This window comes from Mustelus asterias, chromosome 15 (assembly GCF_964213995.1).
Source record: "Mustelus asterias chromosome 15, sMusAst1.hap1.1, whole genome shotgun sequence".
Lineage (NCBI taxonomy): Eukaryota > Metazoa > Chordata > Chondrichthyes > Carcharhiniformes > Triakidae > Mustelus > Mustelus asterias.
The window spans coordinates 30844169-30988347 of NC_135815.1; the positions used below are offsets into that span (position 1 = coordinate 30844169).

The following is a 144179-nucleotide window of genomic DNA, read 5'->3' on the forward strand; positions in this document are numbered from 1 at the left end:
CAACGTTACCCCTGAATGTGATCTTTAATCAAATGTGATGAAACATTAAATAGGTTAATGAGCGGGATTCCACTCCACCCCTCGGTGCCAGAGGTGGCCCAACATTGCCCAGCGGTGGGATCTTCCAGTCCCACTGTTGTCAACGGGGTTTCCTGTTGTCCACAGCCTCCGCCGCTGGGGAACCCGCATTGGAGGGGGAGTGGTTGCCATCAGTGGAACCAGAAGATTCCGCGCGCAGGAACGGCTGGAAAAAATCCCGCCCAATGTCTTTCCTTCTGGAAACCATCAAATCATCAAGAGAAACAACAACTTCGATTTATATAATCAACTTTAACATAATGAAACATCCCAGGCTCTTCACAGGAGCAATATAAAACAAAATGTGGTACCAGACAATAGAAGGGGATTTTTGATCAGGTGACCAGAAGTTTGATCAAAGAGATGGGTTATCAGGAATGTCTTAAAGCAGGAAGGTGAGGCGGCGAGGTGAAGATGTGTGAGCAGGACATTCCAGAGCATGGGGCCTTTAAGAGATTGACGCAACCAATGGTGGAGACATTAAAACTGGAGATACTCAAGAGGTCAGAATTAGCAGAGCAGAGGAATCTGATGACTAAATAAAGTACATGGCTGGCAGGCTTCTCTTTTGGCTTTCCCCATGTTACATGGGGTCAAATTACAACTCGGGTTAATCAGCTCCATACTAACCATTGTCCTTGGATATGATAGACGGGTTTACAACCAGATTGCCCTTCCTGCCACTAACCCTCCCCATTTATCCAGGCTGCAGATCAGCATATGCTGGCTAATCCTGCTGCATAAGGGGCTGGGGTCTTTTCATAGCCAACACATTCTGAAGTGGGGCTTGAATTCAGGGGGTGGAGGGGGGGGCAGTCGTCTCAGAGGGAGGTGAACCACCCGGTGACCTACTCCAAGATAGTTCATGTACAGCCACAGAAGAGAAGGGGCGCAAGTCCAAAAATCCCTGAAGGACCGGTAGATAAGGCAGTCAAGAAGGCAAATGGGATACTTACTTTATTAGCCAAGGCATAGAATATAAGAATAGGGAGGTTATGATGGAGCTGTATAAAACACTTGCTAGGCCACAGCTGGAGTACTGTGTGTAGTTCTGGTCGCCACACTATAGGAAGGATGTGATTGCGTTAGAAAGGGTGCAGAGGAGATTCACCAGGATGTTGCCTGGGCTGGAGTATTTTAGCTATGAAGAGAGGTTGGTTAGGCTGGGGTTGTTCTCCTTGGAGCAGAGAAGGCTGAGGGGGGGGAGCTGATTGAGGTGTACAAAATTATGCAGCACATTGATAGGGTAGTTCATAGAATCTACAGAGCAGAAGGAAGCCATTTGGCCCATCAAGCCTGCACCGACAACAATCCCACCCAGGTCCCATCCTCGTAACCCCGTATATTTACCCTCCTAATCCCCCTGACACCAAGGAGCAATTTATCATGGCCAATCAACCTAGCCAGCGCATAGTTGGAGTGTGAGAGGAAACCGGAGCACCCGGAGGAAACCCATGCAGACACAGGGAGAATGTACAAACTCCACACAGGCAGTCACCCGAGGCTGGAATTGAGCCCGGGTCCCCGACACTGTGAGGCAGCAGTGCTAACCCTTGTGCCACCGTGCCAGTGGTTAGGAGGAAAATTTTCTCCTTAATAGAGGGGTCAATAACCTTGGGGCGGGGGGGGGGGGGGCATAGATTTAAGGTAAGGGGCAGGAGATTTAGAGGGGATTTGAGGAAAAATGTTTTCACTCAGAGGGTGGTGGGAATCTGGAATTCACTGCCTGAAAGGGTGGTAGAGACGGGAACCCCCACAACATTTAAGAAGCATTTTAGACGAGCACTTGAAATACAACAGCATACACGGCTATGGACCAAGTGCTGGAAAATGGGATTGGGATAGATAGGTGCTTGATGGCCGGTGCAGACTGTGTGGGCCGAAGGGCCTCTTGTGGTGTAAAGCTCTAAAACTCGATGACTCTAAGCTGCCTCGCCAATGTCATTCACAATGTTTTAGCAAAGTAAACTGCTTAACAAACATACGCAGGATCCTGCATCTCCAGTAGCTGCTTTGTTAAGAGTTTATTTCGTAATGAAAAACAAAACCTCAGCACTATTTCTTCATTGGATTTGCAAACTATGGTTCTACTTCTCTTTAAAAAAAACCTCACTGTTTCCAAAGCTCTGAATGTGGCAATATAAATGTGTGTGTTATATATATATATATATATATACATAGATGTGGCAGGGAATCATTGCACATTCAAGCTCCAATATGAGTGCCCCAAGGAAGGGTAGGATATGGGTTCAGACATGTAATTGCTCACAGGCCGATGTTACAGTCTCAGAGTCGCTGCCAAGATGAGGTGCCAAGTATAGGGGAGGAAATCTGAGGGAGCGCCGCTCCTGGCAGTGATTCCCACACCTACTGGCACCCAGATAGAGCACAGAATTAGCAGCAGCCTGGCAGAAAGCCAGCTCCAGGCTTTTTGTCTGTCGCCTGCTACACAATGTGAGAAGATTTGAGAGTGTGCAACAGGGGAAAAGGGCAGCAGGTGAAAGAAACGTTGACGAAAGGAATGATTCCGGTGGCACAGTGCTGCCTCACAGCTCCAGGGACCCGGATTCAATTCCCGGCTTGGGTCACTGAATGTGTGGACTTTGTACATTCTCCCCGTGTCTGCATGGGTGGCTTCCGGATGCTCCTGTTCCCTCCCACAGTCCAAAGATGTGTGGGTTAGATAGATTGGCCATGCTAAATTGCCCCCAGTGTCAGGGGGATTAGCTAGGGTAAATGTGTGGGGTTACGGGGATAGGGCCTGGGTGACATTGTGGTTGGTACAGGGTCAATTGGCCAAATGGCCTCCTTCTGTACTTTAGGGATTCTTTGATTCTGAATATTACGACTGGAACAGATTCAATTTCGGGATAATAGCTGACTTTTTTCAGAACTTTTCCACCTCCTCCACCCCCCCCCCCCCCCCCCCCCCACCACCACCCGACTGCTTAGGAAGAGAAAAAAAATCGCTGCGATATAAATAGGAAATACTGGAAATGGACAGCAGGGATAATTTTCTCATTCCGCACTCCACAATGTTTTGATTTTCTGATAATTGATTTAAGTTGCAGGGACAATCACTCACAAGACACAACAAAATCTCTCAGTGGGCTTGGCTCTTTGTCAAGAGCACGGATTCAGAAAATTACTGCTAAATGTGCCTTTCTGCCTTGTGAAAAGAGAAGTGGACAAGATCAGCAGCCTCTGTACAAATGCGTCCCACCATATACGGTGGCACAGTGGTTAGCACTGCTGCCTCACAGCGCCAGGGACCTGGGTTCGATTCCCGGCTTGGGTCGCTGTCTGTGTGGAGTTTGCACGTTCTCCTCATGTCTGCGTGGGTTTCCTCCGGGTGCTCCGGTTTCCTCCCACAGTCCAAAGACGTGCGGATTTGGTGCATTGGCCACGCTAAATTGCCCCTTAGTATCAGAGGGATTAGCGGGGTAAATGCATGGGGTTATGGGGTTGGGGCCTGGGTGGGATTGTGGTCGGTGCAGGCTCGATGGGCCGAATGGCCTCTTCCTGCACTGTAGATTCGATGATTGGTCTATGATTGTTCTATGCAGAGCTCTCCCAGCTTATATTTAAGCTGCAGCCTTAAACTGATAAGAGGAGACTTGTTAACAGGCTCCACCACATCCTGACACAATCAGTTCAAAGAAACAAGAAGACTGACTAGTGCGTTACAAAAGACACTCCGACACTCCTCTGAAGCATTATGGGTAAAGTCACTGCCCAGGTCAGAGGTCGCAGTTTAATTCCTGGCCTGTGCTGAGTCCAGCCCAAACAAGCTGAAACAGTTGGGTTGTCAGCCCTCACTAGTTCAGGACATGGTCATTTTTTCTGTGCCAACCAAATAAACTAGATCAAACAAACTTAGGGACAAAGCAAGAAAGGGCAGGCCTCAAAATGCAGGGAACCGCCCAAAACAAAAGACAAAGCGTAAAGGAAACTTCAAACTTCAAACCAAAATGTGGTTGAAGGGGGTCAATAACACACCCCAGCGGGGCCCAACAGTAATGGAAGGCCTCAACAGTGCCCATGGACTGCGCACACCCCCCTCTCCAGGGACACCCAGCAGGGAATGTAGCCACAGTAGAGGGGCAGACAGTCAGGTCGGGCAACCCCCTCGGTCGCCTGCTACCTGGACCTGTTTATGGCGAGTCTGGCCAGGCCCAGGAGCAGGTTCACCAGGAGGTCCTCCGTCTTCCCCGCGCCCCTCCGCACGTAAGTCAGGAGTGTGGGACAGTTCAGGGCAGGGTACGGGGCATCACAATCTAGCAGGGTGCTGGTTTACAATTACAATACACAGTGGTCTCTGCTGGAAAGTGCGTGCATGTGGCTGCCAGGGAGAAATGGGTCAGGCTTTGCCTCTGCTCTCCGCATTCGAATAGCGCGGCCCCTGCGTTCACTGTCTGGGCTCAAACGAGGAATGGTTCCACTGACTGGGAGGCCGAGGGAAAATTAACACCCCCCGGAGAGAATTGATCTGAAAATCGAAGGCCCGAAGCATCTGATTTTCAGCCTGAAATAGGAAAGGATTTGTTTTCCTCAGTCGCGCTTCCCACGACGCCACTCTTAGCTGCAATCAGTCCTGCGAAAAATGGCCATTTGGCTGAGGTCCCAGAGGGCTGCTCGCACCCAATGCCAACTAGGCCTCAGCAGGGGTAGGTGCCTTCAAAAAAAGGAGGAAGCTTCAAAAAAACACACTTCTTATTTGCTGCAAAGGTTTTTTGTTATTCACTTATCGAAGGGAACCCGCAGTGCAGAAATACATTTCAGGAATACTCTTTGATGCTGCCATGTTTCTCCAAATATTCTCAATCAAAGGACAATGTGGTGAACTGAGTTGGATATGTAGGATAAGAGCGCCCTCTGCTGCTCTCGGTGTGAATTACATGTATTTACATTGTCAATGTTTCAGATCAATGGTGATCCTTCCTCATGAAGGGTCACCATTGACCCAAACTGTTGCCTCCATTTCTCTTCATTGATCCAAATCGTTGGCTCCATTTCTCTCCATGGAAGTTACCCGGCCTGCTGAGTATTTCCGGCATTTTTCAGGAGATTGCGTGATATGCCGTGACAGGTTGGATGGACTCTGTGGGAGAATTGGTTATTGACTGACCCTCCTTCTTGAGGTTGTATCTCAAGGAGCACAGTGGCCAGGAAAAAGTCACAAAGAGGGGGGTACGAGGCAGCCTGTTTAGGACAATGCTAGTTTCCCGTGCCAAAGCCGGCGTGGTACAGGATGTGTCAGGTCGAAGCATTGGGAAGCTGTGAGCCTGCCCAGGTGAGGTGACACCCAGTCGCCTCATGGAGAAAATACTTCAAAAGACAAAGGGGACATGACAGAAGATAATAGAGCGAGGTGTAAGATAGGCAGCTGATCCACTGTGACTCAACTTTTATATAACCTCAGCACTGTGAGGGTGGCACGGTGGCGCAGTGGTTAGCATTGCTGCCTCACAGCACCAGGGACCCAGGTTCAATTCCCGGCTCGGGTCACTGTCCGTGCGGAGTCTGCACGTTCTTCCCGTGTCCGCATGGATTCCCTACTGGTGCTCTGGTTTCCTCCCACAGTCCTAAAGACGTGTGGTTAGGTGGATTGGCCATGATAAATTCTCCCTCAGTGTACCCGAACAGGCGCCGGAGTGTGGCGACTAGGGGAATTTCACACCAACTTCATTGCAGTGTTAATGTAAGCCTACCTGTGACACTAATAAATAAACTTTAACAGTGGTTAGCATTGCTGCCTCACAGCGTCAGGGACACAGGTTTGATTCCAGCTTCGGGTCACTGTCTGTGTGGAGTCTGCATGTTCTTCCTGTGTCTGCGAGGGTTTCCTCTGGGTGCTCCGGTTTCCTCCCACAATCCAAAGATTCGCGGGTTACGTGGATTGGCCATGCTAAATTGAACCTTAGTGTTAGGGGGATTAGCAGGATGAATACCTGGGGTTATGGGGATAGGGCTTGGGTGGGGTTGTTGTCAGTGCAAGCTCGATGGGCCAAATGGCCTCCTCCTATACTGTAGGGGTTCTATGATTCTGTGAATCTTGAACAGGATTGAAAGTTTAAGTGCGATGCTATCACCGGGATTTTCCCAGTGAATGACATGACTTTCCAATCACACTTACAGTAAAGAGTCTTGTGCAAGTGCTTCCTTTACGGTTCATATTCCTGCTTGTCAGCATCCTCTATACACTGCTGACCGCTCCACATTCTTTCAGTACAATGGGCATCTTGCAATACCAGTTAGGTTAGGAAGTAAAGTTTGATTTAATTTGCTTTATTATTGTCACATATATGAGACAGCCACCTGTGTGTGCAGTTGTGCCAGGCAAACATCAGGTGGATGATTTTTAGGGTGGCACAGTGGTTAACACTGCTGCCTCATAGTGCCAGGGACCCGGGTTTGATTCCCAGCTTGGGTCACTGTCTGCGCGTTCTCCCTGTGTCTGCGTAGGTTTCCTCCGGGTGCTCCGGTTTCCTCCCACAGTCCGAAAGACATGCTGGTTAGGTGCATTGGCCATGCTAAATTCTCCCTCAGTGTAGCCAAACAGACGCCGGAGTGTGATGACTGGGGGATTTTCACAGTAACTTCATTGCCGTGTTAATGTAAGCCTACTGTGACACTAATAAATAAACTAAAAAAAAGAAAATTCTGCGTTCAGAGAGCAGTGAGTCAGTGCAAGCTGCTGCCACATGGGGCGCCATTGAGCTGATTAGTACTTAAAGGGAAGTGAGGCAATTGAATGAGGGAGAAAGGAATAAGAAGAAATGTTGATAGGCTGAGATGAAGCAACGTGAGATGTAACCTCCTCTCCTATGCGCTCACCTTGTGACTAATCAATAAACTTTAAACTTAAACTTTTTCCGGCGCTGTGTGTTCATGTGCAGACTGCGTGGGAGCCACGCGGGATTGGAAAATCACAGGGAGGGGACCAGCATGTTCGGTGCCCCTTAAAAACCTGATCTGAGTGAAGCTGGGTTTGCCCGTGTGCCGCCCCTCTCCAAACTGGAGCAAAACTCGTCCCCCTTCCCAGAAAATGACCAAGTGTGGGAAGATTGGGATCTGATTCGATCCAATGTGAGCCTCACTGCTTTTCTCACCCAAAATGACACTGAAGGCTAAATTTTCCGGTCACGCCTATCGCAGGAATCGTAGCGGGCGGGACAGAAAATTTGGCCGACCATTTAAAAGAGCCTAGGCCACAGCTGGGAATTCCCGGTCCTGGGCCGTACACAGTCGGAAAATCCCACCCTTAGTCATTTTTTGGGATAATGCCAACCCGGGTGACACTGTGTCAGAGGGTGCTATCCGACCCTGGTGTTGTGAAGGATTCTCACAACACCTAGTTAAAGTCCAACAGGTTTATTTGGTATCGTGAGCTTTCAGAGAGCTGCTCCTTCATCAGGTGAGTGGTGATACCAAATAAACCTGCTGGACTTTAACCTGGTCTTGTGAGACTTCTTACTGTGCCCACCCCAGTCCAACGCCGGCATCTCCACATTGTGAAGCATGGGTATGGCTGTGTTACCATGGTTAGCCAGCTGGATCATACCAAACCGCCTGTCCCTCCTGGGGAAGTTTGTGAGCAGCCAGTCAATGTCATTTGACAGAATGCCTCGAGGTCAGAGCTTTCAAATGAGCAGCTTGGCTGATGGGGAGATGGGCCCAGTCTGTGTGATCCTTCCTGCATGGCCAGAGTATCACTCACTTCAACTCCGCCCTTGGACACCTGCAGTGGGGAAGAGACCATTGATTTTTATTTAATTTGAGTGAGCATCAGGGTACTAACTATTCATTACTGGGCTACTAGTATTGAACCTGATCTGATCCACACACAACATCCACTCACATTTCTATAAAGCATTTCCTTTGATCTGATTTATTATTGTCACATGTATTGGGATACAGTGAAAAGTATTGTTTCTTGCATGCTATACCGACAAAGCATACCGTTCATAGAGTACATAGGGGTGAAGGAAAGGAGAGGCTGCAGAATGTAGTGTTACAATTATAGCTAGGGTGTTGAGAGAGGTCAACTTAATATGAGGTAGGACCATTCAAAGGCCTGATGATAGCAGGGAAGGAGCTGTTCTTGAGTCGGTTGGGTACGTGACCTCAGACCTTTGTATCTTTTTCCCAATGGAAGAAGGCGGAAGAGAGTATATCCGGGGTGTGTGGGGTTCCTGATTATGCTGGCTGCTTTGCCGAGGCGGTGGGAAGTGTAGACGGAGTCAATGAATGGGAGGCTGGTTTGCATGATGGGTTGGGCTGCATTCACAATCCTTTGTAGCTTCTTATGGCCTTGGGCAGAGCAGGAGCCACACCAAGCTGTGATACAACCAGAAAGAATGCTTTCTATGGTGCATCTGTAAAAGTTGGTGAGAGTCGTAGCTGACATGCCAAATTTCCTTAGTCTTCTGAGAAAGTTGGTGGGCTTTCTTAACTATAGCGTCAGCACCCACCTCCTTCTGAAACGTGCCTTTGGAATGATGGGCCGATGGGCCTTGTCTGTACTGTATAACTCTATGACTCTGCGATTAGATATCCTGTAAAGAGGTACAGTGGATTCTTTTAAGGTTCATACAGAGCAGCTCTGTAATGCAGGACTCAGTGCTCACGGGTTGCCCCAGGGATGCCCACCAAGGCTAACATCAACTCTTGATGGAGGACCACCAGTGGTGTGGAAGTCCGCCCACCCAAAACTTATTGGTCTTCCAGTGCGAAGAACTGCTGATGAATGGGGTGTTGCAGACAAGCACCTTTCACGATCCAGGACTGTGTGTGCTGCGGAACGCGCTGTAGCTCGGGGCAGCAGACATAAAGGCTCAATGGGAAAAAGAGACATTGCAAAGGCCTGATGCCAGAAACACAGAATCAGTTCCCTTGGACTGTAAGCACCAGAGAATGTCTGACATGTAACGTAAATGGAGACTGCAAATATAACTTGAAATTGTAAGTGTAGTGAGGAATCTCAGAGTGCCACATATTGTATCTAAATAAATTGAACCTAATTGTAATTTAAATATGTCAAATTTGAACTGTTATGCAAAATTTAATGGATAAAGTATAGTTCTGGAGAAAAATAGAGAATGATCTCTGGGATTGATTTCCAAACCATCAGGAGAAGAGGAGATACTAAAATGTCCATAAAGTCACCCTACAGCACTGTCAGATTCTTGTCCTTTAGCACCCTCTGCTGCTGGATTCATTGAATTGCGATTGAAAATTGTAGCTGCTTTAATTTCAGAGGGGAAATGATCAGAAATTTTTCAAACCGTCAAAACACATAAACAAAGATCTATTCTTTTAAATATTTGTTTTCCAAAATAGAATTGATTGTAACTGTTGTCCTGTGCTGAATTAGTCAGGGCTGAATGAAAGGGGGAAGGTTGGTCTTAACATGCTCGGTTTTGGAAGGGTATGTGTGGGGGTCAGGAGGATGAGGGAGTGGGACGCTTGTCAGCATTGCCACCCTGACCATGGCCCAGTCGCCCCTTCAACCACTACATTTGTGGGTGTCAGATGGGGGCAGCACTGAAGTACACAAGCCATCGGATTTAAGGGTAGGTTTTATGAATTAGTGCTCCCTGGGGCGGCACGGTGGTTAGTACTACTGCCTCACAGCAACTGGGACCCGGGTTCAAGTCCAGCCTTGGGTGACTGCCTGTATGGAGTTTGTACATTCTCCCCGTGTCTGCGTGGGTTTCCTTCGGGCGCTCCGGTTTCCTCCCGCACTCCAAAGATGTGCAGGTTAGGTGGATTGGCCATGCTAAATTGCCCCTTAGTGTCAGGGAGATTAGAGGGGCAAATATGTGGGATTATGGGAATAGGGCCTGGGTGGGATTGTTGTCGGTGCAGAGTCGATGGGCTGAATGGTCTTCTCCTGCGCTGTAGGAATTCTATGATTCTGTGATGCTAAAATTAATGTTCCCTGGAGTGCACTTCAGAAACGTGAGTATCAGACATTGGGAAGTCTCGCAGGATTTCCCATCAATTAATATTCATGGCTTTTCAATGTCGCTTTGAACCTGCTTCCTACTTGGTCACTGATCCTCATCCCATTTCTAACACTTGCTGCGTGCTAGGTTTTGGGAAGAGAGAAGTGAGAATGAAGTGAGAGGGGAGCTGTATAGGAAGGAGATGTCAGAGAATCGGGGCCCAGATGGCCATCAGCATAAATTGGGTGCTGGGAGTAAGGGATGCACAAGAATCTGGACTCAGATGTTAGAAGGGCTGAGAGACATTGTCTGGAGGAATGTGCAGAAGGAGTCTGACAGAATAGTCTGGGACACTCCTGGTTTGGGCTCCGAGCTGAAAGTTTGAACACATGTATGTACCAAGAACCGGTCTCCACTGAACTGCATCCTAACATATTAATGCTAAAGAAAATGTTTTAAAAAGGTGCATTCCAGTCAGCTCAGTTTAAACCATTGCCAAAAATTAAAATTGGCCTCAGTGTCTTTAAGAGAAAAAAGGAGACAAAAATTGTACAAGAATTCCAGAGTTCGCGCCAGGCTTAATGCAGTGATCTCCCATTCCCCAGAATTTGTAATGCAACTTACAACACCTCACAGGTTTGTAAAAACGTCCCACAGTGCTATTTTTGACACCACATTGTGACAGCTCCGAAGTGCTGGCAGATTGTTTTCACAGCACTGACAGCTTTTGATGAAAGGCACAATTGAGAGCATTGAAAATAAAGTCAGCAGGGCTGCCCTACCTGTTTACTGTCACTTTACTGTGTAAAGATCCTTTGTGTAAAGTGAGTCAAATGCCTAGATTGAAGCATTGCTTCCTGATTGACCTGGTACACACACAGGCCATCTCTGGGTGTTTGCTTGCCACACCTGAGCGCTTACATGTCTTGTATGCACAAGCAGTAATTGTAGCTGAATTTTTTTTTTCAGAAATGGTGAGAGAACCATTTAGTGCGCGTACCGGTTTGAGACCAATACGTGCAAAGCTGTTGATTGCAAAATGCTGATTTCACACAGTTGATGACATTGTCAGATATGATAGTCTGCGTTAACTCAAGTGTTACAGACAACTGGTTAGCCTGATTTAGCTCTCTGGCCAACCATGGAGATGGTTCCATCCATCATCCAAAAAATACTGAAAAGCCTGGATTGGGTGGAGTTGGAGAAGATGTTTCCATCAGTAGGACAGACTCGGGACCGAGGGCACGGCCTCAGAGTAAAGGGACGAACGATCCTTTGGAACCGAGGGGAGGAGGAATTGCTTCAGCCAGAGGGTGGTGAATCGGTGGAATTCATTGCCACAAGAAGGCCAAGTCATTGAGTGTATTTATGACAGAGATGGATAGGTCCTTGATTGGCAAGGGGATCAAAGGTTATGGGGAAAAGGCGGGAGAATGGGGTTGCAAAATACACCAGCCATGATTGAATGATGGAACAGACTCAATGAGCTGAATGGCCTAATTCTGCTCCTATATCTCATGGTCTGATGATCTTATTAGCATGCTTAGGTTATAAAGCTAAATCATAGAATAGAATCATAGAATCTCTACAGTGCAGGAGGAGGCCATTCAGCCCATGAAATCTGCACCGATCACAAACCCACCCAGGCCCTATCCCCATAATCTCATGCATCTACCCTAGCTAGTTCCCCTGACACTAAGGGGCATTTTAGCATGGCAGATCCACTTAACCCATACATCTTTTGACTGTGGGAAGAAACCGGAGAACCCGGAGGAAACCCACGCAGGCACAGGGAGATCGTGCAAATCCCACACAGACAGTGACCCAAGCCAGGGAATTTGAACCCAGGTCCCTGGCGCTGTGAGGCAGCAGTGCTAACCAGTGTGCCACCATGCCAACCTAATGTTATTGTGGGGCAGCTAGATATGTTTCACTGTGTCGGGTCCACTTCTACTCACAAGCTGTGAGTCAGGCTTGTGAGATAGAAGACAGTTTTCAGGAATAGGCTGGAGTGCCTCCACCTTCTTACAGGTATTATAGATAGCGCGGGTACATTAGGGGCCATGTGTCAGGAGGGTGGGAGTTCTCCCCGGAGCGCAGGCAGACACACAGCATGCAAGAGCTGCTCAGATTTAACAATAAACCTGTGCTGTTCCAAGCCCTTAGGTGCCAGTTATTGCAACCCGGTGCTTTTCGAGGTATGTTGTGAACTGAGTAACACAATAGACAAATAGGGTTCTGAGCATGTTGGAATTTAATGTCCTCCCTCCAGCACCAGGTTTGGGAGTGGGCATTTAATTTAGCTGGAGGACGTGGGATGGGGTTCCTGCCACCTTCCCGTCTCTGCCCAATTAAGTCCGAGGTGGACAACCTTCTCATCCGGATACTAACTGAGGCCTTAAGTGGGTAATTAGTGTCTGTTTGAGAGTCTCATTACTCCGCTGCTGGCATTAAACCAGCGGTGGAGAGGATAACTGCCGTGTGGAGTAAAGCAAACTCCATCAGGTTTGAATCATAGAATCATAGAATGTCGTCTACAGTGCAGAAAGAGGCTATTACATAAGAACATAAGAAATAGGAGCAGGAGTAGCCATCTAGCCCCTCGAGCCTGCCCCGCCATTCAATAAGATCATGGCTGATCTGACGTGGATCAGTACCACTTACCCGCCTGATCCCCATAACCCTTAATTCCCTTACCGCTCAGGAATCCATCCATCCGGGCTTTAAACATATTCAGCGAGGTAGCCTCCACCACCTCAGTGGGCAGAGAATTCCAGAGATTCACCACCCTCTGGGAGAAGAAGTTCCTCCTCAACTCTGTCTTAAACCGACCCCCCTTTATTTTGAGGCTGTGTCCTCTAGTTTTAACTTCCTTACTAAGTGGAAAGAATCTCTCCGCCTCCACCCTATCCAGCCCCCGCATAATCTTATAAGTCTCCATAAGATCCCCCCTCATCCTTCTAAACTCCAACGAGTACAAACCCAATCTCCTCAGCTTCTCCTCATAATCCAAACCCCTCATCTCCGGTATCAACCTGGTGAACCTTCTCTGCACTCCCTCCAATGCCAATATATCCTTCCTCATATAAGGGAACCAATACTGCACACAGTATTCCAGCTGCGGCCTCACCAATGCCCTGTACAGGTGCATCAAGACATCCCTGCTTTTATATTCTATCCCCCTCGCAATATAGGCCAACATCCCATTTGCCTTCTTGATCACCTGTTGTACCTGCAGACTGGGCTTTTGCGTCTCATGCACAAGGACCCCCAGGTCCCTTTGCACGGTAGCATGTTTTAATTTGTTTCCATTGAGATAGTAATCCCATTTGTTATTATTTCCTCCAAAGTGTATAACCTCGCATTTCTCAACGTTATACTCCATTTGCCATATCCTCGCCCACTCACTCATCCTGTCCAAATCTCTCTGCAGATCTTCTCCGTCCTCCACACGATTCACTTTTCCACTTATCTTTGTGTCGTCTGCAAACTTCGTTACCCTACACTCCGTCCCCTCCTCCAGATCATCTATATAAATGGTAAACAGTTGCGGCCCGAGTACCGATCCCTGCGGCACGCCACTAGTTACCTTCCTCCAACCGGAAAAACACCCATTTATTCCGACTCTTTGCTTCCTGTCGGATAGCCAGTCCCCAATCCACTTTAACACACTACCCCCAACTCCGTGTGCCCTAATCTTCTTCAGCAGCCTTTTATGGGGCACCTTATCAAACGCCTTTTGGAAATCCAAAAACACCGCATCCACCGGTTCTCCTCCATCAACCGCCTTTGACCCATCGAGCCTGCACCGATAATAATCCCACCCAGGCCCTATCCCCAAAGCCCACATATTTAGGGGATTTTCACACTAACATCATTGCAGTGTTAATGTAAGCCTACTTGTGACACTGATAGATAAATGAATAAATAAATGCTAATTCCCCTGGCACTAAGGGACAATTTATCATGGCCAATGCACCTAACCTACACATCTTTGGAATATAGAAGAATATAGAAGCCCTACAGTACAGAAAGAGGCCATTCGGCCCATCGGGTCTGCACCGACCACAATCCCACCCAGGCCCTACCCCCATATCCCCACATATTTTACCCACTAATCCCTCTAACCAACGCATCTCAGGACACTAAGGGGCAATTTAAGCATGGCCAATCAACCTAATCTGCACATCTTTGGAGTGTGGGAGGAAACCGGAGCACCCGGAGGAAACCCACACAGACACGAGGAGAATGTGCAAACTCCACACAGACAGTGACCTAAGCCGGGAATCGAACCCAGGTCCCTGGAGCTGTGAAGCAGCAGTGCTAACCACTGTGCTACCATGCCGCCCCACTGTGGGACTGTGGGAGGAAACCGCAGCACCAGAAGTAAACCCACGCAGACACAGGAAGAATGTACAAACTCCGCACAGTCACCTGAGGGTGGAATTGCACCCAGGACCCTGGCGTGAGGGCTTTCAAGGGGGGGAATGGTCCAATGATCCAATATCATCCATTTTATATTATTGGCCAAAGTCAAAGTTACAACCAGTAAAGCGGCACACTCAAAAGTCCAGAGAAACATAAAAGTGTCTTTCGAATGTAGAACAAGCAGTTTTGCATCACATTCCATTCGCAGCCAGAGTTTCTGCTCCCTTCTCACGGCAGATGCTCCTGGGGCTCAATAAAGTTTAATACTCATTAGCAAATATCAGAACGCAGACACCACGGTGATCTCAAGCACGGGCCAGGCTCCACCACAACCAGCCTTAAATAGGCCACAGGGGGTAGTTCTCAAAAGCCTCCCTGTGGCATAAAGTTTAAGAAAATCATTGCATGGAATTTGTAACACAGAGACAGGCCATTTTAGCCCAACAGGCCATTTATCCCACTGGTTGCATCTCTTCCCATCCTACCTCACCTCATACATCAGCATAAACATCTAATCCTTTCTCCTTCATTCACTTCACTAGGTTCCTTTTAATTACGTCGATGCTACTTGACTCTAAACAACTCCATGCGGTAACAAATTCCACATTCTCATCAGTCGATGGATAAAGAAGTTTCTTATTGGAATTATTAGTGATTATCTTATCGTCATAGCTCTGAGTTTTGAACTCCACCATAAGCAGAGACATCTTTTCCCTCTCAAACCCTACATAATTTTATCAGGTCAGATGTCTGCGTGGGTTTCCTCCGGGTGTTCTGGTTTCCTCCCACAGTCTGAAAGACGTGCTGGTTAGGGTGCATTGTCCATGCTAAATTCTTGCTCAGTGTACCCGAACAGGCACCGGAGTGTGGCAACTAGGGGATTTCCACAGATTTTCATTGCATACGTGTGACACTAATAAATAAACCTTAAACTTAAAAAAAAGTAAAGAGATATGGAAACTCTGTGCTAACCAATAAACTGAAAGATAGAACAATGGGCTGGAATTCTCTCAATGTGCCAAAAGCGTTAAGTCCGTTATTAACCTCCAGAGGGAGATTTACAGAAACTTAAGATGATCATTTTAACCTAACTTGTCCAATGAGATAATAAAAGCAAAATGCTGCAGATGCTGGAAATCTGAAACAGAAACGGAAAATGCCGGATAAACTCAGCAGGTCTGGCAGCGTCTGTGGAGAGAGAAAACAGAGTTAATGTTTCAAGTCTTAATAATTTGATCAGGTTGGTTTCCTACTGGACCCTTCTATGACTCTTCTTTGGAACAGGTTTTGAACAGTTGCGGAAAAGAGTACTATTGGACTCAGTTAACTCTGTTCCTCTCCACAGATGCTACTTGACCTGCTGAGGCTCTCCAGCACTTTCTGGGTTTTTTTTATAAGTTAAACTTACTCCTCAGTCTTAAGCCATGTAAAACCTCGATGAATCTGTGAAGCCTATTGGATGCAGCTTGCAAACTGAACCAATAGCTCCCTAGTTGTAAGCACCTCTAAAGCACCCAGAATTATTACACGTGCCACCATGTGAAAGCTGGCACTGGTATTGACTGGTAACTCTCTCAGTCTCAGGCCTAATGCCACTACAAGTCTTATATCCTTAGAAGGGCAGGCAAGATAACACATTGGACACTTCCCCTTGTCTGCATCATTTTAAAGCAACCCTCTTCAACTAACCTTTCATTCTGCACTCTTCTCATAGCTTTTGATTTGATTTATTATTGTCACATGTATTAGAATACAGTGAAAAGTATTGTTTCTTGCGCACTATACAGGCAAAGCATACCCTTCATAGAGAAGGAAAGGAGAGAGTGCAGAATGTAGTGTTACATTCATAACTAGGGTGTAGAGAAAGATCAACTTAGTGCGAGGTAGGTCCATTCAAAAGTCTGACAGCAGCAGGGAAGAAGCTGTTCTTGAGTCCGTTGGTACGTGGCCTCAGACTTTTGTATCTTTTTCCTGACGGAGGAAGGTGGAAGAGAGAATGTCCGGGGTGCGTGGGGTCCTTAATTATGCTGGCTGCTTTTCCAAGATAGCAGGAAGTATAGGCAGTGTCAATGGATGGGAGGCTGGTTTGCGTGATGGATTGGACTACATTCATGACCTTTTGTAGTTTCTCGTGGTCTTGAGCAGAGCAGGAGCCATACCAAGCTGTGATACAACCAGAAAGAATGCTTTCTATGGTGCATCTGTAACAGTTGGTGAGAAGCTGGTTCTGTCTCTCTGTCAAAGAACAAAGAACAAAGAACAATACAGCTCAGGAACAGGCCCTTCGGCCCTCCAAGCCTGCACCGCTCATGTACCCAACTAGACCATTCATTTGTATCCCTCTATTCCCAGTCTGTTCATGTGGCTATCTAGATAAGTCTTAAACGATCCTAGCGTGTCCGCCTCAATCACCTTGCTTGTCCTGTGCTATGGCCGCAAAGCTACACAAAGGCACAATAACCTTCCACAATGCCAAAACACCTACCTCCATTTTCGGACCCTCATGCCCTGACGTCTATAATAACACTCACCACACAAACGTTTGCAGGCATTTCCATACTCAACTCATCCAACAATCTCCTGGCTAGCCTCCCATCATCCACTGTTCATGAACTCCAATCTATCCACAGCTCTATAACACTCATATCCTGTCCTGCACAAAGGGCCAGTGGTCTATCGCTCCCCAGCCTTCGGACGTGCATGAACAAACATCAGGCAGCTAATTGGGCCTGAATTTCCTCGGAGTGGCAATCCATGCCAGGTTGCCACTCTGCTTCTACTTTCTTACACAAAATGTATTCAGATCCTGTCTCACCCAACCTTCCGGCTCAGGCCGGATGAGATCCGGGCCGTGCAGTGCATCCCCAGGGCCGAGCGCCAAGGGCAGCTCTGTCAAATGCAAGGAGGCCATGGCCCGCTGTTATGGCACTGGCTGGCATAAACCAGGTCAGTTAAAGGTCCAGTTAAGTTTGAAGGTCTTGACAGGCTGGGGAGAAGGTAAGTGTCTAAGGCCAATGGGTAGGATTCCGGGTGGAATTTTCAGGTGGGCGAGTCAGACACAGGGGTTTACGGGGTGGTGTCAAGTCACATCTGGCTTGGGCTTGGGGATGTCACTTCAGGCCCTGGGTGGGATGTCAGGTTAGGTTGGTCTGGGGTGACGGGGGGGAGGGCGGGTGGTGGTGGTGAGGGGAGGGAATGGGGTCAGGTCTGACCTCGCGAGAGGTGGGGGAGGGTCAGATCTGTTCGTGTGCCTTGGGGTGGGCAGGGGGACGAATCAACTCAGGTCAGGCATTGGGAAGGATCAGGCCTGGGGGGGAGGTGGGGAGTGAGAGTCAGGCGGAATGGGAGGGGGGAGGGAAGAGTCCCCATGGAATGGCGGGAATCCGTGGGCTGGGGAGTTCCTGCCATGGGGTGTAGTCCACTGTGGGGTGAGGAGAATCCGGTGAGGGGAGGAGGGATGGTAGTCATGGGAGGAGGGGGGGAGGTTGTGCAGACCCCTGGGTGGAGCAAGGGTGTGGGGGATTGTTGTTGGCGGGGGGGGGGGGGGGGGGGGGTGGGCATGGAGTAGTTGGGGAGTGGGAGGGGGAAGTCTCCTGCAGGTTGGGTGGTGTGGGATGGGGAGTCCCTTGGGACATTAGTGTCACTCTCTGTAATTGTTACCCAACATTTAGAAGAGGTTTCATTCATGCAACATTTTCTGTTGATGTAACCGAGTTATAAGAAAGTCTAAGGTGTGGCCTGGTTGTGTCCCTCCAGTTCTAGGCTTACTGATAGGAAGGAATAAGACATCTGAGAAATTCCATCTTGTTCCTTGTTCCTCAGTGAATTCATTGGAGGAAGCAACTGAGTGAAAGAATATGGAGATTGAGGATCAGAAGGATAATAAAAAATGATTCTGGGCCTCAGTTTCAGAGTGGGCGGGGAGGGGGGGTGGGGGGGGTAGGTGGTCAACTTCTCCATCCTTTAAATGCTCTGCACCAAGCGACACCATGGCAGGAATCCCCTAACCCACGGGTTCCCGCCATCCCCATGGGGACTCTTCTCTCCCTCCTCCCGCTCTGCTCTCACTCCCTCCCTTCCCTTCCAAGGCCTGACCCTTCCCAATGCCTGACCTGAGCTGATTGGTCCCACCTCGCACACCCCGAGGCACGCAAACACCCTCCCCCACCCCTCTCAAGGCCAGAACTGACCCCATTCCTCCCCCCCCCCCCCCCACTCCATCCCACCCCCACCACAGCAATTTCCTCAAGGAGTTCACCTCCAATGGGCCAGGATGATTCAGCCCATTAACTCTGTTTCTCTCTCCCCAGGTGCTGACTGAGCTGCTGAGTAGTCTCTTGCTTTCAGTGCCGGAGTCTCAGTATCCACAGCATTTTGCTTTTGATACACACGCTGAAGCTTCCGCTGTTCAGGAGAAAGAGTCAGACTATCGAAGCACGCATTGTGGTCCACCTCCAGCCAAATTGGACAATGACCCAACGACACCCAGGTTGAAAGATTTACCCTGGGAAATGCTGGCAGACTAGTAGGGGCATCACACTCGCATCAGCATCTGCCCTCAGCTATCCACTTATGTGCACTTTTCAGAGAAAATCATTAGATAGCTAGTGGAAGCAGGAACCCTAGCTGGTTCTTTTCCTCCTGTCTAGCCCTTTGAGGGTCTTTTTGCTTTTATTTAAAAAAAGCAAACTTTTGATGTCCTGTTCAGAAATTTCCGCATGCCCGTACGAAGAACAGAATTTCCAGTACAAGTTAGAGAAGTGAAATCTCTGTGCAGCATCCAGTGTGATGGAGGGATAATTCAAAGCAGCTCATTCTGGAACATACATCCTTCCTAATGATGTAGCAACGCCCCGCTGTGTGACTCACCAGTTTAATCGTAACAAATCAAAGCAAGCCCCCAAAGGCACAACTTGACATTTCTATATTAGTTTTCGTTTAACACACATATAACATTTTCCATTATGAGCTCATTTTTGCCACGGGTTTGGTTTTCTAATTCATTCATGGGATGTGCACTTCCCTGGCAAGACCAACATTTATTGCCCATCCCTAATTGCGCTTGAGAAGATGGGGTGGTGTTGAGCTGCCTTCCTGAACCACTACAGTCCATCTGGTGTAAGTACACCCACAGTGCTGTTGGGGAGGGAATTCAGGAATTTGACCCAGCGAAAGTAAAGGAACAGTTGATATATTTCCAAGTCAGGATTGTTGCAAGCTTTGATGTCAGCCTTTTAATTGACCACAACTTCATCCTTCAAGTAACCAGACCAAGTCACGGAGTTCTGTTAAACAGCTATTTTAATGCTCAGACCTTGGAAAGTCACAGGTCAGTGCCAGTAACTAGCCAGAGCCCAGAATTCAGGAGTACACAAGCAGTTATAGCTTCACGTTCGATTACAAGTAATTGGCATGTATCAATCAAGGTATAGGAGTTATCTCTATCCACTCACAGTTATTGACATCATTCATAAGGTAGCTCTTTCGGGTACCAACGTAATAAACGAACTCAAATTAACTTAGGGACAAAGTAAAAGGGGCGGCTCCCCAAAAGGAAGGGGAGAACAGCCCGAACCAAAATCAAAGTCGAAAGGAAACTTAAAACGTCAAACCAAAAGGTGATTATCGGGGTCGATAATACACCCCAGCCCCTGCGGCGCCCAGCGGTCGCGGAAGGCGTCAACCGCGCCCGTGGACACCGCATGCTCCCTCTCCAGAGACACCTGGCCGCGAATGTAGCCGCGGTAGAGGGGCAGACAGTCGGGATGGACGGCCCCGTCGATCGCCCGCTGCCTGGACCTATTGATGGCGCGTCTCGCCAGGACATCATTCATAAGGTACAGATATTAAAACCAATCACAATCACCTCACGCTTGTGTAATTATAACATCCAATCAGCCCGAAGACTTAATCATGTTAGTTGATCTAATCCATCATTGTTACGAGTTATCATTGATGTCCCAGTTTGTGTCTGTGTCTATGGATATCACTCCCTTTTTCCAGTTACAGATGTCTGATTTAATGAATTCCCTCAGACTAAAGGCCTTGGTGCTTATCTCTGAAGACTTTTAGAGGACCATTTTTTTTTCACAGCAGCTTATGTGATATTCAAACTTGTATCAATAACCCTTTCAAGGATGGTGAGTGACTTGGAGGGGAACTTCCAGGTGCAGGTGTTTCCAATGCACCTGCTGTCCTTGTCGTTCCAGGACAAGTATTGGGAGGTATTGTTGAAGAAACTCTAGTGTGTTGCTGCAGTATATTTTACACTTTGCGGGCAAAGTGTGTTGGATGATAGAAGGAACGTATGTTTAAAATGGTAAATGCAATGCCGATCAAACAGGCCGCTTTGTCCTGGATGGTGTCAAGCTTCTTGAATGTTGAAGCTGCACATATCCAAAAAAGTGGAGAGTATTCTATCACACTCTGGACTTGGGGCTGCACAGTGGCACAGTGATTAGCACTACTGCCAAGTTCAATTTCGACCTTGGGTCACTGTCTGTGTGGAGTTTACATGTTCTCACCACGTCTGCGTGGGTTTCTGTCGGGTGCTCTGGTTTCCTCTCACAGTCCAAAGGTGTGCGAGTTAGGTTGATTGACCATGCTAAATTAGTGTCAAGGGGATTAGCAGGGTAAGTACATAGGGTTACAGGGATAGGGCCTGGGTGGGATTGTTGTCGGTGCAGGCTCGATGGGCTGAATGGCCTCCTTCTGCACTGTAGGGATTCTATGATTCGATGACTTGTGCAATTGGATGGTGGACCAGCCTTGGGAGTCAGGAGCTGAGTCACTCATTGCAGAATACCCAGTCTCTGACCTGCCCTTACAGTCTCAATTACCTCCTCCTGCACTATGGCTTCATCAACAGCTTCGTCCTTGGTAAAGACAGTTGCAGCTCTCTGTCTCCATGTGTAAATCCATATTTGGTCTCTAATCAGCCCGCTTCTCCTTTTTACTCTTTTACTAAATGCCTACAGAAGATTTTTGGATTCCTTATAATTTTAGCTGCCAGTCTTTTCTCGTACTCTTTCTTTGCTTATTTTATTCTTTATTTTAACTTCTCGTCTGAACTTTCTATAATCAGCCTACTTCTCTCGTGCCTAATCAACCTGATATTTTTGCACCCTTTTTCTGCTTCATCTTACTCTATGGACTGAATTTTATGCTTTGCACCGGGTCCCACCCCCTGGTACTGAGCCTGCCACCTGTTGGCTGGCTCACCTCGCAGCCCTCTTTATGATTGTTCAACAGTTAATTGGCTCAAGTAGGGACTCCCACCTCCATTGAAGAGGAAGTCCTACCTGCAAGAGCTGCCAGGCAATCAGAAGACTGGAAGCTCTCTTGCCCCAGCAGCACCCCTGGCAGTGGTGGCCATTGCTGGGACTGCAGGTAGTCCCAAAGGAGAGACACTGATTGAGCCCAGACTTGAAGGTAAGTCTGGAGCCAGACTGGCAAAGTCCAGCAAAGGATATGGGGAACACAAGGTGGGGGCGGGGGTGGGGGCGGAGGCGGGGGTGGGGGCAGAAATCCGAGGGTGGAGAGTGCCCAAAAAGGAGGCAACTCCCCTGCCCCTCCCCCCTTACCCAGCCACCAGTTCATCAGATTGGACATGTGGTGCCAGCCTCCCCCCCGCCACGGGTAAAATGCTAACAATGGTAGGAGGAGGCCAGTAATTGGTAAAATCACAGTGGATGGCTTTGGATGAGTGGGCAGCAGACATGGTGGCAATGCCACAACACCCAATTTAATAGACCCTTCATCCCAGGGGATGTAAAATTCGAACCTATCTCTTTTGTCCAGGGGGCTCTGGCTTTTTTTTTGAAAAAAATATACTTTATTCAAAAATACCTGAAAGAACATGACAAATATTTCAAAATGGCCATCTCAGAAATTATATTGAGGAGCTCTGGCTTTGTTTGCCCTACCTTTCCCTCTCCCGGGCATGCATCTGAACTGGACCCAAACCTTCGCCCCTTTAAAGGCAGCTGCTTGTTCCATTATAGTTTTGTCTGCCAATCTTTGATTCCCAATGCACAAGAACATAAGAACACAAGAAATAGAAGCAGGAGTAGGCCTCCAGGCCATTCAAGCCTGTCCCACCATTCAATATGATCATGGCTGATCTATGCCGACCTCAACTCCTTTTCTATGCCATTTCCCCATCGGCCTCTATTCTTCGATCTATCAAATGTTTATCCACCTCCACTCTAAATGCTTCTAATGATCCAGCCTCCGCCACCTTTTTTTAAATTGGTACCTTTCGGTACTTCAATTCTAATCAAAAAAGTCGATTCAAATTAAGTCCAATCATGGTCTCCAAATGAGGGACAAACAAGATCCAATCTGCAAGACATTGCATCCCATCTTGGGCTCGATCAAACAAGATCCAAGCTAACAGGATGAGGCATTGCACCCCCTCCCGGGCTTGATCTAAAGCTTCATCTTAGTCAAAAGACCGAGATGGCTTTGAAAAATTGCATCAGGTAAAGCTTGGGTTTAACCTCATTGACTATCCTGATCCTTTACTCTACCCTAGGTTAGGGAAACCACGATCGCAGGCAACAGCACACCCCTGGTGCAATGAGCTAGACTCATCCCCTGCCTGATCATGGTTTCACCCCTGACCAGACCACCACCACTATCCCTTATCCCTCCCTACTTCATAACTGTGTCCAATTTTTATACTAGTGTGACACTCTCCAATTCAACAATAAAGCAATGTTACAAACTTTGGTGGTGTTGACCCACTCCCACTGGCAAATTGGTTCAAGCAATCCCAACTCATTTAAATAGATGGAGAGGAGTTGGGGGTGAGGCCGGGAGGGGGTCTTCTAAACTTCCAACTTAAGCTGGATTCCAAATCAGGTCCACTACTTAAAGAGATCTGAGTTGCCCAATAATTCTAAACACTGCTGCATTTGAACAATGTTGCATTGTTTTCCGACAACTTGATAACGGGACAGAAAAAAATGTTGAAATCTAATTAGCAATTAAAGATCAGGATTTAATATAAAACAGATGCAAAATATGTTTTAATACCATTTGCATTGAACAAGAGATTTGCTTCTGAAGCCTTCCTGCCACACTTTTAGATATGTTAAAATCTGAACTGTCTTTTGCCTGCTAGGAAGACACAGAAGCATTCTGTATTCTGAGAATATATTTCTGATATTTTTTTTTGCAAGCTTATTTTTTTGTTGCAAAAACACGCAGTATTGAAATATTAAAAATTAATAATATCCTGCAATTTATAAAATGCTATGAATTTTTTTAAAGTTGCAGCTGTTTCTTAATTTGGATATTTAAAAAATAATTTTGCCACAAAAACAGAGTAGGGTGAATTTTGTTTTGGGTGGCGGTGGTGGTCGTAATGGTGGGTGGGCGGATTTAATGAAGATTTTGGGGAATTGTCCTCCCCTCTTTTGGGTTGCCCATAAAACATGTGCTCCAGGTGAGGCTCGAACTCACAACCTCGGCATTGCTCACTCTGTACTGTCATATAAGTACCGCGCGCTAACCGATTGCGCCACTGGAGCTCTGACATCAACGCCCAAGAAATGTCCCATCTACCCTCGGCCCGGAGGGAGGCGGCCGCAGCCTCGGCTCTCCCCCCCTTTTCCAGACCGCCATCAGCCACAGCCGCCCCGCCGTTATTCCACCCCAACCCGGACCCGCTGAACCGCCCCAACACCCGTAGCCAGCCCGGCCCCCGCGCTGCTGGCTTCTGCCGAGCATCCACCGCCGCCTCCTCCTCCTCTGCCGGAGACCGGGGCCTACTCTCCCGGGCTGGGCCCCGAGCTGTCGGGGTTGGGGGAAGCGGTGATGGGGGAAGGGGGTGAGTGAGGGCCTTTGCCGGAGTTTTCAGCCATTTATTCATATTATTTATTCGTTTTAAATTATTTTATTTAAGGAATCCAGAGGCCACGAAGACGCCTCCACGGAGAGGGAGGATGTGGTGATGGAGAGACACATTTGTATTGTGTGGAGAGTGAGGGAGGCTGACTGTGTAATGGAGGGTCAGACTGATCTGGCTCTGGGGCAAAGAGACTAAGCTCCATACACTGGGCTATGAACACTGTCTCCTCAAGTTTGCTTTCTGAGCTGGAGTCTGGCTGGGTGGTGTCCCTTCCTTCGGTAGTCATGATGTGGAGATGCCGGCGTTGGACTGGGGTAAACACTTTTGCTACCAAATAAACCCGTTGGACTTTAACCTGGTGTTGTTAAACTTCTTACTGTGTCCCTTCCTTCATCAGATCCCCTTTATTTACAAACTCTTTTTTTCCAAAAATTCACAAAAATAATTTCAAGAACATTACAAACTTTTTTTCCAAAACTTTACTTTATTCATGAAATATTTGCAAGAACATTACAAACTTTTTTTCAAAAATATACTTTATTTCTAAAATATTTGCAAGAACACTACCAACATTCCAAAGTTGCCAAATTTGAAAAACTTTATCCATGCTCGGAGAGTTCACAGGAAATTGGACATGTACTTGTAGAGGGTAAACACGCAGTGTTATGGGGGAACAAAAGGCTGGGGTGTGAGCCTAAATCATTCAAAGTGCATGTAGAGGCACGAGAGACCAAATGGCCTCCTGTGCTGCAAATCTTTCTATGTTGATGTTTCTCAAGGCGTGCCATGTCCCAATACCAAATCACACAAAAAGCAATAATATCCAGGTTCTTTACATACATCAAGTAACACTCTTGATGAACAAGAAAATTGCAGCACAGGAACAGACCCTTCGGCCCTCCAAGCCTGCACCGATCATGCTGCCCAACTGAACTAAGCCCCCTACCCTTCCGTATCCCTGTATTCCCATCCCGAAGGAATGCCACTTGTCACAGACCTCCAGAAGCGCACCCTTCTTTTTGATCTCAACATGACTCAAACTATCTACACATCCTTGCTCATCATCCACCAAGTCCTTTTTGGTGAAAAGTTACTATCGTATCTGCTTCCACAACCTCCCCTGGCAGCGAGTTCCAGGCACCCACCACCCTCTGTGTAAAAAAACGTGCCTCATACATCTCCTTTAAACCTTGCCCCTCGCACCTTAAACCTATGCCCCCTAGTAATTGACTTCCACCCTGGGAAAAAGCTTCTGACTATCCACTCTGTCCATGCCCCTCATAATCTTGTTGACTTCTATCAGGTCGCCCCTCAACCTCCATTGTTCCAGTGAGAACAAACCAAGTTTCTCCAACCTCTCCTCATAGTTAGTGCCCTCCATTCCAGGCAACATTCTGGTAAATCTTTTCTGTAGCCTCTCCAAAGCCTCCACATCCTTCTGGTAGTGTGGCAACCAGAATTGAACAGTATATTCCAAGTGCGGCCTAACTAAGTGCTAAGGGCATGATAGCACTATAAAGCTGCAATATGACTTGCCAATTTTGAAACTTAACACCCCGACCGATGAAGGCAAGCAGGCTGTATGCCTTCTTGACTACCTTCTCCACCTGCATTGCCACTTTCAGTGACTTGTGTATCTGAACACCCAGATCCCTCTATCAATATTCTTAAGGGTTCTGCCATTTACTGTATATTTCCTCTCTGTATTAGACCTTCCAAAATGCATTACCTCACATTTGTCCGGATTAAACTCCATCTGCCATCTCTCCGCCCAAGTCTCCAACTGATCTATATCCTGCTGTATCGTCTGATGGTCCTCATCGCTATCTGCAAATCCACCAACCTTTGTGTCGTCTGCAAACTTACTAATCAAACAAGTTACATTTTCCTCCAAATCATTTATATATATTACAAACAGCAAAGGTCCCAGCACTGACCCTAAAGGAATGCCACTTGTCACAGACCTCCATTCAGAAGCGCACCCTTCTTTTTGATCTCAACATGACTCAAACTATCTACACATCCTTGCTCATCATCCACCAAGTTCTTTTTGGTGAATACTGACGCAAAGTATTCATTTAATACCTTGCCCATTTCCTCTGGCTCTATGCATAGATTCCCTCCCCTGTCCTTGAGTGGGCCAACCTTCTCCCTGGTTACCCTCTAGCTCTTTATATATGTATAAAAAGCCTTGGGATTTAATCCTGCTGGCCAATGATTTTTCGTGACCCTTTTTAGCCCTCCTTACTCCTTGTTTAAGTTTCTTTCTACTTGCCTTGTATTCCACACTTGCTTCATGTGTTCCCAGCCTCCTAGCTTTGATAAGTGCTTCCTTTTTTTATTTGACTAGGCTCACAATATCTCTCATTACCCAGGTTCCCAAAACTTGCTATACTTATCCTTCATCCTTACAGGAATGTGACGGTCCTGAATCCCTATCAATTTACACTTGAAAGCCTCCCACATGCCAGATGTTGATTTGCCCTCAAGCATCTGCCCCCAATCTACATTCTTCAGTTCCTGCCTAATATTGTTGTAATTAAGATTTAGCACCTTAACTTGAGAACTGCACTTTTCTTTATCCATCAGTATCTTAAAGCTTACCGAATTGTGGTCACTTTCCCGAACTGCTCCCCGACTGAAACATCAACCACCTGGCCGGGCACATTCCCCAATACCAGGTCCAGTATAGCTCCTTCCCTAATTGGACTGTCTACATACTGGTTCAAGAAGCCCTCCTGGATGCTCCTTACAAACTCTGCCCCATCCACGCCCCTAGCACTAAGTGAGTCCCAGTCAATATAGGGGAAGTTAAAATCTCCTATCACAACAACCCTGTTACTTTTATACCTTGCCAAAATCTGCCTGCATATCTGTTCCTCCATCTCCCGCTGGCAGTTGGGCGGCCAATAGTAACCCCCAACATTGTGATTACACCCTTCCTATTCCTGAGCTCTATCCATATTGCCTCGCTGTATGAGCCCTGCAAGGTGTCCTCCTGGAGTACAGCTGTGATATTCTCCTTAACCAGTAGTGCAACTCCCCCACCCCTTTTATATCCCCCTCTATCCTGCTGAAACATCTGTATCCTGGGACATTGAGCTGCCAATCCTGTCCTTCCCTTAACCAAGTCTCCATAATCGCAACAACGTCATAGTTCCAAGTACTAATCCAAGCTCTAAGTTCATCTGCCTTATCTGTTACACTTCTCGCATTGAAACAAATGCACTTCAGTGCACCAGGCCCTCTTTGATTAGCAACCACACCCTGCCTGCTCCTCCTCTAAGTCTTTTTGACCCTACTCTCTGGTTCCCCTTCAGTTAAATCACCTTTGCTTTGGTTCCCACCCCCCTGCCAAACTAGTTTAAGTCGTCCCGTGTGACACTAGCAAACCTCCCGGCCAGAATATTGATGCCCTTCCAGTTTAGATGATTCCATACATTTTACAATGGTCTTACAAATGTTGCAAAGTTATTTTACTGATCGTCTACATAGAACAAGTTGCACTCCGAGGTGCTGTAGTGCAACTGAGATACATTTAATATTCACTGTATGCATCCAGTTAGTCATTCGACACGAGGAGGTTCTGCTCCCCTCAGCTCACCATGGTTAAAACGCTTTAGACAAACACAATTCCATTCCTACGAGTGTTTCAGGTACAAAATAGATCTGACACTCCTATATGTACAGGTGAGGCTCCCTGATTGGGCAGGCAATAATAGCCATAATCAAGGAGCTCATACTCCCAAGAGGCCACCCTCATGGGCCTTGTTGAAGTCATTACAGATGGGAGCACCAGATGCCACACATGAGATGCTGGCAGTTCTTGTTGGTAGTGGGGCCTGGCACATCAAGAAATGATGTGGAGATGCCGGCGTTGGACTGGGGTAAGCACAGTAAGAAGTCTCACAACACCAGGTTAAAGTCCAACAGGTTTATTTGGTAGCAAATACCATAAGCTTTCGGAGCTTGCTGCTCCTTCGTCAGATGGAGTGGTCTCTGTTCTCCAACAGTGCACAGACACAGAAATCAAGTTACAGAATACTAATTAGAATGCAAATCTCTCCAGCCAGCCAGGTCTTAAAAGGTACAGATAATGTGGTTGGAGGGAACATTAAACACAGGTTAAAGAGATGTGTATTGTCTCCAGACAGAACAGCTGGTGAGATTATGCAAGACCAGGGGTGAGCTGTGGGGGTTACTGATAATGTGACATAAATCCAACATCCCGGTTTAGGCGTGCTGGCTCTCTGCTAGAGCACTTACCGAGTGTCACTCTCCTAACCTTTCCCTGCAGAATTTTCCTTTTCAGATAATGGTCCAATTCCTTTTTCAATTCTATAATTCAACATGCCTCCATCACACTCTCAGGAAGTGCATTCTAGATCCTGACCACTCACTGCTTAAAAAAAGTTTTCCTCGTGTTGCCATTGGTTTTTTTTGTCAATTACCTTAACCTTTTGTCCTTTGAATCCTGATCCTTCCACCAAAGGGAACAGTTTCTCACTAATTACCATATCTGATCCACCCATGATTGTGAATATCTCCATCAAATCGCTGCTCAACCTTCTCTGAGGAGAACAGTCCTGGTGTTTTCAATCTATCTATGTAACTGAAGTTCCTCATCCATGGAACCATTCTCTTGAATCTTTTCTGCGACCTCTCTGATGCCTTCACATCCTTCCTAAAATGTAAAACCCAAAATGGCGCCGGAGTGAGACGACTTTTTACAAGCTGTGCCCAGCATACCTTCTAATTCTATCTTTTACTCTCGTGCTATGCTTCTAAAACTTAATTCTAAAATGTAGGACCAAAAACTGGATGCAGTATTTCAGTTGGGGCTGAACTAATGTTTTGTATAGGTTCATCATAACTTCCTTATGTTTGTATTCTAAACTCCTATTAATAAAGGCCTGGATCCTGTACACTTTATTAACTGCACTCTCTACCTGTCCAGCCACCTTAATTTTTTTTTTCACATTTACCTCCAGGTCTCATCCAACCTGACTCTCTGCCCCTCTTCCACAGCTATGTTTGCAACCGGGTGGTCTTGGAGAAGGAGGACATGGTGTCTACTGGTACACTTGAGGCTGGGAACAGTGGGCAACATGGGGGTGCATTGTCAGCCCAGGAACACCATTTCAATTAATTTAATTAAGTTTCTTTTTTTTAATTTTATTTTTGTTACAGTACCCAATCAGGAGTTGTCACCTCTTTTTTAGTTTATTTTTATGGACTTATTGGTTTTCAGAAAGAGCACATACCGCCCAGGTTCCTCTGCTCCCCCTTTAGAATTGCGCTCTTTCTTTCATATTGACTCTCTGCGTTCTTCCTACCAAAGTGAATCATTTCACACTTTTCTGTATCAAATTCCATCTGCCCTTTGTCTGCCTATCCCCCCAACTTCTCTACGTCCTCTGGAAATTTTACACTCTCCTCCTTACATGTTCCCAATATTTCCAAATTTTGTGTCATCCACAAATTTTGAAATTGTGCACCCAAGTTTTAATGTATAAATACAAATATATATCAGGGAGAGTAGGGGGGTCCTAACATCGACCCCTAGAGAACTCCACTGTAAACTTTCTTCCAGACCGAGAAACAACTATTTGCCACTGCTCTCTGCTTCCTGTCATTCAGTCAATCTCATATCCATGTTGCTACTGTCCCTTTTATTCCATGAGCTCTAACTTTGTTCACAAGTCCTTTGTGTGGTACTTCAGCAAATATGTTTTGGAAATCTATGTGCACCACATCAACAGCATTACCATCATCAACCCTTTCTGTTGCCTCATCAAAAAGTTCAAGTAGATTAGTTAAACACGATTTACCCGTAGCAAATCCATGCCAGCTTTCCTTAAGTAATCCACATTTGCCCAAATAACTTAATTTTGTCCTGAATTATCACTTTTAAAAATCTTTACCACAACCAAGATTAAACAGACTGACCTGTAGTTGCTGGACTTATCTCCACATTTTTTTGAACAAGAGTATAACGTATCACTTCTCAAACTTTTTCCAGGTGTTGTAAAATGTTATACTTAACATTTGCAGTTCTCCGGTCTGCTGGAACCACCTCGTCGAAGGAGGCTTGGAAAATGGTGGCCAGTATCTCCGCAATTTTCACCCTCAGACTCTTTGGATTCAACTGGTCCTGTTGTCATACCAAATTTAAATATAGTTAGCCTGTCCAATACTCCTTTTCAAGTTTAAACCAATCAAAGGCTGGCACAATATTAGCACTGCTACCTCACAGCACCAGGGACCAGAGTTCAATTCCCGGCTTGGGTGTCTGTGTGAAGTTAATATGTTCTCCCCGTGTCTGTGTGGGTTTCCTCCAGGTGCTCCGGTTTCCTCCCACACTCCAAACATGTGCGGCTTAGATTGATTGGCCATGCTAAATTGCCCCTTAGTGTCGGGAATTAGCAGGGTAAATACGTGGGGTTATGGGTATAGAGCTTGGGTGAGATTGTTGTTGGTGCAGGCTCGATGGACTCCTTCTGCACTGTAGGGATTCTATGAAAAAAACTGCTCATTCACCATGACCTGACTCAAGAACACCTTCTTCCCTGCTGCCATCAGACTTTTGAATGGATGTGCCATATATTAAGTTGATCTTTCTCTACACCCTATCTGTGACTGTAACACTATGTTCTGCATCCTCTCCTTTCATTTTCCCATATAAACTCTGAACAGTATGCTTTGTATAGCATGCAATAAACAATTCTTTTCACTGTAAACCAATGCGTGTGAATAATAAATCAACTCTGAGCAGTATCTTATTCCTTGGTAAAGTTTGATGCAAAGTGTTTATTTGTAACCTCAGCTATGCCCCCTACTACAATGCATAAATCCACTTTTTGAATGCTATTCAGCCCCACTCCTTGACGACCCTTTTACTATGATATGCCTATAAAATATACTTGGGCCATTTTCTAGTCTCGCCATGTCTGGCACAGATAGGGCCAATCCCGGTAAATTGTGTGCGGGCCTAAAAAAGGGTTTTACGCCCGGCGCCAGTTTCCAATCCTCCCGGTCCCTTTATACCAGTAGAAACCGGAACACACTCAGAAAGGGCACAAGGCCGATTAGCATAAAGTACCATTTAAATATGCTTAGCCCATTCAACGCCAGATTCTACCAGCTCCCAGGATCTACCAACCCTTGGGCACAGCGTGAGCCCAGTGAGAATCACTACTGGGGCGACATGATTGCACAGTGGTTAGCACTGCTGCCTCACAGCGCCAGGGACCCGGGTTCAATTCCTGGCTTGAGTCACTGTCTGTGGTGTTTGCACATTCTCCCCGTGTCTGCATGGGTTTCCTCCGGGTGCTCCGGTTTCCTCCCACATTCCATAGATGTGCAGGTTAGGTTGATTGGCCCTGCTAAATTGACCCTAGTTTCGGGGAAATCAGCAGGGCAAATATTTGGGGTTATGGAGATAGGGTGGGATTGTCGTTGGTACAAGCTCAATGGGCAGAATGGCCTCCTTCTGTACTTTAGGGAAACTATTCTATGAATACCTCATTGACTGTAAAATGTTCAGGTCTCCACTAGCGGATGGAGACCAGGTGTCATGGACATGCCGGGGAGGGTGGGGGGGCTGCTGCTGGTGACTTGGAGGCAATTGAAGCCCCCTGGTGGTCAGGGACATGACTGGGCAATGCCCATCTGGCACTCTGGCAATGTCTATTTGGGACCCTGGTGGTCATGAAGGGTGGGGCATGTCAGAGGTCATGAGGGGAAGGTTATGATTGGGAGGGCCGCAATGCCAGTGTTCTGCATCAAGGAGAGGGTGGGGAGACATGCCACTGATTGGGGGGGGGGGGGGGCACCCAATGTCCGTGGGGGGTGGAGGGTGTCTCCCCGTGCACTTTGAGATCAGAGGTCAAAACACGTCCGATGGCTTTGCAGCTGGGCTGATTGGTGGGTTTCGGCCCAACCACTCCCAGAACCAGCACACAACTCACTCCTCTCCCAAAAAATGACTGAGTATGGGACAATTGCAGTCCAGTCTGTACCGGGCAGTTTGGCACGGATCACTCTGGTTTTCTCTCCATTATGACTCTTGCACATTTTATTGGGAAAATCCTAGCCTTGGATTTCCTTTTATATTCACTGCCAGTCTCTGACTTTCTCTTTGTTAATAAGTTTAAAAGTAGGGAACATTTGCGACAAATACACAGAGCAATTATGAGACTGCACCTGGAATACCGTGTACAGTATTGGTCTCCTTACGTAAGAAAGGATATACTTGTATTGGAAACAGTTCAGAGACAGTTCTCGAGGCTGATTCCTGGGATGAAGAGGTTGCCTTATGAGAAAAGGTTGAGCAGGTTGGGCCTACACCGAGGGCCCTATTTTACCATTTTGATTCTAAGTCCTGGGCGGACTTGAAACTGGGAGTGTTTCAGATCCGACTTTTAGACCCGTTCTGAGGCAACCCCATACGCACTCTGCCTGCAGAAATATCAGCGATTCCCAATCGCACTGTGGAAGCCTGTGGAGGGGGCGGGGGGGGGGGCGGGGGGGGTGCTTAACATGCCCAAAATCCTGCAGCTCCGATTAGCGCTTCATTAGCTGCACATGGGCACACAAAAAATGATAGAATGTCACTCCCCTGCCACATCCCTCCTGGGCCGGATAATGCCTCCCCCTGGCCCCCACAGACATTGCCCCCCCGCCCCCCCCCCCCCCATTACTGACCCCCTTATTCCACCACCTCCTGCCACCCAGACCGATCGCGTGGCCACTTTCAGGCCTTGGTAAAGGGGGAACCAGCATGGAGGCAGGCGTGGATCACGCTATTCCCCTTACGCCCGACTTTACCAAGTTTTCATGCCCGAAAACGGGCACAATGCGATGGTAAAATTAGAAGAATGAGAGGCTATCTTAATTAAACATACATGCTTCTGAGGGGGCTTGACAGGGTAGATGTTGAGAGAATGTTTGTTCTCATGGGGAAATCTGGAACTAGGACCACAGTTTAAATATAAGGGATTTCCCATTTATGATAGAGATGAGAAATTTCTCCTCTCAGAAAGTCGTTGATCTTTGAAATTCTCTTCGACAGAGAACAGTGGAGGCTAGGTCATGAAATATATTCAAGGCTGAGTTAGACAGATTTTTGATTGACAAGAGATTCAAGGGTTATAGGGACAGACAGGAATTAAGGATTAAAATTTAATTAAAATTAAGGCCATCATCAGATCAGCTATGATCTTATTGAATGACAGAACATGTTCAAGAGACTACACAGACTACCTCTGCTCTTATTCTTCTTATTCCCTTATTTACTTCTTCAATTCCCCTCTGAACTTTATATATTGTGCCTGATTGACCTGATGTCTGTCATGTGTACTCTTTCTCTGCTTCATCTACCTCCCTACCTCTTTCGTCACACAAGGCACTCAGGATTTGTTTGCCCTACCTTGCGAGGGTGCACAAGCTGGCAGAGATGCTGAGGAGTCAGTCACGGCCCAATGACTGCTGCCATTGTGGCCAAGTGGGTCACACAGAGTCCAGTTGCTGGATGAGGGGAGGTCAGTGCTGGAACTATCAGAAGAAGGGCCACATTGTCTGAAACTGCAGAGCACCGATGTCCCAGGAGAGTACAAAGCTAAAGGGGTCAGAGTCCAAACCCAGGAGCAAGTGGTCAATGTAGATGAGGACAAGGAGTACATGGGGTCTGCAAATGGAACAGAGCAGACTGAGAAGATGCAGTTTAAACTAAATATTTTGTCTGTGCAGGGTGAAGCAGATCAGTTCTGGGCGATGCCCAAAGTCAAAGGGAAACTAGTGAAGATGGAGGTGGACATGGGGGCAGCAATGTCATTGATCCCAGAGTCAACATAAAGGGAAAAGTTGAATCAACTTCCCCTGAAGCCTGTGAACATCATTCTGAGGATATACATGAAACAGTTCATTCCTCTGCAACCAAGGTACAGTTGTGGGACCAGTGTGTGCATCTACCTTTGTATTTTGTTAAGAGTGATTATTCCACATCGTTCAGACAATCCTGGCTGAAACAATTGAAATTAGGCATGGAAGCGGTGAACAGATTAATGGAATCTCATTCAAGTCTGAACGATATTTTGGAGATACAATAAGGTGATTAATTGAATCCTGGGTGAGTTGAAAGAAGTGAAAGTGAGCCTACTGCTGAAGACAGATGCATGGCCAAAGAGCTTGAAGGCACATCCAGTGCCATATGTGATTAGGCCCAAGGTGGAGCCTGAACTCAAGAGATTAGTAGATTGGAAGTATTGAAACCAGTGGCCACCCATGTGAGTGGGCCACGCCCATTGTTCCTGTCATGAAGACCGATGGCTCAGTGAGGTGATGTGGGGATTTTAAAGACACTGTGAACCCTGACTTATGTGCGGATCAGTATCTGTTGCCCCTTATCAAAGACCTATTTAGTGGCCTTGCTGGCAGTCAGAACTTTCCCAAAATGGATCTGCAATAAATCCCTGTGTCCCCTGTCTGTGGAGTGATTTCTTGAGTATACTCCTCAGTAGTAAATAATTTAACACTGCTCACTCTTTACTATGTTGTCAAGTTTTGTATCATGCCCATTTTTTTGAAATTGAGCTACCGATATCCAAGTCCAGAAAATTCTATGTAACAACAAAGCAATGGGCTGAATACTGACAGTGCTCACGCCCCCCCCCACCCCCCCCCCACCCCCCCCCCCGCACCCCCCCCCCCCGCACCCCCCCCCCCGCACCCCCCCCCCCCCCCCCCGCACCCCCCCCCCCCCCCCCCTCACGCCCACCTCAGGACACACATACTTTCTCCAGTCAAAGAAAATCCTTTTCCAATACTCTCTACCTCCTATCGCTTAACCAATTACATACCCAAGTTGCTACCATTCCTTTGAGACCTTTTGCTTCTATTTTCCGAATGAGTCAAATATTCCAGCAAGTTCATCAGTCACAAATTTCCTTTAACAAACCTGCGCTGGATGTCCCTGAGCCTCTGCTTCTCTAAGAGAGAATTAATTTTGACTTGAAAAATAGTCTCCGGTGGGGTTTGTCACCATCGATCGATGTCTGGGCTCTGTTTTATCCCTTTCCCTTTTTTGAACAGTGCCTCACTTTCTGCAACCCTCCAGTCCTCCATCATCACTCCCATATCCAAGCAGGACTGAAAGGATTGTGGTCAGAGTTTCTGTTATCCCCATACCTAGGGTGCACCCTTCTCGACCAGGTCTCTAATTAACTTTTGAATAGTGATTACTTTGTCAGCAGGTTTTTGTGTGTTGCATTGAACCCTTTGCCGAGGCCCTCAGAAGCTACCCAGGCATCAAAGGGGTTACAATCCCAGGCAGCGGAGGCACGCAGATCAAAGCCTCCCTGTACATGGATGACGTGGCTGTTTTCTGCTCGGACCCCTCGTCTGTTCGCAGGCTTCTTCAAGTCTGTGAGCAGTTCGAGCTGGCCTCGGGAGCCAAAGTCAACCAGGGTAAGAGTGAGGCCATGTTCTTTGGGAACTGGCCTGACACATCCTTTGTCCCCTTCACCATTAGGGTAGACTACCTCAAGGTGCTGGGGATATGGTTCGGAGCGGCAGGGGCATGCGCCAAAAACTGGGAGGAGCGCATCACCAAAGCCGGACAAAAATTGGGATTGTGGGAGCAACGCTCCCTCTCCATCACTGGGAAGAACCTTGTGATCCGATGCGAGGTTCTGTCCGTGTTGTTGTACGTGGCGCAGGTGTGGCCTCTCCCCAAGTCCTGCGCAGCAGCAGTGACCCGGGCCATCTTCAAGTTCATCTGGAGATCAAAGATGGATTGTGTCCGCAGGGAGGCAATGCACAAATCTCCAGAGAACGGAGGGAAAACGTTCCCACGCCGCCCTCATCCTGATGGCCACCTTTGTGTGCGGCTGCATCAAGCTGTGTGTAGATCCTCGGTACAGTAACAGCAAGTGCCACTATTTTTTGAGGTTCTACCTTTCCCAAGTGTTGCGGAGGATGGGTCTGGCCACATTGCCGCGGAACGCTCCAAGTAGTTGGACCATACCGCAGCACCTGTCCTTCGTGGAGAAATTCTTCCGGAAACACACCTTTGACCACATGGCTATCAAGCAGTGGTCAGCACGTAATGTCCTTGAGACCCTGAGAGAAAAGGAGACGGCAGATCCTGTCGGATGGTTCCCTGAGCGGACTGTCAATGTCATTTGGCAGAATGCCTCATCACCAGAACTCACAAACAAGCACCAAGACCTGGCTTGGCTGGTGGTGAGAAGGGCACTCCCCGTCAGATCCTTTATGCACGCCCGAGGTCTCAACCTCACCGCACGCTGCCCTCGAAGCGGCTGCAGGGCTGATGAGATGGTCGCACACCTCCTTGTGGAATGTGCCTTTGCAAAGAAGGTCTGGAACGAGATGCAGTGGTATTTGTCACGGTTCGTCCCGGGCAGCTCGGTGACGCAGGACTCTGTGCTCTACGGGCTGTTTCCGGGGACGCACACCGAAACAAATATCAACTGCTGCTGGAGGGTCATCAACTCGGTGAAGGACGCGCTTTGGTCCGCCCGAAACATGCTGATCTTCCAGCTGAAAGAATTGTCCTCGACCGAGTGTTGCAGACTGGCACATTCCAAGGTCCAGGACTACGTGCTCAGGGACGCGCTCAAGCTTGGGGCAGCCGCCGCAAAGGCACAATGGGGAAAGGCCACCGTGTAAAGCGTCTCAACCGAGGCAGACCGAGGGCCGGGTAACTGCAGAATACCCTCGGCCTGCGTAACTGTGTGCCAACCTGAAAAATAACAGCACACAGTAAACTCTGACGCATGTATATAGTTTTAAGAAATGAAATGTAACGAAATGTAATGTTTTTGTAAATAAGCACAGTATTGTACTGTAAAAATGATTCTTTTTTGCACTGTTTATGACTTTTGGATCTGTCATTTTGCAATGTTTCATTGGAGAGTTTTTTTTTACTTTGTCAGCAGGTTCCTTCCTGTCGTCACCTGAACAGGGGGTCATCACTTTCAGGTCCCATCAAGGAATGGACCATGTTGGAACATTTTGGAGAGAAAAGGGGGCAGGTTTTGACTCGGATCGATTGGAATTTGTTGAAATCTGTTGCAAGCAAATCCCTCTTTTAAAAAAGAGCAATTTTCCTTCCCACGAACTTGGAAACTTCCAATCAAAAATCGGGTCATCAGCTCGTCAGCATCAGTATAAAACGCCCAGTCAACTTCTATCAAGACCTTTGAGCGGACTTCTTTCCCGTCTATTTCTTTGTACCCACCGTTAAGCTCCTCATTATCAAAACGATGGGGCTGTTTTACAATGTCGACAAATGGATCGAAGAAAACAAGAAATGTTTTAACCCACCTGTCTGCAACAAACTCATGTAAGTCAGCTAGAGGAGCCTATAATGTGTACTACATCATAGAGGAGCGTGAGTGAGCTCCTTCGGTACAGCGGCAAGTCACGCAATGGCAGGAAGTTGTTTGATTGTTTGTTATCGAGCCGTGCACCTACTGCCCAATCCAATGCCCCTAATTTAACACCAATAATTTATTTGGAAGGGATTTCCCAATAATGCATTCAGTTTAATCATCGATACTCCTTCCTTTTATTGGGAATCCTTTAAAAGGCATTGCACTTCGATCTATCCTAACTGTATTAAAGACTGCCGGGGGAAGCTTAGATTTATTGTCAATAATAGTTTTACTATCGTTCTTAGTTTAATCATGCGTTCGTAGAGCAGCCGTTCGCTCACACACCCCTTCTATGTGTTTACAAACAGGAGAACTCAGTTACAGACTGAAGCGTGTTTGTATGTAGGTTTCAACACGGATTTTAAAAAAATACTTTTCCAATTCAATCAAATCCAATTCAAAGTCTCAACAAGTTGAGACATTTCTGATCCAGGCTGACAGACAGGGCGAGCGACCCTTTACCCTGTCCTGGGCCTGATCTACATGAGCCAAGCTGATTGGAGGAGCAAAGCAACACCTCCTCCAAGACTTGAGCTCATTCGCATCTTAGCCAAAAGGCCGAGATGCCGCTTTTAAAAATTGCTTCATATGAAACATATGAAGCTTCAATGTAACCTAATGACCTCAACCAAGTGCAGCATCCAATCCATACTACACTTGATCTTAGCCAAAAGGCCGAGAAGATAGTGAATGTATGGTGTATGGTTACAGAGCAGTAGATAATGGTCTGTTGCAAACAGAATAGCAATCTGCTGTGCAACACATTATAGAGGATAATTTGCATTGCTGCATGTTATAGGGAACATATGATCTGCAATTTATATAATGAATATAATATATATAATTATATACATTTATACTGTATTATATGGCTGATGATATAGCCCATGAACAAGATTCAGCATTCCTCATGCACCTTTGACCTATGGGAGCTGATCTTGCTTAAGGTAATGCATGTCCTGGAGCGCACTGATATAACCCTAAATAGGTAGGACTGGATCTCCCCGCGGGGTGAGTGCACCACCGCAGTGGGATTGGGGGATTTCTGTACTTCCACTGACTTCTGCCTCCAGAACCATTTTCTTGGGTTGAGGGTCTCCCTGGGATCATAATACAGGAAGAACTGTCTGGAAACAAAATACAGTGTGGAACCAGCATCAATTTGTTTTTTTATATTGTTTTATATTATAAACTATCCTCAATGCACCAGGCAGAATTTGACAAGAAATCACATAAAGAAATAATAGGACAAGGTGACTAAAAACTTGAACAAGGAGCAACTTGTAGGAGGAGCAAGGGATAAATGTGTCAGAGAGATTTAAGAACTTAGGGCAGTGCCTGGAAGGAGGGGTGCTGTGGAAGAGGACACTGACATTGTTGTTTAGGGCCTTGAAGTGAGATAAGACCTAGAGGAGATGCATGGTAAGAGGCAAAGGAATGGAGAGGTGCCCCCTTCCTTCAATTTATTCAAGGCTACATATACCCTTGGAACTATATTCCATTATAAAACAAACCTTTAGTCGGAAACGGCACTCACAACTGCAACATTCTGACCATTTTCATCCCCATTTCTTCTGTCCTTGTAGCAAAAAGACAATTGTCAATCTGACAGCAGTCATTGTGAATCTATGCATGATAGGGTACTCGTCTTAGTTCAGTGATTGTCTCACCACTGAGTCAGAATCTTATGATTTCCAGTCCTACTCCAGGATCTGATCAGAAAATCTAGGCTGAGACTCCAGTGAAGTACTGTGAGAGTGCTGTGTTGGTGGTAATGCTGACTTTCTAGTGAGAAGTGAATTCAAAGCCCATCTGCCCTCTCAGGCAGATTAACTGAGCACTAGTACAATTTGAAGAATGCCAGGGGGTAATTTTCATTCCTGTTTGTATGAAAATTGGCTGCTGTGCTTTCCTACAACATTATACTGACCACAGATCTGTGAAGCATTGGGACACCCTGAGGTTGTAAAGGACAAGTTCTTTCTTTCAATGTTGTGGTAAATTCTATTCAGCTCACCCATCTGTGCTGGACCTCATTGAAAATGTGGGGAATATTGAATTAGTGATGGTGAAAAGAAAAACTGTATCCAGTAAAACCCTAAAATATGTACCGTTATCTAGATAGCTAGACTCAGGCAAAAGTGGGCCGAATGGCCTCCTTCTATATCATTTGATGATCATTGAATAACACTTTAAAGAAAACCAAAAGAGAAAACGCTGGAAAATCTTAGCAGGTCTGGCAGCATCTGTAAGGAGAGAAAAGAGCTGACGTTTCGAGTCCAGATGACCCTTTGTCTGGACTCGAAATGTCAGCTCTTTTCTCTCTCTACAGATGCTGTCAGATCTGCTGAGATTTTCCAGCATTTTCTCTTTTGGTTTCAGATTCCAGCACCCGCAGTAATTTGCTTTTATACTTTAAAGGAGGCATACAGTGCTATTACTGAGACAGTCAGGATACATTGTCCTAGTTTATTAAACTGGTTGTATCAATTGATACTGATTACTTCAACATTATGATTGACCTTTATTTTGACATGTTATTAATTCTGAATTACCTCCTTAGATCTGAAAGCCTTTGACTAATACTTTGTTTTGCAATAATGCTTTTCAGGCACAGTGGCCAGTTAAAGGTTATGTTTGTTGGAGGACCGAACGAAAGGAAAGATTATCACATAGAAGAAGGAGAAGAGGTAAAACATAATTATTCAATGGTCATTGGACACTCGGGAATGCAATAATTTCAGATCATATTTAATCTCCATTTCATTCCACCTTCCCTAAATGTATTTCAGTTGTGAGCAAACGCACTCTTGTCTTCATTTGATATTCACATGTGAACAATTTCAAATAAGGAGGGGGCGTCAAAGAATCATAGAATCCCTTACAGTGCAGAAGGAGGCCATTCGGCCTATTGAGCCTGCATCGACAACCCAGGCCCTATCCCCGTAACCCCACGTATCTATCCTGCTAATCCCCTGGCACCAATCAGCAATTTAACATGGCCAATCATAGAATCCCTACAGTACAGAAGGAGGCCATTCATCCCATCGAGTCTGTGCTGACCACAATCCCACCCAGGCCCTATTCCCGCAACCTTACCCTGTTAATCCCCCTGACACTAGGGTCAATTTAGCATGGCCAATTAACCTAACCCGCACATCTTTGGACTATGGGACGAAACCGGAGCACCCAGAGGAAACCCACACAGACGTGGGGAGAAAGTGCAAACTCTACACAGACAGTGACCCGAGTCCGTAATTGAACCTGGGTCCTTGGTGCTGTGAGGCAGCAGTGCTAGCCACTGTGCCACCCTGGATTGGTGGAAATAAGAACTCTATATGCTTTCTTTCCCTTTCTAAGTTAGGATTACGGAGGCCAGTTGTTGCAGCAAAACTGCTTCTTCAGCTGGTATCAACTAAATTAACACAGGTCAATAATTAAGCTTAGGATGTTTCATTTATATACCCATGGCACTACTATAGATTTCTTGCTTTATGGGCCCATGGAGAGAGGTTCTTGAATTTTAAATTTCTGCCCCATGGTATTCAAATCTTTTGCCTTTGTAAATAGTGGAATCTGAATGTACTGTACTCTTGAAATTTTTGTTTGAAATTTCAATGTGTTTAATTGAAAAGGCTAAATAAATTCATTCTTGAGCAGTTGCAATTTACGATGGGTGGCACAGTGGCACGGTGGTTAGCACTGATACCTCACAGTGCCAGGGACCAGAGTTCAATTCCAGCCTTGGGTGACTGTCTGCAGTATGTTTTCTCAAGCATTTAGCAAATACTCTGATCTGCGTCATTTGCTCATTTAAAAACAGTTGTTTCAAATTGCTTAATATGAGGTAACTGACCTAAAGTTGTAGGCCAAACAAGTAGTTGTGTAATAGAATCCCTACAGTGCAGAAGCAGGCCATTCGGCCCATTGAGTCTGCACCCACCGCATATTCTCCCCATGTTTGTGTAGGTTTTCTCTGGGTGCTCTGGCTTCCTCCCAAAGTGCAAAGATGTGCAGGTTAGGCAGATTGGCGGTGCTAAATTGCCCATTAGTGTTCCATCTTGTGTAGGTTAGGGTGGGTTATAGGGATAAATACGTGGGATTACATGGTTAGGATCTGGGTGAGATGTTCTGCTGGAGAGTGGGTGCAGACTCAATGGGCCGAATGGCCTGCTTCTGCACTGTCGGGATTCTATTACACAACTACTTGTTTGGCCTACAACGTTAGGTCAGTTACGTCATATTAAGCAATTTGAAACAACTGTTTTTAAATGAGCAAATGACGCAGATCAGAGTATTTGCTAAATGCTTGAGAAAACATATTGGGCAACAGTAATTGAAAGTCCAGACAGTCAACAGTATGGGCTACAGGCTGGTAAATGATTCAGCAGAATTAATCTCACCCCAGTATTACTGGTAGTAACCTGTAAGACATCTTTATTCTTCATTTTTATAAGTTATTTTCTACTCATTATTGAAGCCCCTTGCTCTATGTATCATGTAGACTCTTTGGACAGTCATGTATTTACTGCTCAGCAGCTTAATATTGCAGTTCACTGCATGTTAGCTCATCACAAATATTAACTTAAACTAGATGCAAACAAAGGGACACAAGTCAGCTGTATGAAAATACTGCAGCAAATACTATATTAACTTTATAACTGGATGACCTTCTAGTTACCATTTTCTCTGGAGCAGTTATTATTATTTCCTTATGAAAATCTAATTATTGTGACCCAGTGTGGTGTTTGTGGATAGTTGAAACAATATTATTAGTTAATAAAATTAGTTTTATTGGACTAGATTTAGCTGTAGAAATAATAGTAGATTAGTAATAATGAAAAAAGTAAACTTTTCTTCTTTGTCCTTCACTCACCTGATGAAGGAACAGTGCTCCGAAAGCTCGTGCTACCAAGTAACCTGTTGGACTTTAACCTGGTGTTGTGAGACTTCTTACTGATGGAGTTGGATTGAGGTTCTGGATCAAAGTCATTGGTTTAAATTGGAACTATTTATTACACTATCGAGCCCTGGGGAACCGGCCTAATACTTTTCACCCATTCAACAGATTTCCTCTTAGAAACATCTGTTTTCTTTCACTTAGCCTGTTTCTTACCCTGTGCCCATTTTTACTTTGTATTCTCACAGTCTTGACATGAACCAGTAGCTTTTAGTGCAACAAAACTGGAATCATCTTTTCCTGTACAAGTACTCACTTTACTGACCGGGTATCTGTTTTCTTTCATTCTCTTTTTAGTTGTTTTATCAGTGGAAAGGTGACATGTGCCTGAAGATCATAGAGAAAGGAAAACATAAAGATATCCACATTCGAGAAGGAGAGGTCAGTAGAGTTTTTTCAAGACACAGGTCTTTTTAGTGATTTAACAATATCATCAGTGTTCCTAGTTTGACCTTGGCTTAAGATAAAACCTCTTGGTAAACTGTTTCTCTTTTAAAATGTTCCATTACATTTGCTAGAAAAATATCAACATTGTTATCCAGTCCAACTGGGTGTGACTCTGAGATAAAACAGGTGACAGTGAATACTTAATATTTATGCTTTTTAGAAGGTAAGTCATTCTCCGAGGAAACATGCATGCCTTCCTACCCAACCGGCAAAAGAACAATCTAACAAGCCTTCCTTCAAAAAAGTGTTTATTACTATTAATACATTCCAACAGACGAAAGTCTTCAAAGATTTCCAAGAGGTCTTATCAAATTATTAAGTGTAATAAATGATCCACATGATAAAAAGGGAAGCTTACATTTATATAGATATATAGATTCATTAGCATGTAAAAATTACCCAAGGAATTTCACGAGCTTGGGAAAAGCTTCGTCATTGAGAGGTAGGTTTTTTTTAACAACTCCATAAAGGAGGAGAAGAGATGGAGTGGTGAATTCTTCACGTTTGTGGATGCAACCTCAGATTGACTTTCTGGAGATGGGGTAAAATTTCTAGATTGAAGTGATGAATATCTAAGGAATTGTAACCAATGAAGAGGTGATGGACAGGCTAAAAGCATTGAAGAGTTGGTTTCTCCCCAAGTCACCAGCAATGTATTAATTCTGACAAACACTAATGATCACAGTTGAAAGCACAGCTATCATTTTTTAAAAATGATATAGAAGGATGCAACGGAGGGGAACTGAAAACTAACTATAGTTCTTCACAAATACACCTGAAAACTGTAATCCGCTTAGTCTCACAAGTATCATGTCCAATGTTTCTATTAAGCCAGAGGTTCCCGCGCGGACTTAGCACAAGTCGGCCCCTTTAAGTTACTGCACACGTGCAGCCACAACAAAAATTGCGGTCTCCTGTACTTAAACGAATAGACTGCAAATAACAAAAAATATTAGTAGGAGCATTATCTACAAACACTTAACAATCATTTCTGTACGTGAGGCTGTTGAAAGAGTGCAACACAATATGTCCGCTTATTCTCTTACGGAAAAAGATGGTAGAAAATGGGAAATATAAGGGAAACAGCGAGAAATACACAACTGTTCATTCAGCATCTGTGAAGGAAAAGGACAGGTTACAAATGTCCTTATTCATCAAATAGAAAATACCAAGCCCTAAGAGCTGAATAATCTGGAGGCAAAATCTCTCACCCCTTTTGTGGAGGCAGCAATTGAAGTCATTCTATTGGCAGTGGCTGTATTGTAAATCCAATTATTTGAGTTTTAAAAGATTTTAGTACTGAAGCTACGTTCTATTTCCCATTTGGAGATGTTTGCCAATCAAACTATAATTGTGTTAAACCAAATTAGGATCTTTGACTATCCAACTGGTCATCCATCAATGTTCGGAGGTTCTGGAGAAGGAACAGACGAGGCACACACAAGGGCATTTACACAGTGGGTGCTAAAGAAAAAGTCAGCATTATATCTTATTCAAGTATCAAGCCAGGATCATAGCTGGATGAGCCCGAGAACATCTGCTGCAGAGCCTGTGACCCAATGGCAGAACAATGTCCAAGGAGATGTTCATGGAGACTCTACTGGCCTCATTATAATATTGTTGGGTTACATCCCACTTAACAGTGGGTAAATTGGCAGCTAAGGCAATGGGCAGGAGGGGCAACGAGTGATTGCAGAAAGGGTGGTAAAATTGAGGCCGACAATTCTTCACGAATGCTGTAACATGACAGCGCAGGCTTCTGCAAATAGGCCCAGATAACAGATCCAGGGCATGATTGTTACATGAGTGACTTTCAAAGTGATTGCTGCCTTTATTTTTCATGATATTCACAAAAAGAAATCTGTCAAACTTCAGAAATTCCCTTGTATAAATACACCTTGCTAGTGACATCTATCTTGTTTGCTCAAGCTAGCGATTTTGTACATTTACCCATGAAAATCAGCCAAGAATTCCACAGTTTATAATCTGACAGGAATCCTCACAATGCAGAATATTGTTGAGGATCACAGGTAGACTGATGGGCCATATACTGAATGGCATCTCCTTGAGGAACATAAGAGGGTCAAACTCCTTGCATGTGAGATATAGCAGAGAATCATGTGTCACGGTGGCACAATGCTTAGCACTGCTGCCTCACAGCACCAAGGACCCTGGTTTGATTCCCGGGATCACTGCCTGTGTGGAGTTTGCACACTCTCCCCGTGTCTGTGTGGGTTTCCTCCGGGTGCTCTGGTTTCCCCCCACAGTCTGAAAGATTAGGTGCATTGGCCATGCTAAATTTTCCCTCGGCCATGCTAAATTTTCCCTCGGTGTACCCGAACAGGCGCCGGAGTGTGGCAACTAAGGGATTTTCACAGTAACTTCATTACAGTGTTGATGTAAGCCTACTTGTGACACTAATAAATACACTTAAACTTAATTAATGCCTGCTACCTTGGTCATTGTCATCACTTATTTATTTTCCAGCAATCAGTGGTGCCCTTAAATTTCCTTTGACTTTTCATAATGACTTTGACGGAAGAGTGGTATTCTTGGTATTTTTGAGGAAATTCACTCCAGTTGACGTGGAGAGGAACATTGCTGCACACAAATGTCCTTGACCATTTGTACCACTCTGTGAGATGTCCACCAATGCCCGCCCCCCCCCCCCCCCCCCCCCCCCCCCCCCCCCAGTGCTGCTCATTTAATTCCACTGTGCAAAAATCAGCAACTAGTGATGAAAGCTGGTCAGTACTGCCTTACACTGAGTTAATCGATAGCCTTGCAACTTCCGATGGCCATTGGTATTGTTGCACAGGCTGCTTGCATTAGCTTGTTTTCTTTTTTTAAAATTCATTTACGGGATGTGGGCATCAGTGGCTAGACCAACATTTATTACCCATCCCTAGTTGCCCTTCAGAAGGTGGTGGTGAGCTGCCCTCTTGAATCGCTGCAGTCCCTGAGGTGTATGTACACCCAGGTTGCTTTCGGGAATGAGTTCCAGGATTTTGATCCAGCAACACTGAAGGAACGGTGATATATTTCCAAGTCAAGGTGGTGAGTGACTTGGAGAGGAACCTCCAGATGGTGGTGTTCCGAGACATCTGCTGCTCTTGTCCTTCTAGGTATAGTGGTTGTGGGTTTAGAAGGAACCTTGGTGCGTTCCTGCTGTGCACCCCATCTTGTAGATGATACACACAGCTGCTACTGTTCACCGGTGGTGAAGGGAGTGAATGTTTCTGTCATGTCTAAAGCCACTTGAAATGGGGCAGCTGGTGATACAAATGAAGCTTTTCCCTTCTGTTATTCCTTTGAGGCTGAGAACCCTTTCAGCATGGCCAGAGAGCAACTTGGTAAACCAGGGCAGCAGTGAAGTTGCATTATCAAACCTCTTGAAACAGAACTTATAAGGCTGGGCATTCTGGTGCTTTGTGCTGGAGCACTGCATTTCACCCCTATACTTAATAAAGTGAATGAGTCAGTAAGATTATGAAGGATCCTCAAGTTTAGCTTGGGGAAGGTTTCTGACCTCATGCTCTGTCATTCCTTCAGGCCCAGAATCTCCAGGGCCTTCTCCTCATGAGGAGCCAAAAGTCATGAGCAAGGATGTTTGTAATCCAAGTGCTTAGCTCAGCACCACCTTATTGAAGTGTATGACCATGAAAAATGAAGGAACCTTGTATTGATAGGATACTTCAAACTTGTTGCATTCAAAGGGCCACAAGACTACCACATCAGCCCTGAAATTCTATAGTGATTATCTTACTGTTAATCCTATGGAAACCCTGTCAGACTGCAAACCCCAGCCATTTGCACTGTTTCTCTGGTGGCTCTGCTGGAGCTCCCTGAGGAATTTCAGGGGCATTGTTGTGGCAGTAAGGCAGAATGCCTCGGTGAAAGATGCAGTAAGAAGTCTCACAACACCAGGTTAAAGTCCAACAGGTTTATTTGGAATCATGAGCTTTTGGAGCACTGCTACTTCATCAGTGAGTGGAGAGAAAGGTTCACAAATATGGCATATATCAGCAAAGACACAATTGCAAGATAATTACAGATTGGAATGTGAAGAATGGTTGGAATGTGAGTCTTTACAGGTAATCAAGTCTTTACAGGTATAGACAGTGCAAGTGGAGAGAGAGATAATCACAGGTTAAAGAGGTGTCAATTGTCATTCCAACCATTCTTAACATTCCAATCTGTAACTATCTTGCACTTGGGTCTTTGCCTATATATGCCTTGTTCGTGAACCCACCTCTCCACTCACCTGATGAAGGAGCAACGTTCTGAAAGCTCGTGATTCCAAATAAACCTGTTGGACTTTAACCTGGTGTTGTGAGACTTCTTAATGTGCCCACCCCAGTCCAACGCCGGCATCATCTCATCTTGGTGAAAGATAGCGTTTGAAAAGGACATGAATTGTTGCCAAAGTGTGGTGCATTCTTTCTCTGCAATATTCCTCAAAACTTAAAATGAAGGGTCGTTAAAGACTTATAAAAGTAAAACGTGACAGTACTCACCTTGTATTCTTGAGATCAGCAACTTCCTTCCTCCAAAATTAAGTACACGGGTGAGACAGAACTTAAGGATGGCTAGCAGCCCTTTAAGAGCTACTGGCACCAGATAGCCCTGCCTTTGGCCTCGATGTGCTTCTCGTATGTCATACAAAGTGTGCCAGGTGTGCCACAATGTTATGCCAGTAAGCTAATGTTGCATTATAGTGGTAGATTAACACTCTGCATGGCCAGTGGAAACAGCAACAACTGAGACATTTTCTGTGTTTTTTAAGTTTTTCTTATTATTTATCTCGTACAAAATTAATTTCAAGCATAGGATTTCCCCAGTTTATAATATTGTTTAATTGCAGTTGCACCAGATAATTTTTCACAGCACCTTTTTCTTTTATTTTCATATTCAGCTGACGCTATTATGTTTCTGTGCAGAATCCTTTAGTCAGTCGAGTTCTTAAGTATATAAACTGTGTTTATATGTGAATTTCTTGCCACTTCCACCCCACCCCCAGATGTTTTTGCTACCAGCTCGAATACCTCATTCCCCTCAGCGACAAGCAGACACCGTGGGGCTGGTATTTGAGAGGATGAGGCTGAAGACAGAGTTTGATGCACTCAGGTAAACCAAGAGGCTGCAAGAATCAAAATCAATGGATCCTCCATTTAAATATACCCTTCATTAAAAATATAATGGATGTGAAGATTGTGTGAAATAACGAGCCACTTGGATTTTGGTGACAATCATAGAACAGTCCAGCACAGGAACAGGCCCTTCGGCCTACGATGTTGACACCAAATTAAATTAGTCCCTTCTGCCTGCCCATAGTCCATTGCATATTCATGTGCTTATCTAAAAGCCCCTTAAACGCCCCTCTCGCATCTGCCTCCACCACCACCCCTGGCAGCGTGTTCCAGACACCTACCATCTCTGTGTAAAAAAACTTGCCCTTCACATCTCCTTTGAACTTTCCCCTTTTCACCTTAAATGCATGCCCCCTAGCGCTTGACATTTTAACTCTGGGAAAAAGATTCTGACTGTCAATCCTATTTATGCCTCTCATAATTTTATAGACTTCGATCAGGTCTCCCCTCAGCCTCCGCCGCTCCAGGAAAAACAACCCTAGTTTGCCCGGCCTCTCCTTATAGCTCATATCCTCTCATCCAGACAGCATCCTGATAAACCTCTTCTGCACCTTCTCCAAAGCCTCCACATACTTCCTGTAATGTGGCGACCAGAATTGAACGCAATGCTCTAAGCGTAGCCTAACCAAAATTTTATATCCAACAATGCCATGAACATTTTCATTGGCAATCTATTTATTTCCAAACATGTTCAGCTGATTTTAGTGTCTCAAATTTCTGTGTTGAGTTTGAACTCAAGCTTTCTGTGTTATTACTCAAGTTCTCCTGGGTTACAAGTTTAATTGCGTAACTAATATGCTCCCATCGCTTTTTTCTGTTCCATCTCGGCAAGTTAAAACCCCCTGCACCATATAACATCAACTTTAATGGCATCAAGGGCGGTACGGTGGCACAGTGGTTAGCACTGCTGCCTCACAGCGCCAGGGACCCGGGTTCGATTCCCGGCTTGGGTCACTGTCTATGTGGAGTTTGCACGTTCTCCCCGTATCTGCATGGGTTTCCTCCGGGTGCTCCGGTTTCCTCCCACAGTCCGAAAGACGTGCATTGACCCGAACAGATGCCAGAATGTGGCGACTAGGGGACTTTCACAGTAACTTCGTTGCAGTGTTAATGTAAGCCTTACTTGTGACTAATGAATAAATAAACTTTATTGTCGGGGTTGGAACTTCTAGAACAATTCGCAGATGTTTAGGAGGAAATAAGATTCGAATCATAGAATCCCGACAGTGCAGAAGGAGGCCATTCCACCCATCGAGCCCACACCAACAACAATACCACCCAGGCCCTATCTCCGTAACCCCACGTATTTACCCTGCCAATCCCCCTGACACTACGGGCAGCTTATCATGGCCAATCAATCTAACCCGCACATCTTTGGAGTGTGGAAGGAAACTGAGTATGAGGAAGGGAAGCTGGGGACTCAGGCTAACGGGTAATCCAATGGAAGAGATCTCAATGAAAAGAGTAAAGGAATACAAGAGATTAGAGAGAGTGAATAAAGAAAGCTAGAACCGCAGGAAACCGGGAAGGGAGCTTCCTTCCAAAAGGGGAAAAAAACAGAGCTGAAGTCAGCAAGGGGGTTCACGAACGATGCCACGCTCAGTAAGAAAGAAGAGTGCCATTCTCACACCTTCTAGTGGCTAGTTAGAGAGCTGCATTGGAATACAGGAGAATATCGAGCTCAATCTCTAGCAATGGATTCTACAGGTATATTTCACAAAGCAAAACGAGAAAGTAAGTTTAAAAAAAATTCAGAGTCATATTCTGGGAAGGACAATGTGCAATGATGCGATCATAAACCAGTAAATGTGTTTATAATCTTGCGCTATCCAGCACACCAAGGAAATCGGCCCTCGTTGTTGCTTGGCAGTGGAAGAATTGGTTCTATTTGATAAAATAGAGATTCCAACAGTGCGTAGTCTTTATCAACTCCTGCTGCCCTGGGTTTGCCAGCACAATAGTGTCCATACACTTTCAAAGCAGGCTGTTCTATAGCTTTGAGCATAACTGAGTACAACACTTAGATTGCGACAATACACTTTAAGATTGTCAGCCAGACAGGGTTGGGCTGTTGCATTTTTTGTGATGCAACAGTGATATTTCTCTGAAAGGTGCACCTGCCCCAAGATTAATACTTACAGTTCTTTTGACAGGTACTATGTAGGCGATTCTACTGATGTGCTGTTTGAAAAATGGTTCTACTGTGACGACCTGGGAACCCAGCTTGGGCCCATAATAAAGGAGTAAGTGTTCTTTCATTACTTTTGCAAAATAAGCTGAAAAAGCATTCACTTGTCATTTACAGCGCGGGTTTTGATCTGCGTTTGTGAACCACAATTTAGGTTTTTAGTTGCTGGATGTAGACAATAACATGAAGTCCGCGTCAATGGTTTTGTTCATTCCCGTGTTCTTCGAAGTATTTACTCTGCAGTATTGTTCACTTTCTCCCTCCCTGGAGACATTGACTTACTGATGAAGTTCTATCCCACTAGTGTTATGTGCCCTCCAATGCCTTGTTTAAGTGACTCATTTATCAGGTCAGGCATTGAAGGGAAAGTGTTACAAGGTTCTATTAGTGACTGGAATTGTTAGGAGTTCTGCAGCATGTGACTCACCAACAACACCCACAAGGTGCAATTCAGGAGTGGGATAGAATGATCTCCCCCACTTGCCTGGAGAAATGAAGCTCCAGTGACCCTCTGGTCAAAGCAACCCATTTGATCAGTATCACATCAACCATCCTAATCATTCACCCCCGCCAACACCAGCACCCCGTGGCTACAGTGTGTTCCATCTTCAAGATGCAGTGCATAGACTTGTCATGGCTCCTTTGACAGCATTCCTCAGACCTGTACTCAGACCTCTACCACAATACAGGTAGGTGCATTCCCCTCTCAGTCACACACTTGGAAATATATCGCTGATTTCTTCCTGAGACTGTCTATCTAACAGCACTTTGGGAGTACCTTCACCACAGACAGCCACGGTTCAGTAAGATGGCACACCACCACCTTTAAAGGGTAATTAAGGATGGGCAATAAATTCGGACCTTGCCAGCATCACCCACAACCCATGACTACATATTTTTTTAATCAACCAATGCACAAAACTCTCCAATAATGTACTTACACTGCAGATTTAGCATCAGTGTGAGGCTGTTTCAACTTCACACCAACACTATGGAGAATAAATTGTGGGTAATGGCTCTACCTAACTCCTCAGCAGAGTGCTATTAGACTACATATATACACAGAATCACTACTTTGTTCCATTAGGTCTGACAGCATCAATGAGAAGAGAACAGAGCTAACATTACAAGTCTAAATTCAATCCTAGTGTAGGATGACTCTTCTTCAGACCAAGAGCCATCCAGCTAACAAGCTACAAAACAGAACCTGACAATGGAACAAAGTAAGATAAAAGCAAATTACTGCGGATGCTGGAATCTGAAACAAAAACAGCATCAGGGGAATGCATCTATAGAGCTAATGTCTGGATGATTCAGACTCTGTTCTCTATCCTCAGATTTTCCAGCATTTTCTGTTTTTGTTTCAGATTCCAGCATCCGCTGTATTTTGCTTTTATTTTACTTTGTTCCATTGTCGGGTTCTGTAGTGACATTGGATTCAAGTTGCCTTTCCGCTATAATTGTACAGTCAGTGTGCAATGCAACACCTTCACCCTGACACCACAGTAGTAGCGTTAACACACCCCAAGGGTACAAGTATTGCATATAACATCCTCAGAGCAAAGGTTCACTATCCCAATTGATGCTGCAACATCTCTGCCCTCTGAGAATCCTCTGACTTGTCAGGCAATGGCTGTTTCACAATCTCACATTTGTGACTCCTGTCAAATACTGGACAGTTCATCAGATAGTGAAACAACACTGTGATGTGCGCAGCTTTGACCCTATGATTGCATCTGGTCTTGAAGTTGAAGTTTGTTGCAGAACTGTTGTATGATTTCTTTCTTTAAAAAAAATTAATATCCTGAAAGAGTATGAGCAGCACGGTGGCACAGTGCTTAGCACTGCAGCCTCTCAGCGCCAGGGACCCGGATTCGATTCCCGGCTTGGGTCACTGTCTGCGTGGAGTTTGCACATTCTCCCCGTGTGTGCGTGGGTTTCCTCTCTGGGTGCTCCGGTTTCCTCCCACAGTCCAAAGATGTGTGGGTTAGGTTGGTTAGTGTTAGGAGGATATCAGGGGGATTAGTAGGGTAACTATGTGAGGTTATGGGGAGAGGGCTAGTGCAGGCTCGATGGGCCGAAGGGCCTCTTTCTGCGCTGTAGGTATTCTATAATTTTATGAGTATTTAACTTTACAGACTACTTGGTGGCTGTCTCCACCATTAACAACACCACTGTTCTTTATAAAAAGCTTTGAGATTCAGAGTGAAGCTGTTTTACTCTTGAAGTCGACTCGTTCCTCATTGAAATTTTCCTTATGATGTCTTTGAGCTTTATCTTCATTACAGTTGTTGATATTGCCCTATGTACAATTGCTTATTTTTCTTTAGAATTTCAAGTCATATTGTTTTAGTGTAACATATTTCATTGGAATTACGGGATAGAAACGGGCTATTTGGCCCAGCAGGTACTCTGCATCAGTATTGGGCACCACATGGTCCTGCTTCCATCCTATTTCATCTCACCTTATTCAGTAGAATGATACTGGATGTCCTTCAACACACAAACCTGCAGAGTCAGCACTGCTCAAATCAATTGAAAAATATTCTTCCCTTTTATCTTTCAGATTTTTCAGCTCTGAAGAATATAAAACTGGGAAACCAAATCCAGGTACAGAAAGAATCCAAACAATTTAAATCTGTACTGCTGATACTCCTTTCATTTGAATTTTTTGGTGGAAGTTTATACTCGGCACTTTTAATGGGTATTAGTGGAGAACGCAATAGCCTCTCCAATTTTTGCACTTAGCAATACCACTAAATGTTTACAGGTAAGAATCATAGAATCCCTACAGTGCAATAGAAGGCCATCCAGCCCATCGAGCCAACACCAACCACAATCCCACCCAGGCCCTATCCCCATAACCCCATGCATTTACCCTAGCTAGTCCCCCTGACACTAAAGGGGAAATTTAGCATGGCCAATCCACCTAACCTGCACATCGGCACGGTAGCACAGTGGTTAGCACTGCTGCTTCACAGCTCCAGGGTCCTGGGTTCGATTCCTGGCTCGGGTCGCTGTCTGTGTGGAGTTTGCACATTCTCCTCGTGTCTGCGTGGGTTTCCTCCGAATGCTCCGGTTTCCTCCCACAGTCCAAAGATGTGCGGGTTAGGTTGATTGGCCAGGTTAAAAATTGCCCCTTAGAGTCCTGAGATGCGTAGGTTAGAGGGATTAGCAGGTAAAATATGTGGGGGTAGGGCCTGGGTGGGATTGTGGTCGGTGCGGACTCGATGGGCCGAATGGCCTCCTTCTGCACTGTAGTGATTCTATGATCTTTGGACTGTGGGACGAAATCAGAGCACCCGGAGGAAACCCACGCAGACACAGAGAAAATGTGCAAACTCCACACAGGCAGTGACACAAGCCGGGAATTGAAGCCGGGTCTCTGGCGCTGTGAGGCAGCAGTGCTAACCACTGTGCCACCGTGCCGCCCATAATGTAATGAGGTGGAATGAAGCTCCCTGTACTCTGTCACGATATTATGGGTGACATTTAACTTTTGCCTGGGATATTCGGACAAACAATATTAACCGTGATTGTATGTCTTGCTTCATTCATAGACAAGCTACGAAAACAAATACCATTTTGTTTAAATACTATCAGCACTGTTATGGAGCCATTTTTACTCCAAGATTGGCTCCACCAGCACAGCCCGGATATTAAAACGAAGCGGGTCGTCGACATGTTTGGTGATCAATTTGAGACCAAGGTAAAAGAAGGAGTTTAATTCTGTTGCGAATTTGTTGAGCCTGGCTCCAATAAGCATTTGCAATATTCCATCCTCGATGAAGGGAGCATATTTGCCTTTGGAATTTAAAGCAGTACATGCTATTTACTGATATTATATCCAGTGTATGTTTGTTAATTATAAAATGCCTGTTTGTGTTGTTCTGACAGACGGTAGTATATGCAACTGGAGAGAATGAGGGAAGCGAGAGTGCAGACACCTGGATATGGCAGCTGGTGAGAGACTTCTGTATTCATCCTGTAATATTCTGCTGACATTCTTAAGCATGAACCAAATCTAGCTTTCCGTTCTTCCATATGTTTTCAATATACGCTTTAATTTTTCCTCATCACTGACAGTCAGAGGTACTGCAGCTTAAAAAAAATGTGTCCAGATGCCAATGCTTCAAACAGTTCAAAAATTGCTGGCACCACATGGCCCAGACCAAACAAAGTTGGCATTGTTTCTAGGCCATAATTTTCCACAGTTGAGGCTAAGTTTTCCATGGCCAGTGCAGGTCCAGTACAGAGCAGAGGGATGGGGAATGAGGTGAGCAGGCGCCTCAAGCATATTTCTGCCCAATTCCTTACAACAACAGTTTTCCATCAGACATAATTTTGTGTGCTCCAGTGCACCTTTCATGTCAACTCCTCAATGAGAACTTAGAATAAGGAGCGGGGCAGCAAGGTGGCACAGCGGTTAGCACTGCTGCCTCACAGCACTAGGGACCTGGATTCAATTTCCGGCTCGAGTCACTGTTTGTGTGGAGCTTGCACATTCTCCCCATGTCTGTGTGGGTTTCCTCCGGGTGCTCTGGTTTCCTCCTACAGCCTGAAAGATGTGCTGGTTCGGCGCATTGGCCATGCTATAAAACTCCCTCAGTGTACCTGAACAGGTGCCGGAGTGTGGCGACGAGGGGATTTTCACAGTAACTTCATTACAGTGTGAACATAAGCCTACTTGTGACTAATACATAAACTTTACCTCAGAATATTCACATGAATGTGGCGTGCAACTTCCCAAGTTTTGTCCATGAAATTGTGGGGGGGGGTTTTTTTGCTTTCTGAGCACAATTTGAACGAGGGGAAAGAAAGCTCCATATGCATCGGAGCAGTTTTCTCCTCAATGTTTACAGTGAATGAATTTTTCACACATTTTTTTCAATATTTTCAAAATGTTCATGAATTATTTTCAAGAATTTCTTTCAGGTGGGGATTTTTTTTTTTACACATTGCGTTGAATTTGTTTTAAAACATCCTGAATAAATTAACCCATTATATCAGCAGATCAGAAGATTAAACAGAAACTCTCCTTCCAGTTTCCTCATTGGCCTTTCCACTAATGACCTGCAATATATGGCTCATATCTGTCTGAGTACGCTGAAGTGACATTTGATTCATTACTATTCATAATCCAATGCATTTTACTTCGTGTGCTCCATCGCAACAAAAGGAATGGGTGTTGTAAAGGACTAATGGGAAGTAAGGAATGCAAGGGATAGCTCAAATGTGATCTATTCAGTGCTGAAGACAGAGTAGAGAGGCTAAGGGGAATGGCATGATCAAGAGAAACTGAAGCATGACATGGTGATGAGTGTCACTCCACCAATGTAATGGTTTGTGTGGTGGTGAGAAATGTAAACTAATGAAGAAAATTGAAGAAGAAAATGTACTTACTTGTGTCATGATAATATCCCTCTGAAGTCAGCTGTCAAACCTTCACTAGAACTGTGGGTTGTAATTCTAAATTTGACCATCTGATGGCCCTCTTGTTGTTCTCCAGACTGAGGAATTTTTATATGGCCTGTTTTTTAAGCAACTCCAATGGTAAAGATTTGCTTGAGTGAATTGGGGTGATTTCATGCAGTTCCAAATCACTTGGCTGTATTTTGTATGCAGTTGATTTATTTAGGAGAGATTGGATGAGGAGGCCAGAACCTCACATACGCGCCAGTGCTCCATGGTCTTGGCAATATGTGCCACCCGGGTATTCAACATAAGGGGAAGATCATAACTAAGCACAATCCTGACCTCCACATAAAGACACTTTTCCAAAGTATTCTCTTTTTCAGGAGGGTTCATCTGTTGTGGTGATGGATGGCAAAACTACCAATCTGACTTCAGGAGACAGCCTTCTCATCCCGTTAGAGACTAAGTAAGTGTAGCTGAAGACAACTGACTCTCTGATATCGTTAGATTCACATTACAACCCCTCAAGGAAATGGACTTCTCAACTGGGCTGCTACTGGTTCTAATATTCCTGCACCTCCCCGTTTATACAATCAAACTGTGGCATTATGGCCGCGATTCTCCCATTGCGACCTGCAACTTTTCTGTCGGGTTGGGCTGGGAGATGCGCGTTGCCGGCCTTGAAGAGGGATTTGCGCATGTGCCAGGAACGCATGTGCATCTCCCAGAACCGGCGAACAGTCACCGGTCAGACCACGCTGGAAACCAGCAGGAAGGCAGATAAGTCATTTAAATATTTTCTGCATGTATTTTAAATATGTATACGTGTTCATTACCAGGACCTTTCAGGTCCTGATTGAATCTCCCACCTCACCAAGAGTACTTTATTCCAGCGGAGTTCTGACTAGCTCCCCGCATTCGGGGAACTAGCGGGAGACCCCACCGGAATGAAGGGGAGGGCAATCAGGGCCCCCCATGGGGTTGGGCGGCGGGGGGTGGTGCCCCTTGGGCATGGGCACCCTGGCAGTGCCAGCCTGTGCCCCCTGGCACTGCCCAAGGGGCAGCTTGGCACTGCCCACTGGGCATCAGTCAGTGCCAAGGGGGTGGGGCCTACTGTGGGTGGGGTCTAGGGGCGATTGGTGGGGGTGGGGGGGCTGGAGGGGCAGCACTGCGGGGGTCCTAGGCTGGCCAGCGATTGAGCTGGCCAGCAAATGGGAGTCTGACAGATTGGGACCACTGCACATGCACAGAGTTCCAGAACTGTTAAACTCCGGCGCGAATAGGCCCCCCCCCCCCCCCCCCCCCCCCCTGGGTTTTTAATGATATTCACGACTGGGACCTCTGCAGTGCACAGAGTGCGGGGATTCGGGTGAGAAGCTGAACTGTCAGAACAGTCAGGATTTAGAACAGTTTTCCCGCCAATTCAGCACTTTTAGGAGAATTGCCCCCTATATTTCTACTGTAACACTGCTACAACAGAGGCAACTTGATTGAGACGTATAACGTCTTAAGAGGTCTTGACAGGGTGGATGTGGAGAGGATACTTCCTCTTAATGGGACTTGATGGTTTGAGTTATATGGAGGGTCTGGAAAGACTGGGACTTTTTTCCCTGGGGTGTAGGATGCTTAGGGGTGATTTTATAGAGGTCTATAAAATAATGAGGGGCAGAGATAAGGTAGTCAACATCTTTTCCCAAAGGTAGGGGAGAGATACAAAAAGGTCCAGAGGGGCAATTGTTTCACACAGAGGGTGGTGAGTGTCTGGAACAAGCTGCCAGAGGTAGTAGTAGAGGCGGGGTACAATTTTCTCTTTTAAAAAGCATTTAGACAATTACATGGGTAAGATGGGTATCGAGGGACATGGGCCAAATGCGGGCAATTGGGACTAGCTTAGTGGTAAAAACTGGGCGGCATGGACAGGTTGGGCTGAAGGGCGTGTTTCCATGCTGTAAACCTCAATGACTCTATTATGGGAGAATCTAGAATTAGAGATCACTGTTTAAAAATAAGAGGTTGCCAATTTTAAATGGAGATGAGGTGAAATTCTTTCTCTCAGAGGGTTGTGAGTCTTTGGAACTCTCTTCCTGAAGCAGCGACTTTGAATATTTTTAGTGATGTGGAGATGCTGGTGTTGGACTGGGGTGGACAGGATGAGAGGTCACACAACACCAGGTTAAAGTCGAGCAGGTTTATTTGCAATCACAAGCTTTCGGTGCGCTGTGTCTTCGTCAGGTCACTTCATCTGATGAAGGAGCAGCGCTCTGAATATTTTTAAGGCAGAGGGATAGATTCTTGGTAAGCAAGGAGGGGCAATGATAGGTTATCAGGGGTAGATAGGATGTAGATTTAAGGTTACTATCAGATCAGCCATGATCTTGTTAAATGGCAGAGCAGAGTCGAAGGGCTGAATGGCCTACTGTTGCTCCTTTTTTGCATGTTCATGTAAACCCAAACTGTGAATGTCAGCAGGTCATTCTATTCTAGCCTGGGGAACACAACTGAAGCCAATCCTATTCTTGGCTAAAGACCACATGTTCCTCCTGGAGTCGATGAATAATGATAGGGAGCAAAAAAACCCGCTTCATTATTCTTCTTTCCCACTTAGTAGCTCAAAGATGCTAAGATTAATTACAGTGCTGGAACATCATCTCAACTAAGATCTGTTAACTCACCATGGAGCAGAAATCAAACGCTGCAAGTCACTTCTGTAAGATTGTAGGGTTTTGAGGTGTAAACACTTCTAAATAAAATTTCTAAGTTCGGAATTCTTAATTTCTAACACGAGGGTCCTCAGGTGTGCTTGACTTAACAAGGTATGAACAACGAGTATTTATGAATGAAGCAGAATTTATTAAGCAACATTGTACGTATACTTAAACAAAAGCAGTGAAGACAACATTGAACTCTCTCAACCCTCAAGTTCTGAGAATTCTTTGTGCATTTCCAGCACAGGCGATGTTTTTCTCTTAGTGACGTTGAACTGTGTCCAGAAGAGTCATACCCTAGAAGCCATGGTAACACTATTCCAACAAAAATTCCAATTTTCCAACTTGTATCCCCGCTACTCATTATTCCACGACCCCTTACTTAGAAATAGTCCAAATGCACCCCCTGCATGGGCCAGGGATACAAGTCATCTCATGTCATGCCACCCCTGTAACTGGAGCCATAAAGACTAAAGGCAAACGTTCATCCCTTGTTTCCCTTGGGTCCCCTATCAACAAATAACAAATTTAATTTAGACCCAGAATATTTACAAACAAAATCACATCCTTTTCAACATATTTTAATCCAAGCCCCACAGATACTCAGGCCATTAAGAACAAATGTTAAAAATACTTCCTACCATAATGTCAAAACAGAAAGATGCTCTACCCTACAAATATAGTTAAGCAACTAAACCAGTGCATGGGTTTTATTTAAAGTCATCCAAAGTTCAAACTACTTTTAACCATCCTTTCAAAGTTGATAAATAAAATCCTTAATTATATTGTGGACAATAAAGACAGCAGACAGTTGCTCAAAGGCGGCACAGTGGTTAGCACTGCTATCTCACAGCACCGAGGACCTGGGTTTGATTCCCAGCTTGGGTCACTGTGTGGAGTTTGCACGTTCTCCCTGTGTCTGCGTGGGTTTCCTCCGGGTGCTCCGATTTCCTTCCACAGTCCAAGGGTGTGCAGGTTAGGTGGATTGGCCATGCTAAGATTGCCCCTTAGTGTCAGGGGGATTAGCTAGGGTAAATGCATAGGGTTATGGGGATAGAGCCTGGGTGGGATTGTGGTTGGTGTGGACTCAATGGGCTGAGTGGCCTCCTTCTGCACTGTAGGATTCTATGATTTTAAACTCAAACTCTCGGCAACTTTAAGTCATAAAACAATTGGGTGTGGTTTCTCACAAACAACAGCTGCAAAGTATCCCGACTGCCTGGGCTGCCCCATTGTCTCATTAGCAGAAATTCAAACTGAACCAGTTAATTTAAAATGTGGTTAAAGAATAAAATGCATAGATGTTGCAGACCAACATTATAAATTAGTAGATTTATCAAAATCTTACACTGCTCCCCATGTCCCAGAAATAAATACAACCTTACATATTATTGCTACTGAAATAAAAAATACATTTCCATTAAGCTTAAATTTGCTGTCCTTTCTTTATACAAGGTATGTTTGGAAAAGAGCTGCAGGGACGATTGCACTTTACGTCGTACAGGATCCGGCACTCAAGAAATCCTATGATAAATAACAGCCCAAAAGACACAGCCTTAACTTCATCTGTTTAATTTCACTGTGTGTGCAATCGTTGGAATAATTTGAAGTGAATCCTCAACATTTATTATCAATGCAAACTTTGAACGAGGAGCGAATCGCTTGTTAAAATAATGATAACCTTCAGATGTTCCAAATTCTGAATATATAACACAGGAACAAAAAAGAAAGTAATAAGATTCTCCATTGATTGAATAGTGAGATGAATCCGAAGAATGTTTCAGGGATACAAGAGCTCAATTCATTTGTACTAGAATGTGATATGTATTGATCCAGTGATTTCCGGGTAATTATCATTTCTGATGTAATAATATAATTGTTGATAACCAGTCAATGTGGGTTGCAACATGCACCAACAATGCAAAAGCATCCAGTGATTGTAGAATAAAGCTTTTCAAATCAACGCATCTTAATGACAATACTTGATCTTCCTTGCAAATGGGAAGACACGATTTCAGCTGATGTGGGTTTGGAGTGAAGGGGAGGTTATTTTTTAAGTGTCACAGGTAGGCTTACATTAACACTGCAATGGAGTTACTGGGAAAACCCCCCAGTTGCCACACTCTGGCACCTGTTCGGGTACACTGAGGGAGAATTTAGCATGGCCAATGCACCTAACCAGCACGTCTTTCTGACTGTGAGAGGAAACCGGAGCACCTGGAGGAAACCCATGCAGACATGGGGAGAACATGCAGACACAGGGAGAACGTGTACACTCCGCACAGACGGTGACCCAAACCAGAAGCGAATCCAGATCCTTGGCTCTGTGAGGCAGCAATGCTAACCACAGTGCCACCGCACCACCTTTTTTGCTGGGTTTATGGTTGACCATCATGTTTATGGCTCCTAGTTTTGGATTCATTTGATTTGGTTTAATTTATTATTGTCACATGTGTTGGTATGTGGTGAAAAGTATTGTTTCTTGCATGCAATACAAAGTATACCGTTCATAGAGTACCTAGGAGAGGAGGTTACATCTCACATTGCTTCATTTCAGCCTATCAACATATCTTTCTATTCCTTTCTCCCCCATTCAACTACCTCACTTTCCTTTAGATACTAATCAACTCAATGGCCCCATGTGACAGCACCTTGCACTGACTCGCTGCTCTCTGAGCACGCCAGTTTCTTTTTAGTTTATTTATTAGTGTCACAATTGGACTTACGTTAACACTGCAATGAAGTTACAGTGAAAATCCCCTAGTCGCCACACTCAGGCGCCTGTTCGGGTACACTGAGAAAGAATTTACATGGCCAGTGCACCTAAACAGCATACCTTTCAGACTGTGGGAGGAAACTGAAGCACTCGGAGGAAACCCACGCAGACACGGGGAGAACATGCAGACTCCACACAGACAGTGACCCAAGGCGGGAATCGAACCCAGGTCTCTGGCACTGTGAGGCGGCAGTGTTAACCGCTGTGCCACTGTGTCGGTAGCTGGACAGCAAATGCAGATGTTCACGTTAAAGTCTGTCATTTTTATAAATCATTTGTTTTTATAGTATTTAGATTTACATAGCAAAACATGTCAGAATTTTGGGAACAGACCACATACTTGGGACAATTCTGTGCCACGACTGTCAGGAGAATCTACTTATAGCATGCCATTTAAATAGGCAGTTTCCATTACAAAGATGCATGTAATGATTTAGAATGGAATAGGTTGTCATGGCAGTGTGACATAAACATAACAGCAGTAAGTTTTTTGTATATATAATGCTCACATATGTATAATTTTTAAAATAGAAAAAATACATGGCTTCTTTCATACCTGAAGGGTTTCTCAAAGTGCTTGTTTGAAGTATGGTCACTCTTGCTATGTAAGCAAATAGAGCAGCCAATTGGTGCACAGCAAGTCCCAAAATAGAATCATAGAATCCTATATTGCAAAGGAGGCCATTTGGCCCATCAAGTCTGCACCGACCACAATCCCACCCAGGCCCTATCCCCGTAACCCCATGCATTTACCCTAGCTAGTCCCCCTGACACTAAGGGGCAATTGAGCATGGCCAATCCATCTAACCCGCACATCTTTGGAGTGTGGGAGGAAACCGGAGCACCCGGAGGAAACCCACACAGACACAGGGAGAACATGCAAACTCCACAGAGACAGTGACCCAAGCCGGGAATCAACCCTTGGTCCTCAGTTTAATGTCTCAACCAACTTATACAAGCAGCAGGACAATCCATTTGGGGGAAGAAGTGAATAATTCAGAAGGGCTGTTATGAAGTTAAGGACTGAGTATTAATGAGCCCGAATATCTGGGAGTGAAAGAGAGAAAGATTGTTGTGCCTACTTGGAAACTGAGGAAAGAAATACAGTCCTTGTAAAAGCAATAATGATGAAATACCAATACAGGTGAGGCAGTGGAAATACTTTCCAGTGTCTGCTGTTGACTTAATGGATAAATGGAAGGAATCATTGTCTGTATCTGCTTGTCCCCCAGAAGAAAAATTGGCCGGAAGCTGACACCCAAAAGAAGTCACACCCACAGCCACAACTCTTAATGGTTGAGGGTGGGGCTTCCACCCCTCAGTGAGAGGAGGTCCCACTCTCAGGAGCTGCTGGCCAATCCGATTGGCTGGCAGCTCCAGCTGACCCAACAGAGCCAGAGCTCAGTAATCGGCACTGCCGGCACTGTGTAAAGGAACGGTAGGAAGGAAGATGGCTGGTTAGAAAGTCAAGTCCCAGGACTTTAGGACAGGGAGGTTTTGGAGTTCATGGAGCTGGGAGGGGGGCTGGAATTTGGAAAGCAGGTGGCACAGAAGGAAGGAGAGAGTGATATCTTAGGGAGGGTGCCCCCAATACACCACAGTCTTTTGGTTTCAAGATCATAGAATCCCTACAGTGCAGAAAGAGGCCATTCGGCCCATTGAGCCTGCACCGACAACAACCCCATCCAGACCCTATCCCCATAACCTCATGTATTTACCCTACTAATCTCCCTGACACTTAAGGAGTAATTTAGCATGACCAATCAACTTAACCCGCACACCTTTGGACTGTGGGAGGAAACCGGAGCACCCGGTGGAAACCCATGCAGACTCGGGGAGAATGTGCAAACTCCACACAGATAGTCACCCAAGGCCGGAATTGAACCCGGGTCCCTGGCGCTGTGAGACAGCAATGCTAACCACTGTGTCATTGTTCGTACTAATCACAATTTGAGCTTGTTCTTTACCAATATTTATGAATAATACAGCAATATATAACACATTGATTTCCTGTGGCATTTAATAATTTGATAACAGTTTGATTTTCAGACTTAGGAAAGTCCTCAGGCTTTCCTTTGGAGTGTCAGGGCTCTAATCTAAGTTCCCAGCAGCAAAATTGGGCGGAAGTCTGTTGCAACTCGACAGATGCAAGGCACCCACCCTCAATAATTAAACAAACCTTCCATACAATTTCCTCAACAGCCTGGTGGAATTCTTGGCTCAGGTCTCATTTGCCACTAATCTGCTCCTTTACCTTCAAATAATCTGTGGGATCTTTGACTCTCCATAATACTTTAACGGCTACTCAGTGTTGCATTTCCTTCTGTTATGATCTCAGTCTTTCTTCCACTGTCCACCTCAGTTAGAACGAGTCAACCAAGTGTGCTTAATCGCTACTTTTATTTGCCACCCAAGCGATTGCACTAAATCAGCACATTGCAATTTTCAAATAAGCAGACTGTCATAAATATGCAATTTCTCTGTAAATGTAAGTTCGCAGATATTAAGTAATCTGTCTTACAATTCCTCCCACGCCCTCGGTCTGTTTAGAGGTACATCGTGCGGACCAAAATTAATGTAGATTATAATAGCTTTGTGAGAGAAGTGATAAAGGAGATCTTGCCTACTATTGTTAAATAAGCAGACCATTCCACCAGGTGAGTATTTATCGAGTCATAGAGTTTACAGCATGGAAACAGGCCCTTCGGCCCAACATGTAATTGCCGCCCAGTTTTTACCACTAAGCTAGTCCCAATTGTCCGTGTTTGGCCCATATCCCTCTTTACCCATCTTATCCATGTAACTGTCTAAATGCTTTTAGAAGACAACATTGTACCCACCTCTACTACTACATCTGGCAGCTTGTTCCAGACACTCACCATCCTCTGTGTGAAAGAATTGCCTCTCTGGACCGTTTTGTATCTCTCCCCTCTCACCTTAAACCTATGCCCTCTAGTTTTAGACTCCTCTATCTTTGGGAAAAGATGTTGACTACCGAGCTGATCTATGTCCCTCATTATTTTATAGATCTCTATAAGATCACCTCTAAGCATCCTACACCCCAGGGAAAAAAGTCCCAGTCTTTCCAGCCCCTCCATATAACTCAAACCATCAAATTCCAGTTGCATCCTAGTAAATCTTTTCTGCATTCTTTCTATTTTAATAATATCCTTTCTATAATAAGGTTACCAGAACATTGATGGTATGAGGCAGGAACTTTTAACAGTTAATTGGGGGAGTCTGTGAGAAGGCAAAGGGACATCTGGTAAGTGGGAGGCTTTCAAATATGTATTAACTGGGGTTCAGGGTAAGCACATTCCTCTTAGAGTGAAGGGCAAGGCTGGTAGAAGTAGGGAATCCTGGATGACTTGGGACACCGAGGCCCTGGTCAAGAAGAAGAAGGAGGCACACGACATGCACAGGTAACTGGGACCAAGTGGATCCCCCGAAGAGCACAGAGGATGTAGGAGTAGAGCTAAGAGAGAAATCAGGAGGACAAAAAGGGGACCCGAGACCGCCCCAGCAGACAAGGGAAAGGAGAATCCAAAGAGATTTCACAAACACATAAAGGGCAAAAGAGCAACCAGGGAGAGAGCAGGACATTCTAAGGATCAACAAGGCCATCTAGGTGTGGATCCACAAGAGATGGGTGAGATTTATTTGAGGTTTACAGTGAGAACTATTATCCCCAAAGGTGATATCATTGACACTTTTTTTTACAGCAAATATTTCTGCAGCATACTTAAATGTTTGAGTTCAGGGCTCAGTTTGTAGAACGCTCCCTTTTACTCAAGTGATGGCACAGTCCTTCTAGATTCCTACCCCTCCATCTTTAAGTTAACAGTTTCACCGCTATTCTTTATTTTGTGTTCCCTCTCTGGGATATATTTGAATAAAGGAGATTCAGGAACCTCAATCCCAATTAGCAGAAACAAAACTAAGCAGCTAGTTCAAATTTTAAGATGCAATGCATAATTAATTTGCCATACGTAACCTAAAATCATAAGAAATAGAAGCAGGAGGGAGCCATTTGGTGCATCAAACCTGTGCTGCTATTCAATAAGATCATGATTGTGGCCTTAACTGCACCATTCACCCTTGTTAATCAAAGATCTGTGTAACTCAGCCTTGAATATATTCAATAATCCAGCCTTCACTGTTTTCTGTGGAAGAGAATTTCATGGATTAATGACCCTCTGAAGTTGGGAAACTGAAGGCATGTCTTTGGAAGCTGCCACAAGCTCCATTTCCAAGCAAGTAACTTCATCCTGCTCCCTGGCCACTCTCTGATACTGAACCAGATCGGTTATCTTGGTGACCTATTTGACTATAAGGTGAACATCCAACCCGTTTGTGCTCTATTACCAAGTCTTCTCTCTCCATAATATCACCCATCCCTGCCCCAACCCACCTCATTTGCTGCTGAACCCCTAATTGATGCCTTGGCTACCTCGGGGCTTGACTTTTACATTGCTCTTTCATTCTCCATTGACTTGAGTTCATCCAAAATCTGCTCCTCATATTCTAACTCGCACCAAGTCCTTTCCTCCCAAGGACTTGCTGATCTACATTGCCTCCCTTTCAGGCAATTCCTTGATTTTAAAATTTTCATCTTTGTTATCAAATTTCTCCATGATCTCACCTTCCTCCATCCCGGTAACCACCTCTAATCCTGCAAAATCTCCAAGAGTCCTCCACGCCTACAATTCTGGCCTCTTGCAGATTCCCACTTTTAATCATTTTACCGTTGGCAAGGAAGCCTGCAGTTGCAGGGTCTAAGCTCTTGAAGTTCCTCCCTAAACCTCTCTGCCATGCTACCTCAATTAAGATGCTCCTTAAAATCTACAGGGATATCTTACCAAAAAGATTCTAAGTGACGAACGAGTGCGAAAACAAAAGAGAACCACACCCACTTTTTCAGCGAGCTTTCAGAAATGATCTTATGCCACTTCGTGCAAAAAAAGAAGCAAAGTGTGAGTCATGCCAGTAGAGGGAGTAGACGGAGTCTATTCTCATGTAAAAGCCATCTGCTTACAGCTAGAGGGCGCTATCGCACATACACAGATCTCTCAGTTGTCTATGTAACACTGAGAACACTGAAGATCTGTCACTCCCCCACGCCCCTGGATATCGTCCTCCCTCCCCGGCCAGTTAGCTCCCCCCCACCCCCGGATATCACCCCTACATACCCCCTCACCAGCCAATCGCCGCACCCGTCCACCCACACCTCCCCCAAGCCCAGACGTTTGCAGAGTGTGCACCTCCCCAAGTGCAGAGTGCAACCCAATCCTCAATTGCAGTGTGCACATCTCCCCCCCCCGCCCACCTCCTCCTATGTCCTGCCACCATCATGGCCCTGCCCCCTCCCCTTAGGCCCCACATCCACCATGGTGTTGCCCCTCCCCTTAGGTGCTGCCCCTTAGCACTGCCCCTGTGGGCAGTGCCAGGGTGCCAGGCTGGCACTGCCAGGGTCACAGGCTATCACTGCCCAAGGAGCACTGACCCCCCCCCAATCCTGACCACCCGTGGGCTTCAATGGCCACCAGTCCCACCGGCGAGGCCTTCACATCAGATTCCCGTTGGTGGGGACCATAGGTGATCTTCAGTGGTGAGGACCTTCAGCAGCAAGGCCATTAAGTCAAGTGAGCCCAGATGAATGTGTCCAGGACTCACTAATAATATTTAAATAAAGATTTAAATATTTAAATCAGCCTCACGCCCTTCCCGGGTGCAAGGCTAATCACTGGACCTAGTACTGGGGAATGAGCCCGGTCAGGTCTTCAAAGTTTCGGTAGGGGAACATGTGGCAAATAGTGACCACAATTCTGTTAGCTTTAGGATAGTGATGGAAAAGGATGAGTGGTGTCCCAAGGGTAAGGTGTTGGATTGGGGGAAGGCTAACTTTAGTGGGATTAGGCAGAAATTGGCAGCTCTTGATTGGGAGAGGCTGTTTGAGGGTAAATCCACATCTGGCATGTGGAAGTCTTTTAAGGAACAGTTGTTAGGGCTACAGGACAGGCATGTGCCTGTAAAAAAGAAGGATAGGAAGGGTAGGATTCGAGAACCGTGGATAACCAGGGAAATTGAGGGACTGGTCAAAAAGAAAAGAGAGGCGTATGTTGGGTCCAGGCAGCTAAAAACGGAGGGAGCTCTGGAGGAGTACAAAGAAAGTAGGAAGGAACTCAAACGGGGAATTAGAAGGGCAAAAAGGGGTCACGAAATGTCATTGGCAGACAGGATTAAGGAGAATCCCAAGGCATTTTATTCATACGTTAGGAACAAAAGGGTTGTCAGGGAAAAAATCGGACCTCTCAGGGACAAAAGTGGGGAATTATGCTTGGAGCCCAAAGAAGTAGGGGAGATCCTAAATGAATACTTTGCGTCGGTATTCACAAAGGAGAGGGATGTGTTGACTGGGAGTGTCTCGGAGGGGAGTGTTGAACTGTTGGAGAAAATCTCCATTACAAGGGAGCAAGTGTTTGGTTTGTTAGAGAATATAAAGACTGACAAATCCCCAGGGCCTGATGGAATCTATCCAAGGCTGCTCAGGGAGACGAGAGATGAAATCGCTGGGCCTCTGACGCAAATCTTTGTCTCGTCACTGGACGCAAGTGAGGTCCCAGAGGATTGGAGGATAGCTAATGTGGTCCCGTTATTTAAGAAGGGTAGGAAGGATAACCCGGGTAATTATAGGCCGGTGAGCTTGACATCCGTGGTGGGGAAGTTGTTGGAGAAGATTCTTAGAGATAGGATGTATGCGCATTTAGAAAGGATTAAACTCATTAACGATAGTCAGCATGGTTTTGTGAGAGGGAGGTCATGCCTCACTAACCCGGTGGAGGTTTTTGAAGAAGTGACCAGCATGGTTGACGAGGGAAGGGCCGTGGATGTCGTCTATATGGACTTTAGTAAAGCGTTTGACAAAGTCCCTCATGGTAGGCTGGTGAAAAAGGTTGGATCTCATGGGATAAAGGGGGAGGTGGCTAGATGGGTGGAGAACTGGCTTGGTCACAGAAGTGATGTGGAGATGCCGGCGTTGGACTGTCAGTTGGTCACAGTTGGTCACAGTGACCAACTGTCAGTTGGTCACAGAAGACAGAGGGTGGTAGTGGAAGGGTCTTTTTCCGGCTGGAGGCCTGTGACTAGTGGTGTTCCGCAGGGCTCTGTATTGGGACCTCTGCTGTTTGTGATTTATATAAACGATCTGGAAGAAGGTGTAACTGGGGTGATCAGTAAGTTTGCGGATGACACAAAATTAGCAGGACTTGCAGATAGTGAGGAGCATTGTCAGAAGCTCCAGAAGGAAATAGATAGGCTGGAAATTTGGGCAAAGAAATGGCAGATGGAGTTCAATCCTGATAAATGCGAAGTGATGCATTTTGGTAGAAATAATGTAGGGAGGAGCTATACAATAAATGGCAGAACCATAAAGGGTGTACATACGCAGAGGGACCTGGGTGTGCAAGTCCACAGATCCTTGAAGGTGACGTCACAGGTGGAGAAGGTGGTGAAGAAGGCATATGGCATGCTTGCCTTTATAGGATGGGGCATAGAGTATAAAAGTTGGGGTCTGATGTTGCAGATGTTGGTTCGGCCGCATTTGGAATACTGCGTCCAGTTCTGGTCGCCACACTACCAGAAGGACGTGGAGGCTTTGGAGAGAGTACAGAGGAGGTTTACCAGGATGTTGCCTGGTATGGAGGGGCTTAGTTATGAGGAGAGATTGGGTAAACTGGGGTTGTTCTCCCTGGAAAGACGGAGAATGAGGGGAGACTTAATAGAGGTGTATAAAATTATGAAAGGCATAGAGGGGTCATAGGTTCAAGGTGAAGGGGGGGAGGTTCAACACAGATATCAGAAGGACATATTTTACACAGAGGGTGGTGGGGGCCTGGAATGCGCTGCCAGGCAAGGTGGTGGAGGCGGACACACTGGGAACGTTTAAGACTTATCTAGATAGCCATATGAACGGAGTGGGAATGGAGGGATACAAAAGAATGGTCTAGTTGGACCAGGGAGCGGCACGGGCTTGGAGGGCCGAAGGGCCTGTTCCTGTGCTGTATTGTTCTTTGTTCTTTGTTGTTCACGTCGGCAATTCAGGGCTGGTAAGATCGATGATGCAAGAAACCAGGTGCAAACCCAGTTTCTCATTTCTCTTGCGATCTTGCCACGTCGATTGACCGGTGGGACAAGCCGGTAAGATTATCCCCTACCCTTTGCGGTCACCTATCCTAGCAGCTCCTTATATGGCTCGTGTCAACTTTTATTTTATAATGCCCCTCCAAAATGCTTTGGAACATTTTACCATGTTAAAAGTCATATAACAATGAAAGTTGTTATTGTAAGAGGTGAAACCAGAAGAAAGAAAATTGTCCAAAGGAGTTTAGGAGAAGATTTGCAATAAACCTGAAAAGCTACCCTTTTATAATTGTCAAAGAAGCAGGGAAGCACTCTTCGAGAAAATCAAATAACAGGTTTTCACTGAAATAAATCAGAATATCCATCATACAGATTGGAAAATACTCTGCGCTGGAACTATCTCCCTAAGCACTGTGTGCCCTTTGGAAACATTTACATATGGAAAAATGGTTTTTAAAGCTTGCCATGTTTGGCCTAGCCTCATTCTGAGTATGCACTCCCTTGTGTTTTGGGACAAAGAGCATACCCAGTCAATAAATCTTTGTTCAGAACCTTTATTAAATTGAAATGTTCCAGTAGATGACTGAATTGAAACGCAGAGTGGTTCTTACTTCCAGTCAGTGAATCATTGGCTGTGTGACGAACCTAATGCTGTGGCCTTTTGAACTCCAGAAGCAACAAATTCACATCATCACGGCAATTTCAGTCACAACTTCATGGAGATCGGACACACTACCATGAGAGGAATGGCAAGTTAGAAGTAGGATCGTTCTGCAATTTCTCACACCACTCTATAAGTTTTAGCATGGCATTAATATTTGTGGATAGAATTGGATATATGCCTTAAAAGGAAATATTTTGTGGGAGACTGTGGGGAAAGAGAGGGGGTTGAGATTAATAGTTAGCTCTTCCAAAGAGATGGCACAGGCATGATTGGCCTAATGGCCTTCTTCTGTGTTCTGTGTGTCCTTCCACAGTGGGGCTTGTGGAGATGCGAACAAACTTCGTGGCCAGGGGCTCGGCTCCTCTCTCCGCAACTGGATCGCACTAAGTAAAGATAGACAACAACACCTCCTCCACGATCATCTTCAACATGGGTACTCCACGAGGCGTGTCCTCAGCCCCTTACTATACTCCTCATACACCTCTGACTGTGCGGCCAAATTCCCCTCCAATTCAATTTTCAAGTTTGCTGATGACCCCACGTGGGTTGTGGATCGGATCTCAAACAATGACAAGACATAGCACAGCAAAGAGATAGAGAATCTGGTGGGACAACAATAATCTCTCCCTCAATGTCAACAAAATGAAGGAGATGGTCATCGACTTCAGTAAGTGTAGTGGAGGACATGCCCCTGTCTACATCAATGGGGACGAAGTAGAAATGGTCGAGAGCTTCAGGTTTTTAGGTGTCCAGATCACCAACAACCTGTCGTGGTCCCTCCATTCGGATGCTATAGTAAGTCTACCAATGCCTCTACTTTCTCAGGAGACTAAGGAAATTTGGCATGTCTGCTACAATCCTCACCAACTTCTACAAATGCACCACAAAAAGCATTCTTTCCAGTTGTATCACAGCTTGGTATGGCTCCTGCTCTGTCCAAGACCGCAATAAAGGGTCGTGAAAGAAACCCAGTCCATCACTCAAACCAGCCTCCCATCCATTGACACCATCTACACTTCCCGCTGCCTCGGAAAAGTAGCCAGCATAATCATGGACTCCATGCTGCCTGGACATAGTCTCTTCCACTTTCTTCCATCGGGAAAAAGATACAAAAGTCTGAGGACACATATCAACCGATTCAAGAACAGCTTCTTCCCTGCTGCTGTCAGACTTTTGAATGGACCTAACTCGCATGAAGTTGATCTTTCTCTACACCCTCGCTATGACTGTAACACTACATTCTGCACTCTCTCCTTTCCTTCTCTATGTACAGTATGCTTTGTCTGTATAGCGTGCAAGAAACAATACTTTTCACTGTATACTAATACGGGACAATAATAAATCAAATCAAAAAGGAAGAGAAACATGCATTAAAACGTCAGAGGAATAAAGAGAGTCTGTCTGGTCAGTATTAAAGCTGCAAGAAAATTATAATCTGAGCAGGCACGTTAGATTATTTAAATGAACCACCCTTTCCTGGGAACAGGTTAATTGCCCCTCGCCTAGTCCCACCTCTATTACACCGGAACGGGCAATTCGAGGTGAGTTGGATTCGAGTACGTGGTCTTAAATACTTTCATGTCTGAACTCCACTCAAACCCACACATATCTGTGGGCTAAAATTACCCGCACTAACTCTGTTTTTCTCTCCGATCCTATTTGACACATTGTGTGTTCACAGCATTTCCTCTTTTTATTTCTGATTACTTTTGGTTTTAGGAGTTTTCCCACAATTGTCAAAAATTAGAAATCATAGATTCATAGAAACCGTACAGTACAGAAAGAGGCCATTCGGCCCATCGAGTCTGCACTGACCACAATCCCACCCAGAGATGGATGATACAGAATGATACAAACGTGTGCGTTTACATCTGCGTTAATTCCAACTCAGATTTGGGGCAGAGTTTTCCCGTCCGGCGGGGGGAGAGGGGCAGTGGACCATGCAAAGGTCCATTGACCTCGGGCGGGATTTTCCGGTCTTGGGATGAGCGTGGCCGGAAAATCCTGCCTTTGGTGTCGTGAACTGCACTCAGGGATTTATACTTTGATAAATGTCTCTGTTAACTGCCATATTTTTATTTATTGATTTCACAGTTGGAAAAGGTTCCCCATTCTGTTGGATTTATATTTTAATAACACTGTTATGTCACCAAATACATTTGGCGCAAAAGTTAGTCTGTTTCCTTTTCATAACGCTTTATTAATCTAAGCGAGTCAAGTGTTTTACTGCAGAATTTGAAAATAATGTTCAATCATAAAATATTTGAATTTGTTAGAGTATATTAACACATAAATATTAATGGTGTGAAAGAAACTGGTGAATAATAAGTACATTTTCTGCATACATATTCCTGACATATTCTCGATTATAATACGCTCGTTGGAAATGGGTTGGATCAGTGCCCTCGAGTTCAGCTCAGAAATCTTCCGACTTAAAAGGTCCTAAGTATTAAAAGTTCAAACAGAGTTAACCCAGGTCGCTAAAATTTAGAAAATGTATCTGCTAAACACTTGGCACACTTGGCACTTCCAAAGAAGGCAACTCATCATTGGTGTTCAATGAAGAAAGTAAAGTTAGTTTAGCTACCCTGGAATTTTGTTTGACATTTTCAGGATGGGAAGGGGACATGTACAACCTCTCTTCGGTTGGGTAGATGGGCTTCACACAATCACAGAGTCACAGAATCACAGACTACTACAATGCAGAAGAGGCCCTTCGGCCCATCAAGTCTGCACCAATGCATGAAAGTAAAGTTTATTTATTAGTCACGAGTAAGGCTTATATTAACATTGCAATGAAGTTACTGTGAAATTCCCCTAGTTTCCCTAGGAAAGGTCCTGACCTGCCCACCTAATCCCACATGCCAGCACTTGGCCCATAACCTTGAATGTTATAGAGTACCTCATCCAGGTACTTTTAAAGGTATGAGGCGTCCTGCCTCCACCGCCCTCCCAGGCAGTGCATTCCAGATTTTCACCACCCTCTGGTAAAAACGTTTTTCCTCAAATCCCCCCTGAACTTTCCACTCCTTACTTTCAACTTATGTCCCCTCGAAACTGACCCTTCAACTAAGGGGAACAGCTGCTCCCTATCCACCCTGTCCATGCCCCCCATAATCTTGAACACCTCAATCAGGTTGCCCCTCAGTCTTCTCTGCTCCAGAGAAAACAACACAAGCCTAGCCAACCTCTCTAAATGTTCCATCCTAGGCAACATCCTGGTGAATCTCCTCTGCACTCCTTCCAGTGCGATCACATCCTTCTTATAATGTGGTGACCAGAACTGCACACAGTACTCAGAACTCAATACAATGTAGGCTGAATAAGTGGGAATGTTCAAGGTGGTAAGATCCTATATAAATAGAAATACTGGGGGCGATTCTCCCAAAAGCGCTGAATTGGCGGGAAAACTGTTCCAGATCAGGACTGTTTTGTCAGTTCAACTTCACACTCGATTCTTCCCACTCTGTGCAATGCAGGGGTCCCAATCGTGAATCTCAGTAAAAACCCGGGGCCGGGGGTGGGGCGGGGGGGGGGGGGGGGGGTGGGGGCTATTCACACCAGAGTCTGACAGTTCTGGAACTCTGCACGTTCGCAGTGAACCCGATCTGTCAGACTCCCCATTTGCTGGCCAGCTTGATCACTGGCCAGCCTGAGACACCCACAATGCTACCCCTCCAGCACCCCCCACGGCCCATTCATGGCCCCCACAACAACTCCCAGGCCAGAACCGACCCCCCCCCCCCCGCCCCAGAGTGTCCCGATGTCCACCACACCCCCGCCCAGCAGTAGTGATCCCCCCACCCACCTCACCCCGGCAGACCACCTCTGGGGTCAGACCCCTGCCCTGGAGGCAGGCCCCCCCGCCCCCCCCCCCCCCCCGGCAGACCACCACCACCCCTCAGCCCACCTCAGCCGCTGCCTTCCTTGCAGCCCAGACCGCTCTCCATACAGAGTGGCAGTGGGACCCCCCATCCCCACCGATTGCCCCCTTGACCCCACCCACAGTAGGCCCCACCCCCTTGACTCTGCCTGGTGCCCGATGGGCAGTGCCAAGGTGCCCCCTGGTCATGGGCACTTTGCTCCTTGGGCAGTGCCAGGGGCACAGGCTGGCACTGCCAGGGTGACCATGCCCAGGGGGCACCACCTCTGCCTTCCGACCCCCTTGGGGCGCTGATTGCCCCCACTTCATTCCGGCAGGGTCTCCCGCTAATTCGGCAAATGTGGGGAGCTACTCTAAACCCCGCCGGAATGAAGTACTCTTGACAGGATGGGAGATTCAATCAGGACCGGTAAGTTCCCAATAATTACATTTAAAATACATTTAAAACATATTAAAAAAAGATTCAAATGACTTACCAGTCTTCCCGCTGTTTTCCAGTGTGGTCCGGACTCTGACTGTACTCCGGCTCTGGGAGATGAGAATGCTTTCCTGGCGCATGTGCAAATCCCTGTTCAAGGCCAACGACGCGCATCCCCCACTCCGATCCGCCAGAAATGTTGCGGCTCGGGATGGGAGAATTGCCCCCAATATTTGTTCCTGAATGGGTATTTCATTCATTCTGTGGAATACAACATCTTTTTAGAACATATAAAATGGTCAGGCCCTGAGGCCTATATGGGGCAGCACGGTGGCACAGTGGTTAGCACTGGTGCCTCACAGTACTACGGACCCGGGTTCGGTTCCCGGCTTGGGTCAGTGTCTGTGTGGAGGCTGTACATTCTCCCCGTGTCTGCGTGGTTTTCCTCCGGGTTCTCCGGTTTCCTCCCGCAGTCCGAAAGACGTGCTGCATTGACCATGCTAAATTCTCCCACCGCGAACCCGAAGAGGCTTCAGAGTGTGGTGATTAGGGGATTCTCACAGTAACACAGCAGTGTTAATGTAAGCCTACTTGTGATTAACAAATAAATAGGCTTAAAACTTAAACTATGCTATGAAACTGATGGAAGCAGGAGACCATGTGATGACTTAGTTACTGAAAGTACTGCTATGTCAGTTTTGGTGAAAGATCAAGCAACTGTTGGTGAAGCAAACTGAATGCTAGCATTACTGAAAACAGCTCAATTGTTTTCAGAATGGTCCACTTGCCTCCAGGCAACACTGCAGCAAGGCACCCAGCATAAGGCCATTGTATTGTCCAGCAGTGCCAGGGAAAGAACCATCAGGCACTGCAAATTGCCCCTCACCATTCCCATTAGAAACCATTGTTACTACTGCTCACGTGGGCAGTATATTCAATGCACCACATGCTAAACTCAAACACTGAGCTAAACTTTTGCTGTGTTGGCTTGAGTCAGGCGGCCTCTACAAATGGCGGGCAGGACCCGGATGCCAATGGCATATCCTATTTTTGGTGGCGGGAGAAGAGGATAGGCATGGATCACACTGATAGAAACCAGAACTCAGCAGGGCCATTTGAAATTAGAACTGAGGCCGAACAGGTCCCATTTGCGCTATTCCAAAGGAGGGATCTGCAATGTGGGAGCGACATATTTATGGAGGAGACACGAAAGCTTTAGAAGGGCAGATAATGTCCTTCTTTTTATTCGTTCATGGTTTCGTTGGCTGGGCCAGCATTTATTGGCCATCCCTGAGGATATTTAAGAGTCAACCACATTGCTGTGGGTCTGGAGTCACATCTGGGCCAGACCAGGTGAGGACAACAGATTTCCTTCCCCAAAGGACACTAGTGAACCAGATGGGATTTTACGACAATCGACAATGGTTTCATGGTCATTATTAGACTTTTAATTTCAGATTTTTACTGAATTTAAATTCCACCATCTGCGGTGGTAGGATTTGAACCCAGGTTCCCAGAGCATTATCTAATCCAGTGACAATACCACTGCGCCACTGCCTCCACTTGCCTCTAAGGTCTGATAAGTGTTATGGTCTGAAGTTATTTGAATCAGTAAGAAGTCTCACAACACCAGGTTAAAGTCCAACAGGTTTATTTGGCAGTACTAGCTTTCGGAGCCCCAAGCCCCTTCTTCAGATGAGTGAGGACTCGTGTTCACAAACAGGGCATATAAAGACACAAACTCAATTTACAAGATAATGGGTGGAATGCGAGTCTTTACAGATAATCAAGTCTTAAAGGTACAGACAATGTGAGTGGAAAGAGGGTTAAGCACAGGGTAAAGAGATGAGTATTGTCTCCAGCCAGGACAGTTAGCGAGATTTTGCAAGCCCAGGCAAGTCGTGGGGGTTACAGATTGTGTAACATGAACCCAAGATCCCGGTTGAGACTGTCCTCATGTGTGTGGAACTTGGCTATCAGTCTCTGCTCAGCGATTCTGCGTTGTCGTGTGTCGTGAAGGCTGCCTTGGAGAACGCTTACCTGAAGATCAGAGGCTGAATGCCCGTGACTGCTGAAGTGTACCCCGATTGGAAGGGAACACTCCTGCCTGGTGATTGTTGAGCAGTGTTCATTCATTCGTTGTCGTAGCGTCTGCATGGTCTCCCCAATGAACCATGCCTCGGCACATCCATTCCTGCAGCATATCAGGGAGACAACGTTGGCCGAGTTGCAAGAGTAGGTACCGTGTACCTGGTGGATGGTGTTCTCACGCAAGATGATGGCACCTGTGTCGATGATCCGGCATGTCTTGCAGAGGTTGCTGTGGCAGGGTTGTGTGATGTTGGGGTCACTGTTCTCCTGAAGGCTGGGTAGTTTGCTGCGGACAATGGTCTGTTTGAGGTTGTGCGGTTGTTTGAAGGCAAAAAGTGGGGGTGTGGGGATGGCCTTGGCAAGATGTTCGTCATCATCAATGACACGTTGAAGGCTCCGGAGAAGATGTTGTAGCTTCTCCGCTCCGGGGACGTACTGGACGACGAAGGGTACTCTGTCCACTGTGTCCCATGTTTGTCTTCTGAGGAGGTCGGTGCGGTTTTTCGCTGTGGCACGTCGGAACTGTCGATCGATGAGTCGAATGCCATGTCCTGTTCTTATGAGGGCATCTTTTAGCGTCTGTAGGTGTCTATTGCGATCCTCCTCATCTGAGTCGATCCTGTGTATACGGAGGGCTTGTCCGTAGGGAATGGCTTCTTTAACGTGTTTAAGGTGGAAGCTGGAGAAGTGGAGCATCGTGAGGTTATCCGTGGGCTTGCGGTAAAGTGAAGTGCTGAGGTGACCGTCCTTGATGGAGATGCGTGTGTCCAAGAATGCAACCGATTCCGGAGAGTAGTCCATGGTGAGCCTGATGGTGGGATGGAACTTGTTGGTGTCATCATAGAGCTGTTTCAATGATTGTTCACCATGAGTCCAAAGGAAGAAAATGTCATCGATTTATCTAGTGTATAGCATCGGTTAGCCAAATAAACCTGTTGGACTTTAACCTGGTGTTGTGAGACTTCTTACTGTGTTTACCCCAGTCCAACGCCGGCATCTCCACATCATGGTTATTTAAATCACCAGCCCTTCAAACATGAAAAAACACAAGCTGCGTCATTCAGTCAGAGTGAAAAACAACATGCAAAATTAGACTGCTTTGATTGACAGACCATGTGGCATAGCTCAGAATAAATGATTACTATCCATTCCTGCAGTTTCAGTGGAGATCATTGTTGACATTTTCCAGGGACTTTTATTATACCTGAGCACATTGTAGAAGTTTGGTTGATTTTTAAAAGCTCAGAAACCACTTAACTCTCAGAACAGCTGAGGTTGTATTTTCATTTACAGTTTTAAAAGGCTATTAAAAGGTTGGATGCCTTTAATCTAGTCATTGAACCGGAGTATGCTTATTTTTATAACAGAATGGTCACTTGGTGGGGTTTGAACCTTTGAATTTCTTTATTCTTTCCGAGGATGTGGATGTAGCTGGCTAGATCAGAATCTATTCCCCATCCCTAATTACTCTTGAGAAGATAGTGGTGAGATATGTTCTTGAACTGCTGCAGTCCCTCTCATATGGGTACACAGTGGTGTTAGGAAGGAGCTCAGTGTTTGTGACCAAGTGAGAGTGATGCAATGGCGATACAGTACCAAGTCAGGATGGCGGGTGGCTTGGAGGGGAACTTCCAGATGAGGGTATTACCATGCACCTTCTGCCCTTGTCTTTCTCGGTGGTAGAGGTCACAGATTTGGAAGGTGGTGTTGAAGCAGCCTTGGTATGTTGCTGCAGTGCATCCAGTGGATGGTACCCTTTGCTGCCACTGTGCATCAGTGGTGGAGGAAATGAATGTTGAAGGTGGTGGATGGGGTGCCAATCAAGCAGCAGCTTTGTCCTGGATGGTGCCCAGCTTTTTTAGATGTTGTTGGAGCTGAACCCATTCCAGCAAGTAGAGAGCATTCCATCACACTTCTGACTTGAGCCTAGTAGATCATGTCCAGGCATTGGAGAATCAGGAGGTGAGTTCATCACCACAGAATTCCCAACCTCTGACCTGCTCTTGTAGGCACAGTATTTTTATAAGAACATAAGAACTAGGAACAGGGGTAGGCCATCTGGCCCCTCGAGCTTGCGTCGCCATTCAATAAGATCATGGCTGATCTTTTCATGGACTCAGGGTACCTGCCCGCTCACCATAACCCTTAATTCCTTTACTGTTCAAAATTTATCTATCCTTGCCTTAAAAACATTCAATGAGGTAGCCTCAACTGCTTCACTGGGCAGGGAATTCCACAGATTCACAACCCTTTGTGTGAAGAAGTTCCTCCTCAACTCAGTCCTAAATCTGCTTCCCCTTATTTTGAGGCTTTGCCCCCTAGTTCTAGTTTCACCCGCCAGTGGAAACAACTTCCCTGCTTCTATCTTATCTATTCCCTTATAATCTTACATGTTTCTATAAGATCTCCCCTCATTCTTCTGAATTCCAATGAGTATAGCCCCAATCTACTCAGTCTCTCCTCATAAGCCAACCCTCTCAACTCCGGAATCAACCTAGTGAATCTCCTCTGCACCCCCTCCAGTGTCAGTATATCCTTTCTCAAGTAAGGAGACCAAAACTGTACCCAGTACTCCAGGTGTGGCCTCACCAGCACCTTATACAGCTGCGACATAACCTCGCTGTTTTTAAACTCCATCCTTCTAGCAATGAAAGACAAAATTCCATTTGCCTTCTTAATTACCTGCTGCACCTGCAAACCAACTCCTTGAGCTTCCTGCACAAGGACACCCAGGTCCCTCTGCACAGCAGCATGCGGCAATTTTTTACCATTTAAATAATAGTCCATTTTGCTGTTATTCCTACCAAAATGGATGACCTCACATTTACCAACATTGTATTCCATCTGCCAGAACCTTGTCCACTCACTTAAACTATCTATGTCCCTTTGAGAACTTTCAGTGTCCGCTGCACTCTTTGGTCTGCCACTCATCTTCGTGTCATCTGCGAACTTTGATACATTACACTTGGTCCCCAACTCCAAATCATCGATGTAAATTGTAAACAATTGCAGTCCCAACACTGATCCCTGAGGCACACCACTAGCCACTGATCGCCAACCAGAAAAACACCCATTTACCCCCACTCTTTGCTTTCTGTTAGTTAACCAATCCTCTATCCATGCTAATACATTACCCGTAACACCGTGCACCTTTATCTTATGTAGCAGTCTTTGGTGTGGCACCTTGTCAAATGCCTTCTGGAAATCCAGATACACCACATCCACATGTTCCCCATTGTCCACTGCACATGTAATGTTCTCAAATAATTCCACCAAATTAGTCAAACATGACCTTCCCTTCATGAACCCATGCTCCATCTTACCAATGGGACAATTTATATCCAGATGTCTTGCTATTTCTTCCTTGATGATAGATTCAAGGATTTTCCCTACTACAGAAGTTAAGCTAACCGGCCTATAGTTACCTGCCTTTTGTCTACCTTCTTTTTTAAACAGTGGCGTTACATTTGCTGTTTTCCAATCTACGGGAACCACCCCAGAGTCCAGCGAATTTTGGTAAATTACCACTAGTGCATTGGCTATTTTTCCTGCCATCTCTGTTAGTACCCTGGGATGCATTCCATCAGGACCAGGAGACTTGTCTACCTTTAGCCCCATTAACTTGCCCAACACTACCTCTTTCATGATAATGATAGTTTCTTGGTCCTCACTGCCATAGCCTTCCTGTCATCAATTTTTGGCATGTTATTTGTGTCTTCCACTGAAGACCGACACAAAATACCTGTTCAATGCCTCAGCCATTTTCTCATTTCCAGTTATTACATCCCCCTTCTCATCCTCTAAAGGACCAATATAATAGTTGGTCCAGTTCAGTTTCTGATCAATGGTGACCACCAGGATGTTGATATTTGAAGATTCAATGGTGCTAATGTAATTGAATGTCAATGGAGGATGGTTGGATTCTCTCCCTTGTTGGAGATAATCATTGTTGGCTCTTGTGTGGTATAATGTTACTTGCCATTTATCAGCCCAAGCTTGAATGTTTTCCAGGTCTTGCTGCCTATGGGCGCAGACTGCTTTAGTATTTGAGGAGTTGTAAATGGTGCTGAAGATTGTGCAATCATCAGCCAACATCTCCACTTCTTATGATGGACGGAAGATCATTGGTGAATCAGCTGAACATGGTTGGGTCTAGGACACTGCACTAAGGAATTCCTGCAATGATATCCTGGGACTGAGATGATTGACCTCCAATCACCACAATTATCCTCCTTTGTGTCAGACAGACTCCAATCAGTGGAACGTCATTCCTCTTATTTGCATTGAACTCAGTTTTGCTACGGCACCTTGATGCCACACTTGGTCAAAAACTGCTGTGATGTCAAAGGCAGGCATTCTCACTACTGGAATTCAGCTCTTTTTTTCCATGTTTGGACCACTATTGCAAGCATCCCCAAAGGTTTGGATCAAGGCTGTAATGAGGTCAGGAGTTGAGTGACCCAGGAGGAACCCAAACTGAGCAGTGAGTAGATATTGCTGAATAAGCATCACTGGAGGTGAGGCAATGGCCTCGTGGTATTATCGCTGGACTATTAATCCAGAAACTCAGCTAATGTTCTGGGGACCCGGGTTCGAATCCTACCATGACAGACGGTGGAATTTGAATTCAATAAAAAAAATCTGGAATTAGAATTTACTGATGACCATGAAACCATTGCCAATTGTTGGAAAAACCCATCTGGTTCACTAATGTCCTTTAGGGAAGGAAATCTGCCGTCCTTACCTGGTCTGGCCTACATGTGACTCCAGAGCAACAGCAATGTGGTTGACTCTCAACTGCCCTCCAAGGGCAACTAGGGATGGGCAATAAATGCTGCCCATCCAGTGACGCCCATGTCCCACGAATAAATAAAAAGAACTTGTCACTGGATAGTGCTGTCAACAACACTTTCAATCACATTGCTGATGATCAAGAGTAGACTGACGAGGTGATAATTGGTCGCAGGAAATTATTAAGTCTGAGAGAATGAGAACTTTTTTTCTATATCCATTGTACATGAGTGAGAAGGTGGCACAGAGGTGGAATGGGGAATATGAGTGGCTATGGAGGTGGCATACAGCTATGAGGTGGCACAGAGGTGGCTCAGGGGTGTGAGGGAGCATGGGGATTGGTAAGGGTTGAGGATTGGAGGGCCTAACAGCCTTTCATAAAACTGGGATGAAGGTGATGGTGAGCTGCCTTCTTGAACTGATGCAGTTCCTGAGATGTAAGTGCACCCACAGTGCTGTTAGGGAGAAAATTCCAGGATTTTGACCCAGTGATGGTGAAGGAACGGTGATATATTTCCAAGTCAGGATGGTGAGTGGCTTGAAGGGGAATTTCCAGGTGATGGTGTTCCCAGGTATCCATTGCTCTTGTCCTTTAAGATGGTTAGTGGTCATGGCTTTGGAAGATGCTGCCTAAGAAATAATGGTGAGTTCCTACAGTGCATCTTGTAGATGGTACACACAGCTGCCACTGTTTGTCGGTGGTAGAGGGATTGAATGTTTGTGGAAGGGGTAGCAATCTAGTCGCTGCTATGTCCTGGATGTTATCAAGCTTCTTGAATGTTGTCGGAGCTGCACTCACTCAGGCAAGTGGAGATTATTCCACTACACTCCTGATTTGTGCCTTGTAGATGGTGGACAGACTTTGGGGAATCAGAAGATGAGTTAATCACCGCAGAATTCCTAGCCTTTGACCTGCTCTGGTAGCCACAGTATTTATATGATCAATCTAGTTCAGGTTCTGGATAATGACAATGTGGGATTCAACAATGGTTATGTCACTGAATGTCAAGTACATTGACCAGCATTGCATAATCTTTGCAATGCATTCCAGTACCAGTCCAATCATGAAATATAAATAAGAAACAAGTCATGTCAGCCTCTGTTGTCATGTTTTGTGCTGTGATTTAAACTACCTGAGAGGTCTGGCTGTTGAACAAAACACCGCTTTTGAAAATTGAACAACAAAATCTCTGCACCTACTCCCTTTGATTGATTTGAAATGGAAATGGGACACCATTTTTGTCTGTCAGTTTCAGGCAGTGCTCTGACAGCTGTAGCCATTATGAATGCTTGGCTGAGTTTCAAAAGCAGATAATGGCTTCAGCTCAGGTATATTGATCCAAGAATGACTGGCATGCTTAAGAAGCTGTAATAGCATAACTTCCCTTTGATGTTTCTTGTTTGTGACCTATTTAGTAGGCACTGAAAGGTTATAATTCTTTTTTGTACTGAAGTAGTCTTCTTTTTCTTTTCAGTATTAATGATAAGTTTGAATTCAGAATTTTATAAAATTATCAAAAGTTCTTCCCCCACTGATTTTGAACTACTTCCCATTGCTTGAATTGAGGTGATTTGGAAAAATTGTGCAGAATTGATACAATATCACATCATTATTGAAAATTTTAAACCAAACAGCTTCAATTAAATCATACAGCCCCACCGGTGGTCAATTTGAGAAGACTAAGTTTCTTAGGAATGATCTTTGACTGAGGGCTTCCTGCTTGGTCCACCAGGACTTTTCCAAGTGATACATATCTCCTGGTTTCTTTCTTTGAGTGCTCCCCATCGATTCTATTGTCTGCCTTCTTTCTTGAACGTTGCTGTGTGGAACATTTCAGCAGCTTACACATAGTTTTTGAAAGAACTCATGCCCAGTCACCTGGTGAGGATTGGTGAGTTGGGTAAATGATCGGCTATAGATCAGTTAACACATTCCCAAGTTATCATCCATTGTCTTAGCCATATAAGGACTTTTTCCCATTCCTGTGATTACCTATCTGATTTCAAACAAATCTTGATGATTGCATCAATTTGCTGTGACATAACATGTCTTATTCAATTTAAATCATCCTATTCAATTCAGCAGTATCACTGGAATTAATAAGTATCAATGTAATTAGCAAGTATTGGACACATCCAGTTTTCACAGAGCAAACACTTCCCTGAACTTGTAACCAGTATTTTCACCCTTTCCTTGGAATTGGCTTTTACTGTGTGAATCAAATACTGATCCCATTTGCTTTACTTGTCTCGAAAATTATGGTCAATACTGCTATTATAGCCAAAGGTCACCCATCTGCCAGCTTAAACCCTTGATGCTTCCAGATGGCTAAATACTCAGCACACGAGTTACAGGTGAACGCAGAGTCAGAGAATTTAATATAAGGTACTGAAGGATGGGTCACCACATATGACACAGCAGCCAACTTGGCCTATTGGGCACTCAGGTGGGAGCTAATTTCAATTTCATTAGTTCTGTCCTTAGCTCGGCATCATAGAGCTAGCACCATGAGCATTTTATCCCATTTTCTGGAGGTAATCCATTTTTTGGTGCGGATTTTATACGCTGAATACCATTTACTTAGAGATAATCCTCAAATTCCTGTGAAGTAAACTGTGAACCATTGTCACTAACAATCTGTTCTGGTTCATTAAATCTTGCGAAAAATTTGGCATGTTTTTCAATTGTTTCTTCAAATGTAGTAGATCTCATGATAACAACTTCTGGCCATTTATTACTAAGAATATGTAACCCTCAAATGGACCAGCGAAATCTACATGCAATCATTACCATGGCATTTTAGATCAATCGCAAGGATGTAAAGGAGACAATGGTGGTGTATTTCTTATTTGTGTACAAGATTAACATTGTTCCACTTCTACTTCAATCTGAACATCCAGACCCAGCCAGCAAAAATAACAACATTATAATTCCTTCATCTGGACTACGCCAGGATGTACGTTGTATAGTCGTTCAAGAACTCTTCCATGCGGGCTTGGAGGAATGATCACTCGGATTTTCCACAATAGACACACACCTTGGAAGGTCAACTCAAGCTTTCTTGACGCATATGCTTAAAATTAGGAGACGCAAGATGTGTCCCAGCTGTTGTTCCTTCCAATACCATATCCAATACTTTCCCCGTCATGGAATCATTTCTGGTATGACTCTGAACTTGAGAAGCTCTCACAGGCAAAAGATTTACTCATGAAAAATAACAAAAATTAGCAAAACTAGTTGGTGGTATCCGCTCAATAGGTAAAGGTAAGCGTGATAATGCATCTGCATTAGCATGGCACTCTGATTGATGATACTTTATATCAGTGGTTCCCAAAGGGTGCGGCGCGCCACACTGGTGCGGCAAGAGAGGATGGCAAGTGTCGCGGGAAGATTCAAGGACAATCAAAGAAACATTTAAACATAGTTTAAACAAGCATTGTTTTATACTTTCTGGATGTCCCATGATCATATTATAAAGTAGTTGTGTTCTATGTTATGAATCAAGCACTGCTAGGAGTTGTTTTTTTTTGTTTTTGAATGTATTTCTTATCAATAAAAAATTTGGTGTGGCGCGAGCGAATTTTTATTCGGAAAGTGCGGCCCAGTGAAAAAAGTTTGGGAACCACTGCTTTATATCATGTGAACATGCAGATAAGATCAGTGGACATCTTTGCAGTCAGCTAACAGCAAATGACAGAATGCCTTTATGTAGCCAAAAGTAGTAGTTAAAGGTCAATGATCAGTAAATAACGTGAAATGCTGACCATATAAATAATGATGAAACTTTTGCACATCAAAAACTATACTCAATGCTTCTTTCTCTCGCTGAGCATCATTAGATTCAGCACTAGTCAGAGTATGCGAAACAAAAGCTATTGGTCGTTCTTCTCCTGAAGTTATAATGTGTGAAACTACAGACCCTACTCCATAAGGTGAAGTATCACAAGCAAGCAGTAATGATAGCTTCAGATTAAAATGAATCAATACTTCAGACTTCTGCAAAGCATCTTTGACATCCGTGTATGCTTTCTCACAGTCTGTTGTCCAGCCCATTACTTTCTCACACATAATAAATTATGGAATAGTTTCAATAATGTAGCTAAATTAGGAACAAATTTGTCATAATAATTTAGTAATCCTGGAAAGGACCTCAATTGCGTCACATTCATCAGACATGGTGCTTCTAAAATAGTGTCCATTTTCTTAGGTGCTTTATGTAGGCCTTTACTATCAAGAGTGTGACCCAAATACTGGACTGATGTCTGGAAAACATCATTATTTTCTTTTTTGATACTCGGACGTTGTGCTTGAAGATATTCCTATGTTGCTTCTAAGTTATTGAAGTGCTCTTGTTCAATGGACCCTGTAATTTAAATATCACCCAGGTAACATTGTACACCATAGAGGCCACTTAAGATCTGATCCATCGATCTTAGGAATAGTGCTGGTGCGGATGTTATTCCAAAAGACAATCTTTTATAACAAAAAAACATAGTTATGAGTAATGTTGGTAAGCAATGGTTGTGATTCAGCAGCTACATTCATCTATAGGTCCCACTCTCCACTCCTCACAGACCCTGGAACCCTTCAACTGCTCACAGGCCCCACTCTCCCCCCCTCTCAGGCCCCACTTTCACATTTGCTCTGCAGTTTGCGCTCATCCTGATCAATATAATTCAAATTTTGTGCTGTTTCTAGCTTGTCCAATCAGAGGCTGGATTCTCAATCCAGCCTCTGATTGGATGAGCTGGAAACAGCATGAAACTCAAACCCAGTATGGGAACCCCTAGCTTACGTTGTGACTCATTTTGCAATGCCCTAAAGACAACCTTTAGATCTTTAATTTCCTATTCTTCTCTCTTTACCCTCTCTGTGTCTTTCTCCCTGTCCATTCATTACATTTCCACTTACATTCTGGCAACTGACATTGATACAATTCCACACATTCCCATTTAGCCTTTTTGAATTGTGACTTCTCACGTTCTTCTGTGAGATTACTCACCAGCTTATTCACTACTGCTTCCCTGTCACTAGCCTTCTTCTGACCTTGTAGTCAGTTCATTAACCATTCATTTCCTTACAGTTATTTCATAGCTCATTAAGGACGTTATACGTTGGATACTGAGTGAGTGGCTATGGAAGGCATTAAAGTGCCATGGGGCATCTAAGGGGGCATAGGGTGACATGGTGTTTTTTTTTTCTTTTTTTTATTCATTCATGGGATATGGGCATCACTGGCTGGCTGGCCAGCATTTATTGTCCATCCCTAGTTGCCCTTGGAGGGAAGTTGAGAGTTGAGAATCAATCACATTGTTGTGTGGCTCTGGAGACACATGTAGGCCAGACCAGGTAAGGACAGCAGATTTCCTTCCCTGAAGGACATTAGTGAACCAGATGGGTTTTTCCGACAATCGACAATGTTTTCATCAGTAGATTCTTAATTCCCAGATATTTTTTGTTGAATTCAAATTCCACCACCTGCCATGGCAGGATTCGAATCAGGGTCCCCCAGAACAGTTTCTGGATTAATAGGGGTACTACCACTAGGCCATCACCTCCCTCCCCTCTTCTGAGGGGACTTGCAGATGGCATGGGATGGGTGAGAGGTGAATGCTGTGGGGCCTTTAAATGATGTTGGGCACTGGGTCACTGTGTTGGAGAATCAAGGCGTGTCTTCTGATAATACTACCTCCACACCCACACCCTTCATACACTCCATCACAGCCCACAATATTCACTACAAAAACAATTGCTGTGTAAAAGACAAAAATCCCAGACAAAGTCACACGTGGGTTGGATGTACATTTGAGAAGCCACAAGCGTGCACAGGTCATTTTTTACAAGGGACTTTTGGGAAGCTCAAACAAAGGGGCAAGGTTCAAAGGGCAAGACAGCACCAAGAGTAGAAGAATAAATGAGGTCCATCAGCACACCACTTGATCCCCTGATAGTATCACATTACTTTGAGATCTGCAGGATTTCCAGACGACAAGAATGTACTTGCTTTTCAAAATGTTTAAGAACAAAGCTAAATTGAGCCCTGATAATATGTTTGAGGTTATTTGGAACTCTGGAACGGGGAGTGGCATGGTGGCACAGTGGTTAGCACTGCTGTCTCACAGCGTCAGGGACCTGGGTTCGATTCCCGGTTTGATTCACTGTCTGTGTGGTGTTTGCACATTCTCTCCATGTCTGTGTGGGTTTCCTCCAGGTGCTCCGGTTTCCTCCCACAGTCCAAAAGATGTGCTGGTTAGATGCATTGACCATGCTAAATTCTCCCTCAGGCACCGGAGTGTGGCGACTCGGGGATTTTCACAGTAACTTCATTGCAGTGTTGATGTAAGCCTACTTGTGACACTAATAAATAAACTTTAAAAGATGCTCAAACTTAGAAGAGAGTTGGTGCATGGACATTTTAGGTGTGCCTGTTTTATGCAAAAAACAGAAATGTTTCTAAAAATTATATAAGCTACTTGAGAAAAACTAGAGGTTTTTATGAAGGTTGACACAGATAAGCATCAACGCCTTTAGTCTGAGAGAATTCATTAAATCAAATATCTGGACATGGGAAAAGGAATGATATCCACAAACAGACACAAACTCAGGCATAATGATAACCTGTAACAATGATGAATTAGGTCAGCTGGCATGATTAAGTCTTTACATTGATTGGATATTGTAATTAAGCAGGCGTGCAAAGATTGTGACTGGTTTTAGTGTCTGCATCTTATGCATGATGTAACCTTTATCAATAGCTATGAATGGATAGATATAACTCCTATACCTTGATTGGTATATGTTGATTACTTGTACTTGAATTTGAAACTATAACTGCTTGTGTATTGCTGAATTCTGTACTCTGACTGCTTTCAGAGTCCTATGGCTATAGGATAAACCATTTAGAACCACTCTGTGACTTTGTCTGGCTACTTCAAGGCAACAAAAGTTATAACTACATTAACAGGCGGAACATCAAAGAAACCCCACAACAGCTGCAATTGGATTGCACAGGGAGACAATGTTAGCAGATACTTAAAGACAATTTGGTTGGATAATTGAGGGAGTGGATAATTGAGGGTTATAGGTTTTGGGGCTCCTCTGGAAGGAATGCAAAGGTTTTTGGGGTCCTATCACGCAGCACTCAGCCACACAACAGATTAGAATTCAATATAGATTGGAGCTATCTCAATCAGATCAGAATTTGGGGTCTGAGTGCTTGGAAAACAAAATTGAGAAAAATCCAACAAGGTTGCTGCTGTATGTTACCGTAGTGATAGCTGCTGATAAAAAGCAAGTGTGTGGACTTTGCGGGGGAAAGGACCAGGTTCATCTGTGAAGTCATGTACGATGGAGTGACAACAATAAATTAACAGCTGTACAGCACCTTTAACATAACAACACGTTTCAAGGCACTTCACAGAAGCATTGGTGGCATGGTGGCACAGTGGTTAGCACTGTTGTCTCACAGCGCCAGGGACCCAGGTTTGATTCCGGCCTTGGGTCACTGTAAGTGCAGAATCTGCATGTTCTCCCTGTGTCTGCATGGGTTTCCTCCGGGTGCTCCAGTTTCCTCCCACAAAGTCTGAAAGACGTGCTGATTAAATGCATTGGCCGTGCTAAATTCTCCCTCAGTGTACCCGAACAGGTGCCGGTATGGAAGTTAAATTGTCCAAATTTTCTCTGTACAGTAATGGATAATGTTTATCAGCTTACAGATCTTCGAATGGGGTCAGTGTCTGCTATTCAGCATGAACAGGCTAACCTTCATCTGCATAAGCCCCATAACATTCTGTCTTTTGGTCTTCACCAGAGGATGAACAAGATCAGAGTTTTCCATAACAAATACCAAAGGCAAGATATGGGGACATGCTATGCAAATGAAGGATTAGCAGCAGACAGTTTTTCATTGAATAAGAAAGGGCAAAAAGCCAGGATATAATTGGTGAATATGTATGCAAATGAAGGATTAGAAAACTTGCTTGTTTCTGATTTGCTGTAATTGACTATAATCGCCAAGTTGTTTGTTTGTAACTTCAGAAACACTCACAGAGGGGCTGTGAGTCTGTTTCCCCTTGTGCACAAATAATTAAAGCCTTTGGGGCGGCACGGTAGCACAGTGGTTAGCACTGCTGCTTCACAGCTCCAGGGACCTGGGTTCGATTCCCGGCTTGGGTCACTGTCTGTGTGGAGTTTGCACATTCTCCTCGTGTCTGCGTGGGTTTCCTCCCACAGTCCAAAGATGTGCGGGTTAGGTTGATTGGCCATGCTAGAATTACCCGTTAGTGTCCTGGGATGCGTAGATTAGAGGGATTAGTGGGTAAAATATGTAGGGATATGGGGGTAGGGCCTGGGTGGGATTGTGGTCGGTGCAGACTCGATGGGCCGAATGGCCTCTTTCTGTACTGTAGGGTTTCTATGATTTCTATGATTTCTATAATATCAATTAAAAGTAAAGTAAAGTTTATTTATTAGTCACATGTTGGCTTACATTCACACTGCAATGAAGTTACTGTGAAAATCCCCGAGTTGCCACACTCCAGCGCCTGTTTGGGTACACTGAGGGAGAATTTAGCATGGCCAATGCACCTAACCAACACATCTTTCAGACTGTGGGATGAAACTGGAGCAACCGGAGGAAACTCACGCAGACACAGGGAGAACGTGCAGACTCCACACAGACAGTGATCCAAGCTGGGAATCGAACCTGAGTCCCTGGTGTTGTGAGGCAGCAGTGCCAACCACTGTGCCACCGTGTCACCCTGGGTGCGCATGATGTCTAGCGCTGTCTGTACCCAAGTCAACTAAAAGTTGCTGGTACCCAGGATCTCCGATACTGGAGTGTGGCGACTAAGGGATTTTCACAGTAACCTCATTGCAGTGTTAATATAAGCCTACTTGTGACATTAATAAATAAATTTTAAATATTATAATACAACATATGGCACTGAGCCACATAATGAGACATTGGGTCAGATGAGTAAAAGCTTGAACAATAAGGTGGTTTTAAAGACTGTCTGTAAGGAGGAAAGTGAGATAGAGGGGTGGGGAGGCTTAGCGAGGCAAATCTAGAGCTTAAGGCCCAGGCAAGTGAAGGTATGGCCACCAATGATGGAGTAATTCAAATCAGGGATACTTAAGACAGTGGCCTAATAAACAAGATCTATATCTGAAGAAAGTTCCTATGAGCATACTGTCAGATGTTGGTACATTATGGAACTGTAACAAACTCTAATACATTCGGGAATGAAGGGGGAGAAAACCGGAAAAAGGATAAAACGATAAAGCGGAATAAATGATGAAAGAAAAGCAAAATAAGCAACAAATAATGAAACTAATTGATGCATTTTAAGTAATAAAAGTTTAAAAAGGTTGAATAATTAAACAGATCCAATGCATTTACATTCACAAATGCTTTTTATGAGCTACATATTCTTTGCATCTTTTCTGACTAGACTCTGCCTCTCGCTGTCCATCAAAACGTAACCGCAACGTGTTCTTAATCACCATCTGCTCTGCGACTATCGAAGCGAGGAACCACAGCATTGCATACTCCAAAGTAATTAGCCCCATAAAGTTCCCTCGGAAAGAGGAGTAATCCCAGGGACAGGCATTAAACTGTTGGAGGATGAAACCAGTCATAAACTCCCAGATGTATGTCCAGAGTGTATAGATCAAGCACCTTATTAGAATGTTACACTTTGTCCGGAGGTGAAGGTACATTCTTTCCACAATGAGTATCGAAGTGCCGTAAATAAAAAGGGACCACACACTGGTGACTCCCGGAAATTTCCAGTTTGCATTTTCTACGAATTCCCATCCGGCTGTAAACATGACCTCACAAAAGTAACCGTGTATAGCATATAGGTACCATCTGGAAAATGTAGTCAGGGCCTCCATCCTGTACAGCAGCCTCTTAGCGCGCTTTTTCTGGCTCTGTTTTAACTTTCAAACTGTAGAAGAACATTAATAATGTTAATGGTACATAGGATGGAGGATGGTCACTCCGCAATAACTAATGAAGCAAAATTACAAAAGTCCTGAACAGTAACATTTTAATAGAAGACAAAGTGCCTTGAAAATGGAATGGACAAGCACAGCTAGAATCTTTAGGAGCTCCCACTCCAATCAATTTACAGTTAAAAGGGATTTGATTTACCCCATTAAACACCAAATGTTATCTGTCACACTAATAATAATCAGCACAAGAGATGGATTTGTGCATGGAGGAATGGAGGGAGTCATTTGGGGGCAGAGAGTTTAAAGGTTATTTATTAGTGCCACAAGTAGGCTGACATTGACACTGCAATGAAGTTACTGTGAAAATCCCCTAGTCGCCACGCTCCGGGTACACTGAGGGAGAATTTAGCATGGCCAGTGCATCTAAGCAGCACGTCTTTTGGACTGTGGGAGGAAACCAGAGCACCCGGAAGAAACTCATGCAGACACAGGGAGAACATGCAGATTCCACACAGTGACCCAAACCGGGAATCAAACCCAGGTCCCTGGCACTGCGAGGCAGCAGTGCTAACCGCTGTGCTACCGTTCAGCAGGAAGTATAAGGTAAGATAAACTGGATATCCTCCCTCACCTGAATCCATCTTGTTATTGTGATGGTACAGGTCCATGAAAGTCATGTCAACAATTTTATGAAAACTTACATTGAATAACCTCCTTAATCTCTTGCCTTTGAAATAACATCTTCACCCACCTTTCCTCCTTTAATATCCTCACTTGTCCCGTACCCATAAGGTATCTTAGTTTCTTTCCTGTTCAGATTAGAGTTTTCTGTTCAAGCTTAATACATTTGAAATAGCAAGTAAATTGTTGGAAGAACAGCCCAATGAAAATAGTTGCTATTTCTTGTTTCATAGTTTATTGCAAACCTATGGAATGCAAACACACTTTTACTATAATATATATATACATTCTGCATATTTGTCTTTATACAGTAATTGGCTTTCTTTGTAACGTATGCATTATATGATTTAGTTTCTTTTTCCCTGAGAATGCAAGCTCAGATATTTTCCAATAGTGCGTTCCTGATCAGTCACAAACTTTACAATTATAGCAGATTTGTGACAATTCCAAAGACTTCCCTGTATTTTTGTGAATAGCAAGACAGACCCTACTAATGTCACAATCACAAGTTATAGAACACAATCACAAGTTATTTTCCTTCTGCGTTTAGCGCAGAAGGAAAATATTCAGCTCTGTGCATTTGCGCTGGATCACTGAAAAAGTTTTCAAGTTAGTTGCATTTCTTTTTTGCATATTTCTTGGATTCTGCTTCTGCTAATTGTTCCCGTCAAAGCTTCCCATGTCCCTCCTAACCTCTACGTTTTAAACAAAAAGTTCTGTGGATGATCTTAAATTTACAACCCAATACCAGTGGAACAAACTTTTCCTCCCTGACTTTCTCAGACGCAGAATATTTCGTACAGCTTTTAAGTTTCCTCTTAACTTTCTTTGAATAGAGTCCCAGTTTTTCTGTTCCCTGTTAAAACTTCTGGAAATATCAGTTCCACTATGTGTATGTCGTCCCATTCAGAGAACTGAAAATTTTAAAAACGTGAGTCAAAATTCTAAACACACCTGTAATATCACCTTTGCCTAAAGTCAATGCTCATAGCAATACATTTTTTAGGATTTAATAATAATCTCATTTGTGTTTGATATAAAGAAATTGTTTTAACCAATGTAACTAATAGTGTTTTAATCAAAGAATCATAGAATCCCTACAGTGCAGAATGAGGCCATTCAGCCCATCGAGTCTGAACCGACTCTCTGTCAGAGCATCTTAACCTGTATCTTAACCAAACATTTATCCTGCTAATCCCCCAAACCTACACATCTTTGGGCACTAAGGGGCAATTTAGCATGGGCAATCCACCTAACCTGCACATCTTTGGACTAATAAATATATTACTGACTAAAAAGAAAAATAATCGACTGAAAGGCCAGTTATTTTCTTATCATTGGAATATATCATATGTTGTTACTTCGGTTTCACGATTACAGCACTGCTGCTCAATCAGAAGCCAGAAGGTGTCAGTGGACATCTCCACTTATGACTGCAAGGATTGTTAAGCTAAACCTTTTCTCATGTGATGGGCCGCATGGGGCAGACTGAATGGACCAATGGGTCTTTTCCTGTCCACCATTTCCGTATGTTTGATAAAATTTCAATCTGACACCAGTCCAGCCTTTGATCCCCTCACTGGCGTTCATGACCCCGCGAAACCCAGTAGCTCCATCCGTAACACACACCCTCCACATTTCCACCTTTCAAAACCTTTTCCACTGGTCTCTCACCTCTAGTTATCTTCTTAGCCCAAGGTTCTAGCACCTTTCTGTGAGGCAGCTCCTCGAATTTTGTTTCCCATATAATTGTCGGATCCACATGCTCTTCTCATAGCACCATGCTCCACACTTTAACTGTGATGCAGTAACCTTTTCCTTTTGTAAAGACCCATGTCTCTGTAAATTATTAACATGGAGTTTATTAACACTACCTCTCTTCAGTAAATACCAGGTCCCATCACAAGATGACACCAGACTTAGTGTACCGGGTTATCAAACAAATCTGGTCACATGGTGGTTGCTTGATGGATTTTCACTTTTCAAAAAAGTTTTATTGATTATGCAATTTTTAAAAAAGTTGTAGACATTGAGGAGTTGCAAATAGGAATTAAAGCAAAATTGTGTTGTGCCCCCCCCCCCCCCCCAAGTTTTATTCCTTCCTCTCTTGAATCTGACAGATCCTGCATTATGGTTCTATGAGTGCCAGCTCCAGTACCTGCTTCAGTTTTCTACAGGTAGGAGCCCAGCCAGTGCGTGGCATTGAGCTATTCAATTACAGAAGGCTTCACGGCCAAGTCCTATCTTTTCCTAAAACAATGTTTTCCTAAAACAATGTTGTAAAACAACAGTGGCACACTGGTTAGCACTGCTGCCTCACGGCGCCAGGGACCCGGCTTCATTTCCAGCCTTGGGCGACTGTCTGTGTGGAGTTTGCACATTCTCTCCATGTTTGCGTGGGTTTCCTCCGGGTGCTCCGGTTTCCTCCCACGGTCCAGCAGGTTAGGTGGATTGGCCATGCTGAGTTGCCCCAAAATGTCTAGATTAGATGGATTAGCCATGAATAATGTATGGGATTACAGTACAAGGCAGGGGAGAGGACCTGAGTAAAATACTCTGTCAGAGAGTCAGTGCAGACTCGATGGGCCAAATGGCCTCTTCTGCACTGTAGGGATTCTATGATTCTATGAATGCATCCAATTCAGAAGCCAGGGCACTGAAGCCATTTGTCATGCCCTGGTTACCAAGGCTACTGAAAGGAGCTAATTCAACACAGGTCAACAACAAAACCTGAAGATTAACTGCTCCAAATGGTTCAGGAACACTGAGTAATTTACGTACTAACTGAGCCATGTAGGAATCTGGAACAAAACTTGCACTCAACAAACTCTCATACGGGAAGAATTTAGTCCAGTACTAAAGAAAAACAAAACTAATACAACTTATTCCACCATCAAGTCAGAGAAATAATAAATCCCCACATTAAAATAATTTTTAAAATAAAGAACAGTTAATATTAAGAATGACAAAGGCATCTCTGTTAACATTTCTACATGTATAATTACTCTTTTAGCATAACACATTTTATTTTTAAAATTATGTTTTAGTTATTGTTGCCTTGGATCAATGGTTTCCTTGATCAATTGGGCATCAAATTACAGTCCATGGACATTGGTACAGAAGATATTAATTCCACAAGATAATGGAGGGAATAGGATAACATTCAGTAACAACCATCAAAATATCCCAACTAACATTAACAAAACTTGTATTTATATAGGATAAAAGCAAATTACTGCCAATGCCGGAATCTGAAACCAAAAGAGAAAATGCTGGAAAATCTCAGCAGGTCTGGCAGCATCTGTAAAGAGAGAAAAGAGCTGACGTTTCGAGTCCATATGACACTTTGATTAAAAAAAAAGGAACTTTGACAAAGGGTCATCTGGACTCGAAACATCAGTTCTTTTCTCTCCTTACAGATGCTGCCAGACCTGCTGAGATTTTCCAGCATTTTCTCTTTTGGTTTGTACTTATATAGCACCTTTAATGTAATAAAGTGTCCCCAAGGTCCGTATGTGTAAACATTAGAAAAGGATAGGAGGGGCCCTTACTGCAGTGCCTGCCACATCCTCTCCCCACCACCACTGGCAGGTAGTGTGTCAACTGACTGACTCATCTCAGACAGTAAGAATAGGCACTTGAGCAAGATACCAGACTGCTACTGGCAACACAAACCTGACAGCAACATGCGTCAGGATCTTCAAGAACGGATGACATCAAATTGGAAAAAATCATGTTGGCATAATAGTAATGGTTAAACTTTTGGAGGTAGCCTCATCTTTGCTGAAACCAGCCCACTCCAGAAGCTTGATCTTACACTTTGGTGTTAAAACTGTGCATCTTTAATTTAAATTGACAGATTCCTCGCCTCAATCCCGCTTTACAATTCATCAGTGCTAACAGTTTTAGACAATTTCTTTCAAAGTGAAACAATGCACACAGTTCGAGCCCACATTAAAAACTGGTATAAAATCTACTTTGTTTTTCTCATTCTCGTCCTATTCAATGTTTCAGGTCAATAAAACGGGCTGTTAATCAAATCAGCTCTTTCCATCATTACCAAAAGAAATCAGTGTTTTGCTTCCATTTTTCATTATAAATAAAGATTAAACAGCTAATCTTAGAATATAATGTAACTAATATGTTCCTAATCACTAACAGGCAATGGATGACTCATCACCTTCCTGCACTATTAAGTCTTGTTGGCTTTGTATCCTGGGCACAAAGAAAGATCTTTCCCTTCTATATATTTCACAAAAACATTTTTTTTATTCCTTCATGGGACATGGGTGTTGCTGGCTGGCCAGCATTATTGACCACCCCTACTTGCCTGAAGGCAGGTGACAGTCAACCACATGGCTGGAGTGACATATAGGCCAGGCCAGGTAAGGACGGCAGATTTCCTTCCCTAAAGGACATAAGTGAATCAGATGGGTTTTTCCCGACAATTGACAATAGTTTCATGGTCATCAGTAGGTTCTTAATTCCCAGATATTTTTTATTGGATTCAAGTTCTACCATCTGCTGTGGTGGAAATTCTAACCCAGGTCCCCAGAACATTAGCTGAGTTTCTGGATTAATAGTCTGACGATTACACCACTAGGCCATCGCCTCCCCTCACAAGACAAATTTGAGGAGTATAGTACCTCAATGAGAATGAATGTAATGCCAGAGAACAACATTATTGGGAGTGTCGCAGCGAGTGTCCCAGGGTACTACAATGCAAGCACATTGACCATGCTTCCTGGTATTAGCCAAGCAACCAGTGGAGGCAACAAGGGAGGCACATGTCATAAATAGCAAGGGAATATCTATAGGTAGAAAATTCTGACCCATTATTACCCATCTTCTAGCAGTCAGGTATAGAACAACATTGGCAGTACTGGTGAAGAGGTTTATGTTGCCCCCCGTCTAAGTATTTATCTACCCCCCTCCTACGTCAATTTTTTTTGTACATTTTCCAGTTCCTACCCTTACCTCCACTTTCCATCCCTTTTTTTTGTTACTGGCCAGTCTACAAGGAAGTTTTCAAATGATCTTATCTTGCTAGTTTGAACTGGTCCTGACAGTTATATTTGTATCCCTTCATTAGCTCACTTGTACTGCTCCTTCTGTAAATAACTTTCAATGATTAAACCTGTCCAATAACTTAAGACATAATGAAACTCCTATGATTCACTGAGTATGAAAGGGTAATTTGTCAAGGACATGCTATCCTGAATTAGATTTTAACTTCTCACTAGATGGTGTAAATGTGATGATAATACAATGAAAATGGCAATACAATGCTTACCAGCCTGTTCACAATCCCATTATACCTGCTGCCATTTTGAGAGGGGGCCTGCACCTTTGGGTGACCAAAGTGCCTGCCCATTTCAGAAGGCAGAACCATTAAAAATTGAAGTCTTCTGACATACATAGGATCTCAATTACAATCCCAGAAGGGGATTGATTGGAGTAAACACAATGCACTCACCAGGCGAGATTCTCTGGCCTCCCAGCCGTGTGTGTCCCGTCAGCGGGAGGTGGCGCTTTGTTTGCTGGTGGCGGGATTTTCTGGTCCTACCTCTGTCAATGGGAATTCCCATTGAAATCACCTCATGACGGTGGGAAACTCACGGGCGGGGGTGCACTGCTGGCGGGACCAGAGAATCCTGCCGGCGTGAATGGCCAGAGAATTCCGGCCACTGTGTGAAAGACGGTCGGCAGGATTTTCCAGTCATGTCTGCTAGTGGGGGATCTTCTAGTCTACTGAAATCAATGGACTTTTGGCTAGCTCTCCGCATCTGTTGCGGCGGGAACCACTGCGCCAGGACTGGAAAATCCCGGCCAGTGTAAGCAAAACCATCAACCAAGGGTGATAGGGGATTAAAGGCACAAAAGCAGAGGCCTGATGTTAGGGCGAGATTGGAATCAGATGTCAAGAGCGATGGGGATGAAAGAGACAGGAGCAGAAAGAGAGCAAAAAAATAATCAAAGGATTGTCTCACAGCTCAGTGGCTAGCAGACTGGTTGGTGAACCATTTTAATGGTGTACCATTTGTTTGCACTTTAAGCTGGGCTAAGAACAGGGACAATGTAACTACTACTTTATTAAATCAAAAACCTAAACAAACTGATAAATTAGTTTGACTAAAGATAATGAATAAATAAAAGGCTTAATAAAAGAGTTAACTGGACACTTTTACCCAAGAGACTGTCATGCCCTTAGTTTAGGTAGTGGTGTAGGTCAGGTCAAGGGTGTGTGACTGTGAGTCAGGCAGGTGCAGTGCTGGAGTTCTTACTGTTTGAGTGGATGACAGCAAATCTGCCAAGCATTCATGTGGGGGAAGTGAAAAGTGTTGTGATAGGGAACAGTTTAATCGGGATGGTAAATCCTGGCATCTATGCTCATTTTTCTTCTGTGCCCTGTGGCTTGGTTTGGTGGGCTTTCTTGTGAGTTGAACCACTGCCCACAGGCCTACCCAATCTATGGAGTCATGTGAAGTCTCAGAGTCCCGTCGGGCCATAGCCTGATTCAGCACCCGGAATTTGGGTCATCCACACACTGAACCAACTGTTCATAACAGGGTCCTGTGGCAAGGTTAAAATAGGTGTCAAAGACTTTAAGAATGGATTCAAAGTCCGCAGTGGACCCCTGCATCTCCTGCCTCAAGAGAATGCTGTTTGTTCTTGGACCTATTGCATAAAGAATCTAATTAACCTGAAGCTTTAGTTCCTTATCTTGGATGTCTGATACTGCTTGGTACCAAAGAAAATGGTGTTTCCATAACTCCCATTATTGGTCTGTCTGTGGGCCCTCAAGGTAGTCAAACAGGTAGGGCAAGGGCAAGGGCAGGGACTGTTCACCTGCTACAGTCATCGTTACCTCTCTCCAGTGTGCCTCCTTCATCTGCTGAACTTTTTACCATCTGCAATCAAAGGTTTCTTCAGTCCTGCGATAACACGACTGTCTTCACAGCTACCATCATGTTCTGAGGTGTGTCCTTCTACCTTAGTCTCTAGGTGTGGGACTTGGTTCTGAGGCAGACTGTAGACACACTCTGGTATTGTTTACATCTGTTTATTAGTACCGCATCTAAACGGGTTACAGAGTAAGCATGATTATCCTCGGCATGATCCCAAATTCTCTCTCAAGAGAGACTCTAACACATGACTGACTGGTGTCATCATCATGTACAGCATACTTTAGCATAGCCCATCTGTTAACCCTTTATACTCTATTCCAGGTTCTCTTTCCAACATATATGGGAGGTGAAGTATTTAACAGACCAGGTGTATGTTGAAAGGGGTTTGCTTTGGCAACATTCAAGGATGGCCTGAGTCTCCTGTATATAGAATTGAAGAGATCGAAAGAAGCTTGCAGATCTGGTGCGGAGTGGACAACAGTGCCATCATTCACAAACTGGAGATCATGTTTGTCGTAAGGGCTATTTGGGATTTTAGAAGAGATCACTGCTATGTCACTTCTCTGCATCTAGCTATGTCGTAACCAGGTGTGGTCACCTTTATAGATTTTTCCCTTCCTTTGTTCGGGGATGGTTTGGCCAATTGAAATGTGCTAACAGGTGCCTCAGCTGAGATCTGCGAATTCAGCACAGAGTAAGGATCAAATCTGAGACCACTTTCCTGACCTCTAACATCTCAATATAGCAGGAAGTGCTTCTACCCCCTACTTTCCTGATCTCTAACATCTCAAAACCACTGGAGGTGCATCTACCCACTATTCTGGGGAATTGGAGCAAAGAATCACGTAGAATGTCCATTAACTTCAAAGAATCATAGAATTCCTACAGTGCAGAAAGAGGCCATTGGGCCCATGAAGTCTGCACTGACAGCAATTCCACCCAGGCCCATTCGCTATAACTCACCCTGCTAATCCCCCTGACACTAAGGGACAATTTTAAAAGGCCAATCCATCTAACCTGCACATCTTTGGACTGTGGGAGAAAACTGGAGCACCCGGAGGAAACCCACACAAACATGTGGAGAAGGTGCAAGCTCCATACAGATGGTCACCCAAAGCCAGAATGGAACCCGGGTCCCTGGCGTTGTGAGGCAGCAGTGCTAACCACTGTGCCACCGTGCTGCCCTGAAAGATCCTTTTGCTGACTTCTGCCTTTCTGTTTGTTTTCATTTAGCCAAGCAAATATCATTGACGGATGAATTTGGAACAGGTAATTTAAGAAAAATCAATGACAAAAGACTGTAATTGTTATTTTGAACTTGGCAACATGTGGCAGCTAAATTAACACATATAGTGGAAATGGGTGCAGGCAGCTTAATAATTGTTCCTTTGATCAACTTAATTTGTCTTTCACACTCAGCGCTAGCTATAACCCTGTATAACTGGTTTTCCTGAGAACTGCAAATGATGATTAATATTCCAATCTAGAATTATATCACAGCTGCCCACCAGCATCTTTGATAGGACTCAGCTGTCTGCTTTCTCAGCAGAAACATCAGTACCTGCTTTCTATTATCTTGATCACAATGAACCCTCCAGCTATTACCAAACTTGGCTTCTCTAACATCAACCTTGCCCATCTCTTCCACTATTAAAGCTGTCTCCAGGAAACCAAACACATCCTTTTCTACCAACAACTTTTGATTCTGGCTAAATCTCAAGTCTGTTCAAGACTTGAATGCTGTTCCCATATCTGGATAAATTCTACCAAAATTTATCTTGCACTTCTGCCACCCAATACCTGAAACATTAAATCTGCTTCTGTCTTCAGAGATGCTGCCTGACCTTCTGAGGATTCTCCAGCATTTCCTGTTTTGTGCTGTTTGATAGACTCCTTCTGCGCCGTACATCCTCAGAGTGTTGACACAGAGACTCACAAAAGCCTCGAACTGATTCTTTCTGAGAACCTCAGGACTTTGACAGCCATTGCCTGGTGACACAATGGTTAGCACTGCTGCCTTGCAACACCAAAGAGCCGGGTTCGATTCCAGCCTTGGGTGACTGTGTAGAGTTTGCACATTCTCCCCGTGTCTACGTGGGTTTCCTCCAGATGCTCCGGTTTTCTCCCACGGTCCAAAGATGTGTAGGTTAGGTGGATTGGCCATGCTCAATTGCCCCTTAGTGTCTCAAGATGTATAGGTTAGGGGATTAGTGGGGTAAATACGTAGGGATAGGGCCTGGGTGAGGTGCTCTTTCAGAGATTTGGTGCAGACCTGATGGGCCAAATGGCCTCCTTCTGAGCTCTAAGGATTCCATGATAACCGCCTACAGTCTTTTCAACCCCCAACAGCCTTTTAAAGACTAAACTTCAAGCCTAGTTATTTTCAATTTTGATTATGAGCCTTAATCTTCCATCTAGCTTTTCCAATTAAAGACCTGATTTGGAGTTGCCGGTGTTGGACTAGGGTAGGCACAGTAAGTAGCCTCACAACACCAGGTTAAAGTCCAACAGGTCTATTTGGTAGCATGAGCTTTCGGAGGGCCGCTCCTTCATCAGGTGGTTGACAGTGGATCATAGAATAGTTGCAGCATAGAAAGATTTAGCCCAATGTCTCCATGCAGTCTTTCTGTAAGAGTAACTCAACTTTTCCCATTCACCTGCCCTTTCCCGTAACCCTGCAATTTAGGTGCTTAGCCAAATCCCTCCTGAAAGCCTATTCGCCCCCTCCATACCCTCAGGCACTGCATTCTAGTCTCTAACCACTTGAGACGTATCAATGCTTGTCCTCATGTCACTATTGGTTCTTTTTCCAATCACCTTAAATCTGTCTTCTCTGGTTTCTGCCCCTTTTGTCACCCGGAACAGTTTTTCGCTCTCTACTCAATTTACCGCTCATGATTTTGAACATTTCTACCAAATCAGACAGTGCTAACTTGGAAGTTTTATATTGAGGGGGTTTGGTGCTGAATTCTAGGGTCTTTTTTGAAGACTATGGGTGCTGCAAGATGGTGGCAGTGGAGAAGGAGGAAAGTCTGCAACTGTTGCTGCGAATGGTTTATGTCACTGAACGGCCTCCTCCTTCTCAAAGCTCAGCAGGACCTGCGCTTCACTCCATATACTGTCTCCTGGAGGTTAGCATTCAGAGTGTTTCAGCAGACCATACAGGGGCATTCAAGTGCAAAGAACCAGCACCTTTAGGATTCCAGTGTGGCAACACGATATACAGGACGTACTGCACACCAAAGTGCTGACTGTTACACCAACCAAAGGCTAGTTCAAACCAATGTGTCGCCTTCAGAATCAAGCCATCACCCAAAACGAAAGGCCTACAAATGAAGAAACTCTACAAACCAGTTTGTAAACCATCCACGCACTGAGAGGATACAAATGTTTGCAGATATGGGTGGCAGGAGATCTTTCCATTAAGCCTCGAGATGGGTAAATGGATCTTCCTGCCAAGTGCAGGAACCACTGCAATCTTTAGATGGCACAACCCTGCTCACTGACGAAGAATCCAACTTACACTGATGGTCAAAGCACTTTGAGAGCCTCCTTGGATGAGCAGAGAATGGTGCAGGGAGCATCCATTGCAAAGTTCTCCCAGGAGGAAGCCAAGTCTGAGCTGGATGAACTACCAACCCATGAAGACATCAAGACTGTTACAGCACAATTAAAATCCCACAAAAGCCCTTGGAATAACATGGGATTCCAGTTGAGGTCTGATAGGCTTACACATTGTGGTGAACCATCGTTGGTTCCCACCAGGTAGTACTGAGCCAGGGTCTGGCCAGTACTATGAGTCTGTATATATGTTGCTGTTGGGGTTAGGGTTGGGTTGTTCTACTTGTTAGTGTTGGGGTTAGGGTTGGGCTGTTCTACCTGTATTATAGTTATTATGGTACATCCCAGTCGGGCTCCGCCTCCTGGGAGAGGTATAAAGGTCACTGCTCTGTCTGGGACCCCTCAGTCTGGGATCGTGTACTATATATGGTAGCTTCATTGTAATAGTAAATAAAAGCCTTTATTTCCTTGAGCATCTCTAGCCTCGTGAGTTATATCGTGCATCAATTTTATTTACTATTACAATGAAGCTACCATATATAGTACACGATCCCAGACTGAGGGGTCCCAGACAGAGCAGTGAGCTTTATACCTCTCCCAGGAGGCGGAGCCCGATTGGGATGTACCATAATAACTATAATACAGGTAGAACAGCCCAACCCTAACCCCAACAGTAACAAGTAGAACAACCCAACCCTAACCCCAACAGCAACATATATACAGACTCATAGTACTGGCCAGACCCTGGCTCAGTACTACCTGGTGGGAACCAACGATGGTTCACCACACACATCTCTTGATAGCATGTTTGGAGAAAAGGGTAGTGCCTCAGGACCTTATAGACGCAGAGATCGTCTCCCTCTATATGTACAAGGGAGAAAGTCTGACTATTCAAATTACACAGCTATCTATTTACTCTCCAATGCAGACAAAATCCTGTCCAGAATGCATCATGTGGAGATGCCGGCGTTGGACTGGGGTAAGCACAGTAAGAAGTCTCACAACACCAGGTTAAAGTTGGACTTTAACCTGGTGTTGTCAGAATGCATCAAACAGACTTATTCTGACCATATCTGAAGAAAACTCCCCTGTAAGTCAGTTTGCATTTGAACTCAATCGGGGAACTATAGACATGATTTTGCCATTTTTTCTTGGAAAATTCCACCCATGATGTAGCTGTAGCTCTGTAGTGTATAAGCATACCTAGGAGAAGTGTAGCCTGTATGCCACATTTATAGATAGCATCAAGGCATTCGATACAGTTAACTGAGACAAACTTTAGAGGGTAGTGCCTCGAACTGAAAACAACTTAGCCCATTTACCCATATTAGAAACAGGCAAGTCATTTGTCAGTTTCATAAGTGTCAAGCCCACTGGAAAGGCAAGGTAAATTGAGCGGCATTGTGGCACAGTGGTTAGCACTGCTGCCTCACAGCAACAGGGACCCAGGTTCTATTCCCGCCTTGGATTACTGTCTGTGTGGAGTTTGCACGTTCTCCCTGTGACTGCGTGGGTTTCCTCCGGGCGCTCCGGTTTCCTCCCACAGTCCAAAGATGTGTAGGTTAGGTGGATTGGCCATGCTAAATTGCCCCTTAGTTTCAGGTGGATTATTAGGGTAAATACATGGTGATAGGGCCTGGGTGGGACTGTTGTCGGTGCAGGCTAGATGGGCCAAACGGCCTCCTTCTGCACTGTAGGGATTTTATGATTCTATGAAAGTTGAAGATAAAAGTTAGATTTGCTATGTCGAGTGTGCAAACTACATTTTACTGGTTTGGTTGGCAGAAATTTGTCTAAAGTGGGAGTCTCTAGGCAGATTTGTGGATCAGAGATCTCTGATCAGGGGAGAAGTACAAAGGCTCAGTGATTATGTGTTGGAGAAGCAGTCCAAGTTGGTTAAGGGGAAGTTGGGCAAGATTTTGTTGAGACAAAGGTGACTGTGAAATTGATATTATACAAAGTTCCTTATACAACGAAAGGGCAAATGGAACAAGAGTTGGATCATTTCCAAAAATGTGGTGCCTTGACACCAGTCGTACAATGGGTGGAATCCAGGCATTATTGTGGTCCCTAAATTCAATAGTATGGTTCAACCACGTAACAATTACAAGAATACCATTCACTCTACATTAAGTCCAGTCGCAGCCCTGGGTATAAATGTTAAAGGCAATCTATTTTCAGTGGATGAGTAGTATTTTCCTCGAGTTAGACGAAGCATTTGTCTACAATCAGCTGGGTGAGGAGTCAAAGAAGTACTTGGTCCTTTCCCCCCATGAAGACTTGTTCCAACAGAATCAACTGGTATGTGGCATTACGACTATGAATCAACTGGTATGTGGCATTATGCCATGCAGACGCTACAACTACTGATGAATGAACACCGCTCGACAATCACCAGACAAGAGTGTTCTCTTCCTGTTGGGGAACACTTCAGCGGTTACAGGCATTCGGCCTCTGATCTTCGGGTAAGCGTTCTCCAAGTTGGCCTTCACGACACACGACAAAGCAGAGTCGCTGAGCAGAAACTGATAGCCAGGTTCCGCACACGAGGACGGCCTCAACCGGGATCTTGAGTTCATGTCACACTATCTGTAACCCCCACAACTTGCCTGGGCTTGCAAAATCTCACTGACTGTCCTGTCTGGAGACAATACACATCTCTTTAACCTGTGCTTAATGCTCTCTCCACTCACATTGTCTGTACCTTTAAGACTTGATTATCTGTAAAGATTCGCATTCCAACCATTATTTTGTAAATTGAGTTTGTATCTTTATATGCCCTGTTTGTGAACAGAACTCCCACTTACCTGATGAAGGAGCAGCGCTCTGAAAGCTAGTGGCTTTTGCTACCAAATAAACCTGTTGGACTTTAACCTGGTGTTGTGAGACGTCTTACTGTGTTTGCCCCAGTCCAACACCGGCATCTCCTCATTACGACTGCAACAGCTATATGCAATAGAACAGGTTCCTCCTGGACCACCTGGGGCGCAGGTATACCTAGATGATACTTTGGTCACAGGTATCACAAGAGGAGCACGTGACAAACTGAGATGGAGTGCTAACCCACTTAGAGAGGAGCCAGGCCTGAATCTCTGGAAAGAGAATGACGGCTAGGTCGAGTTCTTAGGTCACAGAAAGAGTGGGCGATAGTGTGAATTGAAAACATGCCTAGACGTACAGCTGTGTCACAGCTGAGGTCATGCGCGTAATTTTCCGAATAATTGGCAAAATGTCAGGTGCGGACTGAAAACCAGTGTGTTTCTCTCCAGAAACACAGCCAGGTTGTCAGACCAGATCTTCTGACACTCTGTGAAAAGAAATGGTGGTAGTTTGTCCCGTCACTCTGGCGGAAGGGAGGCTTGATAGGGCCAGCAAGGTCGGCTCCTCGAGGTTGGGGTGCCATTTTTAATGGTTGCCTCAATCTCCAAAAAAGTAGACACCTCCTTCCCTGCCCCACCCACGGCCATGCAGAACCCCCCCCCCCCCCAACTGCCCCCCCCCCCCTCTCCACCCCCACAAGCTTTGAAGTGATTCTTTCCCCTGCCCCACCATGGAAGTTTTGGGGGTCTACCTCCTCCTCAACCCACCCCCCAAGCTGAGCTTGCCCCCTGGCAATGCCCAGCCTTGGCCCTCAATCCCTGGGGCCTCCAGGCACCCCCCGCACCCCTGAAAACAATTCGTGAATCTGGCTAGCGTGACATCACGCTGCCGGGGGGTGGTGAGCATTCCACATGGCTGGACATTACGACGTAAGGCTGTATAATGACATTTAAATCAATTTAAATTCATGCAAATCATGTTCATGCCCTTTCTGGGGGTTCACCCATGGCGAACGGGTCTACTAAATCTCGTCCCAAATCTGGGGATGCTTAATTATCAGAAATATACACTGGATCTATCCCACAAAGTTGCATCATTGACCACAGTGCTAGAAAAGATTCTGAAATTATGAGTAGTCATGAAAAGGAGAGGATGCAATTATTTAGATGTCAAGATATTGAGACATTTTGACCCAGAAATGTTGATAACGATTGCTATTGAAGAAAGTCCTGTTGGGCTAGGAGTAGTTCTTTCACATATCTTTTCCAGACGAGATGAAAGGCTGATACAGTTTGTATCAAGAGCATTATCAAAACCAAAGCAGAAATATCCTCAGGTAGAATGCAAAGCTTTGGCCACAAAACTCCCAATGATCTTCACCTGTGAACAATCTGCCACCATTGTCAATACTCCTTTCAACTTTCTCTTCTCGAAGAGGATTCTGTAGCATTGTTGCACCGTACCGCCTTCGATTGGGGTGACGTGGTGGCACAGTGGTTAGCACTGCTGCCTCACAATGCCAGGGACATGGGTTCAATTCCCATCTTGGATGACTGTCTGTGTGGAGTTTGCACATTCTCCCCATGTCTGTGTGGGTTTCCTCCAGGTGCTCCGGTTTCCATCCACACTCCAAAGATGTGCATGTTAGGTAAATTGGCCACACTAAATTGCCCCCTAGTGTCCCAAGATGTGGGGATTAGGGGGGATTAGGGGGGTAAATACGTGGGGTTACAGGGATAGGGTCTGGTTAAGATGATCTTTCGGAGATTCTAACCTCAGTTTCTCCAATCTATCCATGAAACTGAAGTCTTCTATCTTTGGTTAAAATCAGTTAACAGAGCATGATTCTAATTTTCCTGGTTTTAGGGTTCAGGCTGAAATCAGATATCACATTTCCTCCATTAAGATGTTTCATAGAACCATTGAATCATGGAATCCCTACAGTGCAGAAGGAGGCCATTCAGCCTGCACTGGCAACAGTCCCACCCAGGCCTTATCCCTGCAACCCCACGTATTTACCCTGTTAATCTCCCTGACACTTAGGAGCATGGCCAATCAACCTAGCCCGCACATCATGGAAACCAGAGCACCCAAAGGAAACCCACACAGACACAGGGAGAATGTGCAGACTCCACACAGTCACTCAAAGCTGGAATTGAACCTGGGTCCATGGCGCTGTAAGGCAGCAGTGCTAACCACTATGCCACCGTGCTGCCCATAAATGTTTGTGGCAATTAAGTTCAAAGGGTTTTATTCAAAATTAAATTTCTCGTTCAACAAAAAACAATCTTTTTTTTATCTTGCAAGCTTGAAGTTCCATGTGACTTTTAGATCTGAAGATTGAAATTATGTTTTTCCTGGCAAGGAATATGCAAATATTTAACACGGAAAAAAGTCGGGATTACAAGTTATTGAAAATATATTCAACGATAGAATCATAAAATGACACAATATAGGAGGCCGTTCAGCCCCTCATGGAACAGAAGGCAAATATTGAGTCTACCTGTGTAAGTAAGAACTAATATTTAAACAGACGATTGATTTAAAGATGACACAATTAGCTCGAAGGTACCTGTCACCGATGGCAGTGGTTTCCCTGTACCTGACGCAGTGCAATATAATAATTAAAGGAGGTCATAAAAGATAGTATCCAGGAAATCCAGAGAAAATTCTTTAACCCGTTCGCAGCTGAGTGCTCAGAGCGCAAAACCTGAAAACTCCACTGGCGATTTTTCCCACTTAATGAAATTATCTTTGAGAAAGAATAACATGAAATGCCAAAGAAATATAGAGTAATTGAAACTGTGTTAATTTGGTTTAAGTCACAGAATAAATAAATGCGTAATACTCTTTTTGCTTTTAATTTTCAGTACAGTTTTAAATTATGGGGGGACACGGTGGCACAATGGTTAAGCACTGCTGCTTCACAGTGCCAGGGATCCGGGTTTGATTCCTGGCTTGGGTCACTGTGCAGAATCTGCATGTTCTCCCCGCATCCGCGTGGGTTTCCTCCAGGTGCTCCGGTTTCGTCCCACAGTCCGAAAGACGTGCTGGTTAGGTGCATTGGCCATGCTAAACTCTCCCTCGGTGTACCCGAATGGGCGCCGGAGTGTGGCAACTAGGGAATTTTCACAATAACTTCACTGCAGTGTTAATGTAAGCCTACTTGTGACACTAATAAATAAACTTAAGCATAAAGGGAGATTTTCACTTGAGGTTTCCAATACATTTTACAGTTTGTTTAACAGATGCCACAGTTTTTTAAAAAATGAACTCCTCTATTAGCTTGAGACACAAAGATGCTATCTAAAATTTTGAATCGGATTGGGGGGAACAGCACATAGATCCAAGTCCATTTCATGCACTTGATGTGGTGATTGTGTGTGTGGGTGAACAGCTGCAGAGGCTTAACAAAGCATGGTTAATTCCTTCATAAAGTCTACTTTCCCTTTTAGTCACATGCTATAGCCCCGAGATAGCACAGGAGAATTCCTCTTCCTGTCTTGCTTCTACTTGTTATCCTGTTGGTAATTTCTGAATTACTGTCACCGAATCCTCTTTTGGTTTTTCTTTCTCTATAATTTATGTAATTTGCCCATAATATAACCAAAATAGTCACCACTGACTAGACAATCAAAACTTACACCTTACTCGAGTAAATTCTATTCAAATCTCCATAAAGCAGAACTGTATAAGGAATCACGTTAAAAATATCACAATATCATAAAGGGCAATGTATAAATGATGTCAATCATACCTCTTAAGGAGTAATGTAACAATGAACAGCTCCCAGTTAACTTCAATCCACCACGATGATAAACCCTGCTCTTTGAGCCAGCATTGCAGGGCAAAGGTCATTACTCATTCATTCATTCCAGGTAACCAACAATCACCAACAGAGCATGCTCACTGACGTCCTATTGCTGCTACTGAACATTGCAGGTGTGCTGACGTCAAGGTAATGACAGAATCGAGCTTGTCTATAGTGCCTTTTGTACTTATGGGGAACCTACTGACCCCGTCTACACTTCCTGCTGCCTCGGAAAAGCAGCCAGCATAATCAAGAACCCCGTGCACCCCCGACATGCTCTCTTCCACCTTCTTCAGTCCGGAAAAAGATATAAAAGTCTGAAATCACATACCAACCGACTCAAAAGCAGCTTCTTCCCTGCTGATATCAGACTTTTCAATGGACCTACCTTATATTAAGTTGATCTTTACCTGCACCCTAGCTATGACTGTAACACTACATTCTGCACCCTCTCCTTTCCTTCTTTCCTATGCACTCTATGAACGGTATGTTTTGTCTGTATAGTGCGCAAGAAACAATATGTTTCACTGTGTACTAATACCTGTGACAATAATACATCAAATCAAAAATCAAATTGCAACTTATTTTCAATCACATGAAGCCAACGGAAAGTGTAATTATGAGCCAAATTTCAATGAAGTAATTACCAGGATTCTGTTGAAAAACCTTGAAGTAAATCAGCTGAAAACAAATCAATCCCTTTCCATTTTCATTCTAGAAACAAAATACTGCTGACCAAATTGACTTCCATGGAATGTTCCAATCAGTCCTCCGATTTGTATATATGCAACTGTGGGAACAGCTTTTGTAATGCATTTCCAGAAAGTGCAGTGTGTAAGCATACTCTCCGGTCACCTCTGGAAAATGGATTTGCAACTCATCCAAACTGTAAGATTGAATGTCTCTCTCTCTCTGATTTCTGTCAAGACCTTGTATGAAATGAATTTGGGTAGTCCTAATTGGCAAGGATCACAGCACAAAATGTTCACCATTTAGCATAAATTGGTATTAAATTAAAAATCTAATTTAGCGAGGCCGTAGAGATGAAAATATAGGTCACTAAAAGTGGCAACGCAGGTGGAGAAGGTAGTCAAGAAGGCATGCTTGCCTTCATCGGCCGGAGCATTGAGTTTAAAAATTGGCAAGTCACGTTGCAGCTTTATAGAACCTTAGTTGGGCCGCACTTGGAATATAGTGTTCAATTCTGGTCACCACACTACCAGAAGGATGTGGAGGCTTTGGAGAGGGTATAGAAAATGTTTACTAGGATGTTGCCTGGTATGGAGGGCATTAGCTATGAGGAGAGGTTGGAGAAACTTGGTTTGTTCTCACTGGAACGACGGAGGTTGAAGGGCGACCTGATAGAAGTCAACAAGATTATGAGGGGCATGGACAGAGTGGATAATCAGAAGCTTTTTCCCAGGGTGGAAGAGTCAATTACTAGGGGGCATAGGTTTAAGGTGCGAGGGGCGAGGTTTAAAGGAGATGTATGAGGCAAGTGTTTTACACAGAAGGTGGTGGGTGCCTGGAACTCGCTGCTGGGAGAGGTAATGGAAGCAGATACGATAGTGACTTTTAAGGGGCATCTGGACAAATACATGAATAGGATGGGAATAGAGGGATATGGTCCCTCGAAGGGTAGGGGGTTTTAGTTTACATGGGCAGCATGGTCAGTGCAAGCTTGGAGAACCGAAGGGCCTGTTCCTATGCTGTAATTTTCTTTGTTCTCTTTGCGCTTTATAAGAGACAAATACAGTAAGAGTATGACAGAGGAGTGAGATATTCTTGTTGATAGACATAAAATAAGGATAACACACATTTTGAATTATGGCCACAACCCCATATAGAGTACAGCCAAAGAGATAAGGAAACTAAAAAAAAAAGGAGCATTATTTTCATTCTACTTTATTTCAGTTTTTGTATTTTTTAAGTAGAAAGACACCATCATTCATGAATGGAAAACTGCATGTTGGGTTCTTTGATTGGGGTTAAGGCACATTACAGGCTATGACAGAACATGTCTTTGCACCAAGCCATGCTATATCATACCTGGGAATATTTGACACTGACAGTAAGTATCAAAATGGGGAAAAAGATGCTTCCCATTGATGAGCAATCTAGAGATAGGATTCTCTGGTGGCGCTCGCCCCAAAACTGGAGAACCCCACCCGAGGTCAATGGACCTTTGCATGGTCCGTCCCCCGCCTGCTACAATTACCATAGCGGGAGGGATGGGAGAATTCCCCCCAATGTCTTTACACTTAAAAAATACAAAAAATGAAATAAGGTAAAAAAAAATAATGCTTCTTATTTGTTTAGTTGCCGTATCTGTTCAGCTGTACTCGATATGGGGATGTGGCCATAATCCAAAATGAGTGTTATCCTTAATTTAAGTCTATCGCTCCTGTCACATTCTTACCATATTTACCTCAGTTAATAAGGCACTACATTAATCCAGGAGTCGTGATAGGGATGCCATGGCATAAATCTCATAGTAACTGGGCTTGGACAATAGATGCCACCTTGCCCATTTTGCCTAAGAACAAATTGTAAAAAGAAATAATGTTCAGATATTTTTCTGCTTGGGACCAATCTTTACCTTGGAGTGCACATTGTTACATTGAATAATTATTAATAATTCATAATAACCAGACCAAAAAAAAAGCAATCAGAAAAGATAATTCGATCCACCAACTTCATTCTTTTATCTCATCTAATTAAGTCTACAGCCTCAATTATTTAATCTTCTATACCTCCACTTACACTATTCAAACACAGCTAGATCAAACCCCCATGGTCTGAGGAATCTAATTCCAAAGGAATAATTGATTATCTCCATCTACATTTATCTTTATAACTTTCAGTTTGGTCTCTAATCAGATATCTAATCAGTTTTTGGCTTTGGTGAAAGTCATTGACAAGGATTAATCCTTACTCCTAACAAAATCACTCATGTCAGTCAGTATGCAATTGCTGAGTCCACTCAATCCTGAGTTTGGAGTGTATGATGTTAGCCAAAGCAATTAATAATCATAAGTATGATCTGATACATCCAGTGATCTGGCTGGGTTTACTCTCAATGTTCAATGCTTAATTACCTGAAAACCTAATGCTGACATTTGCTGGGTATGGTTCTATGGAGACAACTCTTCACTATCCCACACAAATTGTCAGTCTCTATCACAAAACATGCTGGAAAATCTCAGCAAGTTGGGCAGCATCTGCGGAGAGAGAACAGAGCTAACATTTCGAGTCTGGATGACACTTGGTGCCACAGGAACAGACCCTTCGGCCCTCCAAGCCCATCCCAATTATGACGCCCTAACTAAACTAAAATAAAACCTTCCGTCCTTACTCGGTCTGTGTCCCTCTAGTCCCTCTCTATTCATGTACCCATCCAGATGCCTCTCAAGTGTTGCTAGTATGCCTGTTTCCACCACATCCTCTGGCAGTGCCTTCCAGGGACCCACCACTCGCTGCATGAAAAACTTACCCCACACATCTGCCTTAAACTTTCCCCCTCTCACCTTGAACTTGTGTCCCCTTGTAGTTGACACTTCCACCCTGGGAAAAAAGCCTCTGACCATCCACCCTGTCTATGCCTCTACCATAAGATCATTTGGACCAAATCAGGGCCTCTTCAGTTTACAAGGTATCTCTTAGCACAGTTACCTTCTTGAGGAAACTATTAAGGTAAGTTATTGAGAAGGATTTTCCTGAGACAAACTGGCTGCCTCAGCTGAGCAAAGTTAAGATAGCGCCAGCGAGATCAATAGCACGAATGTGGAGATAATTAAAATGAATAAATTCCAAACATTAATTATTTATTCATGAAAGTAGTTTTCAAAAAGGTGTATTGCAGGCATTTAATAAATGAGACAGAAGGGTGGGGAGAACTTCTAGAATTGAGCTGACAAACCTGTATCAAAGGAATCATGAAAGATGAGTATGATCCAATCCATATTTGTTACATAGCTTTTCACTGATTTGGTTTTAATTAGCTTGGCTTAAAAATATGAGTGCTGTCCTATAGATGATCATAGCCATCTGGAGAGGAAAGCGATGGAATTATCGCTTGGAGATTTTGAATGTACTTTGATGATCTAAGATCTGAAAACAAATGGAAAATCCGTTCAATTCTTTGCATATGGAAATTAGCATTGTGGGGTCCCGAGGAATCTGCTCAACTGGCGTAGCCTGGCGATTCATCATTTTCGAATCACTCAGTTTACGTCTGATTTTGAAGGTTTACGCGGACAGCTGGAATTCAGGGATTTCTGTCAGAAGTGAAGCAGGGAATTCAAATCGCGCCACAGCCTTGCCCAGCGATGATAGCCCAAACACCCTGGTGAAGGCTTGACAGATACAAGTTTTAAAGTTAAAGTTTATTTATTAGTCACAAGTAAGGCTCACCTTAACACTGCAATGAAGTTACTGCGAAATTTCCCTAGTCGCCACCCTCCGGCACCTGCTCGGGTCAACGCACCTAACCAGCATGTCTTTCAGAATGTGGGAGGAAACCGGAGCACCCGGCGGAAACCCACGCAGACACGGGGAGAATGTGCAAATTCCACACAGACAGTGACCCAAGCCAGGAATCGAACCGGGTCCCTGGTGCTGCGAAGCAGCTGTGCTCACCACTGGGCTACCGTGCCACCCTTATCACAATATGAATTTGATGATGTGGAAAGTGATTTTGCCTGATAGAATCACAGAGAATCTAGTGCAGAAGGAGGCCATTCAGCCCATCGAGCCTGCACCGTCAACAATCCCACCCACGCCCTATCCCCGTAACCCCACACATTTACTCCACTAATCCCTCTAACCCATGCATCCCAGGTCACTAAGGGGCAATTTAGCATGGCCAATCAACCTAACCTGCACATCTTTGGACTGTGAGAGGAAACCGGAGCACCCGGAGAAAACCCACGCAGACACAGGAAGATCATGCAAACTCCACACAGACAGTGACCCGAGCCAGGAATCGAACTCGGGTCCCTGGAGCTGTGAGGCAGCAGTGCTAACCACTGTGCCACCGTGCAGGATGCACCTGATACCCACCTCGATACCAGACTGAATTTAGTATAGAATCTAAACAACATTCCTGAGTTTTAGCAGGCCAAAACTTATGGGCAATGCTAATTTTTGGATATGTGACTTTTTGGAGATTTATGAGACGAAATATGAATGTCTTGAATGGGTCACAATGGACGTGACACCTAGATGCCTTGCACTAACTCTTCCAGGTTAGAAATCTTTTAAGATGAAATAAAACTCTACTGGAAAAGATGGTGCAGCTCCACAACTGGCAATATTAAAGAAGTACAGTAAAATCTTTATTATCTGGCTTGAATGGGGAATGAATGGTTCCAGTTAATCAAAAAATACTGGCTGACGGAGAGTTCCACTTACTGATGTAATACAGCGGCATACATGTAGCAGGAACTTTCAAAGAATAAAAGGTGAGATTCTCCGGCCTCCCAGCCGCATGTTTCCCGGTCAGCGGGAGGTGGCGCTTTGTTTGCTGGCAGCGGGATTCTCTGATCCCACCGCTGCCAATGAGAATTACCATTGATGTCACCCCATGCCAGCAGGAAACCGGTGAGTGGGGGTGCACTACCGGCTGGACCAGGGAATCCCGCTGGCGTGAAGGGCGAGAGAATTCCGGCCCTAGTATGAAATAATGTCTGTACTCAGAAAATAAAGAACCGTATTGTTGTTACTTCTAATTTTCAGCCCTACATTAAAACATAATTTAAAGTATAATATAATACAGTATACAGGTACTCAGTAGAACAACTCCTCAGCATCTCTTATGATGACCCCTGAAGATGTTGAAGGTGTGGGAGGTTGGATTCCAGTACAAGCCCGGGAGGTTTTCTGGAATAAATCCCTGATGTCAGCTTGCCTATCTGCACCCGGCCTTTTCTGCATTAAACTGCAGAAGCTCTTGTGCAGGATAACAAATTGGCCTTGCAGCAAATTTAATCAGTGTCAAAAGCAGAAGCAGCATTGGCCCAAGTTATTTTCCTCTTTTCACTGAAAACTTCTTCTTCAGAGACATTTTCAGTCTCCCTCTGGCTTTTGATGATTCACAGCACTCTCCAGAATTTCTGCATCGCCAACAATATGTCACTTTGCCCTCTTTGTCAGCTTCCAGCCACTCTCCTCTCTCACTTTCACTATGTTTGCTGATTTGGCATGTAGAAGTAGTATCATTCATCATTCCCATAATTTCCATCACCAAAAGAGAAAATGCTGGAAAATCTCAGCAGGTCTGGCAGCGTCTGCAAGGAAAGCAAAGAGCTGACGTTTCAAGTCCCAATGACCTTTTTGTCAAAGCTAAAAGGCTTTGGCAGAGAGCTAAAGTTCTCAAGTTTACTTCTCTCCCACCCATCTCCCCCCTCCCCCCACATCTTCATCTGTCACAGCTTACCCTCTGATTTCAGCTTCTCTGCCGTTTGGCTTTTCACACCTTCTATTCTCTATGGACTGCCATTAACAGCCTTTCTCCTTGTTTTTGTGGCTATGACTCATCTTTCATTCCGTCACCCTACAGTATAAATATCTTCCACTTTCTGTGCCTTTTAGCTTTGACAAGGGGTCATCTGGACCTAAAACGTCAGCTCTTTTCTCTCCTTACAGATACTGCCAGACCTGCTGAGCTTTTCCAGCATTTTCTCTTTTGGTTTCAGATTCCAGCATCCGCAGTAATTTGCTCTTATCCATAATTTCCATCATGCTAAGCCCAATGCTTTCAAAATCTTCTTCGTCAGAAGAGTTTTCCATTAACACGACACACGACGTTTTAATGTACGGCCCTCCTCAATGTTGCACTTTTCACTGATATTCAGGCACGGACTATCTTAAAAATCACAAATCTTTTATGCTATAAACAGATTGAAACTTCTGTGTAGTGTCCTCATAATTGATTAAACTTTCTCATGAAATCGCTTCTGTAATAACAATTCATATTCTGGATGGCACGCAGTGCGCCAGTTGAGATAATTAGGTTATACTGGAGAGCAGGAAATTGGTTTTATAAATGTTACCGTTCACGAACACAGGTTCATGAGGGTGAGTTTGAAAATTGTCTAGCAATACAATATCTTCACTGTCTTCAGACTTCCTTATTTGCCTAAAATGTTTCTTCATTGCGGGCACAAAAACATGACAAAACCATTCTCGAAAAATATCTTTGTCCATCCACTCATTGTAAATTACAGGTTGCTGTGGAACAGCTTTCAATGATCTAGGATGCGTACATTTTCCAACCACCGAAAGCTTCACTCTATGTCGGCCTGCAGTGTTTGCGAATGTAAGCACTGTAATTCTATCTTCATTCTGCTTAAAATCAGCAGAACTAAATTCATTCACAAAGAATTCGGCAAACATCGCCAACATCAGTCAGCAGAAGGAGGCCATTCAGCCCATTGAGACTACACCAACAACAATCCCACCCAGACCCTATCCCCGTAACACCATGCATTTACCCTGCTGATCCCTCTGACACTGAGGGGCAATTTAGCATGGTCAATGCACCTAAACTATGCATCTTTGGACTGTGGGAGGAAACCAGAGCACCTGGAGGAAACCCACGCAGACACGGGGAGGTCGTGCAGACTCTGCACAGGCAGTTGCCCGAGGCCGGAATTGAACCCAGGTCCCTGTTGGTGCTGTGAGGCAGCAGTGCTCACCACTGGTACCACCCCCATTATAACTGGCATTATAAATTTGATCAAGGGATAAATTAAGTTCAGCAACTAATTTGTTAAAACTTTTGCAGTATTTTTCTGCATCATCACGGTCAGCTGATTTCTGTTCACCAGATACATCAAACCTTCTAATGCTGTGACAAAGTTTAAAACACCAACCATCGATCAGAAAATGCATGTGCTTCAGTCAATTTCATTTCATCATGAAACCTTTGCTGCCTTTTCAACGCATTGGTCGGGAGATAGGGACACCTCCAGATGTTTCAATGAAAACCATTCGTATAAAATATGGTCCAGCTGCTCTAACTTAAGCACAGAAGGAGTATGGCATCCTTCAACAACTTTATTTGATACAAAACTAGCAAAAAACTTCAACTTGACCCTGATATTCATAGAATCCCTACAGTGCAGAAGGAGTCCATTCGGCCCATCGATCCTGCACCAAAAACAATCCCACCTAGACCCTATCCCCATAACCTCAGGTTAACCTCCTCCTAATCCCCCTGACACTAAGGGGCAATTTAGCATAGCCAATCCACCTAATCCGCACATCTTTGGGTATTGTATATTGTAAATGAGCCAACATTATAATCTTTCATCAAAACATTCCAATTCTTGCCCTTTTCAATATGTCAACCAACTGATGTTAATTATCTGCTTTTGTGTCAACACGACTTTTTCATGCTTCTCATCTTGATTTTTCCCTGGTTTATTGGATACCAGAATTGCAGGATGGCGTTTATAATTCATGCACTATCAAAGTTAAAAATTACAATGGCAATCACAAACAAGAACTACCAGTGCCTTGACTAGAAGCTGGCCTAGACATCCTGAGGTGGCTGAGAAATGTTCAAGTTTGGATAACTTTGTAATTGTTTTCGATGATCTGTGTTAGAGAAATGTCAGAAATTTCAGCTAGTAGAGAATTTTGATTGGTAGAGTGCTGGATAATACAAAGTTCATTGTAAAGAAATTGAATTTACATAGCATAAGGAATTTTCATGCTGTTGAAACTTTTCATCTTGCACTCATCAGGACAAATGCAAGAATGCCAAATTTCAAAGGGAGCAACAATCTCTACTACGTGAGAAAAGGGTGATGAATGGTTGAAAAGTCAACTCTGATTGGTCGAGGTGTTGCCATGGAGAATGCAGCAGGGAGCTATTATCTCCCATGCTTTTGTTAAATTCAGAAAAAAAAAGCACAATGTCTGGACATATTCCTTTTGCCTGCAGAGGACAGGTCCCTGAATATATGTAGCTTCCAGCAAGCATAGATGAGCTGCATTGCAAGACTAACAGCTAATCTTAAATTGATTGTTATTGTAATTGATGGCACACTTGGGATTATTGAGTAAATGCTGTCCAATTGCAGAATCACATCTAACATTAGACATTATGTTCTGAGTCCTATGTAACGCATTGGGACATCCTGAAGATGAGAACGGCACTACATAAATACAAGTTCTTGTTGTCTTAGAGAGACGAAGGAATTTTCCACAGACGTTTGATTCATATGTAAAAGAAGGGAAAAGATTGGGAAAGGATTGAAGAATGGCGAGTAAGAATAAATACAAGAATTAGTTTCCAACTTCATGATATTGAAGGAGAGTTCTTCCCCAGTAAAGGATTATCAGAATTTTTGCCAATGTACACTGCATAATTTTCCAATCTTAAATTCGAATAGTCAAAAAAAGTGTGTGCAGCACACATCTGAATTTCTGTTATGTGATTCCACAAGACTATAAGGCATAGGAGCAGAAATAGGCCATTCAGCCCATCGAGTTTGCTCTGCCATTCAATGAGATCATCACTGATCTGATATGCTAATCCTCAACACCACTTTCCTGCCTTATCCACGTAACCTTTGGTTCCCTTACTGATTAAAAACCTGACAATCTCAGCCTTGAACACACTTAACAATCCAATCTCAATAGCTGTCTGTGCTAAAGAATGCCATAGATTCACTACCCTCTGAGAGAAGAAATTCTTCCTCAGCTCCGTCTTAATGGGCGACCCCTTACTAGTGATTATGACATCTGGTCTTAGACTCTGCCACGAGGGGAAACAACCTCTCAGCATCTACCCTATCAAGACCCCTGAGAATCCTATATGTCTCAATTCTTGTAGAGTCGGTAATATGGATGGCCAAATATTAGATAGGAAATATGCTGAGCACGTAGAATCCTAATGTGGGCATCAAATGTGTGGTACAATTAATGTGCACACATTGCACTTGACTAAGATCAATAACAGCTTTAATTTCAAACAGCCCGTGTTGGAAAGCCAGCTATTCTCCAGTGTAAGGCAGTGCCTGAGCTGGCAGCATTGCACATACCCTCAATCAATCCTCAGTGATTAGCTGGCCTGGATCAAATGCATGGATAAAACAGATGGCACAGTGGTGAAACTGAAGCTGTCAGGAGTCTGGATTTACTTTCACCGCAGTTGGAATATAATCACCGTGAAACATCGCTTGATCTCAACAGTTTGGCTCTGAGGATGGACATGCTTAAGGTGAATGGGAAATTACATTCATCACTTTATAAATGAAGTGAACATCCCATCACATTCTAGGCCCCCTGCAATTTCAACTTCTCTTATGCTGTGCAATGCTTACAGATTTTTTAGTGATGAATTTTTTACATGTCCATCTGAAGGAGTTAATCACAGATTTAATGCTCCAGTTTGGCGAACACGTCACTGGTGGATCTGCAACAGCAGTGGTGGCATGTGCGGCAGCAATAGAAATAAAGCCAGGAATTTAATTTAATTCTTTCAGAATTCTATCTCGCATGGCAGAAAATACCACTGTTATGAAAGAGCTAATTGTAACAATACAGATGAAGGGTTTATACCCAAATTATTCATTTATCTTTTCAAATACTGAAATAGCTGCCAGGGTAATCCAACATTTGCTACTTTTACTGATAATTTATTTTTCAAATGTTCAAACTGAAAGCTTTTATAGTCATATCATGCAGCATCTGATAAATTTTGACCTTAATTAAGCAGTTGGAATGATAACAAAGTTTTAAGTTTATTTATTAGTGTCACAAGTAGGCTTACATCAACATTGCAATGAAGTTACCCTAGTCGCCACACTCGGGTGCATGTTCGGGTACACTGAGGGAGAATTTAACATGGCCAATGCACCTAACCAGCACGTCTTTTTAGATTGTGGGATGAAATCGGAGCACCCGAAGGAAGCCCACGCAGACATGGGGAGAACGCGCAGACACCGCATAGACAGTGACCCAAGCCGGGAATCGAAGGCAGGCCCCCAGTGCTGTGAGGCAGCAGTGCTAACCACTGTGCCACCGTGCCGCCCTTAAAACTGTCAGCATTCACCATAATTACCCTGCGAAATTGACCGCAACCTCTAGGGTCTGCATACACACAGATAAACTCCGAATTCCAGTAGTTGTTGTTAGTGATTGTCTGCTTCATCGCAGGGTGTCCCATTGAAGTCACAGCAGATAGCAATTATTAGAAATTACTGAAGTGATGCGAAGTCTCCCTTTAGCATTTTAGCATTGCTGCTAAACCCTCCCCCAACAAAAAAAATGATAATGAGGTACAACAGGCATAGTAAATAATAGTTACTCTTGAACAACCTCTCTGGCACTGGAATATTTATTTTTAAATTTGTGCAATATCAAGTGTTTCTATTATGATAAAAAAATTCAAATGAAAGAAAATGCTCAACAAACTTCAGAAAATATTCTTTATGCTATTTCTGCTTCTAATGTTTTTCATATCAATCTTTACTTCACTCTCAGCAAAACTGATAGAAAGTGAAGGATAATAGGTACATTTTACTGTGGCTTCAAGGCTGTTTCACAACAATATCCACAAAACTCCTGGGTTAGGTGACCTGCATTCAAACACTTGAAAGGAATTATGGAAGAAAATTGCTATTAGTTATGGATTTTAGGTAATCTATCAGTAATATACCTGTGGACAACAATGACAGAAATGATAAACAGGTAGTTAAAAGTTAAAGTTTTTTTAAAAAAGTTTATTTATTAGTGTCACAAGTAGTCTTACATTAACAGTGCAATGAAGTTACTGTGAAAATCCCCTAGTCGCCACACTCCGGCGCCTGTTCGGGTACACTGAGGGAGAATTTAGCATGCCCAATGCACCTAACCAGCACGTCTTTCGGACTGTTGGAAGGAAACAGAGCACCCAGAGGAAACCCACATAGACATGGGGCGAACGTGCAGACTCCGCCCAGACAGTGACCCAAGCCGGGAATCGAACCCAGGTCCCTGGTGCTCTGAGGCAGCAGTGCTAACCACTGTGCCACCATGCCATGAGAAAAGAGAATGTGACTTGTACCTGACAAAAAAGAAATGAATTAGCCGAGCATTTTGAAGAGTGAAAATGATTGAGAACACCGACCAAACCGCTGACAGAGCTCATTTAAAGAACACTGGGGCTATAAAAACAAAGTAATAGGGTTGAATTTGGAAATAAGAAGGGCACTTTAATCTGGAATATTGGTTAATTTTACGAGCTTCCCCTTGCAAGGCAAAGCTTGACTTGCTGAGCGCTCACTTTGGAAAATTGGATCACTAACATCGCAGCTTTATTTCTGCTGCTCTGCACACAGATAATTGTCAGTTCAAGCAAGCTTGAAACAAATCTGCAAGATATAGGAGGAAGTCTCAATGTATTCCCGCACCCCCATCATCCCACACACACAATCATAGAAGAGACTAAAGTGATGGCAAGTTGTAAAAAAAGATTTGGATGAAGGACTGAAGGCTATCAAAATAAGCACCAGTTGAGATGGTCATATATCGAACAGGATTTCTGCTGCTGAAGTATGATTGGAAAGTGGGGACCAAATGCGGTTGGGGGGTGGGGAGGAAGTCAGTTACAATTGAACAAAAACAGTATGTATGCAGATGGGCTAGTACGGCCGCAGTTTTGTTTGATTGTCCTTGGAGTTCTGAGCAACAATTCACTTTCATGTAATAAAATATTCAAGCATGCCCCACAGAAGGAAAACAGATGCAGAGCAATCAGAATTCAAAGAAGTGATGTGAAGCACAGCCCATCAGATGGGTTTTGGAGAGGCTTTTAAGAACAAAGAGAAATAGCAAGATGCAGAGGTTTCAGGAAGGGAGAAACTAATTATAAAAAATATGGCTAATGTTTGATTTGATTTATTATTGTCACATTAACATACAGTGAAAAGTATTGTTTCTCGCAAGCTATACAGACAAAGCATACTGTTCATAGAGAAAAAAACGAGAGGGTGCAGAATGCAATGTTACAGTCATAGCTAGGGTGCAGAGAAAGATCAATTTAATGCGAGGTAAGTCCATTCAAAAGTCTGACAGCAGCATGGAAGAAGCTGTTCTTGAGTCAGTTGGTACGTGACCTCAGACTTTTGTATCTTTTTCCCGACGGAAGTAGGTGGAAGAGAGAATGTCCGGGATGCGTGGGGTCCTTAATTATGCTGGCTGTTTTGCCGAGAAAGAGGGAAGTGTAGACAGAGTCAATGGATGGGATGCTGGTTTGGGCTACATTCATACTATGACTCTATGATTCACGACCTTTTGTGGTTCCTTGTGGTCTTGGGCAGAGCAGGAGCCATACCAAGCTGTGATACAACCAGAAAGAATGTTTTCTATGGTGCATCTGTAAACGTTAGTGAGAGTTGTAGCTGACGTGGCAAATTTTAGTGTTTATTTCCTTCTTTAGGTCATCCCTTGGCAATCAGCTCAGTAAAAATTGGAAGGTTTCATTCAATATATATCAAAATGAGTTAGGGTCTCCAAGTGGCTGGGGGTGGGGAGGTGGGGAGGAATGACATATACTTTATGCTTTGAGCATTTACAATGCACTATGTTCCACTCTGGAGCTATAACAGGTTGTAAATGATTTGGTTTCAAACACGGCATATCACAGTTACAAAATACAGCATTTCATTTCACAGCGTGAGGTATGTGTTGAAAGAATAACAGCATCTGAAATTCACAGACTATTATTAATAAGCAACTCAGCCAGAAACATGCATCGAGGAAGGGATAGCAGACAAATTGGAAATTACCATAGTGGAGTGGCTGATTTGCGCCGCTCCACAATTAGCCTTGTGAAATCAGTATCTCAGCCTCAACCCCTTGGTTTTCATGAAGTTCTTGGCATTTGCACATTAATTGCTCATTAAACTTGGCCATGAAAGTTAATTCTAATAATCAACAGCATAAGTACTCCAGCAATCATTAATAATTCCAAAATTGTCATTACAGATCAACCTCCCTTCCTCTGAAAGTGAACAATTAAAAATGTAGAATCTCATTCTTTCAGGGAGTGAATTGTTGGCGATTTTAAAATGTTAAATTTTCCCATTTGTTTCTTTTCTCCCTCTTTCAATCAAATCTTTCTTTTTCTCCCTTTATTTCTTTTTCATTTCATGAACTTGACATTCAATTTAGCCACTTTAATCCTTTAATTTCACTGGTTGAGGGGATACACTGTTAGCGGCACGGTGGCACAGTGGTTAGCACTGCTGCCTCACAGTGCCAGGGACCTGTGCTCGATTTCAGTCTCGGGTCACTGTCTGTGTGGAGTTTGCACATTCTCCCCGTGTCTGTATGGGTTTCCTCCGGGTGCTCCGGTTTCCTCCCACAGTCCAAAGATGTGCGGGTCAGGCTGATTGGCCATGCCAAATTGCCACTTAGTGTCTGGGGGACTAGCAGGGTAAATATGTGGGGCTACAGGGATAGGGGCTGGGTAGGATTGTGGTCGTTGAAGACTCAATGGGCCGAATGGTCTCCTTCTGCACTGTGGGGATTCTATGGAGATTCTCTGGAGTCCTGTTATTCACCAAGTTCCCAGCCACCTTGTTATCCTTGCTCAAAATTCCAGCAACCTTGGGAGCAAAAACTGTTAAAATCTAAATGTGCATGAACAACTCTAACTAGCACGAGATGCCACACTACGGGAAAATCTGGGCCATTTAATCACACTCCCTTATAAGAGTATGCTTAAGAAATCAGTAATATGCTACCTATGTCCCATTTCTTTCTTACTGTCCATTGGAGACTGAATCAAGGAGAACTTGCCAGGTTAGTGTTGTACTTTGCTGAACTTATATTCCAATAAGCAACACATGGTGGGGCTATAAGTGTTAGCTATGAAGGGCTGTTGGAGAAAGATCCTCTCATCGCCGTATACAACACTACTATGATATGCTCCATATCGTGTTCAAGATAAATGAACTTTCAGTGGAAATTTGGGTTTTCTTTCATTTTAGACCATGTGGATTTTAAAAGTTCACTGGATTCCAGAAATAAACTTTCATAAGTATCCTCATTCCCTGAAGTTTTCTTTATAATATCATTAATTTATTTAATGTCAACATAAATCACCGATAACTACAATTTGCATTTGGCTTGTCCTTTCAAGCAGTAAACAACATCCCATTTGCATCATCGAAGGCAGGACAAGGAGCAGAAGATGATTTCGGGGAGGTGACTGATAAGTGGACAGAGGCAGATTTTGAGCTTTCAAATGTGACAGGTAAAAGTAATAAAACTACAGGAAAGTTATGGCACAGAAAGAGGCCATTCATCCCATCATGTCTGTGCTGGCTGGAAAATAAAAAACTAGCCACCCATTCTAATCCCGCCTTCCAGTGTCTGGTCCTTGGTCTTGCAGGTTCCAGCACTTCAGGTACAGGTCCACATCCAGGTACCTTTTAAATGAGTTAAGGGTTTCTGTCTCCACCACCAAATCAGGCAGCAAATTCCAAACACACACCACCATCTGGGTGAAGAGGTTTTTCCTCATGACTCCTTTAGTCCTTTTCCCAGTCACCTTAAATCCATGCCCCCTGGGAATTGGTCTCTCTGCTCGGGGAAATGGATCTTTCCTGTCTACTCTATCTAGGCCCTTCATAATTTTGTATATCTTAATTAAGTCACCCCTCAGTCTCCTCTGTGCTAAGGAAAACAACCTCAGCCGATCCATTCCCTCCTCATTGCCGCAATTTTCCAGTCCTGGCAACATTCTTGTAAAATTCCTTTGCACTTTCTCCAGAACAATTATGTCCTTCTTGTAAAGTGGTGACCAGAACTGTACACAAAATTCCAGCTGTGGCCTAACCAACGTTTTATGCAGTTCCAGGATTACATCCCTACTTTTGTATTCAAAACCTCATCCAATAAAAGAAAATATTCCACATGCTTTCTTTACCGCCTTATCCACCTGAGCTGTCACCTTCAGGGACCTGTGGACATACACTCCAAGGTCAAACTCCTCCTCTCAATATCCTCCTGTTTTTGTGTATTCCCTAGTTTTATTTGCCCTCTCCACATCCATTATCTCACATTTCTCTGGATTGAATTCCATTTTCTACTTTTCCATCCACTCAGCCAAACCCCAGATATCATTCTGGAGTCGACAGCTATCCTCCTCACTACTATCTACATGGCTGATTCTTGTGTCATCTGCAAATTTCTCAATCATGCCTGCCACACTTAAGCCCAAATCATTAATATACACAACAAACAGCAAAGGATCCAACTCTGAGCCCTGCAGACCACTGGAAACTGCTTTCCATTCACAAAAACATCCATCAGCTATTACCTTTTGTTTCCTGTCACTGAGCTAATTTTGGATCCAACCTGCTGCCTCCCCCTGTGTCCCGTGTGATCTTACCTTTCTGACCAGTCTACCATGTGGGACCTTGTCAATTGCCTTACTAAAATCCATCCAGTGCACTACCCTCATCAATCCTCCTTGTCACGTCCCTTTCACGTCCTCAAAGAATCTGATTAAATTAGTAAAACATGACATTCCCCAAACAAAACTATGCTGACTATCCCTGAATAATTCGTTATTTTCTAAGTGACAGTTTAGCCTGTCTGTCAGAATTGATTCTAATAATTTGCCCACCACCGAAGTCAGACTGACTAACCCATCGCTTTCTGACCTTTCCCTTGCACCCTTTTTCAATAATGTTCGCAGACCTCCAATCCGCTAGTAACCACTTGTATCTAGTGAGGAGTGGAAAATGATCTTCAGAGCATCCATTAATTTCTCCCTGACTTCCTTTAATAGCCTTGGATACAATCATCTGGCCCTGGTGATTTATCCACTTTGAAGAATGTCAGTCACTCCGGTACTTCCTGTCTCATTATGCTTCTAATATCTAATATTTCACAGTCCTCCTCTTTAACTGGAATGCCTGTATCAACCCTCTCCTTCATGAAGACAGAGATAAAATACTCATCAAGAACCCTGCCCATATCTTCTCCACCAATGCCAAAGTTATCTTGTACATCCCCGATAGGTCCTACCCTTTCCTTAGCTATCCTCTTCCTCTTAATGTACTGATAAAACATCTTTGGGTTTTCCTTGATTTTACCTGTCAATATTTTCTCATACCTTCTTTTTGCTTTTCTAATTTCCTTTCCTACTTCACCCCTGTACTTTCAATACAACTCTAAGCCTTTTACAGTATTAAAGTTTGTGACTATCATAAACTTTATTTTTTCTGCTTTATCTTACCCTGTTTGCTCTGGATAACTAGATGTTTCTAGATTTGGCAAGAACCACCCTTTTTCTTTGTGGGGACATGTCTTCACTGTCCCTGAAGATTCTCACTCTTGAATGCCTCCCACTGATATGTCACTGATTTTCCTTACAGTCACCGAATCCACTCCACTTTTGCCAAATCACTTCTCAGCTTCGTAAAATTTATCATCCCCCAATTTAGAACTTTTACGCTTGTTGTATCTTTGTCCCTTTGCATAGTGATGCTAAATCTAATTGCATTATGGTCACTATCTCAGAGATGGTCACCACACATGGTGGCACAGTGGTCAGCACTGCTGCCTCACAGCCAGAGACCCGGGTTTGATTCTCCTGCTTGGCTGACTGTGCGGAGTCTGCACGTTCTCCCCGTGTCTGCATGGGTTTCCTCCAGTGCTCCAGGTTTCCTCCCACAGTCTGAAAGATGTGCTGGTTAGGTGCGTTGGCCATGCTAAATTCTCCCTCAGTGAACCCAAACAGGCACCGGAGTATGGCGATTAGGGGATTTTCACAGTAATGTCATTGCAGTGTTAATGTAAGCCTACTTGTGACACTAATAAATAAACTTTAAACACTGCTAAGGTGGAGAGATTTAGGATGTAATCAGTATTTTAAAACTGAAACTTACAAAACTTCTTATCCCAGTCAGATCTTCAGATCTGATTTCACCATTGATCCACCGTAGAGCTCTGCTGTAATTGTTGGAGAACCCCAGGAAGTAATCCATATCATAATACAGAACATCAATATACTCAACTGCATGATCATAGAACCCTCCAGTACAGGAGGAGGCCATTCAGCCCTTCGAGTCTCCACCGACAACAATCCCACCCAGGCCCTATCCCTATAACCCCATATATTTACCTTCCTAATCCCCCGACACTAAGGGGCAACTTAGCATGGCCAATCAACCTAAGCTGCACATCTTTGAACTGTGGGAGGAAACCCATGCAGACAAAGGGAGAATGTGCAGACTCCACACAGACAGTGACCCGAGGCCGGAATTGAACCCGGGTCCCTGGCACTATGAGGCAGCAGTGCTAACCACTCTGCTACCCATGCATGAATCTAACCTTTCCAGTCTCCAGCAGGTTGGTAGACGTCTGCACGTAATTAATCTCAACCTATTTTGACAGCTACATTTTGGCTTTGGTTTTTCCTGAAGTTTGGGACTACTATACATACGTATGTTTCTGTGCCTACTGAGCCACAAATGCCCTCAAATCTTCTCTCAAAACCGCTTTAACTTGGTGCCTTCAAAATCCGAGCAAATACTTCTTGGACTGAACATCTGCCCCCAGATTTTCAATTCAGTGTCCATCATTCCATTTTGGTTTATTTTCTGAGACAGTTTGCTTTACAGAAGGAGTGCAGTGTAAATAGAAGTTGTCAATATGTGAAGCTATTCAATATTTATCAATGCGGGTAAAGCATATTAGAAAGAAATTAAATACGATCATCCTACCTATTTCAGAAAGGGGGAGATGGGAGGTACAGTACAAAAAATGCACCTTCGAATAAAGAAACTATGAGCGGGATTTTCCAGCCCCCACTCGCCCCAAAACCGGAAAACCCTGCCTGAGGTCAATGAAACTTTGCATGGTCCGCGCGCCCCCCCCCCCTCCCCCCTCCGCCCGCTACAATTCCCGTGGCGGGAGCAACAGAAAAATTCCCATACACGTAAAGCTGAGGTTTGTTATAGATGGGGCTTTACCTAAATACTGATCCAAAAACAAGCTTCAAGTACCATCATCTGTGCTTTTATATCATCAGCGGGTAACATCTCTGCTGCAGGACTAACAGTCAGATCTTAATTGAAGCAGGAAATCTGAGTGATCCAATGAGTGCAATTTGCATTCTCCCATCTACTCAAAGATCTATTATTAGGTCACTGCTTAAAGACTAATTGTCAAAATTATTGACAAGTAGGAGATACAGCAGAGGCAAGGCACAGCAAGAAACTATAATTTAATAGTTAAAAATCAATCCATAACCTGATTAAAATATTTGGTTTAGAATGTATTACTTATGCAACCCAACATTCTACATGTCTTCTGACTGATACTTGTAGACATGTTTCCAGAGCAATTTGATGGAGAATTGTGATTCCTGTCTTGTCCACATAAAGTTCTACTTACTACGTACATTTAATTAAAGACATGGGAGAAATCTGAAGTACTTAATCTTAAGCAAAATTAATAGTGCATTCAAGAAATGGTTCGTGCCCATGAGTGGAAATCTCCTAAAAAAACAACATAATGGCAAGAATAATGGGGTGATCCATGCCAGTCTCTTAGACGTGCTGTGCACTGCAATCCTCCCACACTTAGTCACTTTTTTGGAGAGTGAGAAGTTTTGCACTGGTATTGGGGCGCGGGGGGAATGGAGCCTAACCACGCCAATGAACCTTGCTTTAGAGCACTCGGGCGCCTTTTCACCAGGGCTCCCTGATTTCACAGTGCACTGGGGGACCCCCTCGCACCCCCCTTTCGATATCGGGATTTCCCAGCACCCAACCCTGTTGACGACATGTTGCCCCACCCCCTCCCCAACACGGGACACCAACATCAGGGCCCAAGTGATGGGTCCCTCTGCCTGACCTCTGACATGCCCCCCCCCCGCCCCCCCAACTATGACCCCTGACATGATCCACCCCTGCATGACCCCATTCATCATAGCCCCCCACCCCACTCATGCTCCACCCCCGGCACACTGCTAGTACCCAAATGGCACTGCCAATGTGTCCAGTGGCCCCGACCACCCAAGGGCTTCAGTGGCCGATGAGCCCTTCCGACATAACCATCATGCCAAGTCTCCTCTAATGGAGATTAATAGTGATTCTCACCATTCTTTCGCCATGCCTGAAGACCAGAGAATCTCGTGCGATGTCAGAGAATCGCCTCCCCCTGTGTCAATATTCCATCGTGACCAACGAATATCCTGTGAACACAGATCTGCTTTGGGAGAATTCAAGTGAATGTGGCCTCCAGATTAGGGGGAGACTCGAGTACGATTCATTTTCAGTTTGATTGCTGCATGCAAATGCACCCAGAATCGCTTTCCGGACAGAAAGTTAAATGTACATTAAACAGAAAATGTTCTTTTGCGAAAGTGCATGTTAAGTCCCAGTTTTTTTGTCACAAATAGTTTTGTAGAATTGCCAGATTATTTAATCATCTAAAATGGTTTTCATATACATTCCAGCTTTCGGCAATCATATTCCTCCAAACGGTAAAAGGAAACAGTAAAGGGATATTTGGTACATGTGCCATGTATCAATGTATCCCCACCAGTATCATCCTGACAAACGCATGATGGGTTTTAGAGATCCGTTGTGAATGGTGTCTCCAAATCCAAAGCAAGCTTAGGAATGGTTCTCTCTAATTACTGGTTTGGAGATACATCCCAAATTTGACAGAAAATTGGTGCAAGGAGTTCAGAAAACAGGGATGGGACAAACCAAACATAAAGGGATCTGCATGGATTGGAAAAATAGGCTAGTGAGTGGCATTTAGTGCAACTAATGCAAGTTAGAGACACTAGGGAAGAAAGTTAACGATAGGAATATAAATCGAACAGCTACAGACACAATAGGAGAGAACTGCTGGGGCTGGTGTAGTGTAAAGATATGAGAAAGTTTATGCCACTAGATTAAGACTTTTTCAAAGTGTATTTGAAATATCGGGTGCAATTTTATCACCTTGCCGTGCCCAGTGACCAGCACAGCAAGCAGGGAAAATCGTTTGCGATGCTAAAAATCCGATTCACACCCGGCATGAAATGGTTTACTATATTCCCGGGCCCTTTTTAATGGTGCAAACCACTTCGTGCCCAGAAAGGGCATGAAGCTTATTAGCACGGGATTGACTGGATTTCAATATCATTAGACACGCATGCTTCCCCTCTCCCAAATGCTTCCCATCTCTCCAGAGAGGTGTCACGCTGGCGCAAATCACCACTGGTCAGCACTAGTGCAGACCTGGTGAGCTGGTCACGCCGGGGAGCTTGGAGGCATTCAAAACCCCCAAAGGGTGGTCGGGGACATGGCTGGGAATGCTCATTGGGCAGTGCACACCTGGTGCTGCCCACCAGACCCACCATTGCCCAGCAGTCACTCCGGCATCAGGCGCCTCCGGTGTGCCGGGGCAGTGTCAGGGGGGTGGGGCCTGGATAAGAGGCTGTGCAACGGGGTCATGCAGGTGTGGATCATGATGGGGGTCATGTTGGGGGGGGGGGGGGGGGAGGGGGGGGCGGGGTGGTTCTTGTCAGGGATCAGGTAACCCATGGCAGGGTAGGGGGGAGAACATGCTGCCAATGAAGTGGGGGGATCCTATGTCTGTTGGGGATGGGAGAGGGGCTCCCAGTGCACTGAGAGATCGGGGGGTGTTTAGGCTCCGCCATCCCCGCCAAGCTCCCAGCTCTCCAACAAAGTGACTGAGTGTCGAAAGATTGTGATACAGAGCGTGCCCGAGAGACTGATGTAGATCACTCCTGTTTTCTCACTGTTGTGACACTTAGAATTTTGGGTATAAAATTCTATCCCTAGGCTATGCATTTGGGTACTTTAGTCGTGTACAATAATTACAGAAATAAACTTTAAACGGTATAGGTACAAACATGAGTCAACTTTATTTTTTTGTCAGTTCTGTACAAAGCATTTACCACCCGCTAAAAACAATAACAACAGAACATTTGTGTTCATCTCTTCCTTATAGAAGAAGCAAATATTTTAAAATAGAAAAATTAGGTCTGTGCTCACCATTGCCAAAGCTGGACCTGAAGGAAAAGACAACTTTGTTTCATTTCTAAGCTCAAAGAAATGGACAATTTAATAGAAATCTGATACATTACATCTGCAAGTCTTCTTTTTGCAAAATATTAGTGCTTATATTGTTTCACATAGAGCAATTGAAAACATAAATTATATTGTCAAAGAATGAATTGTGAACATTTTGTGATCGTTAATGCAGGCTTACAGCACAAAAATATTAGATAATTATAAATAACAGTGACATTCTAAAGCAACTTTAAACAAATATAGGATAATACACAATCTATTTCTATTCCTGTAATATTATGGTATAGCCTTATATATTGTATAGCCTTCAACTGGGGGAAGGTGAGAAGTGAATGCAAGGATCACAATGATTTTACTTTCTTTGGTTAGTTTCCTTCAATGTTTTTTCCCCACTCGCGATCAGTATTTATTGACAATCATTGCCACACGCTTTTTCAGATTCTACAGTTGAGTAAGTGTCAAAATTCAGAATGTTTCTGAGCTAAAAGGCATTCAACTCCATGAATAACCCACCTTAAATGGACAGGCCGAGTGGTTTCTCCTTGGGCAACGTTGAGGTATTGTACCCAACGTTATTGTCATTTAGCCAAGAGGAAATTGCACCCAAGTTCAGTGCAAACTATTCATAAGTCCAAATATGAAATGATTCATGAATCAGCAGAATCCAACAGTGTAATTTTAATTTTTTTATTCAATGGTGGGATATGGGCATTGCTGGCTGGCCAGCATTTATTGCCCATCCCTAGTTCCCCCGATGGCAGTTGAGAGACAACCACATTGCTGTGGATCTGGAGTCACATGTAGGCCAGACCAGGTAAGGACGGCAGATTTCCTTCCCTAAAGGACATTAGCGAACCAGATGGGTTTTTCCAACAATCGACAATGGTTTCATGTTGTCGGGGGGGACGTATTTTACACAAAGGGTGGTGGGGGCCTGGAATGCACTGCCAAGCAAGGTGATTGAGGCAGACACACTGGGATCGTTTAAGACTTATCTAGGTAACCACATGAACAGACTGGGAATAGAGGGATACAAAAGAATGGTCTAGTGGGCACATGAGCGGCGCAGGCTTGGAGGGCCGAAGGGCCTGTTCCTGTACTGTATTGTTCTTTGTCATCAGTAGATTCTTGATTCCAGATTTTTTTAATTGAATTTAAATTCCACCAACTGCCGTGGGGGGATTCGAACCTGGGTCGCCAGCACAGTAGCTGAGTTTCTGGATTAACATTTTAGCAATCATACCATGAGGCCATCACCTCCCCTTAACTGGATCAAAGCCAATGGGGCATCATGGTGTTTGGGCAGGGAGTATAAAAGATGAGGAAGAAACATTTTCCTTCAGTGAGGCGGGAGACTGAAAGGTAAACAACACCTAACTCTCTGTCCTGGAAACTTTTACCTTAAATCTGTTGAGAGTTTGAACCGTCTCTAATCTTTCCTTCTCAGAGCTGACAGCACAGGCACCAGCGAGAAGTCTGCCTGCAAGGGGACTCCAGTTTTGCCCTCCTCACTATGCTCAAGGCCACTTATCAATGTTGCAGTTCAGGACAATTCCATAATCCCATCCTCATTGCCCTGCTCCGTGCATCATCTCACCACTGGTAAGAGCAACCATTTTAATCTTCTGACTTTCCCTCTGAAGGTTAGAAGAGTAAAGGTTGCTGTCTTAGATGATTTGGTGGTGGAAAGCTCAGAAGAAATGGAGGTGGAGGAGGGAATGAGCGCATGGGACGGTGAGGTGGGACAAGCTTCAGAAGGAGAAAGGCAGAGGTCCCCATCTTCAACAGACAGCTTATGCTGAACTGGCCATAAAGCCAGGGCTCCAACCAACACTCCTTCCTGGGAGTGGCAGCCTCACCCCCAAGTACCCCCAAGCAGCCAACTCCCGTGAACCTGGCAGAATGAGCTGAGAGTGTAATTCAACACTGGATTAGTCCCCAGGCATCCTTCTCCAGGAATGGGGATGGGTAAAGCTGAGTTGGTGAGGAATGAAAGTGCTTCCCTTCGGAGACTGGCTAGAAGACAGCCGTGGACTTGGTGAACCAATGGCTGCAGCACAAAGAGGTGGCTGCTGATAGATCACCAAAAAGAACTGAGGACCCTGCATCCCATCAATGAGAACACAGGTAACCTTGGCAACTTGGCCTCAGCATCCGCTGTAATGATCAGTTGCAGCAGGATTGTACAGCGCCGGGATTGCACAGCTCCGGGATTGCACAGCTCCGGGATTGCACAGCACCGGGATTGCACAGCTCCGGGATTGCACAGCACCGGGATTGCACAGCTCCGGGATTGCACAGCACCGGGATTGCACAGCACCGGGATTGCACAGCTCCGGGATTGCACAGCACCGGGATTGCACAGCTCCGGGATTGCACAGCTCCGGGGTTGCACAGCTCCGGGGTTGCACAGCTCCGGGATTGCACAGCACCGGGATTGCACAGCACCGGGATTGCACAGCTCCGGGATTGCACAGCTCCGGGATTGCACAGCACCGGGATTGCACAGCACCGGGATTGCACAGCTCCGGGATTGCACAGCTCCGGGATTGCACAGCACCGGGATTGCACAGCTCCGGGATTGCACAGCTCCGGGGTTGCACAGCTCCGGGGTTGCACAGCTCCGGGATTGCACAGCACCGGGATTGCACAGCTCCGGGATTGCACAGCTCCGGGATTGCACAGCACCGGGATTGCACAGCTCCGGGAGCCAATCCAGCAGTTGAAGGCTGGAGCAGGACACTGCCGATGGACAATAAAGTAGACGTCAGGATCCTCAACTTTTTGCAGGCTTTAACTTTTCCAGCTTTGGGAGGCAGAATCTTTGCTTTCAGCGTCTCCATGAGGCCTGGCAGGACCTGACATCGGCCATTATCCAACCCAGAGTATTAGCTTGCCGACACAGATCAATACTGTTACTGGAGGGCCAGCTCTTGTGGGCATGGTCCCTATATTTCTATCTTCCATGGGTACCAGTGCCAACCTGGACTCCAGCCATACAGCAGCAGGCATGCCACCAGCTGAGTATGGCAGGTTGTGCCATGCTGCTCAGGATCTCAGTCCTGGGCTGCAACTGCAGCAGCCCTGTTCCAGCAGCAGATGGCTTTATCAGTTGAAGTATTGGCCACATCTCAGTATAAACCATCATCCGTCCAACACACACCAACTAACTGTATTAAAGTTAAAATGTTTTCTATCAACCTTTCGTCTAACCTCAAATTCAGATGAAGGGTCAATTTTGAAATCTTAACTCACCAGTTTTCTCCACAACTTTTGCCTGTTTCCAGCAAATTCAGTGCTTGTTTTAGATTTCCAGCATCCAACTTTATCTTTCTGCTAAACTATGGAAACTACTGCATTCAGAAATCTGGGGCTGGGTTTTTGCTAGCAAGGCAGATAGCCTGAGTCAGGAAATTTCCAGACCTGCCTCAGTTTAAAGGAGTTCTGATGAAAGATCATCAACCTGAAACATTGGGTGGCATTTTTTAGCGCTTCTCGCCAGCAGGGTGTTCTGGTCCCGCTGACAGCGAACCCCTGGCGTGGATTTTCCTGTTGACGACGGGGTGGATTAAATAGGAAATCCCATTGACAGCTCCAGGGCCAGAAGATCCCACCACCGGGGGGCCAACTCCCACTGCCAAGAAACACACCACGGGGGGCGCAAAGAATTTCCGCCCTCCCCCCCCCCCCAACTCTTTTATTCCCTGCAGGTGCTGCCTGACCTGCTAAATCTTTCCAACATTTTTGTTCTCATTCCGATTCCCCGCATCCGCAGTATTTTGCCTCAGTTTAAAGGGCCCCATTGCATCCAATTTCTGCTCCAGAGAAGCAGGGCAGGATATGGTTCAAACATGGGCAATTGGGACGAGATTGGTGGTTAAAAAAAAAGATAGCGGCATGGACAAGTTGGGCCGAAGGGCCTGTTTTCATACTGTAAACCTCTATGACTCTATGATGGAATCCGGGCTGCTCACTCTGGAAACAGATCACAGGCAACCATGGGGACAAGTGAATGCCGAGACGGACTAGTTAGAAAGCCTGCCTCGATTCTTTGGCATCTCATCCCCAGTTATTTTGGAAGGTGTTAGGCCCTCTACCACTCAACATCCACAATTCCCCCCATGCAAATTCATTCCTCTCACCCACAATCATGCCCCCTTGTAGCCCATGCCCTCTTTATGTCAACTCATGATTTCTCCATGCTACCTCAATAGCAATTCACCCAGTAACCAAAGGGGAGACCTCAGAAGCCATGCAAGGATAAAATAAGTTAAACTTTTAATAATCTAATAGAGCTCTCACTCATACATATTTGATACTGGTTAAAATTCTCATTCATGAAACTCGTTCAAAGATTTTAAATCCCATCGTGTTCAATCTGTTATTAAAAACAAAACTTTATACAGTAACCACATCAAAGATGGCTGATCCTTTAATAGCCTGTTTAAACTGTCGGTCAAAATGTAGTCTCAGCTCCTCCCCTCCCCCTTCGATAAGTGATTTTGTAACTTTTGAAACTCAGTCAAATATTCATAATGACCTCAGCTGACAGATAGTATTTTTAAAACTCTAACTGACCACAAGGTAGGCACTTTGGTTAAAATTAATAAGGGAGCCTTGTTCCCCAGTATGGCACCTCCCGCCATTCTAGCGTGCAGGACGTCCAACCGGATTTCCACCCAGGTGACTTTCAATATATTGTAACACTTATTATCATCGCCATGCTAACAACTATGCCTGATCTAAATGATTTTTACCCTGATTTACAACCGTGATCATTTAATACTGCAATGTGTGAGGGTTTTACAACATCAACTCAAAACGGCATGTCGTGTTGGGAGACCAGTCCCATTAAATTCTGATATTCTGGTTCAAAATCACCATGGTGATCAAGAGCAACTATTTCTCTTCAGTGCTATGACTTTAGTTAATAATTAAAATTCATCCCTACAACCCCCTCTCACCTTGTGACGTAACAGTGTTAAATCAATTTAAAAATCATAGTCATTTGAAACATTAACTTAAAAAAATGCAGTAAACCACAAGACAGAAAACATGTCAGCGTTCCATTAGATACAATATTTATCTATCAATGTTCATGTACCTTTTGGCCAGCTCTACTTACTGAACAAATATGACGGATTTATACAAATTGTAATGAAATGCTTAATTATTAATCTGCAATGTAAAAACTAGTAGATCGCTTTCAAATATTGGTTCTCTGTCAGCCTCACACCAAATAAAGTTGAGGAATGAAATATGCTCCAAATGTCTCACCAATCCACTACATTGTGCAGTTTTTAAAATGATTGAAGAACTATCAAGTATTGCCAACAGGTAGCCAACATTATTCGCAGTGGTTTCATGACCATCTGACTTAACTGCGACAGTATTTTCAAACAATTGAAAACCGTAACTAACGTAAAATGAACATCAGTCACATCGGCCACAATATTAAGGCAAAGGCAGGTAGCAAGTGAGAAGGGAAATTGCTTGTGTGAAACCCAGAAGAAAAGTTAGCGGATCAGAATTCAGATTTTTAACTTGATCGCCGACTTAATTTTTTTCTTCCTGGTTTTATAACTCCAAGCTGCATAGCGGGTGCAACGCCAACGCGCTTGATGTGATGGCAGGCAAAAAAATGAAATTGGGAAGAGTAGGGAGGCTTTGGAAAGGGGTGGTGAGATATATTCTTCAAGGCGTCCTGATGAACAAAGCCAGCCCAAGGTTTCTCCCCGCTCACTGCTTGATGGAGGCAGGGGCAGTTGGGACATAATTTTCTACAGCATTGGAAGAAACCTGCTGCTGTCATCAAGATGTGATGGGAACTGTCTGTGGAGATAAACAGTAGAAGCACTGTGTCCAGTTTATGGATTCGGTCCACAAAGCGGTTTATTGATCTAACTAGGTCAACTAAAGTGAGTACAGTTTCAGCTTTACCTACATCCTGTGGTATATAACTCGCCAAACTCCCCCACCACCATCACCCCCCCTCCTCTTCAACTACGAACTGCTCAGCGTACTATGTTTTTCTTTGCTCATGGGGTGTCAGAGTAGCTGGCTGGGCCAGCATTTATTGCTCATTCCTGAGGACATTTAAGAGTCAAATGCTGTGGATCTGGCGTCACATGTAGGCCAGACCATATAAGGACATCAGTGGACCAGATGGGTTTTTACAACAATCAACAATGGTTTCATGGTCATCATCACACTTTTAATTCCAGATTTTTATTGAATTCATATTTCACCATCTGCCGTGGTGGGATTTGAACACACGTCCCCAGAGCATTATCCTGGGTCGCTGGATTACTCGTCCAACAACAATACCATTACATCACTGCCTCCCCTAATATCACTCATATTACTCCTCACATCCACTTAAACAGGATTCATTCTCCACTTTTGAATGGACGTCTGCATCTTCTTATTTATCCACCTACTGCTGCCCCTCTTGTTGCAATGTACTGAATTTTGTCTGATGTTCAACCACACCAATTGCACTGCAATTGTTATTTGAACACGTGACCCCCCCCCCCCCCCCCCCCCCCCACCCACCCCCCCCCACACACACACAGCTCTGTTCATTTGCCTCTGAAGGAGAAGAGAGTGCAAAACATGAAGGAACAGATTGGAGGTGGCCTGCCACAACTTGTGCGGCCCTCACCGATGCAGAGAAGAAGCCTCTAGAGACAAGTAGGACATCTATGTCCCTGTCAATCAGAGATGGAGATAGAGATGGAGATCTTCCAGATGCTTGGTCGCAGGAAGAAATTTCTATGACTAACATGCGGAATTTACTCCATCAATTATACAAGTATAAGTCTGATATGGTTATTTTCAAGGGTGGTACTCTGCCAATATCTATCTCTTCTCTAATAAAGCCTTCACACGTATAGCAAGAGTCTGTAGACATGCATGGTGGTGATTTTTCAGAGGACCTCATTCCTCCCAAGGGTGCACCATGCAGAAGTGAGCATGAGCAGACACTACTGGGAGGAATAGTTGTAGAGCGTCTGTGTTGCAGAGGGAATGGGGCATGCAGTCCTCTCCAAACGCTACTCAGCTTGACACAGCTGCTGAATCCTGCAGGGCCATCATCGAGGTGAAAAACGATAGAGGAACAGTATCCTAATGCTAACCCTAATTTTGTTCAGTCTTAACAAACGTGACACTCTCAGTCTCCCCGATAGTGCAGAGGATAGAGTAATAGATTGGTAGAATACGTGCCATGGAGAGAGTAGTCATCCCCTGGAACTTCAAGTGCGATTCTCAAATGAGTCAATTCAGGAGACATCTGCTGCCTCAACAGGGTGATAGATATTTTTTTCTTGGCTTTACAATACATCATGGGTCTCCACAAGGTTGTTCTCCAACAGAATGGTAGGAGTGATGTGGCACTAACCTGGGAGAGGGTTGATGGTGAAAGGAACAAAAAAAGTGGGAACTCCACTCCAAACTCTCCCGCTTCTCACCTGTGGTCCACATCAGTCAGTACCTAACATATTGCTGTGTCTCCTAATGGCCAAGTTACCCTCCTCTACTGCTCTACATATCTAGGTGCAGCAGACATTGGTGCCAAAACATCTCAGCAGTCAGGCAGGGACCTGAACAGCCTACCTTTCAAAGAACAAAGAAAATTACAGCAGAGGAACAGGCCCTTCAGCCCTCCAAGCCTGCACCGACCATGCTGCCCAACTGAACTAAAACCCTTCTGGAAAGAACACAGAAAATTACAGCACAGGATCCTGAAGCCATAAAGAGCACACCGTGTTGTAGTGACTGTGAATTAAGAGAAAGCTCTCATAAATTATCATAGGTATCCACTTGAGTGTTTGACAAAACATTACATTGTTAGGCTTCCTTTTCTTATAACAGCATGTACAATTCAATAGTTTGCACCGCTTTCATATCATTGTATTCAGTACCTTATCAGTTGCTTCATAATCAGTATCAATACACAACAAAATCCACCAGCAGCTGTGCAATGGTGGTATGATTGGTTGAAGGACTGTTTTGGGGCAGGACCTGTATTGGTGAAAGCGGGTTGAAGAATTTAATTTTTTTTCCCTGCATGTCAGTAGAGGAACTTTCAAGTTGTTAAGGCAACCCTAAGCAGGGATGTGCATAGCTGGATTGGCAAATAGTGACCCATTTTCATAGCGCTCTTTATCCTCCTCCTCTTCAATGGTCGCTTCATCAAAAGAGATTGATCGGTGGTTTTCCACCCTCTATCCTCTGTGTTACGCAATGTTCTGCAGGATGCTGCAGAGTGTCCGGATTCCAGACATCCCTCACTGGCAAGTACTTAAGGAAACTTCTAATGCCACCGCGGCACACCGAAGTATATCTTCAATATGCTGATGGCTTGCTCTGTGACACGCCCGGGTCATGTGCCTCTTGTCGTAATGCTCATGTGCCTCACTGCTGGGATTACTCAGAGTGAGCAAACAAGATGTTCATTAATGGAATGATATTGCCTGCGGTTGATAAAACATCCTGGTTGAACTGTTCATCCTTGGATTGGTGGAATGTTTAATTGTTGGTAACCTGTACCTGTGGAAAGCCAGTCAGAGGTGCACATCTGGCCGCCTGCCACCTCTGGCTGTTGTTATTGCAATGGAAGTTGACGGAAGTCAAACCCGAGCAAATAACCCATCCATCATCGCCTATATCCATTAATGTGCAGCCAACTGCGAACACTGCGAGGAGCCAGAGAAATTGAAGTCAGTGTTGATTTTCACAGTGACTGACAAGTTGTGGACCCAAGGGAACAGTTCTTCTTGAAGGAGGCTGTAGATGTCAACATGTGCATGTGGAAGCACTACCCATCAGATCAATCAAGGGAGCCGAGCCTGTCTGTGGACCCTCTCATGTGGATGGTTGTTCTTATAATCTGTTGCTCGCCTTTCCATTCTTTTTCACTCTTGTTCTCCAGGTGCCACCACAGCACAAGCTTTCTTCTGTGGATGGTGATTGTCTTCCTCGTCAGATTGAAACTGTCCAAAGAGCAGCCGCTAGCCTGATCCCCATTTGGAAGCTTCAAAACATCTGAAACATGTCTATGGCCACAAGATCACTCTGCAAATTATTTGCCAAAGGGGAGTGGCATGGTAATCAGAACTTGAAACGTTCCCCACTCAGGAAATGCTGCTCAAACTAGCCTACATTCCACTTGCGCATTTCTCAAGTGTTACAAAGCCTTTACCAGCGACATTAAATTCAAATCCCTGTTCAAATCTCTTCAAACATGCCTGTCAGCATGTGACAATGATCGACCAACTTTCAACAAGTAGGTTTACCTGCATGCACCCACCAAATGCAGGAGTGGTGGGTGGGAGTGGTATTTGAAAATTTGTTATAACTTATCTCCCGACACATCAAGAACCCACTTATCTTAGGGGGCTAAACTCGTACTGAGTGGAATTTTAAAAGACAACTCATTCAAAGTAAATTAGATTCAAATAAAACATGAAGGAAGCTGAAAGTGGAAATGCCTTGAGTTCAGGACCTGCCTGAATATATAATCACCATCGAAGTAAACGGAATCCATGAAACATAGGGAGTTCTTTCCAAACTGTAACAACCATAGGATAGGTGCAGAGATGGTGAACGAGAGATTCAAACACGTACCTCCCAAAGACTTTGGCCGTAATTCTCCGGCCATTTACGCCGGCAGGATTCTCCGGTCCGACCAGCAGTGCACCCCCGCTGAATGGGGTGACATCAGTGGGAATTTCCATTGACAGTGGCGGGACCATAGAATCCCACTGCTAGCAAACAACACACCACCTCCCGCCAGCGGGAAACATGAGGCTGGGAGGCAGAGAATCTCACCCTTTGTTTCTTCTTTCTGGGCACAGTGCTCAGATAACAATTGATGAATGACTGTCCTACCCTTAAAAATATCTTTTTACAATGTAACAAAGCTGTATCCAATTACCTAATCATTTACTTTTTGGTGGCCAAATCACATTACCTCTGTCAAATAAAGGTTCCTCTTCCCACATTAATGGAAGTTCCAGAAACCAATTGGCCAAACATCATCTACTTAAATAAGGAGAGTCTCAGCAGATGAGGAGATGCTCCAACGGATGACTATCTGTAAGCCTGTTCAGTATGTCAACAACAACAACAACAAAGGGTTCTCTGCATCTGCTTGAGGTTGTGCAGTGAGTTTTTGAAAACTGAAAAGGATCAACCAAACAAGGCAATTGAACAAATGGCAGAAAGTGTACTGATTGACAGCAGTAATAGACTCTACCTTAGCAAGAGGCATCCTAGGTTCGTGAGTGGCCCTCCTTCATCTCAGTGGGCTGCAAGATTGAAATCGGGGAGGATTACTGACTATGACCCCGTGAATAAGATTAAATACATTTAACACATGCCAAATATTTCATATGAGTTACAGGAAATGCTTCATCATTCAGATATTAATAGAACTGTCATCAAGTTCTAATGGTAAAAACAAAAGAAATATTTTTGCTTCCCTTATTAAAAATATAAAAGTAACATAAAAAGCGCAACATCCCTCATTCACTGGTGTTGTAACCAAAATGGTCTCCCAGGATAGGATGGTGTTGCTAACTGCACTTGTGTACCTAGACTTTGCAGAGCGTATCAACTGAACCGTAGTGGCGCTGTCATTGGAGATGGGGGGAATGCACGGTTCTCACAGTCAGTATGTACAATCAGCACGCACTTCACTTCACGTGCTCATTTTATGTGTGTAACACTTACTGGTCGGAAAGAAACTACACAGACAGAAACAGCAGAGTCTGGCAATCCTTCCCCTGGACAATGGTCAACAAAATGGCTCACGGGTTGCATTCAGAACCCTGATGGGCCGCATGTGGCCCACGGACTGCCCACCGTAATCAAGAACAGCAGGAAGATTAAAGGACTTTACCTGTCTATCCCCTTAGTTCTCTAGACTCAGTACGGGAGAGAAGTATTTCCTCATGTGTATTGTAAGAGCCGATAGTGCTTTAATTTTGTTCCCCCAATTAACTGAAACAGGCAAAGAGTCACCATCATACTAGTTTGACACCAAATGATTTATGTAACCAGTTACAGCCTTAACTAGTATAGTCACTCTTGCCAATCTGTGTCTGATTCAAGACACACAAAAGAAAATAGTTGAAACTCTAGATTATCTCACGAATGAGGAAACATAAATGTAATGAGGTCTGAAAGTAGATTAAAGCCTTATTAAAATGGGTTGTTGTATTCAGTATGCAACCGCTTAAACCAGATAACGAATTTTAAGGTTTACTGGTGTTAAAAATGACATAATGATTCTGTGAAACAATTCCACATTGAACCAAATGAAGTTGCTTTTGAGGCTTCAAACAGGGAGTGCCACCAAAGAAAAGTGTGACTCTTCATGTGTCACTCAACAAAAACATACCAAAGTGCGTTAGAATCTATCTGTGGCAGATGTTATGACTGCTAGACAACATGGGAGCTTCTCTCTATTGTATCAAAAGATATTAGTACAAACCGCTCAAGTCTGATGCTGGTACTGGGCAAGAGTCAAAGAGGTAAACCTACATACGCACCATTAATATAACTATTTCACTGAATGAAAAATATTTCAGCCCATACATACCTATCATGCAGGATTCATTAATAGCTTTGATCACATTTCCTACTGAGTTTACTCTTAAACACAAACGAAAATGTATTTGAAACAGCATCCGCAGACTCCATATTATCATTAGGTACTCGATATAAGTATTGCTAGGTTTCTCCATTTGTGAATTTTCCCTAATTTTTAATATTTGCCTACTGACATTTTGACATAAGCCTTTTGACATAAGCAGCTGTATTCGCAGTAATCTCTCATACTCATAGATTGACCAGATATCAAGTTATGGACTGGCAGTTTCCCAATATATTTGTCTAATTACATGAATTAGGTGATGCACAAGATGGTGTACCTCTCTGCTCTGCTGGGCTGGTAATCCAAATATCCAGCAGGCTGAGCTCAACATAAAGCCTTGCTGCTGAAATAATCACAAATGGGGGCTTTATCTTCCAGCTTTGTAACATGTTTGAAAGGGCCCTGTGAACACAAGTACTGGACTGTGTTTCTCTTGCCTTAGTAATTTGTAACAAGAGAAAAACATGAACTCATAGAATCCCTGCAGTGCAGAAGGAAGCCATTCGGCCCATCAAGTCTGAACCGACCACAATCCCACCCAGGCCCTATTCTCATAACTCCACATATTTACCTTGCTAATCCCCTGACACTAGGGTCAATTTAGCATGGCCAATCAACCTAGCTCGCACATCTTTGGGCTGTGGGAGGAAACCGAAGCACCTGGAAGAAACCCACGCAGACATGGAGAGAATGTGCAGACTCGGCACAAACAGTGACCGAGGCCGGAATTGAACCCAGGTCCCTGGCGCTGTGAGGCAGCAGTGCTAACCACTGTGCCACCGTGCCGCCCATCTTCCATCTGCTTTCATCTTCAAGATTTCATCTTTGTGCACTGCATGGGGTATTTCTGTCAAACTTTGGGGCCACATTTAAAGTTAAAATTCATCATGCTTCCACAAACTTGTGTCTACCCTGAAGTTGCTGATGTTACGATGTTCTGGTGCGCTGAATTAAGATTTATTCAGCAGTGAAGATTAAGAACAGCCCTTTTCAAGACCCATGGCCCTCAAGATTCATAAAGGACAAATCAGCAAACGAGAAGTATGAGGATAAATGGGACTGAGTTGTCTGGTTTCAAGCGCCTTGAGCCACAGCTCAGTTTGGGCATCCCTGATCTATGTATGCACTAACAAGTATTTTCAAAGAAGCATGTTAACAAAGATATTAAAGTACAGCAGCACTATTTGTATAATCAATCTAATGTACAAACTATACAAGACAGTAACGTATTTGCTCTCACCACTGTTCTGATAGCACTAGGAAATAATATAAGTGAAACGGTTTGTCTGCTGAGAGTGTGGAAAGCAACTCTGCC

At 44.5% G+C, this 144179-nt stretch overlaps 1 protein-coding gene, 1 non-coding gene and 1 pseudogene across 2 annotated transcripts; 1 reads left to right on the top strand and 2 right to left on the bottom strand.

The window, feature by feature from the left end:
* Nucleotides 1-23899: 23899 nt before the first annotated feature.
* Nucleotides 23900-23992, bottom strand: trnai-uau (transfer RNA isoleucine (anticodon UAU)). Its single transcript is given in 2 exon segments — nt 23900-23935; nt 23955-23992. It is a non-coding gene; the product is annotated as a tRNA-Ile (tRNA).
* A 10070-nt stretch (nt 23993-34062) lies between these two features.
* haao (3-hydroxyanthranilate 3,4-dioxygenase) lies at nt 34063-60597 on the top strand. The gene is made up of 11 exons (XM_078229700.1): nt 34063-34253; nt 37272-37678; nt 40381-40459; nt 43027-43110; nt 48197-48303; nt 50480-50569; nt 53081-53124; nt 54075-54223; nt 54412-54477; nt 56313-56395; nt 60090-60597. The coding sequence occupies exons 2-11, from the start codon at nt 37599-37601 to the stop codon at nt 60169-60171; spliced, it is 864 nt and encodes a 287-aa protein (XP_078085826.1). The 5' UTR covers nt 34063-34253; nt 37272-37598; the 3' UTR covers nt 60172-60597.
* LOC144504911 (U2 spliceosomal RNA) lies at nt 38254-38456 on the bottom strand (annotated as a pseudogene).
* Nucleotides 60598-144179: the final 83582 nt, after the last annotated feature.

Bases quoted from the DNA above. Each gene is read 5' to 3' on its own strand.
- haao (XM_078229700.1), top strand. From the start codon at position 37,599: ATGGGGCTGTTTTACAATGTCGACAAATGGATCGAAGAAAACAAGAAA. The intron at 37,679-40,380 runs GTAAGTCAGCTA...AATGCTTTTCAG, and splicing joins CCTGTCTGCAACAAACTCAT to GCACAGTGGCCAGTTAAAGG. The intron at 54,224-54,411 runs GTAAAAGAAGGA...TTGTTCTGACAG, and splicing joins GTGATCAATTTGAGACCAAG to ACGGTAGTATATGCAACTGG.